The sequence below is a fragment of the Kogia breviceps genome, chromosome 20 (genome assembly GCF_026419965.1).
Source record: "Kogia breviceps isolate mKogBre1 chromosome 20, mKogBre1 haplotype 1, whole genome shotgun sequence".
NCBI lineage: Eukaryota > Metazoa > Chordata > Mammalia > Artiodactyla > Physeteridae > Kogia > Kogia breviceps.
The window spans coordinates 11538391-11660097 of NC_081329.1; the positions used below are offsets into that span (position 1 = coordinate 11538391).

A 121707-nucleotide genomic window follows, 5' to 3' on the forward strand; every position below is an offset into this window, starting at 1 on the left:
CCAGGTGAGTAATGTGATCAGCCTTGCTTTTGCTGCCAGATAATCCCGCAGGCCAGGCAAAGAGCCGACAGGCGTGGAGATCTCAAATGGCCAAGAGCAAGATCCCAGAGGAGGCAGTGGGTGAGGTGAGGTTCCTGACACCAGCTCCTCTGCTCTAGAGCTGATGCCTTCTTTCAGTAACAGGTGTTACTCCTGTTTTCTCTGAAATTCTCTCCATGCATTGCCCATAGCAACTGGAACATTTTGTTCTACAGAAATAAGAATTCAATTATGTTGAAAAATGGAAGAAATGACATAGGGAACTATATTCAATATCTTGTAATAAACCATAATGGAAAAGGATATGAAGAGGAATACATACGAATATGAATCACTTTGCTGTACACCAGAAACTAACACAAAATTGTAAATCAACTATACTGCAAAAAAAAATAATTTTTACAAAAAATGGAGGAAAGGAAATGACTCTGTTGTGAGTTCTGTGAGGACAGTAATGGTCTTTTTTCCTCTATGCATCCCCAAAACATAGCCCGGTACCTGGTGTGAAGGAGGAGCTCAAGAAATCTTTGATGAACTAGATTGACTACTCCGAAAGCAATTTGAAGGGTGTATTAGTTTCCTGTAACAAATTACCAGAAACTGGGTGGCTTAAAACAACAGAAATGTATTCTCTCACGGTTCTGGAAGCGAGAAGTCCGAAATCAGGGTGTCAGCAGTGCCGTGCTCCCTCTAACGGCTCTAGGGGAGGATCCTCACTTGCCTCTTCCAGCTGCTAGTATTTTGATGGGTGGGGTTGCATGCGGCTGGTGTAGACAGTATGCAGCCGGGCGCCCTAACCTGGTCAAGAGGAGTGTAAGGAAACATTTAGCCCGAGTTCTACGGCAAGGGGACACTTACTAGATGAGGATGGGGGTACTCACCAAGGAGGAGAAAATGATGTGAGGGAAGTGCCCAAGACAAGAAGAGCTTACAGAGTGAAAGGGAGAGTGACATGAGATCAGGTAGAGAGAAGGGCAGACGTGGTGCCAGCCCTGATGAAGCTACAGGTGTGAGATTAAGACGGGGGTAGTCAATGCCGGGGTTTGGGCAGGGACGTGACCTGGTCTGACTTGCGTTCGAGAGAGAGCCTCAAACGGAAGAGAGGAGAACGAGCTGGAGCCAGCCCTAGGCATCTCAAGGAAACCTGTCAGGAAGCCAACACACAGTGATACGTAGAGCTTCTGGCTGGGATGCTGGTGAGAAGGGCCATGTGGGCTGTTACTGGTTTCCAGGGTGAAGCCGTAAGGATGCTCTGGGAGAGACTGAGTACATTTGAGTGGTAACATTGGCTATAGACTGGACTCAGGCCCCCACAGGGATCACGGTTATTGCATTTTCATGAAATATTCCAAATGGGCAAATCTGTGGAGATAGAGTGCAGCTGAGAGGTTGCCTGGGAGCAGGGTGGGGGGAAAGGGGGAGGGAGTGCTAACATGCTCGTGGATATGGAGTCTCCTTTGGGGGTGATAAAAATGTTCTAAAGTTGATTGTGGTGATGGTTGCACAATTCTGTGACTATACTGATGCCGTTACATTGACACTTTAAAGGGAAGGATTGCATGTGATTGAATCTCGATAAAACTGCTTTATTTTTAAAAAGTAAATATGCTTAGTATATTTAAAATCTAATCTCCTTCCTCCCATCCATCTGTCAAGTTTATAAGCTTGAGATGGAATATGCTTAGTCCATGAAATGAAGTATAATTATATTGTCAGTTGGGTGATAAGAAAAAATAACAACCCAAAAAGGAAAGGTTTGTTTAATTTGAGGAACTACAGACAGAGAGAATATCTGCTGTGTAAGCAAGTCTCCTCAGTGATATTCATTCTTTTTCTCATTCAACACATATTTATGGGACATTTATGAAACATTTGAGGCACCGCACTAGGCGCTATTTTATGATTTCAAAGCAACACATAAGTATAACTTCCATAGCAGAGACCTGAGACCAAGTTTCCCATGTTTTATAACCAGGCTGTCAAGGCTACCATCTCTCTTCCTCCTGGTAAGTAGTTTATAAGAGCTGACTTTGGTCTATCACAGATTGCTTACAAAGATTAAACACACTATCACATTTGGAAATCTCTCGATATTTACAGAAATGTAAAACACTTCCACAGAACATTCATAAAAGAGCTGTGTGTCTTGAACAGTGAGTTTATCTGGTAGCACCGTTGGGGAACTTAGACTCACAGGGACCTGGGTGTGGAGAAGCCTCTCCATCACTGGGGCCTACAGACCCGCTTTGGTTTAAGAAGGGCGGAAATCTGACCCAGCTGGGATCAGTAGCCAATGCCAGCCTGATGGCTCCTGAAAAAACTGGCAGATTATGAAGCTGCTGTCAGGAGACTCAGGTCTACCAAGGTCAAATCAAAACCCATCTCTCCTGAGAGCAAACCCAGACCTTAGAGTCATGTGACTTAAAAGTGTTGTCCACACCAGATCCTCTGAACCTGCATCTCTGGAAGAGGGCCAGATGATGCCTGCAGTCCCAGAAAGTTTGCAAACTGCTCTGGCTGAATTCAGACCTGCTGTGGATTTCCAGGAGCCCTTTAAAAGTAAAGAGAGTTGGGACTTGAGCCCAAGTCTGGGCTCTTGAAGGCTAGAAAGAACTTCCTGGGCCTACTCTTATTTATGTTTAAGTCTTCAGAAGTTACCTGAATTGGGTTTTGGCGATTAGGCCTATGGGCAGGGAAAGCAGCCATTCATCTTATCTTTAAAGATCATTCCTTTCATCTATCTTCAGTATTTGCAGGTCAGTCCAATTACCTTCCTCCTGGAATTAGCGATGAAGGAGTAAAATAATCCGGGAGAAAAGGTGTGTGTATAGTCCTAGCAGATATTATTCTGATGGAACAAAATGCGTTTAGAGAAAGTAGAATTTTTCTTGGGAAAATAACATAACTTTAAAACAAAAATCAAAAGAAAAAATTCTAGCCAAATAATTACGCCACTAATATATATGCATTGCTTTAGGTAAAAAGTTTTTTTCTCCATTCAGTGTCTGAATTTTCTTTATTACTTACCAATAGTCATGATTCCAAAAGTATCTTATTCTCATTTATCTATTCAAGACTACTTATTGAGTAACTATACTTTGTCAGACAAATATCTGAAATTTTATTATGTAACTTGAAGATGTTAAGGATGAGGGAGGGGAAAAAATTGGTAGAACAGAGCAGGAAGGACAAATCCAAGACTGTGTATCTGTTTGTACCCCTGTGGACTTGGACGATCCACTTTTTTGTTTGTTTGTTTTTTTGCGGTACACGGGCCTCTCACTGTTGTGGCTTCTCCCGCTGCGGAGCATAGGCTCCGGACGCGCAGGCGCAGCGGCCACGGCTCACGGGCCCAGCCGCTCCGCGGCACGTGGGTTCCCCCCGGATCGGGGCACGAACCCGTGGCGGACTCTCAACCACTGCGCCACCAGGGAAGCCCGGATGACCCACTTTTAATTGAATCACTGGGTTTCTTTTAGGTCTCCTTCCTTCACAAGGGAGGACAGGTGGCTGCACTGGATTCATTAGAACCCAGTCCTTTAAGGAGAAAGAAGACTTTGAACAACAGATGCCTATTTCAACAACCAGAGCCAATGTTCTGAAAGCACTAATTGGCTTTCAGCCAGAGAACAAAGGCTGATTTGCCTTTCCAATTGATTCGATGGTCTGCTGGCACTTTAAAAACCCATTACAGAAATCCTTAGAAATCTTTTGTGAAGATAAATTTGATATTTTTAAGCAGTGATCCTTTGCTCTCATGATTCAAGGCCCAGGAACGGTTCCAAACCTTCTCGAATCAGGGTGAGCACAGGTTTTCATTTTTCAAGGTAAACAACACATAAGGGCTTCATCGTCCTGAGGAGACCTGAACTTTTGCCTTTTCCTGACAAAAAGCCTCATTTGCAGGTGTGCCTCATTTCGTGCAAACTCATTTTTAATGCGATGATATAGGTATATGACTCTGATCACATAGAAATGCAGTTATCCCTTGTTTTGCAACGAGAGCTCCTACAGCAAACTTAGAAGACTGAACTCTAAACATTTCATCTCAGGCTCAGCGCCTCCTCTTCGGGGTTTCTTAAGATCTCTGAGGCGGCACTTTGCCCAGACTGCTTCCTAATCCAGTGGCTAAGTGGTCAGTGACTGGGACTTGACTCCGTCTCACTCAGGGGCCCACTTCCCCGTGGTTGTTGAATAAGCAGTGCTCCAGGACACTGGTGCATCAAACTTACGCTTAATTGCATCACCATTTCAAGCAAGGAAGTGAGATTTCTTTAAGTATGTCCACACCATCATCAGCCAGACACCCAATTCCCCGCCCGTGATGATGGCAGGGGTCGCTAGGGTCTACACTCTGTATGGGGATCTGAAGAGAGGCCGCCTCTGAGAGCCTTCCCACAGACAGACGCGCAGGCAGGCAATCCAGCGCCCGCCGTGCGCATGTTCACACCGTGACAAGGAGGCTCCCAGAAGCCTGTATCTATTGTAAACTCTTGCGCTCCTTCAGGCAGGGAGAAACTTTCGTGCGCTCAGACTTTGGGAAGGAACGCCTGTCTTTCACTTTGTCCCATGAATTCTGCAGTTCCCACTGATTTTGATTGCTGGCTGAGCCAAGCTCAGATATGCCCTTTCTGGGACTTTGTATAAGGTGAAGAAACCCCACGAGCTGAGTTAGAAATAGCAGCCACTGCTTCCCATGGGCCTCCTTTGTCCCAGACAGAAGCAGTGCGGGATGGTGGCCGTAGACCCTGAGGGTGGCTCCCGGGTTTAGACAGGGCACAGACAAGGGTCTGCTTTGTGCAGAGCGGGACAGAGAGGGGCCAGGATTCCATGGAATACCTGCCCAAGGTCTGGTCGCTACAGGGGTAGGCCCCGCTTAGCTCATCTGAGTACATGGAAAGGAAGGAGAAAATAACCTATAGTTGAACAAATGAAAAGCTAGGAGTTTCCTTACCTCCGGAAAAAGCAAAGTGTTTTTGTTTTTGTTTTTTCAAGAAATAGGGACTTTTATGTATAGAACCATCCAAGACTAATACATCTGCAATTGTATGGCCTTGATTGAATTGACGGAGCTATTAGTGAAACAGGAAACGGCAAGGGCTCCCCCATGGGGCAGGGTACACACTGCGCTAGGAGTTCAGGACAGCAGCGCCAACAGGACCAAGGCCAATGTGCAGGCGCCCGGCCGCACAGCCAGGGCCGAGCTGGCCGGGTCCTTCAGCATGCATGTCACCCGGGACCAGGACCCGTTGTTGGGCAGGGGGGCGACACCTGCCACGTTGCACATGACGTTGTAGACGTCCACGGATCTGATGGGAGCAGCTCGGAAGTTGGATTTGAAATCTGGAAGGGAAAGGCAAGCAAATGAGTTGCCACGGTCACTGCTGGGCAGGGCAGAGCCAGGGATGGAGTCACAATGTGGAGGAATTACATTGAGCATCCAGGCGGCTTGGGACTGGAAAATCCGCCTCGTCCATGGGGCCTGGCCAAGGGATTGTGAACCTGGAAGGAGGTCTGGAAGGTTCTAGGTTATGACAGGAGGTTGCTTTCTATGGCTCATGGAGATGTTTCTTTGAAAGACAGAGCAGACAGCAAACTCTCTCTGTGCATAACTGTGCTCCCCTTGTGACAACAGAGCTTTCCTTGGGGACCCAAGGGCCATCTGAAGCCGCTCATTTCTGCAAGCACTGCGGAGCCACTGTGGTCACAGAAGGTTGACTGTCCCGCCGGGCTCCCCAAACCCGATCCAGCTGCATACTCTTCTTCCAGGCCACCTATCTGGCGGGGACTGGTTAGCCTGGGCGCTCCCCAGTTCAAGAATGTTTCCCATTTTCCTGCCACATGGAGGTCCCAGGACGGGATGGAACCTGAAATTACATAGTTTCCTCAGTGCGCCTAATTCACGAGCAACGGCAACGGTCTCCTACATAGGTTTGGAAGATCAGTTGAACATTCCTTGGGAGCCTTTCACTGGCAGATAAAGTAACTTAGCTGTGGGGAAAATAAAGAAACTGGTAGTGGAGTTAGAGACCTGAGTGAAGGCTCAAGGGAGCTCATGAGGGAGAGGGCTGTGCCTCTACCCAAGGCTGTGCCAGACTCCACGGGGACACAGGCCCCCGAGGGCCTGGCTGGCTATTCACAGCACAGCAAGTAAGGGTGCTGAAGGAGGGGCTTCAGTCCAGAGTGGCCCCTCTCTGTCTCCACAGGAGGCAGAAAAGATGCTGAATGAAAACTGTTTGTTCAAAGAGTGAGTATGAGACTTCAGTAATAATCCTAAGCAGCTTCACTTTTAGGTTCCCAACCAGAGCTTCCAACAAAGTACCCAAAACTTAAGAAGCTGAATTCAGGAAGGAGTTTTATCCATCAGTAAAGGCCCATGCATGTGATTTCAGTCCCTCTAAAAACATTTTTTTTAAACAGGTAGTTTGGGGGCTGTAAAGCCAAGTTTTCTATCTTAGAAAATAATCTTTATAATTGCTCTGCTAAAATGATCACATATACTTGATTTAAAAAGCAAACAAACAGCAACATAGCCCAGAAGTGTCCACACCAAATTCTACTCTTGTATTAACCCTGAAATTATAAATACAGAAGGAAGCTATACACTGAAAACCTGCCACGGCGTACGTTAGACCCAGGGCAACTTCCCAAGGGATGGGTTTTGCTTATTTTGAAGAATTAAAGTTGAATTCAGTATAAAGAGGATCACGGGCTCTACAACCAGCCTGTAGCCACTTACTGGCTGGGTGACCCCAGGGGACAGGCCTGGAGGTAGCACCTAAACCCCAGTTCCAGCCACACTGTATGAGCTCCATAAATGGGAGCTGTTACTAGTAATAGAATAAATGCCCAGCGAGGGGAAGTATGGATGGAGAATATTCACCCAGATTATTTGAAGGGCTCACTTTGCTTTTAGTGGAGGGAGGGTAAGAGTCAGCATCACCTCAGGGTAAACACTTACTTTAAAAAATCCAGAACTCCCTGGAAAGGAGAATGTAGAGGCTGCCCTGGAATGCCAACCTTTCCAATACCAAGGACAACACTAGAGTTAGAGAGGGTGGCGGTAACACTTCCCCAGAGAAGAATCAGCTGCAGCTGAGAAATCAGTGGCAAGGCTGTCCCAGGGACGTGGGAGCGACTCCTCTCCCTCTGACTTGCCGTGGACCCGGATGTGAGATCATCCTGCCCCATCACCTGGTGGCCATGTCCTGTCACATGGGAAGGTGGCAGACAATAGCATATCCAAGAAAGCCGTCCCCAGCCTTTCAAACATCTCCTTCTTTAACATTTGGCAAGAAAATTTGAGATCAAGCTCTACTGACAAAAAAAAAATGTTAGAAAAGATCATCTTATTATGTTGAAAGTACAAAATCAAATCCAGTACATGTAAGCAGGAAGGAGAACTGGGGTTTCTTTCCCACTCCATCTGGTTCACGGCTTCCCAGTCTACAGGGCTGGGATTTGGGGCCCAATGCAGAAATGATCCAGACCGGAATGAGAGCTTCTAGAAAATTCCTGAACAGCAAAACAATACCTGATCCAATTGGGAGAGGCCAGACAAGCCCTGCTAGCTCAAGATGGTGTGTGAACCTGGAATGGGAATCCAAGTTATTTCCATGGGTTTACATTTTTTGGATATTTAAACTGTTTCTCCTAAAGAGAGAAGGTTCTGGAGGCTCCCGCTGTGCCTGACCACCTCGGGCTGCTTTCCAAGTGAGGCTTGCTAGCTGGCTGGCGGCTCACTGAATCACACTCCTGCTGTCTTATCTCGAACGTGGAGTTCTCCATGGCAAGATTAGGTTGTTCAAATTAGAAACTGGGATTAACCAGAGAGAGGCTCTCTTCCAGAATTCTTTCCCTTTCTCTTAGCTGGACCAGACTTACTGACTTCTAAAGCTGTATCTGGGCAGCCGCAGCAATGCTCACCGTCCTCCATGAGCGAGAAGTACCTACAATTAATCAGGAGGGATGTACCTTTATCTCAAAGTGCAGCTAGATAGCTATTAAAGGCCTCGCTCTTAAATTTTCTTCTGAATAAACAGTCAGTGTGTAAAGCTGTTCAATCTTTCATGAGAATTAGAGCCAGAAACGTGATGGCTTGCGGGGGGCTCTCAAGGCTGTCTCTGCCTGGAAACATTTTTGCAACTAGCCCAGTCCAGTTTCATCAGGGGTCGTCCTTCTGTCTATAAAAGACTTAGGCTTTTAGTTTTAAAGGAACGTATGATGGAGGCCTTTGCTAATGGACCAAATCTCCCCACTGAATTTAAGCTATTGCAGCTTTGGGTACTTTGTTTAAAATTTTCGGTTTGACGCTAGACGTGCTTCTGCTTTAAAATCTGCCCGAGACTCTTACTCATAAACACTCCAGCTGACAACTGTTTCACGTTCATGACCTGATCCCTCTCTTCTGGGGAAGGAGGAGGCGATGTCTTTGAATGAAAGCCCTCCTGGCTAATGTTCCCCCATTCGAAGGCCATGGCCCTGGAACGTCTCTAACCTGATCTAGCAGCTGTCACCTCAACATCCTCGAGGCTCCATCCTGAATTCACTTGGCTTTTGAGCTGCGCAGCTCTAGCCCGGGGCTTGGCTAACTGGCGGGGGGGGGGGGGGGGGGGGGGCTGTTAACTGTTATCAGTTGATGGCGGCACGCTGGGGCATCCTCTGAACTGTCTCTTAGGCCAATGTCATGACCCCAGTCGTGCTCTATAAATGTTTGCTGCTACTGGTGCTGATGCTTACTTAGGACATGGGAACCTGGATGAAACGTGGGCAATGATTTGGACTGACATGTTCCCTAAGCTCAGGCTCCCAGAGGAGCCCAAGGAGGGTGCAGAAGCTGACACCCTGTAGTTCTCACCAGCTATTTTGTGGTAGGTAGAGTGACCTGAGGCGGATGGAATGAAGGGGGTTGACACACTTCTCTGTCCTGTCTTGTTAACATCAAGGAGAAGGGCAGGGCTTCCAGGTGTGACCTCTAACCTATAATCTGAAAGGAAAGCACGGACTTTCATGGGCTGAAACATTTTGATCAACATCCAGAAAAAGGAACTTGGAATATGGATATTGGGGTAAGCTTATTGTGTTTTAACAAGGAGTGTGGGCAGCAGGAAGGAAGGTTCGTAGCTCGTGAGCCCGTCCACCGATTGCTGATGGCTGTTGACTGCTTTTTACTCTATTTTTTTTAAGGGGGTATTCAGGTAGTAGTATGATCTTTAGAGTGTTTGATAAACTTTTCTAAAATGTGAATTTGCAGTGCTGTGTTTATTAAAGCAAATCACCAAAGAGGCTCTCTCCATCTCCCCTCTCTTCCTGCCCTGGGAATGTAGGTCAAGGGAGGCACAGTAAATTTGCTTTCATCCAAGACATCCCGAGTCACTCTGGCTCATCCTCAAAGTCAGTCACAGAATCATTTCCTAGCCCGCCCTTGAGCGCGTCCTAGCTTCTGGGGGGCCCTAAACCGAATGACCTGCGCAGGGGTGGGTGCTGTAGCCAGGGAGGAGCTGTGGAAGAGTCAGACCCCGTGAAGCGATCGCACAGCTCTCAGCAACCTGGTGCCTGATAAGCTTTCCTGGACATCAGGTGGCTGTGAGAGAACATTTTGATGAATTAAGTAAAAAATGAATCATAAACATGTGGCACATTTTTTTCACTGTGCTCCAGATTTAAAACTTAACAAGGAAAAGTATTTGGCCACGTTTGCCAAAACCAAGAAGCATTTGAAAGCCAGCCAGCCAAAGACACTTCATGGAGACCGGCTGGGTTTGCTCAGCTTTGCTCATAAAGAGGGTCCATAAAGAAATCACTCCAGCTTTACTAGAGCCGTCAGCCCTGCTGGCTGACGCTCCCTTAGGAAGGGATGACTAAGAGAATTTGATCACGTCTTCCTACCGGGTCCGAAGGCCAGGAAGACGCCCCTCATGTCCCTGAGCTCATTGTCGTATCCGTGCCATCCGCGCTGCCAGCCTCCCCGCTCGCCGGTGCTGTTCATCCAGAATGGAAGCGTCTCTCGGTTCTGAAATCAAGCAAGGCATTTACATCGCCCCGTGTCCAGACATCCGGATGAGCGAGCATCCGGTCCAAACTACCACCCAGCGGCTTTCCTGCTCAGCGGTCTCAGTCAGGGTCATCCGACCTTCAGCTGGATCATCTCCTACCCCAGGTAGCTCAGACCTTTGGAGACGGCCCGTTAAATTGCCAAAGAGCTCTAGTTCTGAAGGTGTCTTCTTATATGGGGCTGGACTGTACCTCGTAGGCAGTTTTAGAGTCACTAAATATAGCATGTCAGAGACAGAAGGGACGTGAAAGTCTACCTGTGGTATAATAAAAAATATAGTTGGCCTTTGTCCCGGGTTCCCTGGCCCAGAATGCCTAAACCCTTGGAATTTCCTGAGTGATGGGAGTGTTTTATTTGAAATGAGCCCTTTGCTCTGATACCTGAGTTTATGCTAACGAGATGACTCGTTGGTGTAGAGAGCAGCTACGTAGCTTCAGGATAGGGACTGGTCACCTGAGGAACCAACCACAGGATGAGAAGGTTAGAACTTCCAGCCACATCCTCTGACCTCTAAGATTGAGTGCAGTCATGTGGCCACGATTTAATGACCCATGCCATCGCAATGAAACCCCAGATAAAACCCCAGATAAAACCCAGATAAAACAGGGCTTCCCTGGGGGCGCAGTGGTTGGGAGCCCGCCTGCCGATGCAGGGGACGCGGGTTCGTGCCCCGGTCCGGGAAGATCCCACGTGCCGCGGAGCGGCTGGGCCCGTGAGCCGTGGCCGCCGAGCCTGCGCGTCCGGAGCCTGTGCTCCGCAGCGGGAGAGGCCACAACGGTGAGAGGCCCGCGTAACGCAAAACAAACAAACAAAAACACAACCCGGGAACAGCAAAACAAACAAACAAACAAAAACACAACCCGGGAACAGCGTAGTCCGGGGAGCTTCTGGATCAACGAACACGTTGCTGAGATGGGAGCGCGATGCACTCAAAGAGGGCCCGGCTTCTCTGCGTCACTCCCCCGCAGGCTTTGCCCTGGGCAGCTCTTCATTTGCCTGTCCCTGAGTAGCATCCTTTGTAAGACGATTGCAATCATAAGTACAGCACCTTTCCGAGTGCCGTGATTCAGCCCAGTGAATTATCGAACCTGAAGGGGGGCTGTGAGAACCCTCAAATTTGTAGCCAAGTCGGACACAAGAGTGGACAGCCTGAGGACCCAGGACTTGCGGCCAGAATTCAGATGTGCAGGCAGTCTTGTGGGATGGAACCCCTTAAAGTGCGTTTCTGCTCTAACTTGGGGTGATGTCAGAATTGAATCGAATGGTAGGACACCCAATTGCTATGGGAGAATTACTGCTGGAAAACACAGCGTCTAATCGAATCACTTTGTTTCTTTAGTACAGCACGGAAGCCCCGAGGCAGCCGGCTTACCACAATCCCAGGGGCGCCCACCGCAGGAACCACCCGTCCTCCTTTCTTCTAGCTCCACCCCCGGGGGTGACTCGGAGCATATTAGCCCTCTCCTCTCCATTCAGTCAACATTTGAAGATAGCACCCGAGTTCCTCTGCTCCAGGCCTCGTGTATCTTCACTGTCTTCGACCATTCTTCACTCAGGATGGCTTCCAGAACTGTCACTGCCCTGTCACCCTTCTTTCCTGCAAAACTAAATTTTCTTCAACTGCAGCTGCTTACTTGAGAGACAACAAGCTTAAAGAAGGTTTTGCAAATCCTACGGAGGCTGCAGCCAGTTGGACACAACCTGAGCCCTTCTTGGCGGACTAAGCCTTCGTTTCCGGGATTCCAGTCATCTTCTTGCCCAACACAGGGTTTAATATTACAAGTTTTCCAAATGCAGGAGGTAGAACTGACTGGTCGTGATGACTGAGTGAAAACAGAAGAGCTCAAGGACCAGGGATTTACAGGTTGGCTCACAAGGCTCGTAACAACATGTGCACGTTGTGTGCCGTTCGGTTCACCGAGAGCCTCCCCCAGCGTCCACTGAATCACCACCACCTCCCACTGTGGATGGTGTTATTTTTGCTACCTTGGCACAGAGAGGTTAAGTGACACTCTTAAAGTCACACAGCTGTTGAGAGGCAGGGCTGGGAGTGGAACCCAGGTCGACAGTCTCCTGGTCCTCGTGCGCCTCCCGGGACGCCGTAGCCAGAGGTCGCTGCAGGGCGCCTGCCAGCACTGGACAGCGGGCTGTCTCTGTCCCTTGCCTCTTCACTCACTGGGCGGTGGCCAGTGACAGAGTACGGAGGTGAGATTTTGGAACAGGATGTGGGTTAAATTCCAGTTTGCCACTTTCCAGCTCTGGGATCCTGGGCAAGCTGCATAACTTCTCCAAGCTTCAGCTTCCTTGCTGGATGCGATAAGACCTGCCTCACAGAGATTCTGGAGGATAACCTGGCTGTGTGCTAAGCCCGACACACAGTAGGTGCTCGATAACTGGCTGGGGATGGTCACCAGATGCCACTGGCTGCGGGGCGAGACGCTCGGGTCCCGTGCAGCGGGGTCAAACCCCCCTTTGCTTATTTAGCTGTCATATCGCATTGCCCACCCCTCCAGCCTCACCCCGTAAATCACTCCCTGGCATTGCTGCTTCCCAAATCACACTGTTTCATTGACTCTCTGTTTCCTGAATTGCCAACATCCCCTGTCCCGCCTTCTCCAGCTGTAGCTTGTATTTTTCAATGGGAATATATTTATTAACTTACTGCATGTCTGACTTACACTGTGTTTTGTTCTTTGTCTGTGGTGATGATCACAACACATGCCAATTTAGCTTCATTCGCTAATTCCAGATGCTGCCCCTCCCCCAGTCTTTAGTGATTCCTGAAGAAATAGGCAGAACATATCACTAGTGATGTCACTAATCATGAACCCCATGGGACATATGTGTCCCATGACCAAGGGACAGGTGGAAGAGAGATGAGGACTGATTGCCTGATTTTAAAATTCCAGCTTAATTCCACAATTACAAACACACAGGAACAAAAACTCTCAGCCCTGAAGGTAACCGGGGACCTGTCTGATCGTACGTCAATCCACTAGTTCTTATTAACGCGACAGGCTGCTCCAGTGAAACAACTATTCTTACTGATTTTAAAAAGTAATAGTAAACTGGCCGGTTATGTGAGAAGCTAAGTGACTGAACGGATTACATGACATAATCTAATTACATCATGTAATTAACCTCAAGAAGGTGCAGGAATGATTTCCTTCCTTCTCCTCTCCTGGTGGCTCTCACCGTTTTGCTGGGTTCTGTATCCCCACATACGCATCCCAGCGCAGGCCTGTGCAGCCGTGTGACACATACCACACAGGTGCAGCCCTGCGGGTGAAGCGCCCCAGACCTCAGTCCCCAGGCAGGGGGTCCTCAAGCTGCTGGCTGAGCCTCACCCCTCCTGACCCTACCAGGCCCAGGGGCTGCCACACAGCACCGCCTAGTGACATCCGGGGAGGTGCCCGAACCCTCCAGGAGAGCGAGGGTAGAGGGGTCTGTGTGTGAGCGTGAGTCTGTGTGTGTGAGTGTGAGTCTGTGTGAGAGTGTGTGTGTATGTGTGTGAGCATGTGTGTGTGTGTGACCGTGTGTGTGATCGTGTGTGCATGGGCGTGAATCTGTGTGTGTGCGTGAGTCTATGTGTGTGTGTGAGCATGAGTCTGTGTGTGTGTGTGTGAGCATGAGTCTGTGTGTGTGAGCGTGCGTCTGTGTGTGTGTGAGCTGTGTGTGTGTGAGTGTGTGTGTGTGAGCATGAGTCTGTGTGTGAGAGTTGTGAGTCTGTGTGTGTGAATGTGTGTGTGCATTTGTGTGTGTGAGCGTGAGTCTGTGTGTGTGCGTTTGTGTGTGAGCGTGAGTCTGTGTGTGAGTGTGTGAGTCTGTGCGTGAGCATGAGTGTGTGCGTGCGTGTGAGAGAGGGAGTGAGAAGCCACTACGCGGAGGCCCCCGGGAGGCTCCAGCGCAGAGCGCGGGCGGCCCTGCGGCTCCCCGAGTGGCGAAGGGCTGGCACAGAGGAGGCCCTACGAGGCCAGGGGACCTTGTGTAGTGACCGCGCGTGGGGAGCGCGTGAGAAGAAAGCCCCGCGAGGCCGTCAGGAGGAGTGAGGCGGCGTCTACGCGAGCCTGTGCCAGTCCGACAGGGTGGCCGACTGTCCCTGGTTGTCGGGGATTGAGGGGGTCCAGGGAGGCAAAACTTCCATGTTGTAAAACCAGGACAGGCCTAGGCGAAGCGGGGCAAGTTGGTCGCTCCGTAAAGAACACTCTCTTGTCAGTTCAAATAAAATCCTCACCAAGTCCGTTTGTTCAGCACCTTCCAGTACCTTCCGGGACCCCTCCTCTGTACATGCGTGGACAGCAGTGCCGGGACGCCCCCCTTCATGAGCCCCTAAACTAGATCGTCATTTCCAACAGGAAGGACCCAGAAAGAGTTCACGGGAGGCACACTGGGAGGACTGGTTGTTGTTATGTTTATAGACTTGGGTTCTTTTATTTGGTGCCTGCGTTGTATTTTAATGCCTCACTCCACTACCAGCTCACCATGAAACGTCTACCAGAAGCTTGCTGACCTGGGGAAGCCAGGAGATTACTTATGAGATAAGACTTGTAGTTTCTAGACTAGATCTTTGTCTCATTCATCCTTGGCATTAAAAAAAAAAAAAAAAAAGCATTCACTGTTTACCCCCAAATCAGCAAACCAGTGAATGAAGTTTGTTCAACAATTGCCTGGACCTATCTCTTTGACTTGCCATTTTTGGATTCCTTTCTGCTGCTGAGCTGCGAGCTGCGATGTCTCGGTAGCACGGTCAGAAATGGGGGTGGCGCTGGGAACAAGGATGGGGTGGAAGCCGGGGTGGAAGGCTGGGAAGAAGCAGAGGGCGGCCTGAACAGCCTGTAGTCGTTGCTGTCTGTCTGCACGTGGCCGAGGCACTTGCTTCGATAAACTGTCTGGCCATTTACTCGCTTTGTACTGTTGCATTTGGGGAATATATTAGCATGTATATTTCTCACCGGCTTCTTCCGATTTCCTCCCAGCGTAGATCAGAAAATGGTCACTAAGCCACAAAGAATACTCCTGAGGAGGCAGGAAATGTTTTCCAGCTCCAGGAAAACATCCGGACTCCCGGTCTTGCCTTGCACCCAAAATGACTTCTCTTGGGGCAGCCAAGGAGGTGGTGATCCGTTCTTCGTGGGCTCCCTCCCAGGCCAGAGGCGCCGTTCGGGGTCTTGTCTGGGTCCCCCGCTCCGTCTGGGTGACCTCCTCTCCAGTCTTCCCCCTTGAAACCCACCGTCTACACTGCTGGATCCCAAGCCTGGCTGTGCACACAGTGCCCTGCGCCTATCCCGGCTCCCGCGTTGGGCATTTGGATTCAGGTCTGTAAGGCAGGAACTCTGTCTGTTTAACCATCGTCCCCCAGGTGACTGACTGACATGCACCGTCTGGCCTGGAAACCGCCGGAGCCACTCACCCGGCGTCTGTCCTGTGCTGTGTTCTGTGAGTATCCGTCGTTTCCTGAGAACGCTTCGCGTTATGCTGGGGGATCACGCCGAGGTCAGAGGCTGTGCCTCAGGCCCCTTCGTAGGGTCCCACACAGCAGCGCAGGGCCTCCCTCCCAGAGAGAACGCAGGGCCTCCCCGCGGCAGGCGCAGAGTCCAGCACGGAATCGCTCACACAGGCTGCTTTCTAGAGAGGAACCTGGGCGGCCGACCGGCTTTTCCCACCTGCCGTCGAGGCTCACCGGCTGGCGCCAGGTTCACTGTTGGTTAAACATTTTGACCATCGCCCCTCGTGTCCGCCATTAAAAGTGTGATTCCTGTCAAGGAGTAGGGTCAGGGACCCGAGGGTCCCCGCCTCCTCTCTTGATGAGGCCTCTCACCCCATCTCTAGGGCACTGGGGAACAAAGTTGAAATCTGGTACGATTAAAATCAATAAATGAAATGTGAACACCTGTCTAAGGTGTGCGAGGGGCCTAATACGAATGAAATCTGCGTTATTCCCCTAGGACAGGGTTATAATAGCGACTTCCCACGCCCTCCACGTTGCAATCAACCCACATCATCTCAGGCTGGAAACGGCACCAGTGATGTATCAGAAGTGGCTTCGATTAGAATGCTTGCGGAAGGGAGCGCAGTCTGGCTGGCTCTGGGCTTCTGCCGCTAGCGTTGGTCGAGCTAGGCGTCTATTACAAAGCACTGTGTCTCTGGTTTTGCGGCATCGTCATTTTAAACCCTCCTCCCGAGAGGCTTCCTGTGGGGATGACGCCTTGCAGCCCCCCAGGAACGGTGGTCATGAACCTTCAGATGTGTGTTCGCCATGCACCACTGCAAAGACATGTCCCCCAACAGTTTCTCTTTCTCCGTCTTAGATGGCTGCCTCTTTCTAGAACAGAATTTAATTGCTCAGGCCTCAGGCCCCGGTCTGACCCTGGCAAGCCCGCTGCCACACGCAGCCTAATCCTGGAAATGGAAAATGCCAGACAGCAAAATCAGCGGGGACCAAGGGCAGCTGACTTCCTTGGAGCGGAGGGAAGTGTTGGAGGAGAGCACTGAGTGGATGGGCTTTCTTTTCTTCTTTTCTCCCCCTGGACCACGTTTACTGAAGCCAACGGTTAGGAGGGTGTCCGTGTGCTCTCCGACAGAGCATACCAATGACCCTAGTCACCCCCAGAAAGCAAGCAGCTTCCTGAAGTTCCATTACTTGGGCCTGAACAAAACTACTCCAGCTGTCACTAAAACTCAGGAGCCACATTCTCCAGCTTGTCTTGATTTCCCCAAATATTTTGGGCTCAGGCCTAACTGCCATTCAACCCCAGGCCTTAGAATTGAGCCCGGCATTTCAGATCCTTTGCCAATTGTCCAAGTAAATCTTTCCTCTGGAGACAAATTCGGGCCTCCCTTGGAAGCTTGGGCCTGAATTTGCTGCATTTCCCTCCACTCAGACGAGAGTGCAGCAGATCAACAGTGAAGCACCCTGTCTCACAATCTTTCCCCAGCTTCTGGCTGCATCTGGCTGACTTTTTGAGCACAGTGGCATGAAGTGGACACTGTTCAGGAGGGGCCGCAGAAATTAGCCCCTGGAGCTGAGTAGGGACTGGGGAGAGCTGATCTCTGTAGTCAAGTAGGTAGAATAAACAACAGAGAGGTATAAAAGAAAAAAGTCTAAGACAGCAGGGAAAGAATGGGCACTCGTTTTTAGGATTTTTCAGAAGATAAGGAGATAAAACCCCAGTATTAAATCTAAGTAGGCTCAGAAAGTATAATTTTCATATATGAATCTTAAAAATAAAAATCCATAAATTTGAAGACAGGAGTAAAACGATTAAGGTATTCAGTCTAGAAAACTAAGGTACCACAAAAGATTGACTAGAAGATACCTAAATTTCTCTCAGGACCAGGGACCGGCATGATTTTCTAAAGAAACATTTGTGTTTTTATGTTACAGACACCGTAAGTTACACTGATATAACTGATTGCAAGTTACACTGATATAACTGATTGCACTTTCTTCTTTGAGTTGGCGGCTAGGAAGCTCGGAACCACCTTGTGTCCCATTCTATGTCATGGTAAGGGATTTTCAGGACTAACAGTATCTACAATTCAGAGTCATGGAGAGAAACGGAAATAGTAACTAGGAGATACTTAATCCAAGATGGCTATTATTATTGTTGCCAATGTTACCAACAAACATTTTAAGAAGATACTTTTCTTGACAGATTTTTTATATGTGCAAAAGGCCAAATAACTTTACGTTCACTTCATTGAATCTCTGGGGGAGGAGTCACTCTATAGTATCTAATGAGCCAGGCATGATAAGTGAAGATGAGTCTTATAATACCCATTATTACTAATTAAAGCTATGTGAGGTAACATTGACAGTCTCTCCATTTAGGGGGTTAACGCTAGTCCTTCAGAACTAATTTTATTTTTTTTCTCAACTTATTATCTTCCTTCTGATTTCTTTCTTTAAAAAAAACTTCTGCATCAAGTATTTTAAAATTACCTCAAATCTCCTTTTTGAAATAATTATATATTTTTTAAAAGCTGTTCAAGTCATTGTTGATAGTTAGGCATTCTTCCTTTCCGTTCTTATGGCTTCTCTCTGCTTCTTAAGCCACAGGATGAAATACCAGGTAGCCCTTGCTAACTGGTTGACTCTTACTTCTGATTTACACAAACACATGTGTGTGTGTGTATTTGTGTGATACATACAAAAGCAATATAATATGATATGATATATATGATATATGTGATATGATATGATATGATATATAATACATAGTGTACAATTACCATGTCGCTTCACTCTCAACAGACAGTGGAATATACCAGTTTCCTGCAGCGGAGCAGGAACTTGGACCTCAGCAGGTGGCTGTTGGGAGGCGGGGGAGGTACGAGGGAAGTGGAACCGAGGCAGGAGGCGGCATCGTCAGATTCATCACTGGGCTAAGCGGCCACCACCAGTCAGAACGCTAGCGATGCTGCCGTCTCTCCTCACTCTCCTCTCCCCTCCTTTTCTCTGCTGATCTAAGTTTCAGACACCCTGTCTGCCTGATTCCCAGCTTCTGTATCACATAGGTCTTGCGACTGTGGTCCCCTGGCCTGCATTTCTGCACAGTGCCCTGTCTTAGGACCAAAGAGGACTCAAGGTAGGAGTCTTCCAGCCACACTGGTGAGTTGAGAGATGAGACCTAAAGGGAAGTTGGCTGGTGGGTTCTGGGCTGAGGCGGATTTATAGTGCAGTTACAGAAGCTTAAGCATCAGGACTTCTCACTGGCATGGGTTTCTTCCAAGTCCCTGTATCTAATTTTATATTCATAATTAAGTATTACTTTCTTAAAGAGAGACCTCCTCCCCCCAATTTTATTATGATCATGAGAGTCCCACAAAACTTCTATCTGCCTCTGATTCTGGGATATATATTTTGCTCCCTAATAAAAGTATGAGATGTACAAGAAGAAGCCACATCCCTGCTTTGGGATGAACTGAAGGATGTGATGCTTGGAGCTACAGCAGTTATCTTGTGCTCTGAAGGGAAAGCCAAAAGAACTGCAGAAGAACTGACTCAGGGCCTTGATATCGAGTTGATATCGATGAACCACCCTGGAGCTTCTTACCTCTAGTTATGTGAGATAATGAAAAATTATTATTTAAGCCATTTATTCGAGTGGTCTATGACTTATAACCAAGAGCATCTTGACTGATACCCCAAGTTTCCCCATCACTGTGTTTTAATCACTCATTGGGCAAACGTGCATCGTCTTGCTAGATGTGCTAATGCCAAGATACTGTATTGACAGTCCAGATACTTGCAGACTGAACCTTCTCTGACAGCACTTACGGCTGGAGCAACTTCCCTGGAGACCGTCCACCCCTCCTGGAGGAATTGAGGTGTCTCCTCATGAGTTGTCCGCTGTCTTCATGACACCCTCTGGCTTTGCCACTCTCCCTGTGTAAGCCAGTTTTTCCAAAAATTACCTCAAATCACCTCTGTGCTCTTAGAATCTCCCTCCCTGCCATGGACCAGCCTCTCAGTGTGGCTGATTTCAGCTCGAAATGAGAAAGTAAACAATAGAGGCACGTAGTCCTACAGAGAAATGAGTGACAGTTAACTGTGGATTAACCCTCAGCATCTATTTGCTTTTAAAAACGCAAAACAATTTTACCAGAATAGTCTAAATTGAAAAAGTTGCAAAATGTAAGCCCTTTTGTACGGCTTGGGAAGTTGGCTTTATGGAATAAAATTGAAGAGGCACCCAGTCAGGTGACCCACTTGACGGCACGTGTGTTCCGTGCAAAGTCCTAAGAAAACCACTGTAGATGAAAATGCTGTGAGCCTAGAATAACCTCACTCCAGGTGAACTTCAAACAGTGTGATCAAGTGACCAGAAGCATGAGGGCGCTTAGAGGAGAGAGCGTTAGGGGGCAGAGAGACCTTCTTGGAAACTTCCAAAATCACATGGCCTAGGAAGCCAAAGTCTGCTGATCTGAAGGGCCCAGCTTGGCCGTGGAACAGTGCGGCTGACATTTCTGACCAGTTCTGCTTTGTTTCCTCAGCGACCAGCTGCTTCTCTGGTCTGAGAGCACACAGGAACAACTCAGTCGGGCCTCCTGAACGACTGAGGTTTACATCAGGGAATCCCCGTTTTCCACACCTGGGTCGCTAGACGTCCACTCATTTTGCCTCATCAGTATTTCTGCTGATCGCCACCTGCCCTCACTCTGGCAGATTAAATACCACTCTTAGGCCTTATACAGTCGTCCCTCAGTAGCCACAGGGGATTGTTTCCAGGAACCCCCCGGATACCAAAATCTGTGGAGGCGCAAGCCCCTTATACAACACAGCCCAGTATTTGCATATAACTAGACACATCCTCCTGTGTATTTTAAATCATCTCTGGATTACTTATGATACCTAATACAATGAAATGCTTTGTAAATAGCTATAAATACAATGAAAATGCGATGTAAATGGTTGCCAACACCCAGCAAATTCAAGTTTTGCTTTTTGGAAATTTCTGGAATTTTTTTCCCCTGAATATTTCTGATCAGAGTTGGCTGAATCTACAGATGTGCAACCTCGAATCTGACTGTCCTTTGTTGGCCTCGACCAACAGCTCTCATGTGCCAACATCTGCTGCTCTCTTTTACCCTGTAGTCTGATCAGTTTGTAACCCAGCTTCATACCAGGCCCTGTCTGGGAACTGACTCTAAACAGGACGTGACTGTGGATTCCCCTTTGGGGTGCCTTACCAGCTGGCCGGGTATCAGAAGCTGATGCAAGGGCCTGGTGAGCTTGGAGTCCAGGTGGGCAAGGAGGAAGCTGCTGAAATCATCCGGGCACCAGGCAACTAGGGTTTGGGCCCAAAATGCAAGATAAGCTCTGTAAAATCAAGTTGGCAAACCAGAGACCTGGACCTGTGGACTTTTGTTTGCCAATCATTTCTCTTTAAGGTGAAAGCAAAGCCGAGCCTCTCCTGGCTTTTCTGCCCTAAAGCAACTGCTTTGGTTCACTGTAACTGTTCCACTTTAAACTGAATAGGTTACACTGTAAGCCTGGGTAATTGAGTTAAGGCCCATTTGTTAAAATACAGCAAGTCTGGAGCCACGAAGTCTAAACCATGGCTCTGGGTTGGAGTCTCCAGTTTGTGTCTACAAAGTCACCTGACCAAGCCTTTGGATTCTCTAAAGAAGCAAATAATACAACAAAGGAGACTTAAGCAAAAATGAAATTTTTCAGTTAGAAAAGGTGAATAATTGTTTACCTTTGGCTGTTTGATAGAATTTGTATAATGAATATCTTGTCATATGTTTTATATTTACCTCAGTTATGAACCATCCTTCATCGGCCACTAAGGTCAAAGGAGAGACAAATTTCCCTTTCTTGTAATGGAACCTGCTCGGGATGGCCTCCTTCTCGTAGACAGTCATGTGCTCCACGGTTCTCAACTTGTTATATATCTGCAAAGATAACCAAGAATGACCAGATTTGCATTCTCTCTCTTAAATGTATGTGAATATTTATTGGACCTGGAGGAGAGGGAGGACTTTATAAAGACTTATTTATGTCAAAAATACTATATAGTAAAATTAAAGGGTGATTGAGAAATTGGCCGGCCTGATGTTAAACACCACCAAGATCAAAGAAAAGCATTTATTCTTTGACTAGACCTAGAGCATGTCCTATCTACACCTGCTTTTTTTAAATAAATTTATTCATTTTATTTTCATTTATTTTTGGCTGCGTTGGGTCTTCGTTGCTGGGCGTGGGCTTTCTCTAGTTGCGGCGAGCGGGGGCTATTCTTCGTTGCAGTGGCTTCTCTTGTCGCGGAGCACGGGCTCTAGGTGCGCGGGCTTCAGTAGTTGTGGCACGCGGGCTTCAGTAGTTGTGGCTCGCATGCTCCAGAGCGCACGCTCAGTAGTTGTAGCACACGGGCTTAGTTGCTAAGTTCCCAGACCAGGGTTCGAACCCGTGTCCCCTGCGTTGGCAGGCGGATTCTTAACCACTGCATCACCAGGGAAGCCCTACGCCTGATTTTAAAATACTAGTGACTGTTTGCCATTAATTACACTGCTAATTTTCTGATGGAGATGTAAACCCTGTACCTCTTTCCAATATTTAGCAGCAGCTTATATCTTTATGGCTAAAATTAAAATCAACTGGCTGGTGTTGATTTGTTGGCCCTTAGCCAAAGCACCCATATATTCCTGGGTAGAACTGAATATAAAATTGAGTTTATCAATTCAACTCTGGAAAATAATTAGTCGTTAGGCTGTTTAGTAGAGACTTTCTACTGGCCCCAGAAGTTATGATTTCCTACTTAAGAAAATCCATAATTCTTAAGGAAAGTAGGGGGCATTACCAGAAAGATTTTTGGATAAGTGAAAACTCTGATGGCACGTAACGGGTCTCACAAACTGTTGTGTCCGTCACATGACAAAGTGTCACCCAAACATAGCCCTCGTTCTGCATAATCTACCAACTGCTTTAGGCAGCTTGCACCTGCCTGATGTACACACCACACTGGAAGAAAGAAGCTCTTCCCAGCCCGTGAGCTGTTGATGCTCTAGCCTCCTGGAGACGACATGTCCCTAGATGCCAGATAGGAGATAACAGATGATGTTCCTTGCCAGGAAAACAGAACTTCTGTGCAAGAAGCCATTTACTGTGGGACCTGCCAACGTGTACAATATTCTTCCCAGTTTCATATTTAAGGAGTTCGCGAGAGCCCTGTGCAAACATATTCAGCACCTCCACCTGCTGACCGTGGGACCTGAGCAAAGGGGACACCCGTCGGGGGAAGGGGAGGAGGCTCCGACTCTCATGTGGGAGGGAGAGGGCAGGGCTGGGAGGAAGGTCTCTCTCTGGGCCCAAAGGGACGGACCCCAGCCTACACCGGGGCTCCATCAACACCAAGCACGTCACTGCCCCGGGGAAGCAGGGGGAGGCAGCCGGCCCCGCTGAGGCTGATTCCTATCTCCCTGCGGATGCCCCGCCCGGGGCGGCGGTGGAGGCCTCCCCCAAGGAAGAGAGCGGTTTTCTCCAGGAGCGGAGAAGGCCCAGCGCCTGTGCTGGGAGACGACCCGGCCACACGGGGCAAAGCAGTCAGCCGGCGGAGCCACATGCCCCGTCACCTTCTCAGCGTGGTTTGCCCGCCACTCGGAGACAAGGATTGTTCGGAGGGAGGGGTAAGAGGGGGCCTTGCCATCCGAGCGTGCCAAGTCCCCGGGAGCCCTGCCCCACGTCGTCTGCACGCCGTCTGCACGCCGTGGGAACTCCGCCACACCCTCGCGGGGACGCCCCGCTCGGATGGTGATAATGGCCATAGGTGACACACACATGGGCCCCGCAGCGGGCCCAGCTGCTTCTCCGTGCTTCCCAGCCGCCCAGGAGGGCAGCTACGACGTCGTGCGCACGCGCAGCAGAGAGGCAGCAGGAGGGCCGCGTGAGCAGCTGCTCGGCTGCGGAGAACCGGGGTCTGAACCCCGGCCGGCCGCGTGGCTCCGAGCTAGGGGGCCGACCCACGGCACACGGGGCCTCGGGCCGTGCTCGTTCGGCACCTTCTCCTCTCCAGTCCCTGATGAGAACAGGGCCGACTGGCGGCTCTCCTCCAGAGAAGGGCCTTCCGTGCAGGCTTCCGCGGTCCCCAGCTGTGCAGGAGAAGTGCTGCATTTCGGCCGAGAGCGAAACGGCCCTGTAAGGGGCTAAGCCCTCAACGTGCTGAGCACTGCACACCCTCGTCTCGTTTCGTGTCCACTAACGTTCAGTGCCCGTTTCAGAGCCAGAGGAGACACAGGACGATGAACCACTGGACAGAGGTCACCCGGCGAGGAAGGGAGCAGGTGGGTCACCGGCCTCCGGCTTCCGAGGCTGCTCCGTGCTTCCGCCTTAAAGCCACACGCAGAGACTCGGGGCCTCTGAGTCACACGTGACACAGAGAGTCATGGCCTCCGAGGCTGTGCTCGGCCCCCGTCCCCCCACCGCCCTTCTCCCCCCATCTTGCCTCAGAATGCTTCCCGGGCGCCGGCCACAGGCTCACAACTGGCCCTCGGTCCTTCACCTGCTGCAGGTCGTGGAGGCTGATGTACTTATCCAGCTCAATCACTTTGTCCATCCAGAAAATGTCAGTCATCCCGTGATCTGAGAAGATGAGGACGTTGAGGTCGTCCTGCAGTTCCCGCTCCTGTGGGGAGACAGGCAGTCAGGACTGCGCCCAGAGGGGGGCCCTCTCACACCAGCTGTCTGGCAAAGAGGTGTCTTCAGCTCCGGGTTATAGGAGGAAGCCTTCTTCCCCAGTTCTGAATTTACTCATCTGCTTGTCTGCCCTGATAAGACATGGTTCAAAATCATAGCAGCAGTGCTGCGGGGAGGGAACGAGAGAGCCAGCGCCCATTCGATTAGCGCTGAACATAATACATACGAGGCTCCAGCCTTTTAAGAGAGACCTTCTGTTTTCATCCTCTTTGGGTCTTTCAACCAACGTGTGTGGGAAAACGACAAAACTACCCCTCGCCCGTTTAACACGTGTGAAAAATTAACCCCACAAAAGTTTTTAAAAATAATATCTTAAGTCAGACAGATGAAGACAAATATCATATGATATCGCTTATATATGGAATTTTTTAAATGGTACAAATGAACTTATTTAAAAAACAGAAATAGACTCACACACAGAAAACAAACTTATGGTTTCCGAAGGGAAAGTGACAGGAGAGGGATAAATTAGGAGTTTGGGATTAACATATACACACTACTTATATAAAATAAACAACAAGGACCTACTGTGTGGCACAGGGAACTCTATTCAATACCTGTAATGGAAAAGAACCTAATATAATCTATCTATCTATCTATATCTGAATCACTTTGCTGTACACCTGAAACTAACACACTAGCACAACATTGTAAATAATTAACTATACTTCAATAAAAAATAAAAGTTTAAAAAGTTTAAAAATAATACTTTGCTTCAAGTCATCCAGTAAGAGCATGGCAGGATCAGGGCGAGAACCCAGGCCTGGGTTCCACACCCACACCGGTCTGGCCACCAGACCGCATGGTTCGGTAAAGCATCCGGCCATCTCGCCGGCTGAGCCAGGCGGTAACGCAGGTCCGGGTCACTGCCGCGCCGCTGGCCTGGCTGTAAGACAGGGGGGCCCGTGGGAGCTGGGGAGGCGTTGTGTGAAGAAAGAAGACCCCCGGGACCCTGGGGCTGGCCCTGTCAGCTCTCAGCAGTAAGAAGGAAGAGGTCGGGGGCTGTGACCGTCAAGGAGACAGAAGGAGAGCGACGGGGAGGTTAGGCCGGTGGCCCCGGTTTTCAGTCACCTGGATCCACCTGGTCATGTACTTCAGGACGGCGTCCACAGCCCTCAGGGCTTCTTTCCTCTGCGGCGACGAGGGCCCGTGGTGGTGCCCTTCCACATCGATGCGCTCGTGGTAGATGGCCGCCAGGTCCGCCTGGCCGCTCCTGGGGAGGGAGGGGGCGGGGCGACAGCTGAGAGACCCCGCCCACTTTCCGCCCTCCTCTCCCCCCCGCCCCCGGCGGTCCCGGTGGAGGCATGCGCGTCCTCCAGCCCCTGCCCTGTGGTCCACGCACCGCCGATACCTTAAAGAGAGCAAGGGGGTTCTCCAAGGGAGAGACAGGAATACTGCACCATGACGTGCCAGCCCCGAGCACGCCGGTGACAAAAGTCAGAGAGCGTGTGCTTATGGGTCACCTCCCCTCTCACGACCCAGGAATCGGAAGAGGTGGCGACAGGCAGGGGACAGTTCTGATAACTCCCCTCACCGCCGGCTGTCACCAGAAGCTCAGAGAAAAGAGAAGCGATCATTCAGAAAACGTCTCCTCGGATACGGAGGGAGGGAGGGAGGGAGGGAGACGCAGGAGGGAGGAGATATGGGGACATATGCGTAAGTATGGCTGATTCACTTTGTTATACAGCAGCAACTAACACACCATTGTAAGGCAATGATACTCCCATAAAGATGTTAAAAAAAAAAAAAAAGTCTCCTCCATTATTGCTGGTCTTCGAGGAAGCCTCTAAGTAAAACCCTAGACTGTAGGTTTCACTGACCCGCAAGAGTAGGAACAAGCTTTGCCAGGCAACCCTGCAGGAGGCAGACAGGTTTGTGTTTTGTGTTCAGGGCCTGACATCTCTGGGGACCCAGGAAGGGTCAGCTCCGGGGTGGGCACAGGGTGAATTCTAGCACTGACCACACTTTCTGCATCCCAGAAAAACGCCCCCCTCGGCCAGAGTACTGGTGGTAAAAATCCAACTATTCAACCCTCCGTGTGAAGCTGAGACTGAGTGGCAACGAGAGACAAAGCTGGAGCAGGAGGCTGAGGGAGCCGGGGAGGGGAGAAGACGCCGTGCGACGTGCCCCCTCCTCCACACAGGGCACAGCTTCCCACCGTGACTGCCCTGCCCCAGCGCCCCCCAAAGCACCGGAGCAGAGCCAGGATGCCATCGCCGCGTCATGGTGATGGTGCCAGGACCAGTAACAGCAACTGACAAAAGAGGAAGCAGCGGAAGAGGAATGAAGGCCAACTCCTTTGTTTGGACTTTAAGGGTTAATAACTAAGACTCTTGGCGGACTGCCTTATTTCTCTTGAAAAACTCTTACTTAAACAAACACACAAGTGAGGCGGCCTGGTCCCTCCTGGTGTGGTCTCCCCCGGACACTTGGAATGAGAGAACGTGTATCCTCAGCGCCTGGGGTGCCTTGGGCCTTGAAATCCACAGAAGAGGAAAAAGAACCTCACAGTCATTCCAGAGCGTGGTTTGCACAACCCCGCCCATCCTTCCGGTCTCCGGAAGATGGTGCTTCTTCCAGGAAGCATCCCTGATGTCCACGCTCAGTTGGGTGGCCCCCCTGGGCACTGCCATGGCTTTCCTGGTTCATCTCTGGGTTGTGATTTTTCACACTGTGCTGTAATTGCCCATTTATGTGTCCTTCCCTCCCCTCTAAATCGTGGGGGTTTTCACCCTGGGATGCATTCATTCTCCATTGTGTCTCGGCTCAGCCTAGGATCTGGCATACAGTGGGAGCTCTGTAGCTGTCAGTTGAAGGTATAATAGCAGTAAGTGCTCAATAAATGATAGTTATTCTAGGTCAGGCACTATGTTGAGGGCTTTCCATACATTATCATAATTCATCCTCACAGCAACCCTATCGGGCAGGAACACCTTAAACAGAGAGTTCAGTACTGTCGCCCACGTCACACAGCCCGTGGGAAGTGGAGCCAGCACTGAGACCCAGGTGAAGCTCCAACACCCTGACCCAAATACTCTGAGAGAACGCAACAGCCCACACCAATGGGGAAACGTTCTGCTAAACCCAAATGACCATGTGGAAATGGTTCTTATTCTGCTCTAAGAATCCCACCAACCCCAAGAAAGTGGGGCGTGAGACAAGGCAAAGGCAGCAGCGAAACTGAGTCACTTTCATTTCTGGGCACGAGCTCTATGTCTGCGGCTTGGATGTGCCTCCAAATTCTGGATCTGAGATGAAAAGCGTCCCTAGAGAAAAGCATTTGCAGATTTTGCAGATGAGGAAACAGGCCAAAAAGGATTCTAGGCCTCACAGACGTCTGAGACATGGCTAGGACTGGAAGTGTGAGCTTCCCACGTCCAAGGTCAGAACACTTGACTCCACCAGCCCGGGCTTTAGAATGTCCACACCGACCCCATTCACTCCACGGGGATCGGTTCCAGAGAGTGTCCAGCCTGGCGTCTTCCTTCACCATGGTCATACTTGCCAAGAGGCCACACCTTTTAATGATGCTGTGATGTTCTCGCACCCTGAGGCGTACTTCATTCACAGTTTGGAGGATATACTGGTTTCCAGTTAAGGGAAATTGCTAGTCGAGTGTTCTTTTCTCTTTTTAGAACAAAACAGACTGGCCCTTCTTTAACAAATACCACGTCCACCCTCCTCCACAACGGGGATTGGGGTAAGTTATTATCTGGTTGTTTCTCACAAATAATATTATCATCATTCATACTCGCTAGTGTATGAATGACTAACACAAATGCCCCCTGCATCTACAGACAGCAGAGAACAAAAAGTCACTAAGGGTTCCACACGTGTGTAGGCAGTAGGGAAAAGTTCTAACTTGGGAATGGCATTTTCATACATATCCCTAAACTCTTTTGAGGCCCATGTTCATTACACTGATGGACTGATGGCACTTCCTCCACCACGTCTGAACATAATGGAACTTTCCACAAAATCACGCCCTCGGATATGTCTCCGCATTTAGCTGCCTTTTGTACTTGTGCCTGTAGCATCCCAGATGCGCTGGTTCACACAGAACATCCTATGTTTAGGTGTGTACACTTCCCGGCTGGGGCTTGTACATGGGAAAAATTTCACAAGGTTCACTGGTTGCACTAAAGCTCAACGAAATGCTTTCAGGTCACTACATTTTAGACACTTCACCTTAATACAGCAGCCACTGGGCTGGTTTCTTTAAGGCTATTTGCCATATTCATAAATCTCCGAGTGATCAGAAAGCTAGTAAGTCTCACAGATTTACCTGATGGCTTTGTGTCAGGAAGCTGTCAACCCCAGATGCCAGGAACACTGGAACTGCGACGGTTGAGATGCAGGGATTTATACATATGTCTTCTGTGAAAGACTTCTATGTTGGAGCTCGTCATTTCATGAGGGACCTGAGTCTTCAAGGGCTAAGAGCTCTTGCCTGTTGGAGTTTAGCTGACAAATTCTTGGTGGCCAGCTGTTTTCCACATGGATCTGGTCTCCATCACTGGTCAGCTCATTTGTAATGGGGCGGTTGGGTGAGGAGTGATGGGTGGAAACACCTGCGGATCTGTTATTGGCCATTTATAGCTTTCAGCCCAGGAACCACGCCAGAAGGGCATGTGGCCATCGGCCCAATTACCTGAGAGCTGCAAGGGGGCCCCAATCCTGGATTTCAGGAACACCCAGATCTCCCATCACCTTAGGCTCCTGTCCAGATTTCTTTGCAATGTAAAGAGTTCAGAATGTCACATCCATTTTCCTTACTCAAGTGGGTTGGAGAGAATTCAGGAGAGAGAAATGGAAGTAGTTTAAAGGAATGGTTGAAGTTGCTGAGTGTTAAAAAAAAAAAATTGAGGGACTTCCCTGGTGGCACAGTGGTTAAGAATCCGCCTGCCAATGCAGGGGACCCGGGTTCGAGCCCCGGTCTGGGAAGATCCCACATGCCGCAGAGCAGCTAAGCCTGTGCGCCACAACTACTGAGGCTGCGATCTAGAGCCCACGAGCCACAACTACTGAAGCCTGTGCGCCTAGAGCCCGTGCTCCACAGCAAAAGAAGCCACCGCAATGAGAAGCCTGCACACCGCAACAAAGAGTAGCCCCCTGTCGCCGCAACTAGAGAAAGCCCGCGTGCAGTAACGAAGACCCAACCCAGCCAAAAATAAATAAATACATACATACATTTTTTTAAATTGAAAACTTAGAAATAAGTCAGTTTCCCTGACACACTCTTGTGTGCTATTCAGACCATTACTGATTTCTGCATTTTTCAAACAGGGTGTGATAGTTCCATGTGGAAGAGAAAAAAAAGGTTCTATGTACTAATACACTAATAGGCTTTGTACATTTCCAAGAAGATGGCAGAGTAGGCAATTTTTCCAAACGTATTCCACCAAAGATCTTCCTTCTTTTGTCAAAAACTTATATCTTCAGAGAGTCAGGCATTCACTATATCATGATTAGAGAAACGCTGGCATTCACATGGCTTCTCTATTTTCCATCAACACAGAGCAGCAAGTCCTAAACCCCTGGGGACGTCCTTGCTCTCAATTCAACGTTTCCAAAGGGTGCCCCTACCTAAAATTACTCAACGCACAATCATCCTCTACTAGAGGGTAGCAGCAATCACCATGTGAGAGGCTCACTACCCCTCTGAGACATATCTCACCTATACCAAGCCTTCTTAACCCACTTCGGCGTTCATTATCGGTCCCGGCAACAGGAAGAACAGCGGCGCACGGCTAAGAATTTGGGACACTTACCTGAAGAAGTCAAGGGCATCGCTGACTGCATTGGCAAAATTGATATCCGTTGGGACGTTTTTATATTCTAGGCAGTAAGTAGGTCTGACACCAAGAATCTCAACCTCACAGCCTAAGAAGGAAAAAGATGGTAAATGGTTACTCTCTTCAATAATCAAGGGAGGGTTATGAGCCTATTTTAGGAAGCACATACCATTAGTCAAAACAAAAATTTTTGTTCCTTTTCATGAAATAAAAGAATGTGTTATTGATAAGTGTGGTGTATTTAAAACTCTAATTTTGTTTAACTGGAGCAGAGGCTCTTAAATGTCATTCCTATACAGCACTGGGGTCTCATGACAGGGACTAGCAAAAATTGGTTAATGGCTGTCTTTCCCAATTTGAAACAACAATAACAAAAATTAATTAGTACACAGGATGTCTCAATTAAAACTTTTTTCTATAGATTTTTTATAACTACTAATTCTTCTAGTGCATCTTTGCCTATTCTAGAACCAAGTATGAGGTAATATCTGATTAGCCCGGGAATAAGAAAATAAAGACTTCACTAGTCTAACTGGACTCAGAAGTACTGCAGTGATGGGCAGGTCTAAAAATCACTGAGTTAAAGCAAGGATCCTGAGCCACGCCCTTACCTCCCCCCCAAATGAAGTAAAAGAATGAAACGTATTCAGATGTTAGGAGCTGCTGTGGCTTCAGCTTTTCTGCCCCAGGCCCCTGAACAAGTTGAAATGGTTGCCCCGAGGAAGAGACATCCAACCTCATTATCAGAAAATAGGGCAGGAGAGGAATGTGCCAGTCTCAGTTTGTTAGTTGGGTGTATTTATTGGGCACCTACTACGAACTAGTCACTATGTTCAGACATGGTGTCTCCATCCTGTGGCATCCCAGAATCTAGCCTAATAGGAGGAGGATTCCGTGCAAACAGTGTAATAGTTGAAATCTAAAGTGAAGTGCACCCTTACTGGGTGGTGAGGGAACTCAGTCGAGGCACATTGAATTCAGATATTATTTCCTTCTAGAAGCTTTCCTCAAATCCCCGTGTTGGGCTCAGTCTTACAGACTGTGTCTGGCCCATGCGTTGGGGTTAGAAGTGGGAAGAAAAAACTTTTGCGGAAGCAAAAGTTCAAGGTGAGAAACAATAAGGTGTGTGTGTAGAACAGCAAGCACGGTAACGTTCCCAGGCAAGGGGGTCTGGAGACCAGATGGTGAGCTTTCTTGTAGCCCAGAGGAAGTGATTCCCGCTTACACTTGGTATGATGCTTATGAATCCTATAAAATAGCTGATGGTGCCTTCATTTTACACAGGAGGAACTGAGTCGAAAAGGTGAAGAGACTTGCCCATTGTCTCAGCGCAATAATGAGGAAGAGTTAACCTTTGAATCTAGTTTTATCTGACTCCAAAACTTTAGGTATTCTTTTAAAACAGTGTCTGACGAATTCAGACATGCAAGGACAGACATCATGGACATTAAGGACAGACAGACATTTTTCCATACTATTAAGATTTACTCAAGCTAATCGAGAAATAAGTCAAAATAAAAGAACCCAAGAATGAATAAGATAGGGTTTAAAAATAAATAGCAGTAAACGATGAAATCACAAAATATAGTTAAGTATTAGTAATATTCATGTAGCTATGTGAAAATATTTTATTGAAAAATAAGGTGCATATTTTTAAAAAATGTTTAATGTAATAACCTGGATCTAAAGTTCCCAATTATTGGTGGTAGCTGATTCAACAGGGAGAAAGGGTCAGTCTTTCCGGAATTACCTTCAGTACCATCAGAGACAGAGAAAATAAAAGATGTCAGAGGACGGCTTAAAGATGGCGGAAGAGTAAGACGCGGAGATCTCCTTCCTCCTCACAGAGACATCAGAAATACATCTACACGTGGAACTTCTCCTATAGAACACCCACCGAACGCTGGCAGAAGACCTCAGACCTCCAAAAAGGCAAGAAACTCCCCACATATCTGGGTAGGGCAAAAGAGAAAAGAATAAACAGGGACAAAAGAATAGGGACGGGACCTACGCCAGTGGGAGGGAGCCGTGAAGGAGGAAAGACTCCCACACACTAGAGGCCCCTTCGCGGGCGGAGACTGCGGGCGCCGGAGGGGGAAGCTCCGGAGCCGCGGAGGACAGTTCAGCCACAGGGGTGCGGAGGGCAAAGCGGAGAGATTCCCGCAGAGGATCGGTGCCGACCGGCACTCACCAGCCCGAGAGGCTTGTCTGCTCACCCGCCGGGGCGGGCGGGGCCGGGAGCTGAGGCTCGGGCTTCAGTCGGATCCCAGGGAAAGGTCTGGAGTTGGCAGAGTGAAGACAGCCTGAAGGGGGCTAGTGCGCCACGGCTGGCCGGGAGGGAGTTCGGGAGAAGTCTGGAGCTGCTGAAGAGGCAAGAGACCTTTTCCTCCGTCTTTGCTGCCTGGGCGCGAGGAGAGGGGATTAAGCGCGCCGCTTAAAGGAGCCCCAGAAGCGGGCGCGGAGCTGCCGAAGAGACAAGAGACTTTTTCTTGCCTCTTTGCTTCCTCAGGTGTGAGGTGAGGGGATTAAGAGCACCGCGTAGAGGAACTCCAGAAACGGGCGCGAGCCGCGGCTGTCGGCACGGACAGTAGAGACGGGTGTCGGACGCTAAGGTTGCTGCTGCCACCACCAAGAGGCCTGTGTGTGAGCACAGGTCACTCTCCACACCGGCCCTCCAGGGAGCCCGTGCAGTCCGCCACTGCCGGGGTCCCGGGATCCAGGGACAGCTTCCCCGGGAGAACGCACGGCGCGCCTTGGGCCTGTGCAGCGTCACGTCGGCCTCTGCCGCCGCGGACTCGCCCCGCCCCCGTGCCACTCCCTCCCCCCAGCCTGAGTGAGCTGGAGCCCCCGAATCAACTGCTCCTTTAACATCGTCCTGTCTGAGCGAAGGGCAGTCGCCCTCGGACAACCTACACGCAGAGGCGGGACCAAGTCCAAAACTGAACCCCAGGAGCTGTGCGAACAGAGAGGAGAAGGGGAGGTCTCTCCCAGCAGCCTCAGAAGCGGCGGATTAAAGCTCCACAATCAACTTTAAGTGCCCTGCATCTGTTGAAAACCTGAATAGACAACGAATCATCCCAAGTTGAGGAGGTGGACTTTGGGAGCAAGATATACTATTATTTTCCCCTTTTTTTCTTTTTGTGAGTGTGTATGTGTGTGCTGCTGTGTGAGATTCTGTCTGTATAGCTTTGCTTTCACCATTTGTCCTAGGGTTAGACCGACCCATTTTTCTGTTTTTTTTTTTTTTAAAGGAAATTTTTCTTCTTAATAATTATTTTTTATTTTAATAACTATACTTTATACTACTCTGTCTTCTCCCTTTCTTTCTTCCTTTCTTCCTTCCTTTCTTCCCTCCTTTCTTCCTTCCTTCCCCCTTCTTTCCTCCCTTCCTCTCTTCCTTCCTCCCTTTCTTCCTCTGCACCTTCCTTCCTTCCTTTCTTGCATCCTTCCTTCATTTCTTCCTTCCTTTCTTCCTTCCTTCCCTCTCTCCCTCCTTCCTTCCTTTTCTTTCCTTTCTATTTATTCTACCTTTTATTTTGAGCCGTGTGGATTAAAGGTTCTTGGCGCCCCAGCCAGGCACCAGGGCGGTGTCCCTGAGGTGAGAGAACCAACCTCAAGACACTAGTCCACAAGAGACCTCCCAGCTCCATGTAATATCAGATGGCGAAAATCTCCCAGAGATCTCCATTTCAACACCAAGACCCAGCTTCAATCAAGGACCAGCAAAGAACAGTGCTGGACACCCTATCCCCAACAAAAAGCAAGACAGGTCTACAGCCCCATCCATTAGCAGAGAGGCTGCCTAAAATCATAATAAGGTAACCAACATCCCCAAACACACCACCAGACGAGGACCTGCCCACCAGAAAGACAAGATCTAGCCTCATCCACCAGAACAGAGGCACTAGTCCCCCCAACCAGGGAATCTACTCAACCCACTGAACCAACCTTAGCCACTGGGGACAACCACCAAAAACAACAGGAACTACGAACCTGCAGCGTGCAAAAAGGAGACGCCAAACACAGTAAGATAAGCGAAATGAGAAGACAGAAAAACACACAACAGATGAAGGAGCAAGATAAAAACACACCAGACCTAACAGATGAAGAGGTAATAGCCAATCTACCTGAAAGAGAATTTAGAATAATGATGGTGAAGATGATGCAAAATCTTGGAAATAGAATAGACAATTTGCAAGAAACAGTTAACAAGGACCTAGAAGAAATAAAGAGGAAGCAAGAAACGATGAGCAACACAATAAATGAAATGAAAAATACTCTAGATGGGATCAATAGCAGAATAACTGAGGCAGAAGGACAGATAAGTGACCTGGAAGATAAAATAGTGGAAATAACTACTGCAGAGCAGAAGAAAGAAAAAAGAATGAAAAGAACTGAGGACAGTCTCAGAGACCTCTGGGACAACATTAAACGCACCAACATTCGAATTATAGGGGTCCCAGAAGAAGAAGAGAAAAAGAAAGGGACTGAGAAAATATTTGAAGAGATTATAGTTGAAAACTTCCCTAATATAGGAAAGGAAATAATCAATCAAGTCCAGGAAGCACAGAGAGTCCCATACAGGATAAACCCAAAGAGAAACACGCCAAGACACATAATAATCAAACTGTCAAAAATTAAATACAAAGAAAACATATTAAAAGCAGCAAGGGAAAAACAACACACAAGGGAATCCCCATAAGATTAACATCTGATCTTTCAGCAGAAACTCTACAAGCCAGAAGGGAGTGGCAGGACATATTTAAAGTGATGAAGGAAAAAAACCTACAACCAAGATTACTCTACCCAGCAAGGATCTCATTCAGATTTGATGGAGAAATTAAAACCTTTACAGACAAGCAAAAGCTGAGAGAGTTCAGCACCACCAAACCAGCTCTACAACAAATCCTAAAGGAACTTCTCTAGGCAAGAAACACAAGAGAAGGAAAAGACCTACAAGAACAACCCGAAACAATTAAGTAAATGGTAATAGGAACATACATATCGATAATTACCTTAAATGTAAATGGATTAAATGCTCCCACCAAAAGACACAGACTGGCTGAATGGATACAAAAACAAGACCCATATATATGCTGTCTACAAGAGACCCACTTCAGACCTAGGGACACATACAGACTGAAAGTAAGGGGATGGAAAAAGATATTCCATGCAAATGGAAATCAGAAGAAAGCTGGAGTAGCAATTCTCATATCAGACAAAATAGACTTTAAAATAAAGACTATTACAAGAGACAAAGAAGGACACTACATAATGATCAAGGGATCGACCCATGAAGAAGATATAACAATTGTAAATATTTATGCACCCAACATAGGAGCACCTCAATACATAAGGCAAATACTAACAGCCTTAAAAGGGGAAATCGACAGTAACACAATTATAATGGGGGACTTTAACACCCCACTTTCACCAATGGACAGATCATCCAAAATGAAAATAAATAAGGAAACACAAGCTTTAAATGATACATTACACAAGATGGACTTAATTGATATTTATAGGACATTCCATCCAAAAACAACAGAATACACATTTTTCTCAAGTGCTCATGGAACATTCTCCAGGATTGATCATATATTGGGTCACAAATCTAGCCTTGGCAAATTTAAGAAAATTGAAATCGTATCAAGTATCTTTTCCGACCACAACGCTATGAGACTAGATATCAATTATAGGAAAAGATCTGTAAAAAATACAAACACATGGAGGCTAAACAATACACTACTTAATAACGAAGTGATCACTGAAGAAATCAAAGAGGAAATCAAAAAATACTTAGAAACAAATGACAATGGAGACACAACGACCCAAAACCTATGGGATACAGCAAAAGCAGTTCTAAGAGGCAAGTTTATAGCAATACAATCATACCTTAAGAAACAGGAAACATCTCGAATAAACAACCTAACTTTGCACTTAAAGCAATTAGAGAAAGAAGAACAAAAAAACCCCAAATTTAGCAAAAGGAAAGAAATCATAAAGATCAGATCAGAAATAAATGAAAAAGAAGTGAAGGAAACAATAGCAAAGATCAATAAAACTAAAAGCTGGTTCTTTGAGAAGATAAATAAAATTGATAAACCATTAGCCAGACTCATCAAGAATAAAAGGGAGAAGACTCGAATCAATAGAATTAGAAATGAAAAAGGAGATGTAACAACTGACACTGCAGAAATACAAAAGATTATTAGAGATTACTACAAGCAATTCTATGCCAATAAAATGGACAACCTGGAAGAAATGGACAAATTCTTAGAAATGCACAACCTGCCAAGACTGAACCAGGAAGAAATAGAAAATTTGAACAGACCAATCACAAGCACTGAAATTGAAACTGTGATTAAAAATCTTCCAGCAAACAAAAGCCCAGGACCAGATGGCTTCACAGGCGAATTCTATCAAACATTTAGAGAAGAGCTAACACCTATCCTTCTCAAACTCTTCCAACAGATAGCAGAGGGAGGAACACTCCCAAACTCATTCTATGAGGCCAACATCACCCTGATACCAAAACCAGACAAAGACGTCACAAAGAAAGAAAACTACAGGCCAATATCACTGATGAACATAGATGCAAAAATCCTCAACAAAATATTAGCAAACAGAATCCAACAGCACATTAAAAGGATCATACACCATGATCAAGTGGGGTTTATCCCAGGAATGCAAGGATTCTTCAATATATGCAAATCAATCAACGTGATACACCATATCAACAAACTGAAGGAGAAAAACCATATGATCATCTCAATAGATGCAGAGAAAGCTTTTGACAAAATTCAACACTCATTTATGATAAAAACCTTGCAGAAAGTAGGCATACAGGGAACTTTCCTCAACATAATAAAGGCCATATATGACAAACCCACAGCTAGCATCGTTCTCAATGGTGAAAAACTGAAACCATTTCCACTAAGATCAGGAACAAGACAAGGTTGCCCACTCTCACCACTCTTATTCAACATAGTTTTGGAAGTTCTAGCCACAGCAATCAGAGAAGAAAAAGAAATAAAAGGAATCCAAATAGGAAAAGAAGAAGTAAAGCTGTCACTGTTTGCAGATGACATGATACTATACATAGAGAATCCTAAGGATGCTACCAGAAAACTACTAGAGCTAATCAATGAATTTGGTAAAGTTGCAGGATACAAAATTAATGCACAGAAATCTCTGGCATTCTTATACACTAATGATGAAAAATCTGAGAGTGAAATTAAGAAAACACTCCCATTTACCATTGCAACAAAAAGAATAAAATATCTAGGAATAAACCTACCTAAGGAGACAAAAGGCTTGTATGCAGAAAACTATAAGACACTGATGAAAGAAATTAAAGATGATACAAATAGGTGGAGAAATATACCATGTTCTTGGATTGGAAGAATCAACATTGTGAAAATGACTCTACTACCCAAAGCAATCTACCGATTCAATGCAATCCCTATCAAATTACCACTGGCATTTTTTACAGAACTAGAACAAAACATTTCACAATTTGTATGGAAACACAAAAGACCCCGAATAGCCAAAGCAATCTTGAGAACGAGAAATGGAGCTGGAGGAATTAGGCTCCCTGACTTCAGACTCTACTACAAGGCTACAGTAATCAAGACAATATGGTACTGGCACAAAAACAGAAATATAGATCAATGGAACAGGATAGAGAGCCCAGAGATAAACCCACACACATATGGTCACCTTATCTTTGATAAAGGAGGGAAGGATATACAGTGGAGAAAAGACAGCCTCTTCAATAAGTGGTGCTGGGAAAACTGGACAGCTACATGTAAAAGTATGAAATTAGAACAATCCCTAACACCACACACAAAAATAAACTCAAAATGGGTTAAAGACCTAAATGTAAGGCCAGACACTATCAAACTCTTAGAGGAAAACATAGGCAGAACACTCTACGACATAAATCACAGCAAGATCCTTTTTGACCCATCTCCTAGAGAAATGGAAATAAAAACACAAATAAACAAATGGGACCTAATGAAACTTAAAAGCTTTTGCACAGCAAAGGATACCATGAACAAGACCAAAAGACAACCCTCAGAATGGGAGAAAATATTTGCAAATGAAGCAACTGACAAAGGATTAATTTCCAAAATTTATAAGCAACTCATGCAGCTCAATAACAAAAAAACAAACAACCCAATCCAAAAATGGGCAGAAGAACTAAATAGACATTTCTCCAAAGAGGATATACAGATTGCTAACAAACACATGAAAGAATGCTCAACCTCATTAATCATTAGAGAAATGCAAATCAAAACTACAATGAGATATCATCTCACACCGGCCAGATTGGCCATCATCAAAAACTCTAGAAACAATAAATGCTGGAGAGGGTGTGGAGAAAAGGGAACACTCTTGCACTGCTGGTGGGAATGTAAATTGATACAGCCGCTATGGAGAACAGTATGGAGGTTCCTTAAAAAACTACAAATAGAACTACCATACGACCCAGCAATCCCACTACTGGGCATATACCCTGAGAAAACCATAATTCAGAAAGACTCATGTACCAAAATGTTCATTGCAGCTCTATTTACAATAGCCAGGACATGGAAGCAACCTAAGTGTCCATCAACAGATGAATGGATAAAGAAGATGTGGCACATATATACAATGGAATATTACTCAGCCATAAAAAGAAATGAAACTGAGTTATTTATAATGAGGTGGATGGACCTGGAGTCTGTCATACAGAGTGAAGTAAGTCAGAGGGAGAAAAACAAATACCGTATGCTAACACATATATATGGACCCTAAGGGAAAAAAATGTCATGAAGAGATTAGTGGTAGGACAGGAATAAAACACAGACTTACTCGAGCATGGACTTGAGGATATGGGGAGGGGGAGGGGTGGGCTGTGACGAAGTGGGGGAGTGGCAGGGACATATATACACTATCAAATGTAAATTAGATAGCTGGTGGGAAGCTGCTGCATAGCACAGGGAGATCACCTCTGTGCTTTGTGACCGCCTGGGGGGGTGGTATAGGGAGGGTGGGAGAGAGGGTGATGCAAGAGGGAGGAGATGTGGGAGCATGTGTGTATGTATAACTGATTCAGTTTGTTGTAGAGGGAAAACTAACACACTATTGTAAAACAATTATACTCCAATAAAAATGTTAAAAAATAAATAAATAAATAAATAAAGTTCCCAATTATTTAAACAAAAATGAAAGGAAAAGCATTTTCATTGTTGTTGGAGGGAAGGGATGGTCAATATATAGTGTTCATTCTAGACATTGATTTAAAAGTTTGGAATATACAGAAGAAAGTTGTATGCATAACTTCCAAATCACTAAAGGAAGAAAAAGAAGCATACAAAATTAATCAAATATCAAAGTACATGAAAAGGAAAAAAAAAGGGGATATCTAGGAAGCACTAATATTGAAAGCATAATAAAAGAGAAAACCATATATATTCGTTTCAAAACAAATGTGAATGGGTTACACTCTACAAGAATGTCAACATGAAGTAACTATAAACTATTTTAAAAATTTACAGGTTAAGTAAAATGACACAGCCAGATTAGATATAAAAGAATAGACCAAATAAACTCCCCCAAAAGTAAACCAAAAAATCAGCTCTATCAATAGTATTCAAGTTGATTATGGTTTCAAAAGCCTGAAACAGCTACAAATCTGCATTAATAGTTTAGAATGTATATGAGTATTTATATATCATAAATATACACAAATATATATAATTATTATTAAAGAATTCTTATAAGAATGGAATTGTTATAAAAACACAAAAGTTGGAAAAACTGATCATATCCTCATCCACAAAGAAAATCTCATTAACTTCCAAAAAAGTAGAAATTATATAGCACAATGCATATTACCTGACTACAGGTAATAAAACTACAAATTAATTATAACAGTTAACTAAAAATAAATCCAAGTCCTTATAAATAAAAAAGAAAACCTTTATGAAACGATGTAAAGAGGAAATGAAAACTTCACTGACAGGCTAGTTATTAACAGTGAAAATTCTACATTTCAAAACTTCATGGGAGGACTCCCCTGGAGGTCCAGTGGTAAAGAATCTGCCTTACAGGGCAGGAGACGCAGGTTCAATCCCTGGTCAGGGAGCTAAGATCCCGTATGCCGCGAGGCAACTAAGCCTGCATGCCACAACTACTGAGCTCACATGCCTCAACTAGAACCCGCGTGCCACAACTACAGGACCCACATGTGCTGGAGCCCGTGAGCCACAACTAGAGAAGAGAAAACCCACACGCCACAACTAGAGAGAAGCCCGGGCACCACAACAAAAGATCCCACACACCTCAACAAAGATCCTGCCTGCTGCAACTAAGACCATACGCAGCCAAAAATAAATAAAATAAATAAATAAATAATAAATCAATCTTAAAAGAAAAAAAAAAACTTCATGGTACACATTTTCATTTAGGTCCGAAGCAAATGAGGAGCGCTGCCATCACCACTATAATTTGTTACTGTTATAGAACTTCTTATCAAGGCAATTAACAACAAACAGAAATTTAAAATGAGTGCTGGAAATCAGGAGGCATGCATGAGTGTTCCTCTGTGGGAACATTTAAAAAAAGATCTTGTCTGTAACCCTTGGCAAAATACTCATTTTGCTTCATGACACAGTACAGAACACACACTCTCACAGAGGAAACAGAAGTTTCACTAAAATATGAGCAAAGCATGCTAATACTTTATTCTATTCTATTCTGTTTTAAGTGGGTTTTTTAAAACACTGGTTAATAATCCACAAATTGATGTCACTGTCCGTTATGAATCAAGACCAGTGTTTGAAAAACACCAATATGAGGCACATAACTAGGAGTGGCAACGTGTGGCAATATTTATATAATTTTTATTGTATACATGCTTTTCCTTGAAAACCACTTCAGAGAACATATTCCAAGAAAATAAATTTGTATATACAAGCACCTTTATTACAATATTATTTAGAATATAAAACTAAGAAGCAATTTAAACATTTGGTAATAAAGGTATGGTTAAATTAAAGCACATCCAAATAATGAAATACCATGCAGGCATATAAAATTATTATGCCATTTGTATTTACTGCCATACTATTTTAAGTGAAAGAAGGCTAGTTAATAGTTTGTGAAGGATGATCTCATCTTTGTAAATATTTAAAGCATATTTAGGGCTTCCCTGGTGGTGCAGTGGTTAAGAATCCACCTGCCAATGCAGGGGACGTGGGTTCGAGCCCTGGTCCGGGAAGATCTCACACGCCATGGAGCAACTAAGCCCGTGCGCCACAACTCCTGAGCCTGCACGCTAGAGCCCGAGAGCCACAACTACTGAAGCCCACGTGCCACAGCTACTGAAGCCTGCGTGCCTAGAGCCGGTGCTCCGCAGCAAGAGAAACCACCGCAGTGAGAAGCCCACACACCGCAACGAAGAGTAGTCCCCACTCACTGCAACTAGAGAAAGCCTGCGAGCAGCAAAGAAGACCCAACACAGCCAAAACTAACTAACTAAATAAATAAATTTATTTATTTTTTAAAAAAGCATATTTGTGTCTAAGAAAGACTGGAAGTGAATATAACAAAATATAAGACAGGGTAAAATTTGTGTGGCTGCCTTGGTAGACATTTTTTGGCTAAACCAAAGCCATTGTGAACTTCTTTCTTCCTTTCCATCCCTTACTAAAGAAAGAGGAAAGCTTTCTCATCTGCCCAGGGTCCCTTGTGAGTAGAAATGGTCATGTGACTCACTACTGGCATTGAGATCTGCTGAGATGCTTAGAGTGGGAGGCTTTGCTTTGATATGAAAAAATTAACTTGAGTTGCTTGCACTATCTCTTTTCTTCTTTTGCACTTTGGAATGTAGGTTGTAAGGACATGATCCCTGGACCGGCAGCAACCATTCTGAAACCAAGAGTCAACAAGCATGAAGGTGAAAAGTTAATATGCTAATACAGAGCAGAAGAATCGAAAGAGCCTAGGTTTTTAAAAATGACACTGTTAAACAGCTGAACTTCATAAAGTACATACTTCTTATGTGATACAAATAAATTCCTATATGTTTAGTCACCGTTGGCTAGGATTTCTAAAACTTGCAGTAGATAGTTCATAACTGATACAGAAGGATCATAGTTGACTTTTATATTCTTATTATTGCTTATTGAATTGAACTAACTTTCCTAAAATAAATATCTCTTATTTTTGTAATAAGAAACCAAAAACAAATTTTTAGTGATAACTTCCAACTTCCTTCTAATATATCCATTAAGCCACAAAAGTTCTATCGTAGGAATATCCAGTTTTTAAAAATTATGAATAATGCTAATATAAACATTCTTGTACATGTTCTTTGATGCACTTAGGTATGCATTTCTGTTGTAATATGTGTAGGAGTAGAATTGCTAGATTTGGGGTATGCGTATGTTCACCTTTGTTAGATAATGCCAAATAGGTTTTCAAAGTTGCTATATTAATTTGTTCCTCCTGGCACTATATGAGACTTTGTTACTCCACCCTTGTCATCACTTGGATGTCGCTGGTGTCGCTCTCCAGTGGCACCTCCCCTGCCTCTCGGGTGACAACAAGCCCCTCATCAGATGCCTTCAAAGGATGGCATCACTCTCCTTATACTTTTCCCAGCTCTTCTGGCTTTTCTCCTGCTTCCCGAGGAAGTCCCTCCGCAGACTCACTCGCCCCATCTGATGGTTAAGCATGAACTTCCTCCAGGCTGTGTCTGGGGCCGTCTCCTCTCTTCACGGCGGCTCTCCCCCGGCTGACCTTCCTGCCCACAGCCTCAGCGGCCCCGGGCCCTCCCGAGAGCCACACGCCTGTGTGTCTCCAGCTCTCACTCCTCGAGCTCCAGGCACACGACCTGTCTCAGAGTTAACGCAGATGCCCCTCTGCCTCCACCCCACTCCCCTTTCACTTTCCCGGGATAGGCAGAGACACACCTTCCCTCCTTACCGTCCTGTAAGCCAGAAACCAAGCGTCACGCCCGTCTCAGCTCGGTCCCTTAATCCCAAATCCAGTGCGTCAGCAGGCCCTGGCGATTTGAATTCCTAAATATGTCCCCAACCCACCCATTTCTCCCCACTTCCTTTACCCTCATCCACACCGTTCCCACCTCTTTCCCAGGCCTGTGCGGTTCCTTCATGACGGCTTGGTCGCCCCTCATCCAGCCCCTCTGGATGCCTACGTTCCTTTCTCCACGGTGCTGCCCGAGCAATCTTGCCAGATTCACATATGACACTGTCACCTTCTCCCTAAAAACCTTCCAGTGACTGCTTGCTCCTCTCAGGATGAGACGAAGTTCCTCGGTTGGTCCACGGAGCCCGGCCTGGCCTCAGCTTCTCTCCAGCCCATCCACGCGCCACCTCCACCCCTTAACGTATGCCGCTCGCTCAGTCTGGAGGCTCCTTCCCGCCAGCTCCCGCGCTCCCACCCCCCTACCCTGCCCGTCCCCTCAGGTGTTAACTCACGTCACCCTCTGGGTGAAACCAGACCCCCTATTAGATGAGGTCACAGTGCAATAGGCTTTTCACTGTTATACTTTAAGCAAGCGGCCTTCTCATTTCTATGGGCGAGAGTACGAGATGATCGCGTTGCGTCCCGGACTGAATGGAAGGCACGTTCTCCGGGGGGGCTGGGGGTGGGGTGGGGAGAGCCTGTATCTGGTGCTGCTCACAGCGGTCTCCCGAGAGCTTATTACAGGGCCTTGAGTCACACCCTCTGAGGATGTTTTATGAAGAAACAGATTTGCCATGATTTGTGAAGAATGGAAGTTTGTCCCTGGATTTCTCTTTAAGGCTTCCTAGTTACCGTCACGGATGCTGCTGAGAAACCGTGGGCTCTTTTGGCCAAGACACCATCCTGCAAAAGGAGACTGGATGTGGCTGGACAGCTCGGAAGACTTTCGAGTGCTGGGGGAGTCACCCCTGCAGGCAGCAGTCCGGAAAGGCACCACCTCCGCAATTTCTCTGCAGCAGAAATGGTTGACGCCTAGAAATCCTGCAGCATGCTTTTGAAGATAGATCACTTCTCTGAGACAACCTCTAACTTGCAATGTGGATCTGTAATCTTCTTGTTGCTGACGCAGACAGACAAGAGCAATGATGCAGACCTTACCCAAGTTACCAACACACAAAGGGAAGGACTCAAGGTGAATTTGACCTAGAGAGTCTTAGAGAATTTTAACCCAAGCCTGCTCTTGGCAGACAACATTAACTAGAGGAGTTTGGGCTTCACTGATACTTTAGTGAGTTTCTAAGACGTTTCCCTCACGTTGAAAAAAACGTGATACTATAGATACTATAGATATGTAGATACTATACATATGTATGTATCGCCATGTCCAAGACCATCTGGCAGCCCTCATCATTGTAGCCTCTTGTATCACATGAGCACAAAATTGTGTGTATAGTATGTATGCATTTGTTTTTCTAATAAAAAAAAATCCATAGTTTTTATCAGTATCCTAAGGAGGTCTTGATTTACAAGTGTAGGAACCAGCAAACTACATACAGAATAAAGCCTCTTCTGGTCCTAAAATTACATACATCTTAAAGCTTAATGCCAAATTGGTGGCAGAGTTGGAAAATTTAGTGAAAATCTGGACCCCCTGTATTTGATTGTTAAATACCTGCCTGGAAAAAAAATTCCGTTTTTATGCAGATATTTGGAGTCATGTAGATAGAGTCCAAGACCTTGGCTGTGACGTTAACCCACACATTTGCATGACTGATGCTGGGCTCCTGACCTCCCCTGCGCCTAAGTGCATTCATCTAAGTTCAGCCCAATGGAAGGTTGTCTGGGACCCAGCACAGCAGGGAAGGGGAAGGTTCTGTGAATAACCACAGTTCCTGATCCGTAGTCAGTACATGCCTCCTCACGCATCCAGAGGAAATCCTCTTGATTTTAACAACCAAAACTTGACTGGAGCTGAGTCAGATACCCATCTGCTAACTCCCCAGCCAGCCCACCTCTGGGAAGTAAGGGAGGAGAAGCCAGCTGGAAATGTGTCTTTCCCCACATAAAAGGTGTCTTATTTGTCTCAACACCTGCACAGGACGGGAAGAGGCCAGCAGAAGACCCCAGACCCACACCCAACACCCTCGCGGGGCCATATGAATGGTTGCCCCCAATTCCTCCTGACTGCTTGGCTATAAGGAGTTAATACTGCAAAATCATGACTGAAGACGTAGAACTGAGAGCCTTCAGACCCTTGCTCCAAAGAGTTTTTAAACTACAGACTCCGAAAAAGCTGCTGTTTTTTGTTCCTTTTTTTTTTTGTATTTCATGATAGCCGTAAGAATAAACTTAAAAACTGCTGCCATTATGTAAGGGAGCATCGACTGTCCAAGGAGTTCAAACTCTACCTCCATGCAATATCTTATCCATACTTATCCTCCTACATCCCCCCATTTCACCTCCTCCCCCGAAGGCATCCTTCCCTTTGGGTTGCTCTTGATATGAAGTGAATATTGGAGCCTCTTCTTTCCCCCCACTTCAATGAAACTCCTTTGACCTCAAACCAGAGGGATGGAATAGGGGAATAAAATTAGTGAATGACACACACTCAGCTCTCAGCCTTTTCAGAGCACTCCTAGGTCTGCTGACGCTGGTCCTGGCTGATCTGGGGGAGCCTTCCTCCCCCCCCAAGATATTTGAGTTAGGGCCTGGGAGCATTTCCTGAAGCACTTTTTCCTCTGCACAGCCCCACGGCACCATTGGGTGGGGTGATAAAGGGTCTGTTTACGATATTAAATTTCTCAAGGCTTGAGGTGGGGTCTTTTGGACTCTTTACCAGTGATCAATTTTTCAGTCTGCTGCTTTATCTACCTGACAGGAAGACTTGAACTACTGCCATTTCTAAATTGCACTTCTAAATATTGACTTAATGGCAAGACTCAAAGTGTCATAACACAGCTCACTGGAGCAATAAAGATTTTCCAGGCCTCATCAAGAGGTCTGTACAATGTCTGGTGGGGAGTGGAGAAGGAAGAGGAGGATTTGAGAAGAAAAATAAAACCAAGTCATGTTTAGAAGAAATGCCACTGCACTTCACTAAATCTTGCAGAGCCAAATGAACACTCACTGGGCTATGAGCTGTGGCCGGAGGGGACCAAGGTGGAGGGAGAAAGGACGGCAGTGGTCGTTAATCCCTCAGCTGTCAACCGGTAAGAATGGAGGGGCCAGAGCACGCCTGGCTTGGGCTGGGCGCAGGGCCTTCAGAGACATCTGGTTCTCAGGGAGCCTTGATTTGCAGATCCAGTTTAGAAGGACTGGACAGTGTCTAAGAAACAAGAGACTTTTCATCCAATTTCTATCAAGACTTCAACATGGCCAGATGGTTAGCTAATCTTCACTTATATCACTGAGGAAACTCTAGGAGGTTATCTGTTTTAGCTTCTGCCCTCCTGATAGGTAACACCATAAACTGATCTCAAGGCGTATTTGCCACATCACGTTAGCTGTTGAACTGTGAATCAAAGAAAGTGATTGGCCGTTTCTTGCCCTTCAGGAGCTATTTTGGAGGAGCGACAAGATATTTTACATTCACTTTAGCATTGAGACTTTGTAGCTACTCAGTGATACATAAATTCAAATTGCTGATTATGATTAAGGAGCCAGACTCTCCAGGATGAGATAAAGAGTGATGCTCTGTAATACAGCTGAGAGGAGTCTGAAACATGGCGACCGTCTCCTTTAAGATCTTCCCCCCGTTTCCACGAGCACTGGCATCCATGGCTACCCAGAAGGCCATCAGAGGAGAGTGTATGTGCAGGAGGCGCGTGGGGGGCTGGGAGGAGATGCGGGGGAGGTGCTCTTCAGAGCAGGAAGAGCTCAAGCTCCAAGACACAGGAAGAAGTTACATTAACCGGACGCCGTGGAAGATGGCCCGTATGGAATCGGGACAGTGTTCGTCTGGATGGCCCTCAGGCTCGTTCTGAAGTGGTCCCTAAGAGTGCGTGTCTGCTCCCCGCCCCTCCTAGGCCTACGCCTGTGGGCCCTTGTGTTTGGTGATGATGATTGCTGAGAATGACCTCAAAGCGCGGCAACATCTTTCGGCTCTGGATCTCGCCCCGTTGGGCTGAACCTGAGCTGAGCTCAGCTCCTCTGTCAAGTCTGATCAGCCTGGCTGATGCAGCCACTTGTTTTCTTAATCTTATGTCCAACTCCATGAAAAGTTGAGCCTCCATTTCAGGTAGAGTTCTCTTCAACCCTTCCCGTGCTTGAAAGCTGCTTCTTATGTCAGCCCAGGTAGCGTCTTCTGAAGCCCCCAGGCGTCTTCGGAAGCAACGCCAGCACTCCCCCGACACTGCATCTGCCCGCAGAACCAGCCTGTCTGTCTGTTTTTCTGCCGGGGTTTGAAGTAACGCAGCTTCCCCGGCCATCCTGGGCTCACCTGTGGACGCCCATCTCTGCTCTGCGGCAGCTTTCAGGGCACTCAGCACGGCGCAGCTGTGGGTCTGCTTTCCCGGCTCTCCATCTGTCCTTGCTTGACACTCGTCCTCCGAGAGCTGGCACAGCCTTGAGCCCCCGGAGCAGCCCTCCATGTGACCACCTGCAACCGGCATCCTCCAAACTCTCGCTCCAGGCCCACGTCCTCGGTGTGGGCCACCCGTGACTCAGCCTGGGCTCACTGCTCCTTCCCCGACGCTCCCCCGCCCCCCAGAACCCGCCACGCTTGCACAATTCCATCAGGCCGCCGCTGTCCCCGGCCCAGGCCAGTAAGACCCCTCCAGAGGCTTCTCCCCACTTATCCCTTCATTTCCTCTAGGCCTCCCTGATCTCTTCTTCCACAATGACAATCATCAGTAACACACCATGGAGAGTTAGGAAAAACGTGTCTACAGCCACGTGCACGGAAAAGGTATATCATCCACTCACTAGGAACACATCCTACCAATGCGAAGTCAGTGGTGAGTTGAGTATTCTGTTGTCACTGAATCCTGTCATCCTTAATGAAAGAGTTTGGCTGACAAGATGAGAGTCTCCTGAAGCCCCCTCACAGCCAGCAGCCAGGGCCGTCTGCGTGAGTGCTTACCTCCCTCACTGAAGTAAGTTAAGTACTTTAGTTTCTCATTGATTTAGGATGTATAGGAGGAATATTAATATAAAGGGACCTCATTTAATGCACAACCAGAAAGTTGTAAGAGCTTTGAATCCTCTTTTCAGTATTGTAGGGGAGTTCAAAATCTGTAGAAGTGGTACTCCGAGTTCTTTTGTAAAGCCAATAAGCACCCTATAATTTATCTCTCCAGTGTATCCAAAATTTTACCCACGAAAACGCATGATATACTGCAGAAATATTGCTCAACCAAGGGAATTAGGAAATGGCATCATGTCTGGTCTGATGTTAGAGAGTTTGAACCAAAATTTAAAGAAACATGTCCATAAGACATTTCTTGAACAAAGACGCCATTTTCTAAATCCTGGCTTGGTCTTCAAACACGTCTACATGCTTTGTTCTCAGAGACGCCAACGGTGCTTTGAGACTGGGAAGGTTAGACAGGCCTGGATGTCAACACACTCACCTGGCCAGTAGTACATGTAGACCTTCCTTTTGGCCTTGGTCAGAGTGATCCACAGAGGTTCTGATCCATTCCACCAGAGAGGCATCAGGCTGTCTCTGTTGACCCCTATGTCAAATGACTTGTTGGTGGCGGGGTCCCACATGTAGTTCCCGATCATCTGGTGGACCTCACAGTGGCGACCTACATTAATGAAAACACAAGGCTGTCAGTTTATTGCTCTGGTATTTTTACATTTCATTTTTATTTTCTGCATTTAAAAGCCATTCAGGCTCATTTAGGGAGGACAGAACAGCATAAATATTTGCTTTTGATTTTTTTTTTTTAAATCATAGATGTTTCTTCTCTCTTAGATTGTACCATAAAGGCAAACAATGCAGTGAGAAGTTCGATACTGATTGAGATGGGGACATTTTGAGGGAAGTTAATTTTCCATGTCTGAAGCTATTTTAAGTTAAACTGAGGGCATCATGTGTAAAATCTGACCCATTGTTCGTGGCTTGATGTCTGAAGAAGAATCAGTGTGGATATTGTAGATTTCCGTGGGACGTGGGTTATATTCTCAACCCAGAGCTCTCTCTGCACCCTTTCCACACCCTCCTCCCACCAGATCACAAATCTAGATGCTATGGAGTTTGTTCCGTTTTTTCCTGGATAAGAGAAGTTATCACTTCAGCACTGAACAACAATAGAACCTATGACATTTGGAACAGGATGGTGAAAAATAGATTCTACTTTTTTTTTTTTTGGAGGGATACTAAATTTTATTTTATAACAGCTGTATTGAGATATAATTCACTTGCCATAAAATTCATCCTTTAAAAGTATACATCCAGTGCTTTTATTGTATTCACAAAGTTGTGCAACCATCACTACTGTCTAATTCTAGAACATTTTCATCACCCCCAAAACAAACCTCATGCAAATTAGCAGCCACTCTCCATTCCCTCCTACTCCCAACCCCAGGTAACCATTCATCTACTTTCTGTCTCCATGAATTTGCCTATACTGGATATTTTGTATAAATGGAATAATACAATATGTGGCCTTTTATGTCTGGCTTCTTGCTTTTAGCATAATGTTTTTAAGGTTCATCCATGTAGTAACATCTATCAGTACGTCATTGTTTTTCGTGACTTAATAATATTCTACTTTGAAAAACAAAGCAAGAAAACAACCCCCCAAAGGAGCGCTACATAGAGAGGAGGGTTGCTTCTGTGGTTGCAGAAGTGAAAGACACAGCGCTTGGAATCCTTTGAAACATTAGGCTTAAATTATTTATTTTGGAGCCATCTGTTACATCTTTAAAGTAAAAATAACACAAACATTGGCACGTGCACCAAAAACTGCTGCAGTTTTAGTGAGCGTCATTTGGCTTCGGGCTGAAACACGCTTCACGGAGCTCACTGACTGTGCTTAATCAAAGTGGCTTTTTTTGTTTGCTTGTTTGTTTGCTGTTGTTCTGTCTTCTTGCCAGCAAGCCCCCCAACACCCACACTTTATTTTTAATCAAAAAAAAGGAGAAACCGTAAAATAAAATTTTGAAAATTTGTAGACCCAAAATATCTTAAAGGAAAAACCTTTTATTTCATCACAGAAACCCACGCATTCCACAAATGAGGTTTGCAACTTAAAGCCCAGAGAGCCAAACAAAATGATTTTTACCCAAAGCTGTAGTTAGTTTTTTGACCCTGACTGAAGCTTTCACATGTAAACTGATAAAATTAAAAAATAAAAACTTTGAGAAAATGATCCAGTGATTAAGGAACTTCTTAGCTTTATTTATTCCTTCAACTAACATTTATTTATTTTTTTTATTTTTCATTTTTTTTGTGGTACACAGGCCTCTCACTGTTGTGGCCTCTCTCGTTGCGGAGCACAGGCTCCGGACGCGCAGGCACAGCAGCCATGGCTCACAGGCCCAGCCGCTCCGCGACATGCAGGATCTTCCCGGACCGGGGCTCGAACCCGTGTCCCCTGCATTGGCAGGTGGATTCTTAACCTCTGCACCACAAGGGAAGTCCAGGTTGTCATCTTACTTGGAGAATTATGAGGATTCTCACCAACTCGGGTGCTGAGGATAATTCCTACTATTAAAAGTAGAGGCATCCTTCTTATTGGTTCTTGTTCAGGATATATGTTATCCTTTTTGGTGTATCAGAGTTTAACAATATTAAGGGAACCTGCCTCATGAGTAAAAGCTCTTATCTATTTCCTTAACCCAAAATACTGCATCCTCTAAAATTTCTATCATCCTAATGATGCTGACTCACCATTTTCACGAGGCAAGATAATCATAATAGTCATGGGAAATGTGTCCTTTAGGGTCTTTCTCTGTAGATGCTCTCTAGCGCTCTCCCAAGGGCAGGGAGGGCATCTCACCTGGCGCTGGTGTGTACAAACTCACAGGAAGGGTGAAAATTAGAAGGGGGTATGAAAAGCGTTACTGAAGTTAGTAGACCAAAAGGAGCCTCTGAGTGAATCGCCAGGAGAGCCTCGGAAGGGCTACAGATATCAGATACGGGAATTGTAAGGGAAGGTACCAAGTGGGGTTGTGTGTGTGCAGGAGTCTCTACTTTTAACTGGAACTGTTTCAACTATTCTAGAAGGAATGCGTGAAACCCAAATCTAAGCAGGGGCCTCACGTGATTCAGTTTTCAAAACATGCTACATTCAGAGAAGCATGAAGCAACTGAAAATATTTTTTTAAGTACTTATAACCTTTACTTGTATATTTCAGAACCCCACAATATCATCTGATAAAATTTCCCTCTTCTTTTCAACACTCATGTTCAACACTCTAGACCCAAAGGGTGGTGCAGGCTCTCTCACCCTCCTTCGCTCTTTTCCTCATGGGTAAAATATTATGGCCTCCTTTAGATTGTAGAGCTGTAGTAGGACTGGATTGTGGGGTGGGGTGTGTGTGTGTGTGTGTGTTTGTGTTTGTGTGCGTGTCAGAGAGACAGAGACAGAAAGAATATTCTCTCAGAGAATTTCTGCTAATCTAAATTCTCTACCTCTTACACTTATTTCTTTTAAACACCCATAAGACCTCATTGAGGAGAGGTAGGATCTATGTGTGCAGTTAACACACAATTCTACCATATTTTTACATTTCAGATGATGAAGTCTTGTCTCCTGTGGTTCTCTGGGCCCCTCAGCCTTCTTCATAATGGGTCTTCTCTCCTCACCATTAGGTAGGATGTAGCGTTAGCTTCCGTATTTTCTTCTCATACCAATTGGTTGGGTGCCCGTAGACTCAGGTGAGCTTCAAAGTCTTTAATTATGGCATTCTTTAGGGAAGCGTCTTTGAGACGAGGCCTCCAGAGACGGCTTTGGTTCCTGCTCCCACCCGGCGTCCTGGCTGGTCTAGGCTGGCCCAGAGAGGCACATCCATTCTAAGGGGAACTCAGACCCATGGAGGTAAGTGATCCATTCCCACTCCCCGGAGACCCAACCCCTCTCCGAAGCCTGGACGTGAGGCACCAGCATGGAGGGTCCTGCCCACTTCCTGTGAGTGAATGGTGCCGAAGAAGATCCTAGGACCAGTGGTTTTCCTTATATGATTAAAGGGTTTCCAAGTGTAGAGGGGCCTGTTTCAACACGAAGGTCATCTCAGACCCCTGTTTAGAAAGTGGGTTTTATTCTTTTAGTGGATTGGGCCTTGAGTTGAAGTGAGAGGGTGTATCCTTCAAAGGCTTAATCATAGATGCAGTGCCAGCCCCCAGAGGCACCCCTTTGTTCTGGGAAGCACTGCCTTTCATGGAAGCCAGCAGGAGACGTCCTCTCTCCATCTCATCATCTGCTCGAATCTTCGTTCCCAGCTGAGCTGATTTTCCTTTCCATGAATATATTAAGGCTGGTAGTCTGTGTTTGTGACAGTACGAGTCTGCTCTTCCTCAAGCTGGTTTCCTTACCTACCCAGGCCTTCTCTTGCTCTTTGGTTTTTATTGCTTGGCTGAAAGAACACAACACAACACACAACATGACGTACTGGTTTCTACAGCCTACAAGCTCTGGTCTCCATATTTCTGCCTGACCTGTATCTATTTTTATGCATCTGCAACGCTTCTTGATTTTTCTCTGCTTTGGGCTCTCTAAGCACACCTTGCTGTAGTTTGACTATTTGGACCCTTTGCTCAAGGCGTCAGGAGGAACTTTCCTGACACCGTCACAAACCACAGATCTCAGGTGGTTCCGAGTGTGGCATAAGGAAGGTCTACTGCTCTCCCCTCCTCTTCCTCCTCCAAATGCAGCTCTGTGGGTCTTTAAAATCTGTGCCAGGAGGCTCAGTACTCACTGTGAAAAGGCAGGCAGCTCCTGGTACAGACATTTCCAAACACAGATGAACATTTTTCTCCATTTTCCCCCCTGATCCCTAAGACCTAAGAGTTTATAGACTTACTAATGTAAAAAGTGGCAGTCAGCCCAATACTTGATGGAGCTGTGAACTCTTAACCCATCTGTAGACCCCACCTCAGCTCAAGAGCTCCTGCATTTGACTGGGAGCTGCTAGTGGCTCTCGGGCCGGGCCGGCGGCCAGGGTGGGGCCACTGTTTGTCTCTCTCCGTGGGAGCTGATGCAATAGCGTCCATACCTAGAACTGCTGTAAGAAAGCAGCAGGATACGACACCTTCATTTTTTATTCCTCAAAGCCTTAGACAGGTGTGTTCTGATGTAATGACCACCACCAGAAGTTTCTTAGAAAGTACCCATAATCCTCTGCACCATATTAAATATTTCCAAACATCTCAAAAATGGCTGGCATTCTCATCAAATGAGATGCTTGAGGATCTGCCCATTTCTCCTGGAACTGGGAATCAGTAAGGTTGCTGCTACTTAGTCTTCAATCAGTCTTAATCTTTTCTCACTATTTTCAAACACTGAACGTTAATTCCTTTTATGGTTTCTTACTTCATTTATTCTTTTTTTTCATTCACTCAACATGTATTTATCAAATAATGTTTACAGGGCTTCCCTGGTGGCGCAGTGGTTGAGGGTCCGCCTGCCGATGCAGGGGACACGGGTTCGTGCCCCGGTCCGGGAAGATCCCACATACCGCGGAGCGGCTGGGCCCGTGAGCCATGGCCGCTGAGCCTGCGCGTCCGGAGCCTGTGCTCCGCGACGGGAGAGGCCACGGCAGTGAGAGGCCCGCGTACCGCAAAAAAAATAATAATAATAATATTGTTTACATGCCGGGTATACAAAGATCCAAAGATGTGGTCCTTGTCTTTGAAGTGCTCAGAGCCCAGTAGGGGCAACAATAGTGGTTAAGGGGGCAGGTCTTGGTGTCAGAGTGCATAGGTTCAAATCCAAGCTCTACTATTCACTATCTGCATGACCTTGGACAGGTAGCTTAGACCCCCTGAAGCCTCAATTTCCTCATCTGAGTAACAAGCATAATAATAGTTACCAAGAGATATATATATAAGCAGTCCTCTCTCTGCCTGGCAGTATGCGGCCACAGAAATGACCATGCTAGCTGAAATCATGCAAAGCTATCTTAATAATCAATGGGGAAATTACAACTGTTCCATGACCTTTAAAATTATTTGTCAAAATATTTTAAAACTCTTACTGTAAGTTATAAAGAAAATAGTGAAATTAATATTTATTAGTACACTGTAATTTAAAATATTAGGAATATTGAGGGCTAAAGAGTTTTACTTATTAAAAAAAAAAAAAATCTTATCCAGAATGGTGTGAACAGTGCTTGACTTCCTCCCAAGATATAAAACAATACGAGGGAGCATCTTTTCTATACTGAGGCAAATTTTCACACCCTTTCTAAGCGTGGATCATCTTCAAACATTTTATCCTTTGTGTTTTCAATGTCATGAAATATGTCCGAGACTTGTTTTAATGTGAAGTCGTTTTGCTGGTGTCACTTCCTCTAGGCCATCTTCCTCCTTTTCATCACAACCCCTTTCTTCGTCGATAAGTTCACCTGCACGAAGCTCCTCTGGCTGCATAGTGAGTCTCCAATAGTGCCAGTGTCAACATTCCCATGGGCAACTATTTCCTCTATGACTCCAATTCCTTTTGATTCAAATCCTGCAAAGTTATTTGCACAGTAAATGCAAAAATTTCTGCCACACCACACACATATTACTTGCTGTCACTTTCTGCCATGATGCTTGAATGTCTTCAGTTGCACGTTCTATGTCATATTTCCTCCAAAATTCAGCTAAAGAAATTGCATGATCTCCCGCTGTAGCCTCAATAGCCTGTCCAAAAGTCCATCTAAGATAATAGGCTTTAAAAATGGAAATAACTCTATGGTCTATTTGCTGGATTATTGAAATTGTTTTTGTCATGAAAAGAAAACGTTCAAATCTTCAGGTGTCCAAGAGAATCAGGGTGACCTGGAGCATTATCCAACAGTAGTAGTTCATTAAAAATTAAATTATATGCATTTAACACTGGAAGACAAAGAGGGAACACAATTGTATGCCTTGCTGTCTGTGCATGAACTAAATAACAGATGGGCAGCAACCAATCAGCAACAGACCTTGAAAGAAGTGATGTGATTGGTCACTGATTATGATGCACATTTGTTACTTACACAGTGATCTGGGGACTGATGAGCTAGGAATGAAGTTTATATTTTATGCTGCAATAGTTACAATTAAGGTTCCCAGATTTATTTTAGTTAATATACCATGGTAACTGAAATTTGAATCATGTTGTTGCAGAACTGGTATTATTTAGCGAAACTGCAGTAATTGGATTTTGTGCTTATCCAAACAGTGCAAAGGGAGGAGGGTGTTTGTGTACACAGACGCATGTATATACATATATGAATACATAGCACACAGTAAAAACTGTTATGATTATTATTAGGGTAGAGAGTCACACAAACAAATGTAATCTAGAGCTCAGCTGGAGCCTCCTTTCTTTTGAGCTCTCCACATGATTTGTCCCAACCCTGTTTCCACCAGAGTCTTGCACTTCCCTGTGACGCTCAGTAACTTGCAGGCATCTCTACTTCTAGCCTCCTGCTCCCATAACATATGGCCCCCCAGAAGTGAGGCTCAGTGCTTTACGGCATCACACAAAGAAACCCACTCGCATGACACAGTCACGAGGGGGTTGAGCTTTACTGGGGATTCAGTGGGGTGCGGAGGGGGAGACTGAGAACAGTGCAAAGAACTTCAAATTGTGTGTTGGACATCCAAGTTCTTAAAAGTCTTTCCAGCTACCCGCTCCAGGGCCTCCTCCTCGGCCCCTCTCTGGAAATATCCTAGCCTTGACTCATCCCTGCCCCGTTCCCTGCTCCACAGCACCCACCTCCGACACTTCTCTCCGGACGCCCAAGTTTTCTCAAAAGCAGTTCAGCCCCCCAGAGCTCCTGCTGAACTCCTAAATCTGCATAGCTCGTTAGCTGATAGAATGCTAAAAAATTATGGGGGCGGAGGGGGGAGCAGGAAGAAAATAAGGAAGGAAAAAACCAAAAGAAAGTGTTTCTTTGAACAGGAATTGCCGACTTTAGAAGGCCATTCTAGTCAGAGTTGCCAGGTTTATTTTAGCAAAAAAAAAAAAAAAAAACAACAACAAAAAAAAAAACGTTGGAAGCTTCCCAGTTAAATCTGAGTTTCAGATAAACAATTTTTTATTGTAAGTATGTCCCAAATAGTCCATGGAACGTACCTCTGCGAAACAATTATTTGTTGTTTATCTAAAATTCTAACTGAATATCCTGTACTTTATCTGGCAACTCTAGAGAAAGCATCCTTTATTTGCTCCTGTTTCACAGTAACAGTAAAGGATAAGAAGTGGAATCAGGGGCTTCCCTGGTGGCGCAGTGGTTGAGAGTCCGCCTGCCGATGCAGGGGACGCGGGTTCGTGCCCCGGTCCGGGAAGATCCCACGTGCCGCGGAGCGGCTGGGCCCGTGGGCCATGGCCGCTGAGCCTGTGCGTCCGGAGCCTGTGCTCCGCGACGGGAGAGGCCCGCGTACCGCAAAAAAAAAAAAAAAAAAGTGAAACATTAAGTTATAGTTTAGGCACATCAATTTAGCCAAAACATAGAAATATAAATACAGGTTACAAAGTATTAATACAGACCTTGGAAATGATTCTTTCCTTAGAACACATACATTTTCACCCAGAGGCAGCACCCAGGTGAGCTCTGAGTCCACAGCTGCAGGCAGGCCTCCGGGGCCACCCGCTGGAAGTCTGGGTTACAACCATGCGTGATGGCCACACAGAACAGGCTGTGGCCACCTGTCCATCTCTGGGAGGTGAGGGGTACGATGGAGAGAGGACAGACATGTGGTCAGAGATGGGGTTGAGGGGTCTTCGCCCTTTCTAGTTGTGCGAATTGAGGCTAATCTTTAACCTCTCAGAGCCTTATTTTTCCATCTCTAAAATGGGAATAACATTTCTTCCCTGGCTGGATTGTGGTGAGTATTAAAAGCTCAAAATAGTTAACACGTGTGTAATGCTTACTACGTTCCAAGAATTGTTCTAAGTTCATCTGTTACAGGTTGAATTGTACCCTCCCAAAAAAGATATGTTGGGAGTCCTTAACCCCTAGTAGCTCAAAATGTGACCTTATTTGGAAATTGGCTCTTTACAGAGATAATCAAGTTATTGAATAAAATGAGGTCATAGGGTGGACCCTGATGTCCTTATGAAAGGGGAAATTTGGACACAGAGACAGACATGCACAGAGGGAAGATGGTGTGAAGCCACAGGGAGAAGACAGCCATCTACAAGCCAAGGAACACCAGGAGCCACCAGAAGCAGCAAGGGGCAAGGAAGGACCCTCCCCTAGAGCCTTCCGAGGGACCACGACCCTGCCAACACCTTGATTTCTGACTTCTGGCCTCCGGAACAGTGGGACAATACGTCTGTGTTGTTCTAAGGCACCCAATTTGTGGAATTCACAGCAGCCTCAGGAAACTGACACATTTAATCTTCACGACTACCCCAAGGGATAAGGACGAATGGCAGCCCTGCTTTACAGGTAAAGTAGCTGAGGCCCAGAGAGGTAGCTTGCCTGGATTCTCACACCAGTAGGTAGAGTGGAGCCAGGATTCAACTGAGGGAGGCTGGACACAGAGCCCTCGCTCTCAACCACTACGACCCACTAACACCAGCTCACCAACGTGTGACCGGCGCTTGAGACAATCCTCAGCCTTCATGAGCCCACGGAGAGGGCCTGCTGCCACGCTGCGCTTGCTTTCATGCCATCTGTAGAACTTCTGCCCTCAAGGACACACTGCCTTCAGGGGACCGTTCAGTCCAGGTGTCAGGTCCCGGGGACCAGCCCACTCGCGAAGCACTTTACCTGGGGCACCGCATGGACGGGCTAGAGGCCAGGCTAGACTCAGGAGGGGTCACAGCCTGAAGGCCAAAGGCCTGAGCCAACTTGACGGGCGTCTGCTCATCGGCTTAGTAACAGGACTAGTTGCCAGCTCTTGGCCACCTTCCATGTATCTGAAACCAGGTGCTTTACGCTGCCGTCTCCTTTAGTCTTCAGCACAACTCTGAGACGTAGGTAATCCCGTCCTCATGTTGCAGGTGGGAAAACTCAGGCTCAGAGTAATAAGAGAACGAGCCCCGGTTCCAAGCCAGGTCTCGCTGACTCAGTGCCACGCTTGTCCCAGCAGCTGCTCCCTTCTGGCCACTGGGTGGCTCACCAGTCCCACAGGGCTTGGTCATTTTAATAGAAATTGCCCCACAATCCAGGACTGCCTCTAAGACTCTCACCAAGGTAACCACAGGGAGGTGCTCAGATCTCCAGAAAGCCAGATGCTCCTGCCTCTTGCAATGGATTATCATGCACAGACTTTACCATAAATACCTCTGAAGGAGGGAAGGCTGCCAGACGAGGGATGCGAACAAAGCGGACCGGAATCTTACCCTCCCTCTCCCTCTGGAAGGGGTCCAGCTGTGGAACGAGAGGCTCCCAAAGGTCTGAAATCTGGACATCTCCAGCTAATGGGTGCATTTTAGAGAGTGAACGTATGTATATACATCACCTCAAATTGACAGGACGCCAAGAGGTAACTAACACCGGATCCAGAGCCGGGCAGCCTGGGCCCGTTATAGAAGCCAGACTTTCTCAGCACTAGACTCCTCTCTGAGCTTTTCCCTGAGCATTTGGAGGCTCTGAAGATGAGTTTAGACCCTGTTTAGACTAGTGAATTTTCAAATAACTACTTGATACCCAGGAGACTTGAATTAACAGTGCATTGCTCAAAGTTAACTACCGAACTTACAAATCGAACTCTGCTTTAGGGATCACCTCTGCTGGGACATATATCTTATTCTCTTAACTTGTTCAAAGACAGAATTTGGTATGTTAAAGAAGTGGTTTCAAATGGAATATGCAAGATCAAGCTGAAAGATCACAATTTGCACATTTTTAAACGCAACTACTGATGTATGTGCCAGACACAGTCCTGATCAAGTCTGAGTCACAAATATTGCAAGACCAAGATAACAGGCTTCGATTATAGTGTGAAGTGTATGGACTGCAACAAAAATACCCCCAAAATGTTAAAAGGGGAGATATTTTCTGATTTGAGATAGTCATGCTCATAGTTTTGAGGTCACTGGACTCAAAAGAATGTATTGTTTTATTTTTCTGGAGTGTACTAGCTTGGTGCAATTTTTTTTTCTGGGTACAGTGAGTGTACTTTATTGATGGTACATGACAAGCAATTATTTAACAACTAGAATACAGGGAAACAAAAATTATTTTCCTGAATAAGGACAAAAATATAAGTTTGGGACTTTCTGTTTTAAACACTCTTTATTTGGGGAAAGCTAATTTTTATCAAAGTTCAAAGAAATTTCCAGACAATTTCATCTAACCTTACCTCTGTGCAGAGTTGGAAAAGAGCTTGAATTACTGCATTTAAGATGGAATCCTTTTTGAAACACACTCCCATTTTACTAAGTATTTCTAGGGACTTCTAAAGATGGTAGGTGTTTGGAGGGGAAAGTCCTTTGTCTAGCCCTCATTCTTCCATACACGAGACAGACCCAGCCAATACCTCTATCCACAAGCTTCTCCACTCTCTCCCTAGTCATAAAGCATCCATCTCCTCCCCACCCATTCAGCCACCCTCCCCTTCCCCAGTGACATCAGGTCGGCCACATTCCTCACGCTACTGGGAGTGGTTACTTTGGCATAAAACAGGCTCCAGCCCCTCCCATCCCGTCTGCCTTCAGGTGGTGGAAGGTCCCTTTTTCGTACCCTCCCCATAAATTCACCCAGGACAGGAGTCCTCCTTGCACCAGGACAGGGGGTTTCTTTAGTTCTCCAGCTGCCCCGCCTGTGACTGGGGCAGGGGTGGGATAAGGATGGGGGGGGGTTCAGTGCTGTAAAAAACAAGGGGGGGGCACATTTAGGTCTTGGATCCAAGCCACGTTCCCCAGTCCATCTTTTCCATTGGTGTGGAACCTGGAATGGCTGATGGGTGAGCTCCAAAGACAGGTACCAAAACATTATTGGATCGACCGTTAATGTCAGGAATTGATAAAGAATGATCAAATTCAGCTATTCAGCTGTGTGAGGTAATCTACAACTTTATTGGCTCAATCTAGCGTGAACCAACCAATCTACAATAAACAAACAAAAACCTATGTGTGAAGTATGATGCTGGCCCACCCAGTTCACTGCCTTGGGTCAGGTGTGACCACAGAAGAGTGAGGCCAGTCTCCCAAGTCACGAGAGGAAAAAACAGTTTAGGCCATGGTTGTAGCCACAGCTCATCTGCCCTGATCAACAGCAGCAGCGATCAGCATATGAACAGACAGCGTTTGGAGTTGACACTGCACCTGGCCTAATGATCTGTGTATATAATCCTCCTTGGGTGCTCTTAACATATATAAAATATGTTGAAAGATAATTTGCCTTAGGGATGAAAGAGTAACTCAAACGAGCAATTCATCACTTGGCTAGGCGTGAGAAGTATCTTTTTGATGTGTTGATAGTTTCCCAGTCCAAACAGTAGACACCTTTGGAATAGAGGAGCTTTCTGAGTTAAAAATAGAAGCATCAGGAAGGATGAAAACTGGCAGGAACTGAGGACCTATGAGAAGCATGTGGCCTAGTGGAAAGCATGTGGGGGCCCAACAGACCAAAGTCTGTCCCTGCCCGGGATCTCACACAAATCACTGAACTGCAGTGAGCCTCAGCTTTCTCCTCGGAAAAACGGAGATAATCATACCTTTGTCCAAAGGTAAATAATTTGGGGTAGGCAAAACTTTAGCACAGTGTCTGGCACGTGATAGGCGTTTGGTAAATGCACACCACCTAAATCCCCCTTTAGAGGGCAACCCTGTCTCGTATTCACATACCAACTCCTGAAGCAGACTCTCAAATCCACTTGAAGGAAAAAATTTTTTAAAAGCACTACCACTCATTACCATTGCTCAGGAAGGTTTGCAAGGAGTGAATCCCCAATTCAGAAACTAACCACACGGCTCTGGATGGCTGAGAAAGTGCCTCCCTTGCGCCTGGGAAATGCCTGGCCTGACACTGCCCTCTACCGGCCGTCACGATCATCTCCACTCCCCGCAGCCTCACCCACGGTCTGGCTGGGCGCCACGCGCCTTTAGGAGCCTCGCATTTTGTCCTCGCATCTCACGATGTAAAGGCATCCCCAGAATTTCTGGAGCTGTTTGTGAAGATACCAAGTATGCCAAGAATTCAGGCCGAGGCAGAGAGCGAGGCCAGAGGGGCCAGGTGGCCACACCCCCAGGGCAGCCCCCTTAAGTCAGTGCAGCAAAGGTGAACCGTGCACCCCGCGCATGGAGGCGGGACCCCCTGGTCTGGACCTGATTCCTTCTAGGTCTCTGTCGTGCTTCCACGTCCTCACCCCCGGACTCCACCCCATCCTAATCCTCGTTTCACTTCTCTTTTCTTTTTAGGATTGTTGCTTCTGTTCGGTATTTTATTATCCTTGACGCCAGCCCTTTAGCCCCTGCTTCTCTTCCTTCCTCTCTCGGTTAAGGTCAGTGATCTTTTCCTACCCCAATCTGTAATGGTCACTGCAGTGGACACTTATCCTCTCTGGCACCCTTTGTTCTTTTCGGAGCAGCTACCACTGCCCCTTGGGAAATTCCTTCCCTCCACCCCCTACACGTGGTCCTTTCAGGAGCTTTCAAGGCCCGACCTCTCCAGCTACGGGTTAGTGGGCGTGCACCCCAAGCCGTGCCAGTTAAGAGTGCCCACCCCGGGCCACAGTGACAGGTGCTCTAGGATCCGGGCTGGGCGGGTCACAGCTGTGCCCCCCGCACTCCTGCTGGGAGACCCAGCTGGGAGGAAGTGCCCCCAGCGTGCATACGCGCTCCCTGGGGGGAGAAATCCAGGCTGCGGTAGGAGCGAATGTGGACCATGCGGGCTGCAGGAGAGGAGCAGCGGAGGCTGAGGTGGCGGTACGGTCCCGGCAGGGTCGTGCCCTTAGCCCTGCTCCCAGCTCCCCCTGTGCCGCTGGGTGCAGGGACTCCAGAACCTTCTCTCTGCCCGGAGTCACAGGCTTGGACTTCCACCACGTGCGTCCCTCACCTTTTCCGGGACTCAGATCCCTGAGGCTGGCACACGGGCTCTGTGGGCATTTCTGGGCACTTTGCCCCCTTCCCTCTGAACGCACAATGCCTCGCCCGGACATGGCTGCGGAGGCTGCTGACTCAGAACCGCTTTAGGTGGAGGCCCTGGACCTGGGTGGTGCATGGCTTCTGAGTACCAGACCTCAGCAGTCTCGCCGGGCTCCTTCCTCCAAAGCTTACTCACCCGTGGCAAATCTCACACATCAGTTTGCTTTAAAAGCGCTCATGGCCTAAGTCTCGGTTCGCCCCTGCTGAGGACCTTAGATACAACTTAAAAGTTCTCTATATGGAAATGTTCAAACGTCCAAAAACAGTATGATAAACAACAGCAGAGAACATTCTGCCCTGGTTTTGTATGTTTTCCTTCCCCTACTGGAATATTTTTAAAGCAAATGCCAGACATCATATCTTAAATCTTAAATACTTCTGTGCCTATCTCTCATACTGAAGAACTTTTTTAAAAAAACAACACTTTTGTTTCATACCCAACAAAATGAACGATAATTCTTCACCATCATCTAGTACCCAGTCCATGGTCAATTTTCCCTGATTATCTCAAAAATGCCTCCATACAGCTGGTTTCTTTGAATCAGGGTTCTAACAAAACGCACATAGTGTATTTGGTTATGACTCTTGGTCTCCTTTAATCTGTAAGGATTCACCTCTCTTTCCTTTATTTATTATTTATTCACCATTTACTTATTGACGAAACTGAGTCTTTTGTCCTGAAAACGTCTCATATTCTGGATTTGGCCAATTAGAGCATCGTGGTGTTATTGACATGTTCCTTCAACTCTTGTACTTTTAACCAACTACTAGTTTGATCCAGCGGTCTGATTAGATTCAGGTTCAATTTTTTAACGCAAGAATCCATTACAGATGGTGCTGTGTACTTGCTCCTGCACCACGTCATGTGCTCAGAACATCTGGTTGTCTCGTTTTTTGTTAAGCTTGATCTGTGGGTTTGGATGGTGTCAGGCTAATCCATTTACTATAAAGTTTCCCATCAACCTTCACCTAATGGTTTTAGCAACCACCGATGATCCTCACCTACATCCATCCCTTTCATAAGGGTTCCCAGGTGAAACTATTTTCTGAAAACATGTTCTTTCTTGAATCTCTCTTTGCCTGAATGGCCCTTGCATGGAAGTGGGTGGGTGTATCAGTTATCTACTGCTGTGTAACAAACAACCTCAAACCTTCAGTGGCTTAAAACAACAACAATCATTTATCCCTCTCACAAATCTGTAGTTTGAACGGAGGTTGGAAGGGAAAGCTCTTCTCTGCTCTATGTGGCATCAGCAGGGGCAGCTCAAAGGCTGGGGGTGATGAACATCTGGGGGCTGGAATTATTTGAAGGCAGTTGATGCTGGATGCTGGCTGGCCCCTGAGCCAGGGCTGTCAGTTGCTATACTACACATGACCCCTGCACGTGGCTGCTGTCTTTCTCAAACCATGGTAACTATCTTCCAAGGGTGAGCAACCCAAGACATCAAGGAGAAAATACTTGGCATTTTTATGACCCAGACCGAAAGGTCACATAGAATCACTTCTGTTGTACTCTATTGATTACAGCTGTCACAAAGATCCATCTAGTTTCAAAAAGAGAGGGCACCGGAGAATGTCTTAGAGACATTCTAGTATAAATACCCATTTCTGGAGTATTTATTATTTTCAAGGCACAATGTAAGGTACTGTGACAAGCACAAGATTAGTAGGACCTGATCTCAGTCCTTAAGGGCCCTACCATTCAATATGGGCCATAAGATAAGTATGAAAAACGTCACCCAGCACTGATGTGGAAAATGCCGAAGGAAAGTATGAAGCACAGGGGGTCTGAAGAAGGGAGACCTGTTTTGGTGCTCCACCCAGGGAACATTCAGTTGGTCAAGTCTGAGGGACACTTATCATTCTTGTAACTCTGAAGAAAGGAGATGACAGAGGCTCAGAGTCTAGTGGAATTTTAACTGAGTTAGAAATTAGAATAAAGGAAGCAGGAAGGGGCAAGACGTAAAGAACCAGCTCTACTGGATAGGGAGAGAGGAAGCTCAGTTCCAGCCCCTAAGTACTTTTATTGAAATAAGATAGGGTATCAATCAATCAACCATCAATTACAAAAGAATACATCTTAATGCTTTAATCCTAGGCTAAGCTACTGAAATTTACAAGATACTATATGCCTGCAACATGCTTAGTAATAACCAGTGAGAACCATATGAGAACAGAAGCTTTTACTCTGTGCCAAGCACTGTGCTGAGAGATTTCCAGAACAATCTCATCATATCTTCACATTAGCCTATGTGGCAGATATTTTACAGGTGGGAGAACCGAGGTTCAGATAGGTGAAGTAAGTTACCTAAATTTCCCCTGCCAGGATTGGAACTAATCTGTATTTAATTTGTACCCCAACAGTATTTTTAAATATGATTTTTAAATATGGTACATGCACTTGAGTTTACTGCTCCTGATCTGAGATACACTGGGAAATTCCCAGGGGACATGGAAGGGGAGAGGTGGTGACTTCAGACACTCAGCATACTGCACAAGTACCCAGGCCTTGGGGTCCACAGAGTCCACGTGGAACCCCAGTTCTATTAATCACCTGGATGGTCGACTCGGGGGCCTCCCAATTTCCTCCTCTTTAAAATGAAGGAGGGCTTCCCTGGTGGCGCAGTGGCTGAGAGTCCGCCTGCCGATGCAGGGGACGCGGGTTCGTGCCCCGGTCCGGGAGGATCCCACATGCCGCAGAGCGGCTGGGCCTGTGAGCCATGGCCGCTGAGCCTGCGCGTCCGGGGCCTGTGCTCCGCAACGGGAGAGGCCACAACAGTGAGAGGCCTGCATACCGCAAAAAAAAAAAAAGAAAAGTGACAGGTTGTGTGTGGGTGGGATGGAGGAGAGGACAGGTATCAGGCCACAAAAGCCGGTACAAAACCATCTTATGAGCCGTGTACCATTGTTACCTCCACTGAACAGAGACTAGAAAAGGCTGAGTATCCCAAGGTCATGTAGTTGGTAAGGGGTAGAGCCAGGAATCCGACTCCGGGACCAGCGCCCTTGGCCATAGACCAAGGCCTCGCCAAGCATCATCTTCACCGTCACAGCCAGCAGCTAGCAAATACTGAGTTTATGTCAAGTAGGATACTAGGGGCCTGCCCAGAGTTCTTTTTTAATCCTCACACCGACCCTATGAAGAGGATACTACCATCATCCCCTTTTCACATAGGGGAGCGGACAGAAGCCCAGAGGAGTCAAGTGGCTTATTCAAGGTGATGAGGGGCCGGGAGAGAAGGTGTGTGCAGGTATCTGAGCTGGGGTGCGGCTCTCGTGCGCCATGCCATGCTGCCTGTCCGCCGGGCCACAGGGAGCACACCTCCCTCCGCCCTGAACTGCAGGAAGGCAGGCCTGTGCTGAGGATCAGAGCTCTGGGTGCCACTGGTGGGCGCATGAGCTCTGAGTGATGAATGTTCTCAGGCTGGGGGTGAGGGGCCTAAGGGAAACTGTTAGAGTTGACTGAACCTGTTTCAAAGTGACTCAGTGGGAAATTTCATCATGAGAATTAGCACAGGATTATGAAAGCATCAAAGCATGGGCAACACGTATCTGCATACCACCTTTGCTGCCCTGGCCCTGAAGGCTGTCACTGCGTGGGGAGCATGTGGGCCAGAGGAAGGAATCTTGGGCCTTGGCCTTGAGAGACTCCGCCTTCAGCTACAACCTCCTGCGGCTCAGTTTTCTCACTTCTAAAGTGGGACTAAAAGAATCTCACCTCTTTGGACGAGATTAAGAAAAACTAAGGATACAAGAGTCAATAAATATGAAAATCTCTGGGAACTTTATGGAAGAAAGATGCTACATATATGTGGTGTGGTGTTTGTATGTACTGTGCCCACGCCATGCTTGTATATGTTATTGCACCGAGGGAATTTTTGCTTCCTGTTAGTACTAAACCAGATTGTCAGACTAATGGGACATAACAAGAACATCTGATTCTATTAGGCAGATATTGAGTATGTAGAAATAACTGAATAGCTTTTAATTTTACATTTCCAGCTGTTGCGCAGCCAACGAAATAGATTAAACTCGAATATTATGAGCATAGATACTTTCCACCATTGACAGGCAAGGGAGCAACACTGACGTGCATGCTCTGCAGGACTCTCCCTCTACAATAAAACTACAATACACAATATAACTAGATCCTGGATAAAATACACACACACACACACACACTTGTGTATCGCTAAGCTCACAATTGGTCCCAGGTCAGTAGTGTCTCTTCTTTCCTAGAAATGCAAACGAATATCTTCCTTCAAGGAAAGTTCCAATTTAAGCCCTCAGATTTCCCATAGACTAAGTTCAATCAAATACAATTTTTTTTAAAAAAAAGGCCAAACACACAGAGAAATGAATCGCGTGGCTCAGAAAAGTAGTTCTCAGCCAGTTTCCCTTGCCTTCCATCCATAGTGAAAAATCATTGCTGGGACGCAACAGCCCGGCCAGCGATGCTAGTTTCCAGCCACCCTGGCGTGTAGGTGGAGCCATGACCCGTGCTTTGGTCAACGGAAAGAAGGCAGAAGTGGCAGATGCCATTTCCAGGCCTGGCCCCCAGAGAGCACCTCTGGGACCCTCTACGGGCTCCCCTGTCCACGAGCAGAATTCTGGTGCTCAGGGTGACCTTGGAGGCCACATGTTGAATGTGGCAGAGCCTTCCACAGTCAGGGTCCAGGGACCTCTCAGGAATGACAGCACAGAGCAAAGCCCCACCTCAATCTACCAGCTTGATGTTAGGGGAGTAAGAAAAGAAGACCCAGAGTGTCAAGGCGCTGCGAGTTTGGAGTTTAAGTGTGCAGGAGTTGGATCTACCTTAACTAATCCATCCTTGTGAGAGCAGAAACAAGAAACCACAAATTTAGCACCACGGGCTTTAGAGTTTGGAATTATCATATTTAGAATATGAAATAAGCCTTATGACATGTTTAAAGAAACAAAAGAGAATCAAAATCATCGACGGGCAAAAGACTATCAGAAATAAACAGGCAGGATTAAGAAGGGATCAAACAGCACTTCAGACATTAAAAATATAATCATTTGAATTAAAGTTTGGTGCTAAGCTAAACAGCAGAATAAACACAGCTGAAAAGACAGTGAAACGGAAGACATGAATGAATGACCCAGAGGAAAGAGATGAAAGAGAAAGAGATTAAAATATGAAAGAAAGACTGTAGTGGGCTGAATGGTGGCTCCTCAAAAGATACGTCCACTCAGACAGAACCTGTGGATGTGACTGCATCTGGGGAAAGCTTCTTTACAAGTGAAACTAAGGATCTTAAGATGAGATCATCCTAGATTATCCAAGTGTCCTTATAGGAAGAGGAGACCCAGACACACAAAATGGAGAAGGCCGTGTGGAGACAGAGGCAGAGATCAGAGTGACGAATTCACAAGTCAAGAACACTGGGGAATTCTGGCAGCACCAGAAGCTGGGAGAGAAGCACAGAACATTCTCCCTCAGAGGCTCTAGACGGAACCAAGCCTGTCAACATCTTGATTTGGGACTTTTGGCCTCTCGAACTGCGAGAGAAAAAATTTCTGTTGTTTTAAGCCACCTAGTTTGTGGCAATTTGTTATAGCAGCCCTGGGAAACTAAGACAAAGGCTAAGAGATAAGGAGAATTAGAATGAGAGGTTCTATGTTACATCTAATAAGAGACTCGGAAAGAAGAAGAGGGAGAGTGGAGGAAGGGCAACATTATAAAACAACTGATAGTTTCCCAAACTGATGAAATACACAAATCCTTAGATAAGCACTCCAACGCATCGAAAAGCAGGTTAAACTGTAATACCAAAATTCATACCAAAACAAACTGTAGTGAGACTGCTGAACTTCCGCTTCTTCACAGTACATACGTGGGAGTAGAATTACTGAGTCATGGGTAGTATTTTCCCAGGACAGTTCTGCTTTACACCTGTTGTTCCTGATTCTTAGCTCCTTTTGCATTTTCAAAAGTGTCCTGATTTGCACAGATTTTGAATGTCACCAAATCCCCCCATAGAGACAAACAGAGCAACACAAACATCCCATGGACAACATCTATGACAAAACTAAGCGACAAATTCTCCCTGTGAACCTCTAGGTAAAAGCCTGTGGGAACAACCCAACCAAGGCTACCAAGAGCCACCTGATGTCAGCAACCATGCAGGGCAGCAGAGGGGACCCCCTTCTGGAACTGTACTGACACCTTAGACCTTTTTACACTTGTCACCCTGTCCCAACCTGCATGACCCCTTGTCCTAATTTGGATTTTTTTAAATGTAGTATTCTTGCCAAAAAAAGTTTAATGAATCTAACCACGAAGAAAAGTCAGACAAATCTAAAATGCAGCCAGTTTACCAGAAAACTGTCTGGGCTTTTCAAGTATGTCAACATGGTAGAAGTCCAAATGAAACAAAAAGGCAAGGATGCCACTCGTAATGGAGAGCAAAGAAACATGGCAACTGAGTGGACCTCTTGAAACTTGATTAGATTTTTATTTCAGAAAAGGTTATAAAAGATATTTTGTTGGCAATTGAGAAAATCTGAAAATAACTGTGGTCATGTGTGAGAATATTCTAGACATGCTGCATTATTTGCGGAGCGGGGGAGATGAAGTGTCATGATGTTAGCAATTGACTTTCAACTGGTTCAGCAAGCACAAAAAACAAAATAAGACAGAAAAACCTGTATTTCTCAAGTGAGAATAAAAGCGAACACGCCAAATGTTAACAACCAGAGAATCACAGCGCACGGATACTCATAATACTATTTCAGCGTTTTTGTAGCTTTAAGACTTTTTTTTATTATTATAAAAACTTGGGAGATATCCACATGATGGAATACTACTCAGCAATAAAAAGGAACACACTACGGACACGCCACCAGGTGACTGAGCCTCAAAAATATTATGTTCTAGCACAGGGAGTTCACCTCTGAGCTTTGTGACCACCTAGAGGGGTGGGATAGGGAGGGTGGGAGGGAGGGAGACGCAAGAGGGAAGAGATATGGGAACATATGTATATGTATAACTGATTTACTTTGTTGTAAAGGAAAAACTAACACACTATTGTAAAACAGTTATACTCCAATAAAGATGTTAAAAAATATATATTATGCTCATTAAGAGAAGCCAGACCCAAGGGACCACATATTGAATGACTCCATTTATGTGAAATATCCATGAAAGGCAAAGTTAAAAAGACATAAAGTAGATTAGTGCTTCTCTGGGGCAGAAGTGGTGACAGATGAGAACTACCAATAAATGTGCGTGAGGGGTAAGACCTCATGAGGGCTGAGACCGCCAAGATGAGAAGAGAGAACAAGCAAAGACCAGAGAACAAGAACCAAACTCTCTTCTTGGAGCCTCAGTGTGAAGGGCTGGCAAAAGACAAGTCAGTGGAAGTTACTCGAAGGGGAGATTGAGGGGACGATGGACACTTGGGACCCGATAAAGAGACAGTCCAGGGCTTCCCTGGTGGCACAGTGGTTGAGAGTCCACCTGCCGATGCGGGAGACACGGGTTCGCGCCCCGGTCCGGGAGGATCCCACATGCTGCGGAGCGGCTGGGCCCGTGAGCCGTGGCCGCTGGGCCTGCGCGTCCGGAGCCTGTGCTCCGCAACGGGAGAGACCACAGCAGTGAGAGGCCCGCGTACCACAAAAAAAAAAAAAAAAAAGTCCGCAGGAGGCATGGATGGTCAAAAGGTGAAATTCCACAGAGAGAGGTTGAAAGATGGCATTGGATGTTGCTATTAGAAGGTCTTGGGTGAACTTAGGAAGAGCAGTGATGGTAGAAGGGTGACATCAAAAATTAGACTGCCATTCATACATTTGCCCGACCCTGCTGCCAACCCTCACCCTCGCTGGTCCCTAGTCTCTGCACCCGTAGCCAGAGTGATTTTCTAAGATGGGAGTTATATCACACCACTCCTCTCCTCAAAACCCTCCAGTGCCTTTCTCTGCACTCAGAATAAGGTCCAGCGTCCGCATGACCTCCAGGGACCTGATGTGGCCTTGTGTTAGCTCAGGCCCTTCGGGAAGGAGACACTGAGAGAAGATTAGACATGCATGACATTTACTGAGGGAAGCAGCTGTTACAGATCAAGAGGAGGGAGCAGGAGTAGGGGGGAGACCCCCCCACTTGTGAGGGTCTGACATTTGCGAAAGGAGATGGAGAAGCAAGGGACTGGGAAGAAAGGGCCTCTGCAAATGTAAGAAAGTTTGGCCAGATTGATGGGGGTCCTTCAGCCAAAGTCACCCATTAGAGGGATGGGCAAAGGTAGGACCCCGGCCTTGCTTGGTCATTGGTTAGGATCAGCCTGGGAGAAGTGGGGCTTCCGCACCAGCACAGTGGTGGGCCCAGCGGGCAGCAGGGGAACCATGGGTTAACCAGGCTCCCCGCAGCTGGACATCGGAGCCGAGCATTTCTCTAGCAGCCACCCCACTTGTGAGGCCCCAGGCCTCGTCTGCCACCCTCCCCATCACTCACTTTTGCTGTGACTACCCTGGCTCTTTGCTGTTCCTTCAAGACCCCGGGCGCGTGCCTGCCTCTGGGCTGTCATCCTTGCTGTCCCCTCGTCTGGAGCTCTTTGCTGTCACATATCCACGTGGCCAGCCCCCTTACTCGCTTCAGGTCTTTGCTTGAATTCTATCTTATCAGAGAGGTATTTGCAGACCACTCTCTATAAAATGGCACTCTCAGCGTTCTCGGAGCCCTTAACCTTTTTCACTTTTTCCATAGAATTTTTTACTACATGACATTACCTGTTTGTTTATTTGTCTGTGGCACTTCACAGGAATGTAAGTTCCGTGAGGGTGGAAACTCTGCCCTGTTTTGTTCATGTGTGTCTCCAGTACCTAGAAGAGTGTACCTCTGGGCTCACGAAAGGCACTGGATGCTTTTTGAGTAAAAGATAAATGAAAGATGAACGCCTCTCATGTCCACGTAGCAACTGCTCTGGGAATATTTATGTAATGGATGAATGAGCCAGGCACTGTTCCAGGAGCTGGGGAGATACAGCAGTGAACAAGACTCCGCACTATCACAGAGTATACATTCTTTAATAAAAATAAAAGACTGACTACTGGATGCTAGAGTCTAACAGATCATTTATGGGAGCAGAGGTATCTAGTCATAAGTCTCTCTGAGCTAACATTAAAGGCACGGGCTCTCATAGGAGCCTATCCCAGGAAAGAATGTAACATGGCCATGTGTTGAACGAGCCCAGTGGTCTCTGCTTTCATTCTCAGGTTTACATTTCAATTCCAGAAGTCAAGCGTTGGTTTTCACTGTGCCTGAAGCCTTTCCCCATGGTGTCTCCTTGTGAAAACGTTAACTGAGCTCAGCTGCAGTGGGGAGATTCTGCAAAGCGAACATTTTCTTAAAACACCAACCCTATTCTAGTTAACAAAATCAAACATCATTCTAGATTTTTGCTCCAAGTAAAGAAGGTCATTTCTTCACCAACTGCCGTTTCTACTCCTCCCAATATTATCTGAAGATCTGGAAACCTATGTTCCATTTGTGTCATCGTGGGCACATGATGAGAAGCTTCCATCCTGAAGCCACACCTTGGCCTGACCACTCTATGTTTGCCGGTGGCGCTAGGAATCCCTCCGTGGGAGCACAGACGGGCATCTCCTGTAAGATGTAAAGGGAATTCAGGAGAAGCCACCTGTGAAAAGTGATGTCAAGTAGCTCCAGAGGTTGGAAAATTTAGGAACAATTTAGCTTCAGGGAGAAGCAATTCTGATGAGAAAAGATTCAGGAGAATGTATTACCAACTAAATGGTGGAGACATTTCAAAATAAAGACATCAAACCGCAATTGTGAGATTCATTGGTAATCCACCGGGCCCACTGACAGGGCCATTTTTGCATTTTGTTTCCTTATGTGATAGAATAGGTACTGATACCGTGTAGAAGTCAACATCTGGTCTCATTAACACTTGACTTGAAACTGAATCCATCTAGAAAGACTGATAGGAACCGAAATGACAGGTAAGGTGCTTAAGCAAGCGAATGTATTTGCCATTCTTTTAAAAAACTTCATTTCCTGGATTTTCCATCTGTGACCCACCAGGGCGGCCAGTTGGCCTGTCAGGCTGTTTCAGGGTTTGGAACCTAGCAGCTCTGTGTGCCTGGCGGGCCAGCAGGCCCTGTGTGGGGAAAGTGGATTGGAATTGGTACAGTAAACAGTTCCTCCTGGCTACACCAGAGAATTCTTCCCTCGCCGTCCTTCTCTCCCCGCCACGGCCCTACATGGGGGTTATTCCAGTGAAACAGAGGGGGATGGAGTCCATTAGGTTTTTCCCAAAAAAGAATTAAACTTTGTTCCTCTGGTAAATTGGTAGTGAAGGATGTGATTTCAAGTAGAAATTTCTGGCCTAGGCTTCTAATCCCCCAAATCCTACCTCAAGCCAGGCCATTTTCCCCCTTTTTAAAATCATAACTCTGAATCTTAACAGGGCAAGGCGTGGGGGGCAAAAACTACATTCCTGCTTTTAAAAATATACGTATGGTTGTCTGGCTTCAAATGCTAACCTCAGCCGCAGCGCCCGTTCGGTTCAGTAGCGACGCAGTGAAGAGGGGCACGGATCACCTAACAACACTGCCTTCCCCTTGACGTGAGCCAAGGTCAGAAGGTTCGGGGGAAGCAGAGCAGAAGTGGTCACAACGACAGATAAGAAAGAGGACCTTGCCACAGCATTTGAACTCACTCCCCAGAGCCCTAAACCCCTTCATTTTTTTCAGAAGAGCAACTCGAAACCAGACAGACTTTGAGGCCAGCGGGTTTAGAAATCACCATAGGGCTTCCCTGGTGGCGCAGTGGTTGAGAGTCCGCCTGTCGACGCAGGGGACACGGGTTCGTGCCCCGGTCCGGGAAGATCCCACGTGATGCGGAGCGGCTGGGCCCGTGAGCCGTGGCTGCTGAGCCTGCGCGTCCGGAGCCTGTGCCCCGCAACGGGAGAGGCCAGAACAGTGAGAGGCCCGCGTATCGCAAATTAAAAAAAAAAAGAAAGAAATCACCATAGCCGGACTTGAACCAACATCTCCTGCTTCTAATCCATGACCCTTCCCACGCAGACACCACCAAGAGACAGGGAGGAAGTGACCAGGCCAAGCCCAGATTGGCACACGAACACAGGAAGGGGACTCATGTGAGGGGAGAAGTGGTTACGTCCAGCCGTGACCTAAAAAACTTTAAAATATGGCGAAGTCAAACACACGGTAATCTTGTTTGGGCAGAAGCATTGCCTTTTTATTTCACGTTATTAAGAAATTCATATTCTCCTGCTGACCCCAAAACCACCCGGAGGTTGAAGCTGGGCAAACAGGATACCTTCTACCTCACACCATGTCGCCCGAGGGGCCTGCTGTTCCTGAGAACTGTCCCAGACTCTCAGTTATAAATGGCTTAAACTGCCAAACCTAAAAGCTCTTGGGAATAAGACTGAAGTTGTTTTAAGCCACCAGAGCTCTGGATTACTCACCAATTTGGAATTTAGCGAAAAAGGAAGCCATAGGCATTTAAAATTTGGTATCTACTTGCCTCTTAAAATATTTGACAGAGTTTGCAAATACTTAATTATACCCATTTCTGCTTTGTATTCCTAAAACCCGTCCTGGGTCGGGTATGGATTGGGGCTGAGGAGAGGGAGTCGTAGGGCAATGTCTTGAGGCAATCTTTGCCACGTCCATTTGGATTTTTCATCTGCTGTGAAACTAAAAAGGTCCCCCTTGATGGCCCAGCAGCAGGGACTGCCTTTCTGTAAGGAATGAGGGGTGGAAGGGGGCAGAGAATAGCTTATAAAGGAAACTGGCTGAGTATTTAGGATAAAGCAGCTTCCAAGTAACTTTAAAACAAACACAAGGAGATACTTACGGAGTTCCTGCTGAGTGTAAGGGTAGACAAGACACTTGAGTGGGAGGGTCCTGCCCTCACCGGGACCACCATGCCCTCCCAGGCCCCCAGAACCAAGTGTACTTATATGCAGCTAGTCCGGGGCAGCACCTCGGTGGGCTGGGTCAGTGTCCCAGATGGGGCTTATCAAAAGAAGCCTGTTTAAACCATTCCTCACAACTGTTCGGCCGTGGCCATTTGAGATAAGTAGCTAAGTGTCTGAGGTTGAATCCTCTCTTTTGTACTCAACCCCAGAAGCGCTTATTGTTCGTATTGTCCATTGAGACACACAAAGGAGGGTTTAAAAACAGAGCTGTCCGTGAGGTTGCCTAGTCTGGAAGAAGCTTGGAAGGGCCGTGACACATGCACTGTGGAGTCCGTGTGTATAGGCGTGTGTCATGTGCGTAATGCAACTACAAGGTCACTATCTGAGGGACGGACACTTAGATGGCCACCCAGGACGGTGCTGCTCTGAGAGCCACTTCTGTGAAGGCAGGAAGTCCTAACAAGAGCACAGGATTTTGTAATCACAGTTCTGCCATCCTGGGGCTCTGTGAGCTTGAATGAGTAAGTTAAGAGCTCACACACAAAAAGAAACAAAATTGAGTTATTTGTAGTGAGGGGGATGGACCTAGAGTCTGTCATACAGGGTGAAGTAAGTCAGAAAGAGAAAAACAAATACCGAATGCTAACACATATATAGGGAATCTAAAAAAAAAAAGAAAAAAAAAAGGTTCTGAAAAACCTAGGGGCAGGACAGGAATAAAGATGCAGACGTAGAGAATGGACTTGAGGACACGGGGAGGGGGAAGGGTAAGCTGGGACGAAGTGAGAGAGTGGCATGGACATATATACACTACCAAACGTAAAACAGATAGCTAGTGGGAAGCAGCCGCATAGCACAGGGAGATCAGCTCGGTGCTTTGTGACCACCTAGAGGGGTGGGATAGGGAGGGTGGGAGGGAGACGCAAGAGGGAGGGGATATGGGGATATCTGTATACATATAGCTGATTCACTTTGTTATACAGCAGAAACTAACACAACAATGTAAAGCAATTATACTGCAATAAAGATGTTAAAATAAATAAATAAATAATAAAAATTAAAAGAAAAAAAAGAGCTCACAGCCTTGGCTTCCTCATCTATAAAACCAGGATAACTATGCCCACCTTACATGGTTTTCTGAGGACTGACTGAAATACTATTTGAAAGCACCTGGGACTAGGCGCTTTAAACACATGGATGTAGGAATCCTGCAGACGTTTGGGAAATGTACATCCTGTTCCCTCTTGACTAAATCTGGCGGCTGTAACAAAGGAGGACAATAGGAGTGCTGCAGAGACAGAGGCCTCCATCATCCTCGCAGACTCTGACTCCACCAACCAGAGGCTGCATGGTGAAGATGCTGAGTGATGGGCTGGGCTGGGGGAATGCAGAGGTCCTCGTTCTGGTCCTGGTTTATCCACTTCCTGGCTAGGTGACCTCACACAAACTGCATACCGTCCCCAGACTTGAGTTCTCTCATCTGCAGATTTGCCCTTACATAACTCCCAAGGTGATTATAAAGATCGTCTGAAGGTATCAAGATTAGAAAGGAAGAAGAAACTGTTTTTATTTGCAAGAAACATGATCTTGTAGATTCTTGTGATGCAGAGAATCCTAAGGAATCCACGTAATTCTATCAGAACTAATAAACAAATTCAGCAAGGCAGCAAGATGCAAGATCAACACCCAGAAATCAGTTGAGTTTTCATACACCACAAAAATGAAATTAAGAAAATAATTCCATTCATAATAACATCAAAAAATAAAATGCCCAGAAATATTTTAGAAGAAGTGCAAGACTTGTGCACTGAAAATTATAAAGCAGTGTGGAAAGAATTTGGAACCTGAATAAGTGGACGTCTCATGTTTATGGATCAAAAGACTTAATATTGTTAAGTTGGCAATATTTCCTAAATTGTTCTATAGATTCAACACAACACCTAACAAAATCCCAGCTGGATCTTTTTTCCAGAAGTTGAAAAGCTCATCCTAAAACTTATTTGGAAATACAAGTGACTCAAAATAGCCAAAACCATCTTCAAAAAGAAGTAAGAAGTGGGAAGACTTACACACTCCTATTTCAAAACTCACTACAAAGCTACAGCAATCGGGCTTCCCTGGTGGCGCAGTGGTTGAGAGTCCGCCTGCCAATGCAGGGGACAAGGGTTCGTGTCCCGGTCCGGGAAGATCCCACATGCCACGGAGCGGCTGGGCCCGTGAGCCATGGCCACTGAGCCTGCGCGTCCAGAGCCTGTGCTCCACAACAGGAGAGACAACAGGAGAGGCCACAACAGTGAGAGGCCCGCGTACCGCAAAAAAAAAACAAAGCTACAGCAATCGTGATAGCGTGGTGCTGGCATAAGGATGGACATAGGAAGTAAAACTGAGAGCCCAGGAATAAACTCTAACATTCATGGTCAGTTGATTTCCTACAAAAATATCAAGAAAGGAATAGTTTTTTCAACAAATGGTGCCGGAGCAACTACTTCACACCATACACAAAAATTAGCTCAACATGTATTGCAGACCTAGATGTAAGAACTAAAAGTATAAAACTCACAGAAGAAAACACAGGAGTAAATCTTCATGTTGTTGGATCAGTCAATTATTTCTTAGATATGACACAAAAAGTACAAAAAGAAAAGACTGAGATATTGGACTTCACCAACATTAAATGCTTTTGTACTTCAAGGCACTTCAGGAAGGTGACGACAACCCCCCACCTGGGGGAAAAATGTTTTCAAATCATATAATCCATGAGAAATATACATCCAAAATACATAAAGAACTCCCAAAACTAATAATAAAAAGACAACCCAATTTTTTTAAATGGGTAATAGAATTTGAGTAGACATTTTTCCAAAGAAGTTATCAAATAGCCAATAAGCACATGATGCTAAGCAACTTAGTTCTTAGGGAAATGTAAATCAAAACCACAATGAAATACCTTGTCACTCCCCTCGAATGGCTATAGTAAAAAAGGAAAGACAATGACAAGTGTTATTGAGGATGTAGAAAAATGGGAACCGTCATACAGTGGGAATATAAAATGGTACAGCCACTTTGAAAAACAGCTTGGCAATTCCTCATAATGTTAAATGTAGAATTACCCAGCAATTTCATGCCTAGGTATCTACCCAGGAGGAATGACAACATATGTCCACACAAAGGCTTGTACATGGATGTCCATAGCAGCCTTATTCATAATAGCTGAAAAATAGAAATGACCCAAATGTTCATCAGCTGGTGAATGAATACACAAAGTGTGGGTTATCCGTACAATAGAATATTTTTTGCCAATGAAAAGGAATGATGTACTAATACAACATGGATGAACCTCAGAAGCATTATGCTGAGTGAAAGAAGCCAAATACAAAACAACACACGGTTCCATTTATATGAAATGTCCAGAAAAGGCAAATCTTTAGAGAAAGAAAGAAGATTAGTGGTTACTTAGGGCTGGAGGTGAAAATGCGGAGCAACTACCCAGCCCAAGTTTTCCTTTTGGGATGATGGAAATATTCTAAAATTATATCGTGCTGATAGATGCACACCTCTGTAAACATACTAAAAGTCATTGAGCTGTACACTTACAATGGATAGATTTTATGGTATGTAAATTATACCTCAATAAATCTATTAATAATTTTAAAAGATCACTTGAGAGCCCAACTCTAGAGATCCACATACAGGACCTCATTAGCATATCAAGACTAAGTTACATCCCTCAGATGATTCCCAGCTACACAGTCAAATACCAGCCCTCAAGTCCTCCAAATGCAGGATTTACCTACAGTCTCGTCCAGACTTTCCGTCTCCCTACTGGTCTCCAAACCCTGCTGCTACATGCAGAGCCCCTTTTTTGTTTCTTCTTTTCAATTTTTCTGTTTGATAATACTGTCCATCTCCTATAGAAACTTCTTTCCTTGATTACTCTGACCCTGCTTGACTCCTGATTTTCATTTGAGGTCTTTGCTAGAATGTTCTGTGATAGGTCTTTACTTCTTCCTTGTCTCCTTTCCTGTCTCTTCTGCTACGTCATGCTCCCTAAATGTAAGAAGGTCCCCCAAGGTTTCATCTTGACCTCTTTCCCTTCTCTTGACACAGTCCTCCCAAGGAGCCTCATCTACTCACATAATTTCCACCCCTATGAGGGCAACTCTGAAATCTGTATCTCCAGCCTTCATGGCTAGTAAATAAATCACCACCCAGGCGTCTTGCAAGTGCCCAAAGTATGAGACTTAGATACTGTACTGATATATTTTATTGAAACATTAGCCAGTATATTCCCTTCCATCATGTTTCAAGTAGGTGTCCAGTCCCTTTTGTCTTTGGAGAGCTGATATTACCTGCTGGACACACTCCTTCCTTTGGGACTTTTTATCATCTCAAACTGAGCTCATTTAAACACACGGTGAACGTGACTTTAAAGGGCAGGGGAGGAAGGAAGGCATATATGCCTTGAAGGAAGCAAGGAAGACAGGGAAACAGGATGGGCTACAGAATTCTGGGGACTTGACTGCCAGGCTCCTTCATTCTCACCTTGGATTTGGATGGCCTCTCCCAAACCCACACTACTCAGAGATGTCCGGGTAATCATCTCAAAGCTCACTTCTGCTCTCCAAACGCTCCCCGTCACCCCCCTTCTCCGCCTTGACTTGAGCAATGCCATTCACCCTCTCGGCCCTTCCGCCGGGTTTCAACCCGCCCAAATCCTTCAGGCTTCACTCAAACACCGTCACCTCGGCAAACCTTCCCTCTTCACCACACACCCTTAGAAAGGGTCCCCGCATCTCGTGACTCCTCTGTCCTGGCCGATGACTATTTCTTTCTGCACACACTGAGTTGCTCAGCTCAACTGCAAGCTCATCCAAGACAGAGGCCATGTCCCTTCAGAACAGCACCTCTCACCTAGAAAATGATCATGTATCCCCGCATAGGGAACGATCATACACAAATGCACTTCACGAACATACATCAACATTACATGCTGTTGTAATTACCAGATTCTGTGGTTCAGACAGTAAGTGGTAAAGGAGCCAGCAAATGGATGAAAATGAGATCTCAGAGTGCCATCCAGCTCTGAGATGTTACTATCTGTGGGTCAAGGCCTTGTAGAGGGCGGACATCTTATTTTGGCTTCAAAGAGAAAGATGGGTGGAGGGCAGCTGGGTCCGGGCTGGGGTGGAGGCTCGGGGGTTCCAGGGAGAATGGGAGTAGAGCGCTTTCAGAAGTAATAAGTAGTATAAGCAGAGGGAAGGACTGGGCGTTCTCGGAGAGGCCTCCAACCAAAACAGGGAGGGAAAGAGGTCATTCTCCAAAATTCCATTCCCGCAGGGGTTTCACAACTGGCCAACAGAACCCTGATGATCCCGTGTTCGAAGGGAAGGAATCAGTCTGTTTCCACTGATGGAAGCTCCTGAGGTGGGATTCACCACACAGCTGGCTAGTCAGTTCAAAAGGCTAGTCAAACAGGTGGTTGAGAATTGAGTAAATAAAGGCAGTTTTGTTTCCATTTGATTATTTTAGCTTTTAGCAGCTGTTAACACAGCCTGAGAGTGAAGTCTTTGGACTGTGACTTTCTTATCTGTTCCATCAGAACTTGGTGAGGTCATTTAAGGCTTGTGAAGAACAGCAGCCAGCCTCCGATGAACAGCCAAGGCCTGGGAAGTGGAGGGAGTGGGGGGGTGAGCTGAGCCTAAGCACCCTCCACCCTCAACACACACAATCTTCTAGGCGCTTTCACCACCTTCCCGACTGGATCTTCGATGAAATCTACACACAAAGCTTCTTCGAATTCCATCTCCACTTCGGCTTACACGTCTCGGGAGGCATTAAGGAGGATGAGGAAAAAGCAAAAGCAAACCAAGCAGGGAAGCCCGTCCAAGAAAGAGTGGAGTGCCCAGAGGGCGCAGGCAAAGTGGCCGGCGTGGATAAACAGGCAGGAAGGGTTGGAAAGGATTCCTCGGCTTCCATCCCTGTACATGTGAGGGAGGCCAGACTCTGGCCTGACTCAGAGGCCTGTGTTTGGTGAGGTTCTGCCCTTATATAGATGCTGGAACCGAATCTTACACCCCAGTCTCTGTTCTGCACAATGAGACAAATAAACGCACTAGCACTGCCACACAGAAACATACAGGGAGGGGTGTCATGTTTTGGGGTGAGGCCAGCTGGCCAAGCTGTCGGGGAACGGGCCAGACTGGGAGTAACCAGAACCTGGAATTAGATCCACCCACAGAGCCCAGCAAAACCGGAGAGCCTCGGGTGCTGGGAGGTCCAGGACAACAGGCTAAATGCGGCAGGGGGTGCTCACTTGGACCTGGGAAGGAGAAGCACAGCCCACGTGAGGACGAAGGAGGGAACTCAGAAGCCTACAGAGTATGGCTGGCGGAATCCAGAATCCAGTGGGGCGGAAACAGCAGTTTGTTAGAAAATAGGGGGACCTCAGCTGATGAGGTTCAGCAACAAAACTCCAGAGACTCAGAAGACAGATCAATAACAGAAGGCTTCCGCCATGGGATCGAACACAAGTCTAGTTCCTGGCACCGAACCTAAGGAGTGCGACAGACACCATCAACTGTCTCTTCTGAGCGAGCTCTGGGCCCAGAGGCTTCGATGGCCCACATCCCACTACACTGGGAGTGAGAGTAGGCCCGCAGCAGGGCAGAGTGCCGTACGGACGGCCTGCAAGACGGCAGGCGGAGGGCCTTCGGAGGCTGCGCCCAGGGTGGGCCCTGGTAGAGCGCCTCTAGGCCGGCCCCTCAGAGGGGAGCCCCTGACGCCCTGCCCGCACTCCTTCTGCTCCAGCAGGGCTTGCCAGCGTGCTGCCCGTCACACATTTTTTGCCCGGCAACCTGGGGCGAACAGACAAGGCTGCTCTCCCCGGGGGGCTGGGGCGGGGGACCAGGCCCCCAGCACACCCGCAGCCCTCTCATGGCCGCCAGCACCCAGGCGGGGACGCCCTGCTGCAGACGCCTACACGAGCTCTCACAACGACCGCAGCTGTCCTCCGGACCCTGACAGGCGGGTGCCCAGGGGAGGCTGCTGCGCCGGGGGGGTGAAGGCTCCCCGTCCCCCTCCCCACAAGCCGGCCTGCGACTTCGGCCTGCGCAGCCCTCCGTCCAGGTGCGTCGGCCCCACGCGGCTCTGGGACCTGCCCGTCAAGCCCTCACTCCTCTCCTCGCTCCAGAAAGCGCCCAAGACAGGAGCAGGTGATGATCAAGCACAAGATCTGACACGAGCCAAATGCTACACACGGGACGCAGAGGAGCCCCGGACCCGCCCTGGGTCCTCGCCCAGGAGACCGTGGACGCGACGGCCTTACGCACGCGCGGGGACTCTGAAACCCCAGTAGGTGCCGCCTAAGGCGTCTCCGCAATAAATGTTAACATGCTGACTGAGGCTCCCTCTGCAGCCATTCTAAATGTTCTCGAACCCGTTTGTGGCGTAGCACTGATGATGGAGCAGGTCCCGAGAGCTGCCTTGGCAGGAAGCCCGTGGTCCCATCCATCAGCAGTGGGCAGACAGGAGAGGGAGTGAGACAGCAGACCAGCCTGGTATGGAGACCACCTGGCTCCAGGAAGGGAACCTCCTAAAAGAGGGTTTGCCGTGCTTATAATCAAAGACTTTCACCACAACTCTGCCCGCCAGCCTCTCCGTCCCCTCCTGCAGGGAGTACATTCCCAGCAGCCGGATGAAATGAACACCCTGGCATCACCGCGGAAGCCAAGAGAAACATACTTTTTGAAAAGTGGCACTTCAGTGTCGAGAGGTCTGATGATGAGAGCTGAAGTAATGACGTGCCGGGAGAGATTATTTTCGTAAGTTCTTGGAACGCGCTTTTTTCCCCGGGCTTGAGCTAGTGAGTGCTCGTCACGGCTTCTGTCGCCCAGCACCTCACACACCCAGCCGCTTTCTGCAGGCGGCTTACTCAGGACCCATTACACGCACCACAGCTTTAAGTGGAAACCTGCAAAGGTGTTGTTAGGTGTCTCTGGGAAGTAAGTGACAAAATTGAGGCAAGAGTTCATGCAGATGAGAAGACAGATTTAATTGTGTGTTTGTGAGAAATGTCCTTTACCAGCCGTGGGGCAAGCGGACAGATGAGAAGTCCATATACTGGGGTCCACTGGAACCCACAGAAGCAATTTCTCTCCTTGACCCCCATGACTATTCTACAGGTTTCTGGAACTCTCCTTGAACAGATTGTCTCTGATCCCCTAAAGGGCCAACTCCAGGTGAATATCCTAATCCAACCTGAAATCTATTCTGATGAAAATTTACTTCATCAAATAAACAGCCGTCCAAACTTTCCCATCTTTGCTCATAGGAGCCCCAGACTTCTTAATTTCTTATAGGCTTGGAATTGATCCAGGTTCCCTTCTTTTCAGCTCTTCCATGTTCACTCACTACCCAATCAGCAAGTTCTGCCTCAAGGGCACTCCTCAAATTCAACTCTTCACTTATAGCCCATCGGAAAGAATAGATGCTCCAACGTTTGAAGTAGAAAAAAAGGAAAGGTGGAGCCTACTGAATTATCTTCAATTTAGCTTTCAAAGCCTTCTATCAATTGCATGTGTTTTTTCTTTTTTAAAAAAACAAATTCACCTCTCTCTCTCTAACCCTCTACCCTATACCGGGATGGCGAATGGGTTTAGCACCCTTCCCTCTGTCTTGTTCATGTGTCTGTCACTATTTCTCTGACTTAACTTGTGCCATGTCCCTCATCAGAGTCTTTATAGATTTTTTTTTTTTAAGATCTGGCCCCAAATTTATCTCCACTAAAAATCTTTCCAGTCATCTTTCAATGTTTATTCCTAGATCCACCTTCTCCATGGAACTGTTCAAGACCATTATAACTCCCAATAAGCCCTGTGTCCCTGAGTTGCAGACACTTAATCTCTATGCCATTCCTTTAAATTAAGACCTACAAGTTTCTTATAAAATGCACCTAATATCCATTCAGCGTATAAATGTTAACTACATTCCCACCACCTCCGTGTGACGATTATATATCCTGAACTATTGGCGTCGAGCTTGGCAATATGATTTGCTTTGGCCAATGAAGTGGGAGTAGATGTGACTTGTGCCACCTCTGAGCCGAACTTTTAAGCTTCATTACACTGTTCGCCACTTTCCCTTTTTCCTCTGCACGCGAGAAGCACGTCTCATTTAGAAGTGGCTTTTTCAGCCTGTGTCTCAAAATGAAGAGGAAATGGGGCAGTTAATCCTTAAAGTCCATGCACATGAGTGAATAAAAACCTTAGCTGTGGTAAGCCTCTGATAGAGCGTGTTACTACAACATGATTTAGCCTCATCTTATCGGTAAGGTGGGTAATATGTACAATTTTTATAACGGTGGTTACACAAAGTTTCTCATTCTGTCCTCACAACGGGCCTATTGGGTAAGTTGTACTTTCTCCATTCTACTGCTAAATAATATTGAAACTCAAAAGCACTTGTTCAAATCCTACAAGTCAGAAAGTGAGAGAACGGATGAAATTAGATCTTTGGCAGCAAATCCATAGCTCTTTCCACTATGCCATGTACTGTGGGTTGAACTGTGTTCTCTAAAGAGTTACGTTGAAGTTCTATCCCTCAGCACCCGTGAGTGAGACCTTACTTAGACACAAGGTCTTTGCAGATGTAATCAAGTTCAGATGAGGTCAATGAGGACGGGCCCTAATCCCTAATCCCGTATGACTGGTGTCCTTATAAGAAGGGACACACAGGGAGAACGCCATGACAGTGAAGGCAGAGACTGGAAGGACACTTCGATGCAATCTACAAACCAAAACTACCAAGGACTGCTGGCAACACAAGAAAGGCTAAGAGAAAGGCACGGAACAGATGCTCCCCTAGAGCCTTCAGAGGGAGCGTGGCCCTGCCGGCACCTTGATTTCAGACGACTGGCTTCCAGAACTATGAAGGAATAATTTCTATTATTTTCGGTCACCGCATTTGTGGTAATTTGTTACAGCAGCCCTAGGAAACCAAACACCGTGACCACCTCAATTTCAGGGCATAAACCATCAGAAATTCTCAGGAAGCAGGTTTGGGGGTGGAAGTGGTGTGTCTAAAGAAGCCTTCATTCTTCCATTGGCGCCCAGTGTCTCCATGCTGCCTGTGTTCGTTTCCAAGAGCTGTCGTAACAAAGTACCAGAGACCAGGTGACTTGAACAACAGAACTTTACTTTTCTCTGGAGGCGAGAAGTCCAAAATCAAGGTGTCATCAGGCTTGGTCTTTTCTACTGCCATCTCTCCTTGGCTTGTAGATGGCCACCTTCTCCCTGTGTCTGCACATGGTCTTCATTTGGTGCCCATCTGTGTCCTAATCTCCTCTTCTTATCAGGACAACAGTTATGTTGGATTAGGGCCCACCCTAACAGCTCCATTTAACTTAATTGCCATTTTAAAGACCCTATCTCCAAATGCAGTCATATTCTGAGGCACTGGGGGATAGGACTTCAAGATATACATTTGTGTGTTGGACAAGGAGGACATACGTGATTCAGCCCATAAACCATTTCATGTTTTCAAATATCTAAGGAGCCTCTCATGAGCCTTAAACAATCTGGAGTGGAGACTGAGAGCACAAGACGGCCTGACCCTTTAAGTCGCCGGGCCCATCCCTGGTTCTGACAGCCAGGAAATCACAAAACGTGGCCTTCACTGTCCTCTCACGGCCGTTCGCACGGTTCTGAACCATTTGCCTTGTTCATGCTTCACTGATGCCTCTGCCTTCTTGGCTTCGGCAGTCTTGGCTGGAGTTAGGCTCTGCCTAGGGCCACGCTGATGACTAGTGTTCTGCTGCACCCCCTACACCCCAGGCCTTTGAGGCCCAGCACCCTCCTCATGGGTGACTCTCCTTTCAACCCTCTTGCAGCCCCTGACCTCACAGTCAAGATGGAAAACAAAACTGATAGACATATTTTGAGGTTATATAAGATTATTAGGCATAAATGGTAATCCGTTCACCTAAATATCTGTTCATTGCTTTCATAAAGCAAAGCATAATTTCAGTCTTTTCCTCTGCCTGCTAGTTTAGTAGTATCTAAAATCAATATAATAATCAAGTTCCCTGAAACTCTGAACGCTTGAATCATTATTACAATGCTTCTTCACTAAGATAAATTTTGTTTGAAGACAGAGCATGACAAGTGAAGGGAGGGTGGCCAGGGAAGGCGTATCCACTGCAGTGACTTCGGCGAAGAGATCTAAAAAAAGCAATGGAGCGAGAATTCCCTGGCGGTCCACTGGTTAGGACTTGGTGCTTTTACTGCTGAGGGCGCGGGTTCAATCCCTGGTCAGGGAACTAAGGTCCCTCAAACTTTGGGTCTTTCTGGGGAAAAGCATTCCCGGCAGAAGGAACAGAAAGTTCAGGTGTCCTGGGATGGCCACCTGCCTGGAACAGGTGAGGAAAAAAGGGAGGAAATGGTGGGGGACGAGGCTGGAAAGGGGCTGGGTGACCTGGGGCCAGTCCTGTAAGAGCTTGAATCTACTGGAGGGTCTGAACAGAGGAGTGACACCATCGGGCATGTGTTTTAGGAGGACTAGTCTGGTTCGCATGTGAGACAAACTGTAGGGCAGAGAGGGTGGGGGACCAGGAGCTGCGGGGAAGCTCTGGGCTACCGAGGGCGCACCCTCTGGTCAGGGCCCCAGGGATGGAGGCAGGAGAAGCAGGGGCTTTGCGATCGATCCTGAAAGGGGAGCCGACTCAGCTGCGGGAGCAAAGGTGGTGAGGAAGATGAGGAGGGGCCAACAGAAGGGACCGAGGAGGAAGCAGTGAAACAGGAGGAAACAGAGAGAGGAGGGCGTCCTGGAACTGAGGGTGCTATCAGGAAGGAGGCCATCAAAGCAGAGGACTGACCTTTGATGACCAGGAGGCCGCTGCTGAAAACAAAAGGATGACGGGGTTTTGCAGGAGAGAGAGTAAGCGGGGAGTGGTGGGCACCCCAGACGGAGGCGTCTACATCCAAGGAAGCCAAGCCCTGGGCTGAGCAGCCCCGAGCAGATGCCGATCCAGGGGGAGGAGAGGCCAGGGTGCCCTGGAGAGAGGCCGTGTCCACGCCGCTTGTGCTGTGGGTGTGCAGAGGCCGCCGCAAGTGAAACTGAATTCTCCAGAAGGCCGAGGATGTGGGCTTTTTTTCAAAACATGATTTCTCAAGTACTTTCTGCACTGATTTCCTTTGGTCCAAGTGACAGCCGGTTTTAATTTAAATCAGCTATTTTCTTAAAGGCAAGGGAAAGCTTGCCTTACCCGGCAATCCCTCACTCCAGAATGTGAGGACTTGATATCTGGGAAGAATTTGCTTCACGTGTCATTTCTAGGAGGGCGGTCAGAACTGCATCGGCACAGATACTAATTCTAAGCAGTTAACATCCTTGGTTTTGCTTTGATTCCACTAGAGGATTAATCAAGTGCCTTTATCCAGGCTCTGGCTGCTTCCAGGACTGGTCACAAGGAGACCTCTGTCCTGGGTCCCAGGTCATACACAACACCTTCTGGGCACGCCAGGACTCAGGTCGGGGCCCTGCTGGTTCCTGTATGAGAACTGGCCTCTGAGGCCTGCCCTCCAATCTCAGCCCTGCTACTGAGGTTCTTAGGTGTCTGCAGTGAATCACGCAGTCTCCCTGCACTTTATTTACCAGCTTCTAAGTGTTAACATGACAATACCATACTGTATAGCAACCATCTCAGGATATGTTCATCTCTTGGCAGATTATGTTCAGGAAGATTAAATTCTAGACCAGCTTCCCTGCTACTCAGGACATTTCTGGGCCCCCTTCCGCATACACTTAATCAGAAGTGCTCAAGAGTTACAAACAAATGTTGCCATTGGCTTTGGCAAAATGATGCCACCTTATGCTGCCTCAAAACACACCCAACGTTTTCTCTTACACGTGATCTGCATTGAACAAATCACTGCTTTTTGTCTGTGGATGTCATGTTAAACTTTACTTAAATCAAATGGGGATTTACCTCAAAGAGAATAATTTTACAAAAAGATCCACAGTTAAAGATTAAAACAGGGCTTCCCTGGTGGCGCAGTGGTTGAGAATCCGCCTGCCGATGCAGGGGACACGGGTTCGAGCCCTGGTCTGGGAAGATCCCACATGCCGCGGAGCAACTAGGCCCGTGAGCCACAACTACTGAGCCTGCGCGTCTGGAGCCTGTGCTCCGCAACAAGAGAGGCCGCGACGGTGAGAGGCCCGCGCACCGCGATGAAGGATTGGCCCCCGCTCGCCGCAACTAGAGAAAGCCCTCGCACAGAAACGAAGACCCAGCACAGCCAAAAATAAATAAATAAATAAATTAATTAATTAATTAATAAGATTAAAACAGAAAGCTTCCCCATAGCAGTTACACTGTGGTTATATTTTAACTAAAATTAAGTTGATCTACAGACAGCTCTTCAGAAAAAGAGCTTACTCATCAAGTAAGATATTGTGATAAACGCCACGCTTGGGGCTGTTTCTTCCAGCCTTCAAGATGCTTTCGCACGCTACTCCGACTGCAAGAAAATTCTCCCCTCTTCCGGTCTTGCACAGCACATTAGGAAACTACCCATTGGTCCTTGGTGTAGTAGTCTGCTAGGGCTGCCCTAACAAAGTACCACCGACTGAGTGGCCCAACAACAGAAATGGGCCTCTTGCAGTTCTGGAGGCTGGAAATCTGAGATCAAGGAGTCGGCAGGTCTGGTTTCTGGTGAGACCGCTCTCCTTGGCTTGCAGGTGGCAGCCTTCTCACTGTCCTCATGAGGTCTCTTCTCTGGGCACGTTGATCCATGATGTCTCTTCCTCTTCTTAAAAGAGCATCAGCCATAGCGGAGTAGGGCCCCACTCTAACAGCATCATTTAACTTAATCACCTCTTTAAACACCAAGTCCTTAAATACGGTTACATTCTGGTGTACTGAGGGTTGGGATTTCAGCATATGAATTGTGGAGGGACACCGTTCGGCCCTTGCTACTCATCTGAGATATCAGTAGGTACGTGATGTGTCTTTCCTGCTCAACTTGAATGTAGGCTCCCTGGGTGAATGGCCCTGTTTTCAGATCCTATGTGTTCCCAGTAATCAACTGTTTGATGGATCTTCTGTTTTGCAGGGGGGCGGGGTGCCAGGCCACACAGCTTGTGGGATCTTAGTTCCCCGACCAGGGACTGAACCGAGGCCCTGGTCAGTGAAAGCGTGGAGTCCTAACCCCTGGGCCGCCAGGGAGTTCCCCTGATGGGTCTTCTTGATCGTTATTGGAATTGTGTTCACATTTGTCCTGGTGCAAACACATTTTGAAGGGAAAAAAAAGATCAGTCACAGTGGCTTCATGTCAATGGCTGGGCTAGATGATTTCCAAGGTTCCTCACAAAGCCTGTGACTGTTCATTTCCCATCACCATCCACGTGGCTTCCCGTGAAATTCTCCTCTCTAAAGATCAGTCATTTGCTTAATTTCTAATATGTAGGCCTCCCAAGAGGTGCCAGTCCTAACTGCTCCTAATTTCATGTCTGCTTCTGGCAACACCTGAGGTTCTGGCCGGATTAGGACCCAGAAGTTGAGGAGACTGAGGCTCAGGGCAGTGCGATGGCTCGCCGAGAGTGTTCCCGACCCTGCAAGGCCTCCAGCCAAGTTCTCCCAGCTCCCAGGCCAAGTGCTTTCCAATAACCCATCATTCCTCATTATGCAAAGAGAAGAACACCAAGGGCTTTATGGCTTATGGGCAATAATTCATGTAAGGAAGTGAGATCACAGTCTGTCTTATAAATTCTGAGGAACCTTAAGACAGCGTATCTTTTAGTACCGAAAGGATCTAGCATGATTCTTTCGTTGGTTCATAAAATGTTCATATGCTCAAACCATATGTTTAACTACTACTCCCAATGGATAGATCCTTCCTTATATGAAAAAAAGAGGAATTTTTCAACATCAGGTGGAAAAAGCACCATAGATATTGGGGGAAATAGTCTAGATTTCACGCTGAGTCAGTTCCAGGGCAGTGGAGATGGCAGCATCCTGATGGCCAGGCCACCCCAGCCCACAATCCCGCTCCAAGCCTTTATGTCTACTCAGTAGGTACAAGACAAGTCACACCCAAAGACACTGGCACATGAACATGAGTCTTGCTGGACACATCCTATATACAATATTGCTTCTATAAAAGTGAAAAAGCCAACTTAAGTACCAAGCAAGCTTTCAAGTCAGATCATACATTTTACCATCAAAAACTCTAAAGGCGTAAGCCGTATGGAGAGTCTGTGGCTTTCTCGGGCTAGACTCAGTTTGAAAGTAAAGGTAAGATCTTTGTCAAACATTCATGGGACCTGCACTGTCTCGCCGCGAGAAGGGCCCTTCTGTCGTGCCTAGACCAGAGAAAATACCCACAGCCTGACAAGAAAGTGGCTGCGTGACTAAGGCTTTGTGCAAATTCGCCCTTGTGCTGATATCAGGAATGTGGATCGGACAGACAAAGGGCCGAGTCACGGGCTGCGTCTCTCCGTGGAGACTGTAATGGTCCCTTTTTGCTCGCTGGAGTCTGACTTGCTAAAACGGATTTTGTTCCTCTTCCACTGAGACTGAGAAAAGTGCACGTGGCAGTTTGTGAATCGAGCCTCGCAGCAGGCTCTGAGAGACAGAGAGACAACTGGTGTCGGGGTGGCTGCAGGTGTGAAACTCGCCGGGCAGTGCTGAAGTCGGCTTGTGCCACACAACAGCCTCTCTGTGCGGCCCTCAAACGGCTTCCCTGCAAGGGCAGATCCGTGCCAAGGGAGGACGAGGAGACTTTTGCTCATCTTCTTTATCTGAGAGATGCTGATTGTTTGTCTGTTGGGGGAGATTTTTGAAAATGAGCAGATAAATTCCTTGCTGTGTGTCGTCTGGACTTTTTTTTTTGCTCTCCATGCCTTTATTTCTAATTCTCCAAAATCTCTTTCCCCGTTGATTTTATGGTATTTTTATGTACACATGCACACAGTATCCATGTATGAAGTCAGAGATAGCAATTTGTCTTTCCAGGATCCTTGGGCTTTGCTGTCCTGTGAAGATCCATAATGAGATACAAGAGTTCTCATCCCCTTCCTGTTAACATAATTTATAGAGCTTTCCCTGTGCTCAGAGCACATAGCTAAGTCCTACATAAGCATCAATAGCAGTGCATTCTTACCAGCATCCCCGGGCAGCTTGCTAAATTCTTTCTGAGCGCCTCTTGCCGGCCCTTACAAAGGTTAGCTGATACACAAACCGGAAGCTAGGAATCTCACTGCGTGAGCACAGATAGAGGATCAAATTCGTGGAATCACATGTGGCGTGCTGGCAATCCCAGATCAAGGTCATTTTTAGGCAAAAGTCAGCTTTTCCAGACCCAGGCACAGTCCAGGTTAGCTGGGGGGCTGGGGTTTTGTTTTGTTAACAGATGCTAGATAGAAGTTCAATATGGGAATCTGAACTACACCTCAATTTTTTCTTCTCCATGTCATTTTACCTGGCCCCAAGAGGCAAAAGAAGCAGCAAGTAGCCTTGCTAAGTAATACTTCAGGATATGACCTGAAAATTCCCTCCGAGTCATCCAGGAATCCCACATGTAACTTTCATAATCTAACACACTGACAAACAAGCCAGAACAGCTCCAGGAAGACAAGAGGACTGCAGGGCAAAGGGACAGAAGAAATTTGATACAAATGAAGACCTGCTGACTTTTTAAATTTGAACTTAGAAAATACAGAGTAGGCTAGAATTTTTTATTCGTAAAACAAATAACCACTTTAACAATCATCTATTCATGTAGTTCTCTGTCCTCCACACAGAGAATCCAAAAGAGGTCCTGGGGATAACTTTTGGAAAACAACACACCCATGAAAAAAAAAAATCTCAGCCAAGAACACACACTTCCTGTCCATCTCTGGTGTCCCAAAGGATGAGGGAAACCTGAACATTTACGTGAGACGCTAATGCCAGGAGCTAACTTCTCCTGCTGGACTCCAGCCCGCCCCTCCCCGCCCAGAGGAGGACACGGTACTCACCAGTCATTAGGCTGTAGTAGTTAGGGTAAGAGAGACTGGGAAAGTCTGGGGTCAAGTAATCCACTTTTACCCCCCGGCTCACGATCTCCCTGAAGCCAGGCAAGGACTCCAGGGCCTCATCACTGATGTAGTCAGAGCGAAAACCATCCAGCAGAAACACCAGGAGCTTCCGGCGGGCCGGGGCTGGCTGCACCAGGCTGAGGACAAGGACCAGCAGGAGGGCCCCGAGCTTCTCTGCCATGCTGCCAGGAGCCTGCCCGAGCACGGCTGGCACAGCCGTCCCTTTACAGAGACTGGGGATGGAGAATCTGTCGCTCTTCTCTCTTCTGGGGGCTGGACCTTGACGGCTGGCCTTCCTGAGCCAAGTTCACTTTCAGAATTTAAAGGTACAGCATCCCCTTTCAAAAACATCTATGCTCACCCTTTACTAGAAAGTCTGGAGATGGACCCCTTCGGAGAAGCCGGGTTCCCAAACAACCCAGAATTAACGCCAGGGGAGAGAGTGCAACCTTATTACTTGGGGCGAATGTTCCAGAAATACAAGCACCCACAGAGAGGTGGAATTTTAGAAGATGACAGAAGTTAACACTAACTTTGCAGTTGGGCCAACCATAGGGAGGAGCGAAGGAACAGGGTAATCTCTTGATTTGCTGCCATCCCACGTCTCTGCCCCATTTAAACTCTCTCACTGACTTTTTCCGCTTACAATTTAGTAACGCAAACCTCTTAACTCGGGATGTAAACAAGAGACCATAAAATTCGTCTTGGGCATATCTGTGGACTTTTCAGCAGGGCCTCCATCTTCAAAGCATTTAAAAACAAATTATTTGTCTAGGTCTCAGCCACTTATTCTTTTTGTATGCATCTCTATACAGCCCTCATTGTTTTACTCTTCAGGTTGCCCGTGTCCAAACCCAGCTGCAGGAGGAGATGCCTTTCAGCAGAGCCATAGAGCCAGAAAGTTCCACAGCTGAACCACAGACCTGGGGGTCATTATGGCAGATGGGTCTGAGGTAGCACTGCCCCAAGAGGGCAGCAATCAGACAGAGAGCTGGAGGGTGCGAGCTTGAGACGGACCAGCACAGCTAGAGATAACCATGAGGCTTCATGCCAAGAAGGACCAGGCGGAGGGTGGACGGGGAGGCCGACCAGGAGGCCGGTGGAGGGCAGCAGACACAGGTGGGTGAGGAGACCAGGCACTAAGTGCAGATGCCTGCGGTCCCCTCAGCTGGGTCTTTCGTTTGGCAGAAAATTAAATATAAAGGCTTATAAAATGTGCATGGCCCATAGCACGCCCTTAACAAATGCTAACTGTTATCAGCATTATAACGTCGTTTGGACCCTGGTGAAACTTGCAAGGCCGTGGGCAAAGCTTCACGGGGACTGAGGGCGGTCAGACACCAGCCGTTCTGCTCTTAATCAATTCTACAATGGCTGTCACCCTACCTCCGCCCTCTGCCTGTGCCTTGTCTCCTTATCCTGTTCTATTGCATTTAGAGTCAAGCCCTCACATGAGACCACTGGTTACTTTCCACATTGTGCTGGGAAAAACAAAAACAAAAACAAAAAAACACCTTGGCCAAATTACCATTCCCATCTCAGCCAGCTGAGACGAGGATCAGATTTCCATTTTCCCAGTAAAAGGAATGCTTTTTACAATTAAAAAAAATAAGAGAAATAGGACAGCTTATTCTTAATTTTTTTAAACTTGAAAACACAATGTAATTCTTATCTCTTTGAGTTATGTTGTACTGTTATTCTAAACGGAAGGAAGGAAGGAGTAAAGCCAAGGGAAAGGTGCTGAGGCTGACGGGCCGATGGGCTGCCCTAGCCGTGACCATCACACACACACTGAAAGAATTTCCTCCGGTAGGGAGGGCCTGCGGAGGCAGCAGAGAAAGCCAGATGCGCTGTCAGTTCCTGAGTGTGTCCAGGGTAGGGGACTATGGAGATGGCATAATAATGCAAACCCACGTGAACTGCCTTGGGGGTGGCCCCTGAGCTCCCTTGGGGAGAGGTTAAGGACTCCAAATGTTAAAGATGAATATAAAAGGGGCATCCACTTTCCTCCGCCTCTAGCGGGAGGTCCAACCCCCAATACGGCTCCCTGAGTGCCTTACCCAGTTGTTGAGGTGGGGAATCCTTAACTAACAAACTCCAAATTAGAGGGTCCACAGATCCCCAGAGGACCCCAAGGCTCCGTGGAGAGCGCTGTGATGCGTCTGGGTGTGGGCATTGCTGCTGTGCACTGTGTTGTTTTATGAGAATGTTTAGAGAGCTTCTCTAAAGTTTTGGATCAATAACTCACTGTAAATGAGCAAGCATCTTTCCACGGGATGGAATTCAAACCGAGGAAATCTCAGCACTGCCTCCAGTCAGACTCCTGGTCTTACATCGCCTTGTGGCCTAGAAAAGGGTGGAGAGAAAAGCTAAAAGCCAACAAGCAAAGACAACAGATTAGAAAATGTGGTTACTATTAAGTGTCCAAAGTCTCGTGGTCCAAGACCTCGTATGTCTGTTATCTGCATGTCCTCAGCTTGGGGGGGGGGGGGTCATCAGCATCTAATATGTAAAAGTGTTCCTTGCCACTTGTTTTTCAAGGGTCGACCATGCTATAAAGGTCACTGCCCACAGGAGTTTAACCCAGATAATGGAGAAAAATGAAAAATGTCCTCCAGAACTTGGAACGAGCTTTGTCCTGAGAGCTGTTCCAGGTCCTGCTCAGGACACGCATGAGCTCTCGGGAATGTGCTCTCCAGACGACGGATCAGCGCTCTGGCGCCTCGCCTCCACGGAGATGCAGATGAGACGGAAGGAAGGAGTCCCGGGCTTAGACAAAGAAGACGCGATTCTAGAGCCTGGGTTCTGGCATTCTGCAACTGTGGGATTCTGAGAAAGCTGCTGCCTTTCCATGCTTTAATTTTCCCCTCTGAAAAGTGACAGAGGCTTTATGATCCTTCCCAGAATCAATTAGAATTCAAAAGTTGTGGCCCAAGTCAGCCCGTGTTAGCCAACATCAGCCTTCACTGACCCTGTTAATCCATCACATTTTTGCCAGCCCATGCGGGCCCACGTCAACCCTTACCTTCCCTAGAAGTCAGCAGTCTTAGATCCTCAGAGCGCTTGCCCTAGAGCCTGACCATGGCAAGTGTCCCACCTGCCCTCTCTCTGGTCAGGCCTTGGAATTAGAATCTTAATACATTTTAAAAAACCAAAATCCTACAGAACGTGTTCTAGATTCAGGATAGTATTCATCTAAAATTAAGATTAAATAAAGACATTTTCAGATAAATGAAAGCTGAGAGAATTAGCCCCCAACATACCTGGGCTACAAGGAATACTAGGCAGAAGCAAGATGGCGGCGGCGGCGGCTCGGTTGTGGGGGTGGTGGGGGAGAACCGGTGGTGGCGGAGGCAGTAGCGTGGCTGGCAGCGGTTCCAGCTGTGGGACGGGCAGGAGCCACGGCGGCTTGCTGCACAAGCGGAAGGCTGATGATAAGCCTGTAGAAATTGACAAATGGGATGGATCAGCTGTGAAAAATTCTTTGGATGATTCTGCCGAAAAGGTACTTCTGGAAAAGTACAAGTACGTGGAGAGAATTTTGGTCTAACTGACGGTCGCCTCACCACCTGTACCATCTCCTGTTTCTTCGCCATAGTGGCTTTGATTTGGGATTATATGCTCCTCTTTCCAGAGTCCAAACCTGTTTGGGCTTTGCGCGTTATATCCTATTTTGTGGTGATGGGGATCCTGGCCATTTATACCTCATATTAGAAGAGCATCTTTCTCGTGGCCCACAGGAAAGATCCCAAAGGGATGGATCCGGATGATATGTGGCAGCTGTCGTCCAGTCTCAAAAGGTTCGAGGACAAATCCACTCTGAAGCTGACCTTCATCAGTGGAAGAACAGAGCAGCAATGGGAAGCCAAGTTCACCAAGTCCATTGCTAAGTTTTTTGACCACAGCGGGACCCTGGTCATGGATGCATATGAGCCTGAGGTATCCAGGCTTCATGACGGTCTTGCCACAGAAAGAAAAATAAACTAGCCACTTATAAAAGCAGCCATCTTTTGGCTGGATCATGCTGAATTGAGGGGTGAGGGAGAAAGAAACAGAGAACTTAATATGGATAAAGTAAGAAATGTAAAAAATGTCCATTTTGTCTTGAAATTTTAGTCCATTCTGTATAAATAGAATTTTCTAGCTCAGATATGAGAAGTTGTAGCTCTAATATCTAGCTGTAGCCTCTTTGGTCCGCTGATTGCATTGTTTTGATTTGCTTTTCTGGAAAAGCAGTTTTGCTAAAAACCGTACAGACTTCCTCCTTCATACCTAGCAGTACTTTATATAGTATAGCTTTCTGCCATGCATTTGAAGACTCAATTTTTAAAATTGTTAACCTGTTGCTGACTCTATTGTGTTAATTCCCATTTCAACAGCTGTTTACCTTAATTCAGGATACAACCTCTTGTGTATGACAGTTTTCCTTCACACACCATTTTTGTGGGTGTGTATATATCTGACTTGGGGAAAACTGGGGGAAAAAAGCCCACAGCTTTTTAATTTGTTTAAAAGAGACTTTCTGCCTGGTACATTTTGTGCTCTTAACCAATTAAAGAAGCCAATGGCATTTTTAGTTTGAAAAAAAAAAAAAAGAAAGAGAGAAATACTAAAGAATGTCCTTCAAGTTGAAGGGAAATAATACAAGATAAAAATTAAGATTTACAGGAAGGGAATAAAGAGTATTAGAATTGGTAAATATATGGATAAACATAAAAGAGTATGTATTTTTCTTTTCTTAATGTCCTAAAAAATTGTTTAAAGTAAAAAATAACACTATGATGGGATGTATAAATTTATAACTTATGAAGAATTAAAAGATATAAAAAACAGTAGCTTAAAGACAGGAGTAGAATGTTTAAATGGAATTAACTTGTTGTGACTTTTTTTTTCATTTATGAAATGGGAAAAGTCAGATGTGAAGAATAAAATCTAAAGTGATCAAATAGTAACTCTAAGTAGATTGTAACAAGGATACGTATTGTAATGCCAAGAGCAACCACTAAAAAATACCACAAAGAGGCATAGCTAATAGAGAAGTAAACTACCTCAACATAATAAAGGCTGCATATGACAAACCCACAGCTAACATCATACTGAATAATGAAATGGGAAAGCTTTTCCACTAAGATCAGGGACAAGACAAGGATGCCACTCTCACTACTGCTATTTAACATAATGCTAGAACTCCCAGCCAGAGCAATTAGGCAAGAAAAAGAAGTAAAAGGCATCCAAGTTGGGAAGGAAAAGTAAAATTGTATGCGGATGATATGATACCATATATATAAAATCCTTAAAAAAAAACCCAAAAAAGTTTAAAAAAAGAACTAGTAAATGAATTCAGTAAAATTGCAGAATACAAAATTAACATACAAAAACCAATTGCTTTTCTATACACTAGCAATGAATTATATGAGAAAGAAATAAAGAAAACAATCCCATTTATACAATAATAGCATCAAAAATAATAAATTAATGGGCTTCCCTGGTGGCGCAGTGGTTGAGAGTCCGCCTGCCGATGCAGGAGACACGGGTTCGTGCCCTGGTCCGGGAAGATCCCACATGCCGCGGAGCAACTAAGCCCGTGAGCCATGGCCGCTGGGCCTGCGTGTCCGGAGCCTGTGCTCCGCAACGGGAGAGGCCACAACAGTGAGAGGCCCGCATACCGCAAAAAAAAAAAATAATAATAATAATAATAATAATAAATTATTTAGGAATAAATTTAACTAAGGAGGTGAAAAATCTGTACACTGAAAATCACAACACATTGATGAAAAAACTGAAGATACAAATAAATGGAATGATATGCTACGTTCATACCTCAGAATAATTAATATTGTTAAAATGTCCATACTATCCAAAGCTAGCGACAGATTCCATGAAACCCCTAACAAAATTTCGATGGCATTTTTCACAGAAATAGGAAAAACAATCCTAAAATTCATATGGAACCATTAAAGATCCTGAATAGCCAAAGCAATCCTGAGAAAGAAGAACAAAGCTAGAAGCATCACACTTCCTGATTTCAAATTTTATTTGAAAGCTATAGTAATCTAAACAGTATGGTAGTGGCATAAAAACAGACACGCAGAACAATGGAATAAAGTGGAGAGCCCACAAATTAACCCACACTATGCAATCAACTGATATTTGACAAGTGAGCCAAGAATACTCAATGAGGAAAGAATAGTCTCTTCAATTAATGATAGGAAAACTGTATCTTCCTATACAAAAGAATAAAACTGCACCCCTGTCTTACACCACTCGCAATAATTCACTTGAAATGGATTAAAGACTTAAATGTAAGACTCAAATCCATACAACTCATAGAAGAAAATATAGGGGAAAAGCTTCTTGACATTGGTGTTGGTGATAATTTCTTGGATACGACACTGAAAGCACAAACAACAAAAGCAAAAATAAACAAGTGGACTACATCAAACTAAAAAGCTTCTACACAGCAAGAGAAACAATCAACCAAATGAAAAGGCAACCTATGGAATGAGAGAAAATATTCACAAACCATCAATCTGATAAGGGGTTAATATCCACAATATATAAGGAGCTCAACATTTCAAAAGCAAAAAAACAAACAATCCAATTTAAAAATGGGCAAAGGGCCTGAACAGTCATTTTTCCAAAGATGACACACAAATGGCCAACAGGTACATGAAAAGATGTTCGATGTCACTAAGCATCTAGGAAATGAAACTCAAAATCACGAGATGTCACTTCAGACCTGTTCAAATGGCTACTGCCAAAAAAGACAAGCGATAACACGTGTTGGCAAGGATGTGGAGAAAAGCGGACCCTTGTGCACTGCTGGTGGCAATGTTAAATTGGTACAAATATTATGGAAAACAGTATGGTGGTTCCTCAAAAACTGAAAAATAGAACTACCATATGGCCCAGCAATCCCATTCTGGGTATATATCTGAACAAAATTAAATCACTGTTTCATAGAGATGTCTGCACCCCCATGTTCACTGCAGCATTATTCACAATAGTCAAGACATGGAAACAACCTAAATGTCTATTGAAGAGTGAAAGTATAAAGAAAATGTGATACGTATATACAATAGAATATTATCCACAAAAAGAAGGATATCGTGCCATTTGCAAGGACATAAAAAGACTTTGAGGGCATCACATTAAGTGAAATAAGTCACAGAAAGACAAATACTGTATGTTCTCACTTATATGTGGAACCTAAAAAACCAAAACCATAGAAACAGAGTAGCATGATGGTTGCCAGGGGTCGGGGGTGGGGGAATTAAGGAGATGCTGGTTTATGGGTACAGACTCCCAGTTATAAGATAGTTATAAGATAAATAGGATGGCTTAGAAATGGCGGAAGAGTAAGACGCGGAGATCTCCTTCCTCCTCACAGAGACATCAGAAATACATCTACACGTGGAACTTCTCCTATAGAACACCCACCGAACGCTGGCAGAAGACCTCAGACCTCCAAAAAGGCAAGAAACTCCCCACATATCTGGGTAGGGCAAAAGAAAAAAGAATAAACAGGGGCAAAAGAATAGGGACGGGACCTACGCCAGTGGGAGGGAGCCGTGAAGGAGGAAAGACTCCCACACACTAGAGGCCCCTTCGCGGGCGGAGACTGCGGGCGCCGGAGGGGGAAGCTCCGGAGCCGCGGAGGACAGCTCAGCCACAGGGGTGCGGAGGGCAAAGCGGAGAGATTCCCACAGAGGATCGGTGCCGACCGGCACTCACCAGCCCGAGAGGCTTGTCTGCTCACCCGCAGGGGCGGGCGGGGCCGGGAGCTGAGGCTCGGGCTTCAGTCGGATCCCAGGGAAAGGTCTGGAGTTGGCAGAGTGAAGACAGCCTGAAGGGGGCTAGTGCGCCACGGCTGGCCGGGAGGGAGTTCGGGAGAAGTCTGGAGCTGCTGAAGAGGCAAGAGACCTTTTCCTCCGTCTTTGCTGCCTGGGCGCGAGGAGAGGGGATTAAGCGCGCCGCTTAAAGGAGCCCCAGAAGCGGGCGCGGAGCTGCCGAAGAGACAAGAGACTTTTTCTTGCCTCTTTGCTTCCTCAGGTGTGAGGTGAGGGGATTAAGAGCACCGCGTAGAGGAACTCCAGAAACGGGCGCGAGCCGCGGCTGTCGGCACGGACAGTAGAGACGGGTGTCAGACGCTAAGGTTGCTGCTGCCACCACCAAGAGGCCTGTGTGTGAGCACAGGTCACTCTCCACACCGGCCCTCCAGGGAGCCCGTGCAGTCCGCCACTGCCGGGGTCCCGGGATCCAGGGACAGCTTCCCCGGGAGAACGCACGGCGCGCCTTGGGCCTGTGCAGCGTCACGTCGGCCTCTGACGTCGCGGACTCGCCCCGCCCCCGTGCCACTCCCTCCCCCCAGCCTGAGTGAGCTGGAGCCCCCGAATCAACTGCTCCTTTAACATCGTCCTGTCTGAGCGAAGGGCAGTCGCCCTCGGACAACCTACACGCAGAGGCGGGACCAAGTCCAAAGCTGAACCCCAGGAGCTGTGTGAACAGAGAGGAGACGGGGAGGTCTCTCCCAGCAGCCTCAGAAGCGGCGGATTAAAGCTCCACAATCAACTTTAAGTGCCCTGCATCTGTTGAAAACCTGAATAGACAACGAATCATCCCAAGTTGAGGAGGTGGACTTTGGGAGCAAGATATACTATTATTTTCCCCTTTTTTTTCTTCTTGTGAGTGTGTATGTGTGTGCTGCTGTGTGAGATTTTGTCTGTATAGCTTTGCTTTCACCATTTGTCCTAGGGTTAGACCGACCCATTTTTCTGTTTTTTTTTTTTTTAAAGGAAATTTTTCTTCTTAATAATTATTTTTTATTTTAATAACTATACTTTATACTACTCTGTCTTCTCCCTTTCTTTCTTCCTTTCTTCCCTCCTTCCCTCCTTTCTTCCTTCCTTCCCCCTTCTTTCCTCCCTTCCTCTCTTCCTTCCTTCCTTTCTTGCTTCCTTCCTTCATTTCTTCCTTCCTTTCTTCCTTCCTTCCCTCCCTCCCTCCTTCCTTCCTTTTCTTTCCTCTCTATTTATTCTACCTTTTATTTTGAGCCGTGTGGATTAAAGGTTCTTGGCGCCCCAGCCAGGCACCAGGGCGGTGTCCCTGAGGTGGGAGAACCAACCTCAAGACACTAGTCCACAAGAGACCTCCCAGCTCCACGTAATATCAGACGGCGAAAATCTCCCAGAGATCTCCATCTCAACACCAAGACCCAGCTTCACTCAAGGACCAGCAAAGAACAGTGCTGGACACCCTATCCCCAACAAAGAGCAAGACAGGTCTACAGCCCCATCCATTAGCAGAGAGGCTGCCTAAAATCATAATAAGGTTACCAACATCCCCACACACACCACCAGACGAGGACCTGCCCACCAGAAAGACAAGATCCAGCCTCATCCACAAGAACAGAGGCACTAGTCCCCCCAACCAGGGAATCTACTCAACCCACTGAACCAACCTTAGCCACTAGGGACAGCCACCAAAAACAACAGGAACTACGAACCTGCAGCGTGCAAAAAGGAGACGCCAAACACAGTAAGATAAGCGAAATGAGAAGACAGAAAAACACACAACAGATGAAGGAGCAAGATAAAAACACACCAGACCTAACAGATGAAGAGGTAATAGCCAATCTACCTGAAAGAGAATTTAGAATAATGATGGTGAAGATGATGCAAAATCTTGGAAGTAGAATAGACAATTTGCAAGAAACAGTTAACAAGGACCTAGAAGAAATAAAGAGGAAGCAAGAAACGATGAGCAACACAATAAATGAAATGAAAAATACTCTAGATGGGATCAATAGCAGAATAACTGAGGCAGAAGGACGGATAAGTGACCTGGAAGATAAAATAGTGGAAATAACTACTGCAGAGCAGAAGAAAGAAAAAAGAATGAAAAGAACTGAGGACAGTCTCAGAGACCTCTGGGACAACATTAAACGCACCAACATTCGAATTATAGGGGTCCCAGAAGAAGAAGAGAAAAAGAAAGGGACTGAGAAAATATTTGAAGAGATTATAGTTGAAAACTTCCCTAATATAGGAAAGGAAATAATCAATCAAGTCCAGGAAGCACAGAGAGTTCCATACAGGATAAACCCAAAGAGAAACACGCCAAGACACATAATAATCAAACTGTCAAAAATTAAATACAAAGAAAACATATTAAAAGCAGCAAGGGAAAAACAACACACAAGGGAACCCCCATAAGATTAACAGCTGATCTTTCAGCAGAAACTCTACAAGCCAGAAGGGAGTGGCAGGACATTTAAAGTGATGAAGGAAAAAAACCTACAACCAAGATTACTCTACCCAGCAAGGATCTCATTCAGATTTGATGGAGAAATTAAAACCTTTACAGACAAGCAAAAGCTGAGAGAGTTCAGCACCACCAAACCAGCTCTACAACAAATCCTAAAGGAACTTCTCTAGGCAAGAAACACAAGAGAAGGAAAAGACCTACAAGAACAACCCGAAACAATTAAGTAAATGGTAATAGGAACATACATATCGATAATTACCTTAAATGTAAACGGATTAAATGCTCCCACCAAAAGACACAGACTGGCTGAATGGATACAAAAACAAGACCCATATATATGCTGTCTACAAGAGACCCACTTCAGACCTAGGGACACATACAGACTGAAAGTAAGGGGATGGAAAAAGATATTCCAAGCAAATGGAAATCAGAAGAAAGCTGGAGTAGCAATTCTCATATCAGACAAAATAGACTTTAAAATAAAGACTATTACAAGAGACAAAGAAGGACACTACATAATGATCAAGGGATCGATCCATGAAGAAGATATAACAATTGTAAATATTTATGCACCCAACATAGGAGCACCTCAATACATAAGGCAAATACTAACAGCCTTAAAAGGGGAAATCGACAGTAACACAATTATAATGGGGGACTTTAACACCCCACTTTCACCAATGGACAGATCATCCAAAATGAAAATAAATAAGGAAACACAAGCTTTAAATGATACATTACACAAGATGGACTTAATTGATATTTATAGGACATTCCATCCAAAAACAACAGAATACACATTTTTCTCAAGTGCTCATGGAACATTCTCCAGGATTGATCATATATTGGGTCACAAATCTAGCCTTGGCAAATTTAAGAAAATTGAAATCGTATCAAGTATCTTTTCCGACCACAACGCTATGAGACTAGATATCAATTATAGGAAAAGATCTGTAAAAAATACAAACACATGGAGGCTAAACAATACACTACTTAATAACGAAGTGATCACTGAAGAAATCAAAGAGGAAATCAAAAAATACTTAGAAACAAATGACAATGGAGACACAACGACCCAAAACCTATGGGATACAGCAAAAGCAGTTCTAAGAGGCAAGTTTATAGCAATACAATCATACCTTAAGAAACAGGAAACATCTCGAATAAACAACCTAACTTTGCACTTAAAGCAATTAGAGAAAGAAGAACAAAAAACCCCCAAATTTAGCAGAAGGAAAGAAATCATAAAGATCAGATCAGAAATAAATGAAAAAGAAGTGAAGGAAACAATAGCAAAGATCAATAAAACTAAAAGCTGGTTCTTTGAGAAGATAAATAAAATTGATAAACCATTAGCCAGACTCATCAAGAATAAAAGGGAGAAGACTCAAATCAATAGAATAAGAAATGAAAAAGGAGATGTAACAACTGACACTGCAGAAATACAAAAGATTATTAGAGATTACTACAAGCAACTCTATGCCAATAAAATGGACAACCTGGAAGAAATGGACAAATTCTTAGAAATGCACAACCTGCCGAGACTGAACCAGGAAGAAATAGAAAATTTGAACAGACCAATCACAAGCACTGAAATTGAAACTGTGATTAAAAATCTTCCAGCAAACAAAAGCCCAGGACCAGATGGCTTCACAGGCGAATTCTATCAAACATTTAGAGAAGAGCTAACACCTATCCTTCTCAAACTCTTCCAACAGATAGCAGAGGGAGGAACACTCCCAAACTCATTCTATGAGGCCAACATCACCCTGATACCAAAACCAGACAAAGACGTCACAAAGAAAGAAAACTACAGGCCAATATCACTGATGAACATAGATGCAAAAATCCTCAACAAAATATTAGCAAACAGAATCCAACAGCACATTAAAAGGATCATACACCATGATCAAGTGGGGTTTATCCCAGGAATGCAAGGATTCTTCAATATACGCAAATCAATCAACGTGATACACCACATCAACAAACTGAAGGAGAAAAACCATATGATCATCTCAATAGATGCAGAGAAAGCTTTTGACAAAATTCAACACTCATTTATGATAAAAACCTTGCAGAAAGTAGGCATACAGGGAACTTTCCTCAACATAATAAAGGCCATATATGACAAACCCACAGCTAGCATCATTCTCAATGGTGAAAAACTGAAACCATTTCCACTAAGATCAGGAACAAGACAAGGTTGCCCACTCTCACCACTCTTATTCAACATAGTTTTGGAAGTTCTAGCCACAGCAATCAGAGAAGAAAAAGAAATAAAAGGAATCCAAATAGGAAAAGAAGAAATAAAGCTGTCACTGTTTGCAGATGACATGATACTATACATAGAGAATCCTAAGGATGCTACCAGAAAACTACTAGAGCTAATCAATGAATTTGGTAAAGTTGCAGGATACAAAATTAATGCACAGAAATCTCTGGCATTCTTATACACTAATGATGAAAAATCTGAGAGTGAAATTAAGAAAACACTCCCATTTACCATTGCAACAAAAAGAATAAAATATCTAGGAATAAACCTACCTAAGGAGACAAAAGGCTTGTATGCAGAAAACTATAAGACACTGATGAAAGAAATTAAAGATGATACAAATAGGTGGAGAAATATACCATGTTCTTGGATTGGAAGAATCAACATTGTGAAAATGACTATACTACCCAAAGCAATCTACCGATTCAATGCAATCCCTATCAAATTACCACTGGCATTTTTTACAGAACTAGAACAAAACATTTCACAATTTGTATGGAAACACAAAAGACCCCGAATAGCCAAAGCAATCTTGAGAACGAGAAATGGAGCTGGAGGAATTAGGCTCCCTGACTTCAGACTCTACTACAAGGCTACAGTAATCAAGACAATATGGTAGTGGCACAAAAACAGAAATATAGATCAATGGAACAGGATGGAGAGCCCAGAGATAAACCCACACACATATGGTCACCTTATCTTTGATAAAGGAGGGAAGGATATACAGTGGAGAAAAGACAGCCTCTTCAATAAGTGGTGCTGGGAAATCTGGACAGCTACATGTAAAAGTATGAAATTAGAACAATCCCTAACACCACAGACAAAAATAAACTCAAAATGGGTTAAAGACCTAAATGTAAGGCCAGACACTATCAAACTCTTAGAGGAAAACATAGGCAGAACACTATACGACATAAATCACAGCAAGATCCTTTTTGACCCATCTCCTAGAGAAATGGAAATAGAAACACAAATAAACAAATGGGACCTAATGAAACTTAAAAGCTTTTGCACAGCAAAGGATACCATGAACAAGACCAAAAGACAGCCCTCAGAATGGGAGAAAATATTTGCAAATGAAGCAACTGACAAAGGATTAATTTCCAAAATTTATAAGCAACTCATGCAGCTCAATAACAAAAAAACAAACAACCCAATCCAAAAATGGGCAGAAGAACTAAATAGACATTTCTCCAAAGAAGATATACAGATTGCTAACAAACACATGAAAGAATGCTCAACCTCATTAATCATTAGAGAAATGCAAATCAAAACTACAATGAGATATCATCTCACACCGGTCAGATTGGCCATCATCAAAAACTCTAGAAACAATAAATGCTGGAGAGGGTGTGGAGAAAAGGGAACCCTCTTGCACTGCTGGTGGGAATGTAAGTTGATACAGCCGCTATGGAGAACAGTATGGAGGTTCCTTAAAAAACTACAAATAGAACTACCATACGACCCAGCAATCCCACTACTGGGCATATACCCTGAGAAAACCATAATTCAGAAAGACTCATGTACCAAAATGTTCATTGCAGCTCTATTTACAATAGCCAGGACATGGAAGCAACCTAAGTGTCCATCAACAGATGAATGGATAAAGAAGATGTGGCACATATATACAATGGAATATTACTCAGCCATAAAAAGAAATGAAACTGAGTTATTTACAATGAGGTGGATGGACCTGGAGTCTGTCATACAGAGTGAAGTAAGTCAGAAGGAGAAAAACAAATACCGTATGCTAACACATATATATGGACTCTAAGGGAAAAAAATGTCATGAAGAGATTAGTGGTAGGACGGGAATAAAACACAGACTTACTCGAGCATGGACTTGAGGATATGGGGAGGGGGAGGGGTGGGCTGTGACGAAGTGGGGGAGTGGCAGGGACATATATACACTATCAAATGTAAATTAGATAGCTGGTGGGAAGCTGCTGCATAGCACAGGGAGATCACCTCTGTGCTTTGTGACCGCCTGGGGGGGTGGTATAGGGAGGGTGGGAGAGAGGGTGATGCAAGAGGGAGGAGATGTGGGAGCATGTGTGTATGTATAACTGATTCAGTTTGTTGTAGAGGGAAAACTAACACACTATTGTGAAACAATTATACTCCAATAAAGATGTTAAAAAAAAAATTAAAAAAATAAAAATCATTAAAAAAAAAGATAAATAAGTTCTGGTGATCTAATATACAGTATGGTGACTGTAATAAACAATGCTCTATTATATACTTGCAGGTTGTTAAGAGAGTAGATCTTAAATGTTATTCCCACAAAAAAAGGTAATTATGTGAGGTGATGGAGGTGTTAACTAACCTTATTGTGATAATCTTTTCATAATATAAATCTGTAGTGATCAAAACAAAAGAGAGAAAGAACACTCCGCAAAGTATTAGAATTAAAGGTAAAAAAGAGTAAAAGACAGCACTGACGGAAATTCGACAACAATCATTCTACTTGTTCCTAAGGGGAAAGTCGTTTTATCTGTGCACACTTTAAACGGTCTTCGAGAATATACTCCGTATATAAAAGGCAGCTAACTAACAACACGGATTCGTTACACAGATACTACGCGGACTAAGTAAGAACTGTTAGCCCGACTCCTGATCTCATGCTCTGGTCCCACCTGGCCATTTCCTGGTGGTGAGAGGGGCCCCTCTCTTGATCACTGCCAGCAGTCACTGAGGGAGAACTCACCATCAGCCTTCACAGGGAGAGCCTCCGACTCAGGTCTCAGCCCTCCAGAGTACAGACGAGGGCTGAACTCACGCCACCGAAATTCTAGTCTGCAGGACTGGGCTATTACATATCTTTTGAGGTTCCTCATATAATTGTGATCAAAAGCTAGGCTTGGGGGCTTCCCTGGTGGCGCAGTGGTTGAGAATCCGCCTGCCGATGCAGGAGACACGGGTTCGTGCCCTGGTCCGGGAAGATCCCACATGCCGCGGAGCAACTAAGCCCGTGAGCCATGGCCGCTGAGCCTGTGCGTCCGGAGCCTGTGCTCCGCAACGGGAGAGACCACAACAGTGAGAGGCCCGCATACCGCAAAAAAAAAAAAAAAAAAAAAAAAAAAAAAAAAAAGCTAGGCTTGGGAACCACCGCTGACAATGACAGGCAGCGATGGGTAAGCCTGAACATGGTCCTGTCATCATCAGATCTGCATTTTAGAGAGCAGGCGCTCGAAGCCACGGGGAGGCAACACCAGTGCCGGTGGGAGGAAGAACAATAACCTCCATCTTCCTTGATACTAAGAACTTTACATGCAAAAATTCACTTAGATCTTCTGATAACTTTGTAAGGTAAGTATCTACACCCCGAAAATGCAAAGAAAATCAAGGTTCAGGGAATCCTAATGTCAAATAGCCTGAAGTGTCAGAGTCAGAACTGAAATTCAAGCCCAGGTCTCTTTTTTTTTTTTTTTTTCCGGTACGCAGGCCTCTCACTGCCGTGGCCTCTCCCGTTGCGGAGCACAGGCTCCGGACGCGCAGGCCTAGCGGCCACGGCCCACGGACTTAGTTGCTCCGCGGCATGTGGGATCTTCCCGGACCGGGGCACGAACCCGCGTCCCCTGCATCGGCAGGCGGACTCTCAACCACTGCGCCAGAGGGAAGCCCCCCAGGTCTCTTTTATAGCTTTATATTTTAGGGGAATACATTCAATTTGTGAAATTAGGAAGAAAAATCAAAGTGTAAAAGAAAAAAAAATAATAAACCCTAAGTATCTCTAGCTTATCTTGATTAAACTGAGAGGGGGGAATAGAAAACCACCATTAGAACTCTGCAGAAATAACTGGCACAGGCAACATCCACCGACAGATGCTAAAGTTAGTGGGAAAACCAGAAAGTGAGGAAGTGTACAAAAAGCAAAACGATGGGGCACACCAAAGGGACATCGGAGCCAAGCTGAAAGGGCTCCCAGTTGCCAAAACCAGAATAAAATAAATGATGCAGTACCGGAATATTAACCCAAAGTATAAAATAAATACACAAGTCCATACTGGTATAAACAAATAATTGAACAAGCAAATAAATAGGGAAGAAGTGACAAATCTTCCTTACAAAAGAATTCTAGATAATATATGCCGATGCCCTCATGGCAAGAGGTAGTACTTAACCCCTACCTACTCACCATCAAGGGTAGGCTAGACCCAGTGACCCACTTCCAAAGAAGACAGTAGGGAAAAGGGAAAAGCAGTGGCTGTGCAGCGGAGAAATCTGGCAAACACATCACCCAAGTGATGGAGGTTAATATCACCAGTGATGTCATGCAGACCTGACGTCGTACCCCCTCATATAGCAAGATGAGACTGGCACTTCTCTCTGTGGTGTTCTTTGCAAAACTCCAAAACCCCAGTCTAGTCGTGAGGAAAACACCAAACAAGCCCAGACTGGGGGGTAGTCTACAGGATAACTGGCAAGGACTCCTTAAGAATGTCAAGGTCGTGAAAAACAATAGAAGATCAAGAAACTGTCACAAACCAGAGGCAGCTGAGGAGACATGACAACTACATGCAATGTGGCCTGAGATCCTGGAACAGAAAGAAGCATTAAGCAAAAATCAGTAAATCCAAATAAAGTTGCTTAGCTATTAGTATTGCACTAATGTTAATGTCTTAGTTTTGATAATCGTACTCTGCTTATGTGTGATGCTAACCTTAGGGGAAGTTGGGTGAAGAGCTATGGGAACACTCTGCCTTATTTCTGCAATTTTTCAGTGAATGCAAAACTTTTTCAAAATAAAGTTTAAAAATTTAAATTGAAATCAGAAGCCTGGCATCAATAAGACAAAAGTGTTTTTGAAAATACAAAACAATGGAGAGACAATTGCCCTTGTTTAGAAGCTAGGAGAGGTTATCTCGAATATACACAGTCAGCCCTCTGTATCCGCAGGTTCTGCAGCCCTGGATTCAACCAACTATGGATTGAAAATATTCAGAAAAAAATTCCAGAAAGTTCCAAAAAGAAAAACTTGACTTGGGGTTAGTAGATGCAAACTATTACATGTAAAACAGATAAACAACAAGGTCCTATGGTATAGCACAGGGAACTATATTCAATATCTTGAGATAAACCATAATAGAAAAGAATATTAAAAAGAATGTATATATATTTATAACTGAATCACTTTGCTGTACAGCAGAAATTAACCTAACACTGTAAATCAACTATACTTCAATTAAAAAAAAAAAAAAAAAAAAAAAAAGAAAGAAAAGGGAATTCCCTGGAGGTCCAGTGGTTAGGGCTCCGAGCTTCCACTGCTGGGGACCCAGTTCAATCCCTCGTCGGGCAACTAAGATCCTGCAAGCCACGTGGCATGGCCAAATAAATAAATAAGTACAGGGGAAAAGAACTTGACTTTACCACTCACTGGCAAATACGTATGTAATATTTACATTGTATTTATGACTACTTACATAACATTGGCATTGTATTAGACACACAAGTAATCTAGAGATGATTTAAAGTATACAGGAGGATGTGCATAGGTTATATGCAAGTACTACACCACTTTATATAAAGTACTTGAGCATTCACGGATTTCGGCATGGGGACAGGGGAGGGTCCTGGAAACAGTCCCCCGTGGATACCAGGGGAGGACTGTCCATACTACTGCCACAAGAATGAAATCTGAGTTATTCTGCATCTTGTCATGGTCAAGTTTCCAAGCCTTCTTACTGAAAGAGGCAAAAGATTTTCTGTGTATCAAAATATCTGTTCCAGTGGTTCCAATGACAGAAAGCTTATAACACTGTGACCATTAAAAAAAAAGTTTGTTAAAGGAAATCATGGATGCTGTGCTATTCCACTGTGCCCTAGAGAAGCTGTCAGGTATGACAGAAGCTGTCATATTGTACAAGGAGATATATACATGGATATTTATTGTTGCAGTGTCAGTAATGGCCAAAAAAATTAGGAATAATCTAAAGGTTCATGAACAAGAGTATGAATAAGTGATATCAATATTCATAGAATAGAACACTATACAGCCATCCAAAAGAATGAACTAGACATAAATTTTTAGTTCTTGAAGACTCAAGAATAATGGCCAGTGAGAAAAACAAGTTGCAGATGGGTACACACAGTATAGAATAATAACATAGAAACATGCAGCACGATAGATAGACTATATAATAATAGTACCAACACCACAGAAAAGACAAACACCAAACTCAGGACTGAGGTTTCCTCTGGAAAGGAGACAGGAGAATGAAATCAGAGATACACTGGGGGTTTCAACTTTGTTTGTAATGTTCTGTTCATTTAAAAAACAAAACAAGGAATTCCCTGGAGGTCCAGTGGTTAGGACTCTGCAATTTTACTGCCCAGTGGGCCCGGGTTCAATCCCTGATCGGGGAACTAAGATTCCACAAGCCTCAGAGTGGCCAAAACAAAACAAAACAAGAACATGAAGTGTGTATATATATATATATATATATATATATATATATATATATATATATATATATGACAAAAGCCTACAATTTCACAAACGTGAGTGTTGGTACAAGGATGTTGTTTATATTATGCTCTTGGATTTTACGCAGGCCAGACACGTAATATAACTTTAAAAAAAATCAGCAGGCCCTGGTGATGAATTGAACATGTGGGTGGTAAGGGAGAGAAAAGGGTCTTGGATGATTCCCAAGGCTCTGCCTTCAGTGACGCAGGAGTACATCTGTCAAGATCGGTGCTGTAGGAGAATCGCCATCTTTAAGCAATCACCTCATCATATAAATCAGAAAAAAGAGGGAAGTTAACCTAATTCAAACCATGATCCAAGGTAATAAAGGAACTTTATCTTCAAAACAGAACTAGGGAAGTGATCTCAGCAGAGCCGTCAAGCGTGAGCAATTCTGAGTCCTGGCTCAAATACTCTTGTACAAATGACCTAATGTTCTCTCTTTACATCTTTGCTGGATAAATAGAAATCATCATGTATGCTGAGGAAAGTAAAATGGATTATTTAATAATTACATAAAAGTTGAATGTAAAAACTCATGTAAAACCAATAGAAACTCCTCAGTGTTTTTGTTTTTAAGAAAACTGAAAAAATGGTTAGTCAAAGGAATATGTTTGAGTTTACATTAAATACGTGAAACATGAAGGGAAAATACAGTAGCATGTAAACCTTGATAAAGAATTGGCGCATCTTGGTTGCTGCCAGATGGGAAGAACTGCTTTGAAAAAAGTAACTAGAATCACAGAATTATAGAGTTGTGATTGGAGAAATAATCTAGTGGTAATCTGTTAATTTCACAGAAGAGAAACCTGCATGTCAAATAAGTATAAGAACTTACCTGAAGGATCACAAAGGGAAATAATGGCAGAGTCCAGAGTAGGTATAATCTCCCATATTAAAGCTTCTTAAAATTTCAACTTTGTTTATTCTGCCTCTCTTCCCACCCCACTCCCTTTCATTGTTTATTTGCCTGAAACATATTTATTTCCTGCTTGTAATGGTCCACAATCCCTTATTTGAAACCCTATATGGGGCCAGCTATGTTTGGGAGTTGAGCGTTTTTCTGATTTGAAAAGGTAACATGGTGCATGTAGAATATATCATATAAACACCTGCAGCTTTAGAAGCATCACCTGATAAGCAAATCTGTTAATATTTCCACAGAAAAAAATGTATACACGTTCACACTAAGCAGGATAAATAAAGACCATAAGTAGCCTCCCATTACATCAAGGTGAGAGCATCCACTCAGTGAGTTCAGATAAGATCAGGATTTTCCTCAAGTAAGTTATCAAAATCTTTACGTTTTCAGAGCCTTTTGAATTCTACAATTGTGGATAACGGCATAAGCTTTATGTTTGCGAGAAAACTCTAAATGTATTAGGTAAAGATATATACTTTGCTCTTAGTCTACAGGGCGTGGTGAGGTCACGTCTGTGCAGAGCGTGGTTAGAAAGATAGAAAGGGAGGGGTGGAGCCAGTCCCACGGCTGCCTGGGGTCCTTGCCAGCTCCATTTCTAGTCCACGGTATCCTTTCAGTGAACCCCATTTTCATAAGGGGGTCTGAGGGAGATGGATCTTGGCACCAACAACCAACAGTAAGACTAGTAGCTGTCAAGTCACATAAAGTACTTCTTTTCTACCCAGGGCCTCACTGGCGGGTTCCAGAAAGAAGTCTCCAGTCCCCCTCCTTGAGAAATTGAAACGAATGTTAATGGTGCATCTGCCTTAACTGGTTCAGGCAGAAGCAGAAGTGGCCCAGGTCATCTAGGAAGATACCGTCTAGACCTATGTTTATCCAGGCAGAAGAGTTTGGTCTTGGTTTGACCCAAGCTCTCCCGTGACTGCAAGGGGCTGACCCCAAACGTCCAGTTACTTGGAGTCTATTCAATGAAGAGATCCATGGATTGAAGCAATTTGCAAATATGAATTCATTACAGAGACAGTTTATCTTATTGAAAACAGTGACTAATTTTGAACACCAGATGCTGTTATTATGCAAAGTACGTGCAGCACTCTACCCTTATGCTGTGAAAGAGTTAAATATACATATCACAGAGAATGTATATTCCAAGCCAATGTGTGCTGCCTGCAACTGAAGTTTAATTTTAAATCTGGTTATAGAATTAATCTGTAGAGGAGTTCAGCCAACTTATCAGTTAATTGGAGTAGCCTCTTGATCAAGATGACACCATTTGCCAATAAAGCAAATGTGTTTACTTTAAAAAAAAAAAAAAGGAAGGACAGTCAACAAAACCTTTAAAGAGGCTGATGGGGATGTCATTTCTAGAAATATGATGCACTAAATACCAAGGCTGACCTGCCTGCTGGAAACAACTAAAATGCCAAGTGATTTCATTGCAGGGACCCTTTTACCTCCTCAAAACACACGAGCAATATGGCACATCCCTGTCAGTAACCGTGGTTTTTGTGCTAATTCTTCCAGGTTTGAATCAGAATCTCTGCGTGAGTATAAGAGACAGAGGTGAGGTGGGCGCGTTATTATCCAAGAAACCATCGCATCTCTGAGATACGCCACACAGGGCAGCAGGCTAAAGTCACTCGTCTTCATTCCTACCGGGCCCAGTCTGCAGCCACTGGGCTCCTGTGGCTGATCTGTCTCCACATTGCTCGACTAGGCCCACATGATCTCCACACTAGACATTTTACCTCACGGAAAGCAATCTCTTTAACAGAGAAGTTGCTTTTTTTTTTTTTTTTTTTTTTTTTTTGTGGTATGCAGGCCTCTCACTGTTATGGCCTCTCCCGTTGCAGAGCACAGGCTCCGGATGCGCAGACTCAGTGGCCATGGCTCACGGGCTTAGCCGCTCCGCGGCATGTGGGATCCTCCCGGACCGGGGCACAAACCCATGTCCCCTGCATCGGCAGGCGGACTCTCAACCACTGCACCACCAGGGAAGCCCGAGAAGTTGCATTTTTTAAACCAGGAGATGTCAGGAGCAAATCTTATGCCGGGAAACCCAGAACTCTCTAACAGAGAAAACACGCCCTGGTTCCCATCTCAGAACAATGTTGTCGGAGGACACATGGTTGCCACAGGGCTTGTCTGGGGGAGCAGTGGCCTCTGCTTTAGACCCTACAGGACAGCACCTGAAATCTTTGGGATTCTATGTTTTTATACAGAATCAGTTCTAACAACTTATTGGCCTTTATCTCCACAAAGTTTACCATCAGGGAGAAAGAGAAGATTTTTCTTTTTTTTAAAATAATAAGCTGCCAATGGCTAAGTAAAAAGGACCTTTGCTTTGAGTGGCAGGAGTGACTATGAAAGAGGGAGCCGTGGGTGATGGAGAAGTTGTTCGCTGAGGCCTGCGCCGCGGATAAGCGCGGGATGTGCCCCCTTCCTTGTCCACCTGTTACGTCTGCCCTGGGTACCATTTTAAAACACAGACAGGATCTCATCTGTCTATGAGAAACATGAGAAATGGCCTCAGTTCTTCAAAGAGCTGTCTCCCTCTAGTGGCCAAAGATTTTTTTTTTTTTAGAAAGCCTCAGAACCCTACAAAGGAGCCTGTGTCCCCTAAGAACATAAAACCACTCATCTTGGTGGGGAGTACGTAAACAATCCTTGAATTTGGAAACATCATTACAGCATGTAATTTTGTAAGTTTCCTCGCTATAAATCAGGAATAATGCCAGTTTCAAAGGGTTACTGCGATAAAACGCCTGAGCATCACCAAATGAGATCAACAGAGGAGCAGGACAGGGTCGCAGCTGGGAGGCTGGCGAGGCGCACTCACTGGCGAGGTGCTGGCTTTGGCCCTGAAGCACAGAGGTCGAAGAGCAAACGGTTATGTGTCATGAACCCCGCCTGTCACTTCCAAATAGCGGGAACCAAGAACCTTCAGGTCTTCAGAAGCCAAGACTATGGATGTCAAGGTTGGCTGCAGAGACTGCTCCTGACAAACTGGGGATGCTCTGTGGTAGGCAGAACAATGCCCCCCACAGATGCCCGTGGCCTAAGCCCTGGAGCCTGTGTACAGGTTACATGGCAAAGATGCGATTAAAATTGCTAGAGACAGCACAGGGAGCTCTACTCAGTACTCTGCAATGGCCTGTACGGGAAAAGACTCCAGAAAACAAAGAGTAAAAAACAAAGGGCTATATGTATAACTGATTCACTTTGCTGTACACCTGAAACTAACACAACACTGTAAATCAATTATACGCCAATAAAAAAAATTTTTAAATAAAATAAAATCGCTAGGGAGATTATCCTGGATTGTTGGAGTACATCCACTGAAATCAGAGGGAAGAAGGAAGTAAAAGAGGCCGTCAGGATGCGTTGTGAGGACTAGAAGACCTTGAACCGCTGCTGCTGGCTTTGAAGGGGAAGGAAGAGGGCCACGAGCAGAGGAATGTGGGCAGCCTCTAGAAGCTGGGAAGGTCAAGGAAACGGACTCCCCCCAGGAGTCTCCAGAAACAAATGCAGCCCTGCCAGCATCTTGATTTCAGCCTTGTGAGACCCATTTTGGATTTCTGATATCCAGAACTGTAAGATAATAAATTTGTATTGTTTTAAGCCACTACATTTGTAGTAATTTGTTACAGCAGCAATAGGAAACTAATACATGCCCTAATTGCTATCCCGGAGGAAAGAGAGAATACTGTCAGACCTTGAATTTACTCTGTTCAGAAATGACCTGCCAGTAAGCCTCACCATGGACTCAGAGGACTCAAATCTGACCAAGTTCAGATATAAGAACATGGACCCCATGGCGTAGTTACTCAGCGCTCCTCCCCCTCTTGAGAGGGACTGGTCTTGCCATTCTCCCTAAGCCTGGCCAGGCAGCAAGCACATTCACGTGTGAAATCTATTTCTTCTCTTGTGGAATGAGAGGGCTGGATTAAAGAAACTCATTGGTCCCCTAGAGCTCTACAGATTCTATGGATCTACAAGTCCTTAGCCTTTCAAGCAAAGTAACAACAGCGATACTTCTGCTTCTGCAACTCTGTCTGTTCCATGATGGGTTCCAACAAAGTGAGACAAGGAAGGCTTTTCTGGACATTTACCTGGGAGCCCAATCCTTCCTGCCCAGGAGAGAAAAGGGAGAAGACAACGGGTGTTGTTCCAGACCACCCCTACTCCGCTCCAGGCTGTACTTTCTTCCAGCTTCTCTTGCTCCAGCTGGAAGGCAGTCAGCCCAGTCTCACAAGTCCACACACGCTGCCTGAGGGAAGGCTTGAACAGCAGCGCCCCCCCGCCACTGCCAGGCTGCTGGAAAAACAGGCTCGAGTTGCCACGCACAGGGGGCTCAGGCTGAGCTGCTCACAGCAGCAGCATCACATCTTCAGCTTTCTTAACTGTCTGCAATAAACTGGAGGTTTGGGACCTGCAAAGCACGATACTGTATGTCACTAAACCCCACAGACCCCAAATCACTGCCCTGTGCTGACTAAGTGTTTCTTAAGGGTGATACATTTCCAGAATGAGTTACAATACCTTTCATTCTCCAAGCTGGACAATTTCGTGCACATGACAAGCTGTAGCGCGCATAAAGCTGTAGCTGGGCCTCCCACGTGACTTCTGTGGGGAGCCACTGCCATTTACTTTGGCTGAGTCTTTTCGGAGGACTTTACTGTCGAAATTCTCACTCTGCCTGCGTGGTCAGTAAATACCCTTTTCCGGCTTCATTCCAGGCTCAAAACCAGTGTGGATAAGTTTACTCATGGGTTTGATTCAGCTGCATCTTGTTTCTATGGAAACCCAGGCTGCTCTATAAGCCCAATTCTCCATTCCTACTGCCAAGCCCACCTTCCACTGGCAACTTTAAAGTAGATTTTCACCTTCCCTGGGTATTAACCTTTGACTTTCAGAAGCTGAGGTAGCTTTGTGGAATGTACACTATCCATTTGCAAAGAACTCACAAAGAGCTGAATCCAAGATAGCCATTTTATACTGTGTGGTATTCAGACATGGAAGCCCACTCAATTGTGAAGACAAACCTGCTGAACTCTCCAAGAAGATCAAGTACAGCTGTGATGAGAAGGATGCTCAACTGCAGAGTGCTGTGATTGATTGGCAATGTATGCCACAGGCTTCGGGGAGGCCGCGGGGGGTGCGTGTTCTCCCTGAATCAAACACTGTATGTCCACTTCAGAGCAAAACAGCGTATTCAGTCTGTTATTCACACGGGCCTCTAGAAGTTCAGATCCAGAAGTTGAGGGGACAAGCAAGAAGGTCGCCAGAGCCACTTCTGATCCATCCAGAGCACAAAAGCCTTCTAGAGTCAGGTTCCTTGGAGCACAGGTGCTGATGGGTCAAGCTATATGCTTGTCTTGAGCATTTGATATAAACCATTAAGAGTTAGGCCTGTCCTTTTCTTTTTTTTTCTTTTCGTTTAAATGTATGTATTTATTTATTTGTATTTATTTATTTTTGGCTGCGTTGGGTCTTTGTTGCTGTGCGCGGGGCTTTCTCTGGTTGCGGCGAGCGGGGGCTACTCTTCGTTGTGGTGCGCGGGCTTCTCATTGTGGTGGCTTCACTCATTGCAGAGCACAGGCTCTAGGTGCATGCGCTTCCGTAGTTGTGGCTCGTGGGCTCTAGAGCACAGGCTCAGTAGTTGTGGCGCACAGGCTTAGTTGCTCCACAGCACGTGGGATCTTCCCGGACCAGGGCTCGAACCCATGTCCCCTGCACTGGCAGGTGATTCTTAACCACTGTGCCACCAGGGAAGTCCCCAGGCCTGTCCTTAGATGGAGGCCTATTCTGCATAGAGCTGGGGCAGGGAGTATCTGATTTCCCCTTCCTGGAATTGGAGACTCCAGGAGTCTTAACCAGGAATTTTGTCATTGCTGCTGCAAGAGAAGAAGAGCTGGCCTGAGTTCACTTAGGTGAAGCACGATACTATCCTTGGGGAGCATGGAGAGCTCAGTGTACCCCGAGAATTGTCAGATGCAACTGGGTGCAGGGACAACCATCCTAGCAGATCTCTCCCACAATCTCCTGGGTCTAATCACTCCGTCGGGCCTTCCCTGGTGGCGCAGCGGTTAAGAATCCGCCTGCCAATGCAGGGGACACAGGTTCAATCCCTGGTCCGGGAAGATCCCACATGCCGTGGAGCAACTAAGTCCATGTGCCAGAACTACTGAGCCCACGTGCTGCAACTACTGAAGCCCATGCACCTATAGCCTGTGCTCCGCAACAAGAGAAGCCACCGCAATGAGAAGCCCGCGCACCGCAACGAAGAGTAGCCCCTGCACACCGCAACTAGAGAAAGCCCATGCGCAGCAACAAAGAGCCAACACAGCCAAAAAAAAAAAAAAATCACCGTCGTTGGCTCCAGACTCTCCCACTGGCTCTCCTAGAGAACCAGGCCTACTCTGTCAGCTCCTGAGCCTCTAATTCCCGATCAGCAGGACTGACTCCTTCCTTACACTGCAAGTCAGCGAAGTCCGGGGAGGGATTCTCATGGGCCTGGCTCACCCGGGCAGACCCTCGGGACCAGCCACTGCGACCAGAGCTACAGGGGTCTGACTGGCCTGACTTGGGTAGGGCGCCCACACCTTGTCACTCAGCTCTGGGAAGGGACAGGCCTGAGAACCCAGAGCTGTTCCCTGAGGCCCACTGCTACTTATCAGGGTCCCTCTTGGAGAAAGAGCAGAGTGGCCACAGGTGGCCCCTCGCCGCAGTCACCAGCCCACCAGCCAAGACTGGGCATGGGAAGTGGGGGACAGCCCTCAGCTTACAGGGTAGATTACAGGGCTCAAAGTCATCAAAGCCCCAGAGCCTTAGGTAATGGAGATGTGTCCAAAACATGGAGCGTGAGACACAGAGCATCAACAAAGGAGGAGTAATAATCATAATGGAAGTAGTAATAATAGTAGTAGTAGTAGTGGCAGTAAGAAAAATAATAATACTGTTCATTGAGCAACTATTTTGTACCAAACATATAAGAAGCACTTTGCATGCACTATTTCTAATCCTTTACAGTCCTGTAAGGTGGGTGCTGTTAGTTCCATTCTACAGTAAGGAAATTAAGATTCACAGACATTAAGAGACTCTCCTGGGGCTTCCCTGGTGGCGCAGTGGTTGGGAGTCTGCCTGCCGATGCAGGGGACGCAGGTTCATGCCCCGGTCCGGGAAAATCCCACGTGCCGCAGAGCGGCTGGGCCCGGGAGCCATAGCTGCTGAGCCTGCGCGTCCGGAACCTGTGCTCCGCAGCAGGAGAGGCCACAGCGGTGAGAGGCCCACGTACAGCAAGAAAAAAAAAAAGAGAGACTCTCCTGCAGCCTGAGAGCTATTAACAAAGACACTAATACTTAATGCACATGACTGCATTAAGTATTAATTGTTTTAATTAATTACTAAAGAATTAAGTGAGATAATATACATAAAGAATTTCTGCAAACTACAAACTAAGGCACCCTCACTGTTACACTATTTAAATTGACTAATGTTTAGAAGCAGTGGCCTCAGTAAGGACAGCCAGCAGAGCTGCAGCTGAAAGTCACACGAAGCCATACAGGAGCAGTAAGAACAGGGTCTCTGTTATGTTTTGACATTTCCTGTTCATGATTTGGGCAGAACAGAGATGTGAACACTTGATGAGGTTTAAAAAATAAAACCTCTCTAAAATTCAAGACAAAGCTTAATTTCCTCCAAACTATTTTTTCCAATTATTTTAGAATTATTTTAGAAAGATGAATAATGTTCAAAATAGTTCCATGCCATTATCCACCTTTACATGCTCAGACAGTTTTCAATTCAGTGATTCTTTATTGAGTACATCCTGTGTCAGACACTGTGCTAGGCTCGGGGGACTGCTGTCCTTGAAAAGTTCCGAGAAAGTCACTTTCTAAAACCTATGAGTCTGCTCACTGTCAGCATCTAATCTGAGCGGTCGAACATAACGCTCTGCACAGGTTCTAGGATGATCTAGTCGGTAAAGGGAGATGCTCCAGCCATAAGGGGACACACGGAGATCTAAGGGGGAGGACCATCATCTCCACTGAAGACGGCTTCCTTCTGTATGATCTACGCCCGTGAATACGGAGCAACAGCAGAGACGAGCTTCTGAGAATGAGTGGACAGAAAACCGAGTGTGTAACACAAAGTTCTGTGCAGCAAAAGACTGCACTCAGTCAGTTTGGTGGGGTTGCTTGCTTACTCACTTTGCCTTAATTCTCTGTCCAAAACAATGCTGTCAGTCTTGGCTGGACTGCAGCTAGTAACAGGCAACAGAAAAGCAGTTACTTTCCTTAACTAACTATACAATATTAATGGACTACTGTATGCTGATAAGAGCAAAGACTCTTTAACAGTCAACAGATTATAGCTCCATTCGAAACAAATAAAAAAACATTTAAATGTAAATTAATTTAGTAGGTTTATAATTACTGTCTAAACAAATAGACTTGTTTCCTAGTGAACAGGCCACATTTTACATATATTTCTAATCTTAAATCAATCAATGATTAACAAAGTAAGGTCACTTACTTTTGGGAGGACTTTTTTTTAAGTGTTATAATCACTGATGGGAGGGAAATTGAGCCGTAGGCTTCTTGAGCTTGGAAAACATTCATAATCTTTGGCCCAGCCATGTTCTCTCTAGGAATCCAATCTAAGGAAACAATTAGAAACAGAGAAAAGATTTATGTATAGATATGTTCACATTAGTGCTGTCTATTATAGCAAAAATACTGGTTATAAAATTACATTTTATCAATAGAATTGAATACTGAAAAACCATTAAACATCATGTTTTCAAGGCATATTTTGGGACTATACAATATAATGTTTACAAAAATAAATAGGATGAAAACTTTATAATAAATAAAATGTCATTTGTAAGATACATAATAAATTTATTTTATATAATGTATTTAATAATACATACATATTATGTATACACACATATATATCACTTAGGGAAAAAAAGCTGTAAAGAAATACACTAAAATGCTATCAATAGTTTTCTCTAGGTGGTGGGATTCTGAGTGGTTTTTTTTTCTTCATTTTGCTTTTCTGTTGATTCAGGTTCTCACACAAGCCTGGAGATCTGCTAAGAAGAAAAGAATATGGTGGCCAGCCGACACAAATTGGATGTAGACATGTGTGACGATTATACATCCAATTCTAAAATAATAAACTAACATTGTTTTTAATTTCTTAAAATAAATATTCAGTGGCAGAAAAAAAATATATGATCATGATGAAAACTTTGGCAAGTACAGAAAAGTAAAAGAATCCAGGAAAAAATCATCCAGAATTCCACCTGTCAGAGTGAAATGCTGTTATGAGTATGGGAGCTTGACCAAGTTAGTGGCTCTGAGCTGTGCCATGGAGTCCTGAATTCTCCATGCAAATGCCTCAGGAGGTGTCACAGTGGAGAGTGGGGACTGACCGGGTCCTCATCCAGTGGGGCGCCGGAACAGAACCCCTTCCCCACTTTGGTCAATCCATGCGCACATTAGACTTTCACCTAATATTCCACTTGAAGAAAGGCTCCATGGAAAACTACAAAAATAACATTTGGATACCTCCATATTAAACCTCTTCCCTAAAGCTAAGCACTTAGGTTGCTTCCAGTTTTCTCTAACATAATGGAAAATTGCATGAATAGCTTTGTACGGTAAACTTTGCCTGTATTTCTGCCTCTATAATTTAAATTCCAAGAAAAGGGTAATGATCGATTTCAAAGCTCTCGATGTTACCAAGTTGCCCCCAAAAGGTCAACCTGTTTATAATCCCATCGATCTCCCCACACCCGTGCCTAAGCATAATTAAAAAAAAAAAAAAAAACACTTTGTTAATTTGATAGATTTAAAATAAGTCCCTCATCGTGCTTGCCCGTTTTAAAGACTGGCTTTCCTCCCCCTTAGGTACCTCTTCCAAGAACCCTTCCGTCAGCAAAATCTGCTGCCCATGGTCTCTGTGAAGAGGACACGGGCACCCACCCCCTCCCTAGAGTAACGGGAGCTGTCCGAGGAGGCTTGTGCTTGGACATTTTCTCACTGGGTCCCAGGCCCGCCCCATGACCCGACCTCAGAACGACTGAGCTTGTAGAATGAGGTGCCCCTGAGAAACGGCAGATGCAAGATCTAAAGTCTCTCTTCCTTCCCGAACACTCTCTAGAACCACAGAATCTTAGAACTGGATGGTGCCCTTCAGAGACTCATCCTTGAGGCCTCTAGTTGCAGAGATGGCGGCCCTGAGCCCTGAAGAGGGAAACAAGTATACAGTCAATGGTACAGCCGGGAAGAGACCCGGATGTCCTGGGAGTCTCGGCCCAGTGTTCTTCTCACCATCAGCCTCCAATATTAGCTGCATCTAATAACCATCAAGCAGCAGCCATAGTGAGCCCTGACCCTTCGTCCTTCCATCTGATGACACTCTGGGAAGGATCTGTCCTCATCGTCCAGACATCAAAAATTGAGAACAGGAACTTGGAAGGGTTCCCAACCCAGGGGGTGAGCAGAAGCCAAAATCT

The 121707-nt window shown here is 45.9% G+C and overlaps 1 protein-coding gene and 1 pseudogene across 2 annotated transcripts; one reads left to right on the plus strand and one right to left on the minus strand.

Annotated features, from left to right (window-relative positions):
- Positions 1-1783: 1783 nt before the first annotated feature.
- ENPP6 (ectonucleotide pyrophosphatase/phosphodiesterase 6) lies at positions 1784-91761 on the minus strand. 2 transcript variants are annotated; one of them, XM_059049579.2, is made up of 8 exons: positions 91188-91761; positions 48634-48813; positions 30059-30170; positions 25359-25500; positions 24037-24216; positions 21356-21493; positions 9928-10051; positions 1784-5382 (listed from the first exon to the last, which is right to left on the minus strand). In XM_059049579.2, the coding sequence occupies exons 1-8, from the start codon at positions 91426-91428 to the stop codon at positions 5177-5179; spliced, it is 1323 nt and encodes a 440-aa protein (XP_058905562.1). In that variant the 5' UTR covers positions 91429-91761; the 3' UTR covers positions 1784-5176. The 2 variants fall into 2 exon arrangements, with proteins under 2 accessions (XP_058905562.1, XP_066878645.1); XM_067022544.1 differs by lacking the exon at positions 1784-5382 and adding an exon at positions 7381-9622 and having other exon boundaries at positions 91188-91700.
- Positions 91762-94542: 2781 nt separating this feature from the next.
- Positions 94543-95384, plus strand: LOC131747622 (signal peptidase complex subunit 2 pseudogene; annotated as a pseudogene).
- The last annotated feature ends 26323 nt before the right edge of the window (positions 95385-121707 follow it).

Bases quoted from the DNA above. Each gene is read 5' to 3' on its own strand.
- ENPP6 (XM_059049579.2), bottom strand. From the start codon at position 91,428: ATGGCAGAGAAGCTCGGGGCCCTCCTGCTGGTCCTTGTCCTCAGCCTG. The intron at 30,171-48,633 runs GTGAGTGTGTTG...TTTCCTTCTTAG, and splicing joins CTACATGTACTACTGGCCAG to GCTGTGAGGTTGAGATTCTT. The intron at 10,052-21,355 runs GTAAATATAAAA...GCTTGATTTCAG, and splicing joins AAGGATGGTTCATAACTGAG to AACCGAGAGACGCTTCCATT.